General features: G+C 42.4%; 4 protein-coding genes across 15 annotated transcripts; 3 read left to right on the top strand and 1 right to left on the bottom strand.

Moving 5' to 3' along the window:
* The first annotated feature begins 30,409 nt into the window (after positions 1–30,409).
* CIBAR1 (CBY1 interacting BAR domain containing 1) lies at positions 30,410–45,351 on the top strand. Of its 5 annotated transcripts, none has more exons than XM_048507929.1 (9): positions 30,411–30,639; positions 32,519–32,753; positions 33,323–33,391; positions 35,765–35,866; positions 37,151–37,180; positions 39,024–39,128; positions 40,106–40,219; positions 41,640–41,759; positions 44,243–45,351. In XM_048507929.1, exons 1-9 carry the CDS (start codon positions 30,608–30,610, stop codon positions 44,342–44,344), a joined length of 909 nt encoding a protein of 302 aa, XP_048363886.1. In that variant the 5' UTR covers positions 30,411–30,607; the 3' UTR covers positions 44,345–45,351. The 5 variants fall into 5 exon arrangements, with proteins under 5 accessions (XP_048363890.1, XP_048363886.1, XP_048363888.1 ...); XM_048507931.1 differs by having other exon boundaries at positions 30,413–30,639; positions 37,175–37,180; XM_048507930.1 differs by having other exon boundaries at positions 30,413–30,639; positions 44,246–45,351.
* A 3,454-nt stretch (positions 45,352–48,805) lies between these two features.
* RBM12B (RNA binding motif protein 12B) lies at positions 48,806–55,089 on the bottom strand. Of its 3 annotated transcripts, none has more exons than XM_048507824.1 (3): positions 54,840–55,089; positions 52,119–52,165; positions 48,806–51,511 (listed from the first exon to the last, which is right to left on the bottom strand). In XM_048507824.1, the coding sequence occupies exon 3, from the start codon at positions 51,481–51,483 to the stop codon at positions 49,258–49,260; it is 2,226 nt and encodes a 741-aa protein (XP_048363781.1). In that variant the 5' UTR covers positions 51,484–51,511; positions 52,119–52,165; positions 54,840–55,089; the 3' UTR covers positions 48,806–49,257. The 3 variants fall into 3 exon arrangements, with proteins under 3 accessions (XP_048363781.1, XP_048363783.1, XP_048363782.1); XM_048507826.1 differs by lacking the exon at positions 54,840–55,089 and adding an exon at positions 52,268–54,813; XM_048507825.1 differs by lacking the exon at positions 54,840–55,089 and having other exon boundaries at positions 52,119–54,813.
* Positions 55,090–57,029: 1,940 nt separating this feature from the next.
* Positions 57,030–88,004, top strand: TMEM67 (transmembrane protein 67). The gene is made up of 28 exons (XM_048508193.1): positions 57,030–57,373; positions 58,950–59,038; positions 59,367–59,460; positions 60,818–60,917; positions 63,792–63,861; positions 63,955–64,029; positions 65,106–65,168; positions 66,205–66,359; positions 66,694–66,802; positions 67,870–67,956; positions 68,921–68,986; positions 69,492–69,651; positions 69,816–69,939; positions 71,106–71,211; positions 72,963–73,019; positions 73,114–73,212; positions 73,975–74,073; positions 74,439–74,525; positions 75,446–75,545; positions 75,881–76,020; positions 76,942–77,082; positions 78,097–78,177; positions 78,867–78,983; positions 80,204–80,320; positions 82,023–82,127; positions 82,412–82,514; positions 83,903–84,045; positions 86,276–88,004. Exons 1-28 carry the CDS (start codon positions 57,187–57,189, stop codon positions 86,354–86,356), a joined length of 2,955 nt encoding a protein of 984 aa, XP_048364150.1. The 5' UTR covers positions 57,030–57,186; the 3' UTR covers positions 86,357–88,004.
* A 15,945-nt stretch (positions 88,005–103,949) lies between these two features.
* Positions 103,950–116,233, top strand: PDP1 (pyruvate dehydrogenase phosphatase catalytic subunit 1). 6 transcript variants are annotated; one of them, XM_048507895.1, is made up of 4 exons: positions 103,951–104,187; positions 106,401–106,435; positions 107,378–107,495; positions 112,408–116,233. In XM_048507895.1, the coding sequence occupies exons 3-4, from the start codon at positions 107,456–107,458 to the stop codon at positions 114,060–114,062; spliced, it is 1,695 nt and encodes a 564-aa protein (XP_048363852.1). In that variant the 5' UTR covers positions 103,951–104,187; positions 106,401–106,435; positions 107,378–107,455; the 3' UTR covers positions 114,063–116,233. The 6 variants fall into 6 exon arrangements, with proteins under 6 accessions (XP_048363851.1, XP_048363852.1, XP_048363853.1 ...); XM_048507894.1 differs by lacking the exon at positions 107,378–107,495 and having other exon boundaries at positions 103,950–104,187; positions 106,314–106,435; XM_048507896.1 differs by lacking the exon at positions 106,401–106,435.
* The last annotated feature ends 27,946 nt before the right edge of the window (positions 116,234–144,179 follow it).

The following is a 144,179-nucleotide window of genomic DNA, read 5'->3' as shown; positions in this document are numbered from 1 at the left end:
GTTTTATTCATGGCTGTGTACATAATTGCCCATTCCTGTGCTACAGGAGCTATTGAAATGCCTTCTGAGTATACATCTCATTTCAGATTGTTTGTGTTTGTTCAAATATTAACCATGCCAGGTATGGTAGGGTGGGTTTGGGGGGTTTTTTGGTGGCATGACAATAAAATAGTTAAACAGAAGGCCGCAAGTTCAGAGTCGAAAGCATAATAATCACTTTCCAATTGCCATTTGCACAGATGTATCTCAGCAATAGCAGACCGTTGATTGCTCTAACAGACTCTGCTAGGGATGGGTTTTTCCCAAAGCCATCTTGCTTTTTTTAAAAAAACCTTCCAGAGCTGTAAAAAGAAATAATTGTCGGAAAAAAAATCACTGGACCTCAATTTCCAAACATTTCTAAAGGGACCGTACATGCTGGAAACTTTGTCACACTGTCAATTACACAATCAAAATGTAAGATTTATTTTTGCCTTTCAGTACAGCTGGAAGAGAATACGATTCCACTAATGCAGGCATGCAAATATATAGTTGCAGCATACAATAAAGGGCCTAATTAGTTCAGAGATGGCATTTCTATCCGTTCCGATGTGCCAGCAGGTTTAAGGCGTGGAGTATGCATTGACTTGTTTTGAATACATAGAGTATCCCCCTCCCTTCCCAATTACATTCTGCTCACATTTCACAGAGAAAACTACATCTGCTCTATCAGTGCTATAAAATATGTATTTCCTCAGGGGTATGTAAAGCATATATAAATCTCAGCTTGTGCGTGAGATTTGCATACATACAGGCATGCAGGTCACCGGTGCATTTAGTTTTCTTTGCGACTGTGGCGAGTTTTTAAGTGGTCTAATGAGAGTGTGGCCAGGTTTTTTTTGCTTACATATGTAAAGCATGCGTGCAGTTACGAATAGGACCCCACAGTATACTCTACATATTATTTTTGTGTGCTTGCGCAGGGAGGGAAAACACACTGTGTTAGATTTCAAATGACCTTCCAACCCAAGGGCTACATATAAAGATTAAAAGCACATATAAAACAAATCGGGTTTTGTTTTGGGTTATTCCACCATGTGGTTTGTTGCCACTAAATTATCCTTTTAAAGCACTTCCTGTATAGCTTGTTCCCCCGCCCATTCTCTCAAGAAATTCCCCTTACGGCAATCCTCGCTGCAAGTCATTAGCTATGCACATCTGCCCACTGTAATGACCCCACCAATGTACCCATACCTGACTATCATCTAATTTAGATATCACCCACAGGATACTAATGTTCCTGTCTCTTGGGCTGGTTAAATCCTGGATTATTGACCAGATAGTTATCGCCTGGCTTGCTTTTGGAGGTAAAGCGCATGAACCTGAGGTCAAAAGTAGGTCAAATGCTGATACATACTGCAGAAGAAGAAAGCCAAATAGATTGGGATTCTTTTTTCTCTCTACATCACAATGGCTAGAAGCCAATATTTTCAATGTTCTTCTTCCAGAACATTCTTCTGGAACATGTCCATTTAGCCTACTGTTTATTAAGGCAAATGTGTCCAATTAAGTATAGTGACCAGTAGGGACCAGGCAGAAACAAAAATAACAAGATGGGAAGCAAAAGCATTCAATAGTAAGAACGAAAACATTTTCTTTTGGGCCCGGCCCATTTGGTGAATATAGCAGGCAGGAATTCTCTGAACCAACCAAGATTTTTAGTGTCTCAGAAAGGATAGTCAATCTACAGGTAAGAACTTCACCAAGTCTGCATTCTGCAATTGCCTCAGTATTCAATGTCATTATCCCTGTGGCATCCTATCCAGTTTAGGACCAGTTTGAGGCTTTTCAGATTGAATGTGCTTTTATCTGTCATCCTGCATCTATGCCCTTTTCAGAGCAGTTCAAAGACCAGGAAAAAAAACCAAGCATTATGTTCATTCGTGCCTGTAAGGAACACAGAGAGGGTAGCAAGACATGCCCCCCGGTGGATTTCCACCCATCTTGCTGTTACCGCTGGTCATGATTTTAAATCTCCTCTCAAAAGGGGCAAAGGACATTTCTGAGATGCAAAAGCATGGGCTCTCCCAGATCACATTAGATGGTGATTCCAAATACTCCTTCTTGCTTCTCAACCATGTTGGACCTTGGGCTATGCTGTTCTTTTTTACTCCCTGAAAGAAATGTCTTCTTCCTTCTGACCAAGCTAGGGCAACCCCTCATCCATTTGCAGTCAGACTTAATGTTTCTGCCATTCACCCTGAGGACTCTCTGGCAAAGTCCAGTCTCTAGGCTACAAGTGTGACAGAGAGCATTAATTTGCAGTAAGAAGTCTCTTAGGCCCACTTAACTTGATACTCTGAAGATTTTGTACATTTATAGGAAAACATGCATATATCTAAAGGCAATGACCTTTTCCTTTCAACATATGTTAGATTCAATCCTATTTTCCAGAGAACCTTTCATAAGTAGTTAATATAAAATTACAGACATACTATCTTATACAAAATAGCACTCCAAGTATCCTTAGTAAGGTTTAATCAATGGCTCATTATGTTAACCATCGATATATTGTGTATGGGAAATGTAAGTTGTATCTACTTGCCGGAGGAAAGCGGGTCCTGAGACCAGTTTTCTTTCTTCTGTTGTAGGGCCCCTGATAATAAAAGCCCAGTTTTGAATTTGGCCACAGAAAGGGAATCATTAGTTCCATATTTTTAAAAAAACATCTGGCAGATGCAGTCTTGGGATTTTGCCGGTGCTGTTGTTGCAAATAGCTCCTTGAATCTAGCATTGTGTGTTTGTTTACTATCTGCTAAACTTTTATAGAACGTAATAAAGTTCATCACTCTCAACTGAAATGGAAGCTACCACCTTGAAACTGCTCTGGAACTTTCCATTGCTCAGGCAAGTGGGGACCAGGAAAGATTCAGGACACTAACACAAGCTTAGCGAGATGATTCACTGAGCTGTGAAGGATTTGTCATGAAAAATTGAGAAAATCAAATTTGACATACTGTAGCCAAGTATATCCAGTATACAAGCAACAAACTAAGAGAAGGACAAAATATATTTGAAAACTATGTTCCAGGCAGAGATGTTAATTTAACTACACTGACTATAGACAGAAGGAAAAACGTATGCATTGAGTATAGGTAGAGTATATTTTTAAGAGCATGAAGTTTTGGAGGTTGATGCTGCTCCCTGCTAGACAAGCAAGCAATCAAAGGAAACCTGTCTCATTCAGCCTGTAATCCTGAGAGAGGAAGCAGTAGGAAGCGATCCTAAGCAAATCTACGGTACTAAAAATCAGTCCCATTGTATTCAGTGCAGGTTGCTCCCAGGAAAGGGGCATTAAAGCCCTATGTCTACAATCTAAACTCTTACAATTTAAATATAAGTGATGAAGATTCCTTCGTGCTTATTCAAATCTGCGTGTGCTAACAGCTGATATGGAGACAATATGGAGTATCAATTTCTGCCCATGACAATGTGCACGATGGGTTGGGGAAGAAGAAGCAGGAGAAGGGTCTAGAACAGCCCTGCTGGATCTGACCCATGGTCCATCTATCCTAGGATTCTGTTTCTCACAGAAATCTGCTAGATGCTTACAGCTGAGGCAGGGAGGCAACAATCCTTCTGTGCGGCTGCCCTCAAGCAACTGATATTTAGAAGTATGCTGCTGACCATGGACTTTCCATTTAGCCATTGTAACTAATAGCCACTAATAGACCTACACTCTGTAAATTTACCTCATCATCTTTGGAAGCCCTCTGAGGCCTGGTCTATAGATGCAAGTGATAGAATTCTGAGACAGTAGATGGGTCTGTACCATTATAGATTGCAGGTGGGGAGAATCGTAGTTTTAATGTTGCTCTGATCTCGTCAGATCTCAGAAGTTAAGCAACAGTTGGCCCTGGTCAGTATGTGGATGGGGAACCACCAAGGAATTCTAGGGTCACTGTGCTGAGAAGGGCAATGGCAAGCCATCTCTACATGTCTCTTGCCTTGAAAACGCTGCTGAGTCACAATAAGTTGGCTGCAACTTAACAAGGCTTTGCAATGAGCACATTAGAGAGAAAGAGGTTCCAGCCTAGTCCTTTGCATGCTATGCTAATGTTCCACCTAGAAGGAATTATTATAAATCGGAGGGGGCCTCCAAAAATATAATCCCCCACCTGTGGTATGAAATCATACAATCCATCCTGATACCTAAGCACTGTGCCATCTCATCCTTCTGCTTGCATTGACCATGCTTGAGCTAGTGGCCATCACAGGTTTTTTTGTGGCAATGAATTCAAGTGACACACTGTACAAAGCAGGAGTTTATTTTCTTTGTCTTGAATCTATGGTCCAGCAACTTCATTGGATGAGTCCAGATTTGAGGGTTATGAGAGAGGTCAACAGTGCTGCATTTGATTCTTGTGAATTGGTCCTTACTTCTGAAAGTAGATGTAAAAGACAGAAATCCAATATCAATAGTACACAAGCTCTGCTCTCTAGCGTTTGTTTCCAAATACCTTCTTCTGATTTATAGGAAAGGTAAAGTGCAGAAGAGGAGAGTCAGGGTGAATATGAAATTCCAACTTGTACCATGACTAATTAACAGGAGAAACATTAGTCTGCAAAGAGTTGTCAGGGTTGGAGAAATCACACAGGTTGAAGTGCTTATTCAGATGGAATATGTGTCAAATTGCCTTGCCTCCCATATTTGCAAGCCTTCAACAGGGAATGGGGAATAGATATGCATATGAATATATGGAGCTGCCTTATATGGAATCAGGCAATTGATCCATCAATGTCAATCTTGTCTTCTCAGGCTGACATGGGCTGTTTCACCTACTGAGAGCCAGTGTGGGGTAGTGAACAGAGTGTTGGTCTAGAGCAGGGGTCTTCAAACTATGGCCCTCCAGATGTTCATAGACTACAATTCCCATGAGCCCTACCACTTGGCTATGCTGGCAGAGGCTGGCGGGAATTGTAGTCCATGAACATCTGGAGGGCCATAGTTTGAAGATCCCTAGTCTAGAGGGAATCCTCAAAAATTTGATCCCCCTTGCCTGATCCCCCCCCCGCCTGCCCCCTCCCTAGAAGGCTGAGCTGGTACAGTCCAGGTTACTGTCTCAGAACTCTATGACCTCAGTCCATCATGTGGCTCCTACACCATGCCTGTGTCCACTGAGATCAAGAGGAACCATGTAATGGTGATGGCCATCTGCCATTGTTTTTGTCAAAAGAAAGGTTGGAAAGATCAAGTTCCTGTGCAATATTCTTGCTTTTATAGCATAATCATTGCACATTTTGTGCAATGTTCTCTGGCAATGGAGTTAAATGCTGTACAACCTTTGAGAAGGGCACTGCACACTTCCTTCACCAATTCAAATCCTGTCTGAAATATGGGCTGTGAACAAGCAAATGCATATTTTTAAAAAAATATACAGCTAAAGTTTTCAGATTATACCAAGAATTCATATTGCACCTTTAGTGGTGCCTAGCATTTAAACATCTTTGCAGAAAACAGTTAATAGGTATACAGTTATAATTCAGTACCTGTAAGGCCAGATTCAAAATGCATCAGGCAGTGAAGATACCAGCTCACTTTTCTTTATGCATCTAATTAGACCTGCATTGGAGCAATTTAACCAGAATAAATTATTGTGTCATCTTGGAAATATGTCTGGCAGGTGCACCTTCATCCACAGAAGATTTAGCAGGGGCATCATTGTTCAGATTGCTGGCACCTGGCTGTTTATTATTTAACACAGTTCAATAAGAGTAATGGCAAAAAAAGAGGGAATCAATTTTGGAACAGATAAATGCATTAGACTCAGGGCATGTGTAAACCTAACATTATCCAGCTGCACTGTAGACATTAAAGAATTATAAAACCCAATTTTGGCAGAAATTCAAGACTCAGCAAACTGAATGTCCAATGGACCTATTTAGTAATTATAGAGACAAGGCTACCAATCACCTTTGTACCTGCACAGGGCTGTTTTGACTTCAAATTAAAAGAGCAGTGGAATTCTACCTTTAGTGCAGAAGTACGTTTCCGACATGGAAATGCTTGACTAATAATTCATTGAAGAATTTTGTGCAATCTTTTCTTCTTTTCTGCAGTTTTTAAATGCAAAATGCATGCCCATATTAGCAGCGAAGTACATTTTTCTCACAAGGACATGTGAATATTGGATAGATCCCCTCACCTCCTCACTGCCCCCCCCCCCACCCAGCACAGACAGGCTTGTACAGTGAGGTTCCTCCAAATTTTAGTTTATAAGTATAAGGTTTGACCAATTTGATGGTGGGATTTGGAAAAAGGACTGAACCTGGAATTGGTAGACTAGATCTTTGGAACGAGGGGTCTAAAATTACTTTTGTGTCACACTCAGGGCCAAACTACACCTGAGGTGTTCTGAAGCTGTAGAAGCAGAAGCTATAACCACCCCATAGCACTTACTCTATGCCAGCGTTACAGGCTTTTACATTCCTTGTACCTCCATTTTCGGGAATAAGATCTGGCAATTATTAGTCTTGCATAGATACAGCAAGGATTGGACACAGACAATTTTTCCACTGGCAAAAAAGGGGGACAGGGAGAGGGTACACTTTGACCACCAAAAAAATCTGGGCTGGGGATCACAGAATCTCAATCGATAAAAGGCATGTGCAAAGAGATCTGTATGTTACATTTGCCACATAGTGCATGTTACATTTCCACACGGTTGCCATGAGAACTGCAGACATGCCAATGCATGTTCCCCATGGGAACTCATAGAAGCAGGGTCCTGCTTCTGGTTAGGACCATGACGCAGTGGGAAGGGCTTTTCCCAGGCCAGTTCCCCATTCTGAAAAAGTGCCAGAGGAGATGCATGTTCAAAGAATGCTTGCACCGGCAACCCCACAACCCCAGACTGGGGGAATGGTAGGGGAGAGCCCTTCCTCCCCTTACACCACAGTTCTAACCAGAAACAAGCTCCTGCAACACTTCTAAACTGTGGGGAATTTATAGGTGGGGTCCCACTGCAAGTCCCCATTGTGACTACATGGCAGATATAATGTTGTAGTTTGGCCTTGAGTGAAAAAGCTGGCTGGATCCAACCCAAGAGCTCATTTCAGATCCAGCCTTTATGGGAGCAATAGAACTTGTGAACACGTAGCTGTTCTGTGTGCTGAAATGTAGGCACTGACAATTGTACTTGATACCTTTCCCTGTCCATTATTGAGCCACCCATCTCCCTGTTGTGTGTACCAAACCCAGTCTGTATTTTTTCCAAGCCATTCTGGTGAACCATTTGAGGTCCTGCTTGATCATTGAGGGCTCCCACTCCAACTGAAAGGTGACAGCTCAATTTAATTAATTAGTAGCATATATTGCTCATGGCCCATTGCCTGATCATTCATTCAAGATATATCTATTCTATGCCATCTTTTTTTTCTGAGACTGAGCTCTAAGGTAGCATGATAGTAGTATGACTAAAATCAGTCCTTGAAAACTACTGAAATAATTATACAAGAATCAAAGAAGAACCAACAGACAATACATAAAGCAAACAGCACAGCAGGGAGGCAATCTAATCTAATCAAATGGTGCCAAAAGCTTTAATAAATAAGATTTTTGGCACCTTTACCTGGGAGAGTATTCCAAAATCTGTATACCATCACAGAAAAGGCCCTGTTCACCATGATCTTACCCCTGAAGAAGACATTAATAGTTCCACTATTGCAAATGCCTTAACAGACCAGGTGATCGGGAGCAACAGCCGCAGAAGGCCATTGCGTTCACATCCTACATGTGAGCTCCCAAAGGCACCTGGTGGGCCACTGCGAGTAGCAGAGAGCTGGACTAGATGGACTTTGGTCTGATCCAGCTGGCTTGTTCTTATGTTCTTATGTTCTTATGCACTATTTCAGTAAGAATTCCAAAGGAGTAGCTGTCTGCTGGAGCACAAAATAAGCAGGAATCCTGTGGCACTGTAAAGACACACAGATTTTTATTTTAGCATAAGCTTTCATAAATCAGAGCACGCATCTGATCAATGAAAATAAAAACTTGGGTCTTTAAGATGGCCTAAAACTCCTGTTTTTATTAGAGTAAGTACCTCAGCATTTAGGCATTTATAGGACATCATTTTGTTAAAAGGTCAAAATGGGGTTAATTATTCCATAGAGAACCAAAACTGGAAATTCAAGAGCAACCTCCCCCGACAAAATCAGGCTAATTTTAAAAGGTTGTATTATTACTATGCAAGGTCTACACTTCTGTGAGAGAAAATTAATTTTTAACAAAAAAATAAACTACATAGGATTATTATTTTAATGGTAGTGGGCTACCCACTGTTTGGTAAATAGAGATTTTGTACAACTATGATATAAAACTCCAGGAAGCAACAAAATAAAAGGCAAGGTAAATCATTTATCATCATTTTAATTTATGTTTTTCCTACGATTCCAATTACAAAACTCAATTTACGAGAGGAGGTTCGCAGCAGGATTACAAAGGTTCTGTCAGGGATCCCAGCTGTTTTGCCCCTTCACATACCCATGCTGTACTCAGTTAGGTAATGGTCTTTAACAACCTTCCTTTTCCTTCAAACTCTGAAAATGCTGATAAAGGTACAACAGAAATAAGTAAGGGATGTAGTTTAAATGAAGTGGCTCACAAAGAATCTGAAACAATCCTCATGAGGACAGTTGTTATTTCTCCCTGGATACCACCAAAAATATTGAAACACTTTCACAACACTGCCATTCATCAGTGGCACAGTACGTGCTTTGCAGATAGTCCTGGGTTCCGTCACCAGCTTATCCTCTTAAAGGGCACCATGTAACAAAGTTGGGAAAGACCTCTTCCCAAAGTATAGGAGAGATATCCCCAATCAGAATGTTAGATTAATAGTTTGTTAATATAAGGCAGTTCCACAACATTTGTGGTTTCAATTCCTATCTGCCAAGTAATAGAGAACACCTTTTCTATACCTACTGCCACTTTCCTTCTCTACAACGTGGAGTGTCTCTGCTCCATGCTCAGCTAGCTGATCTTTAGGGTTTCCAATTGCTCGGTAATGGTAGGCAATCATCTGCTGATTGGTCTTCTGCCCACCGAAACTCATACTGCTGGCGAGTGGAAACAGGCCAATGGAAGGGAGGTTAAATGATTGGCACCCCCTATGCAATGGCATCCTTTACAGTTCATGCAGAAGCACCAGCATTGCTCGGAGGGGTGCTCTAGCACTCTCCCCAAAAAATCTAGGGAAATGATAGAGTTTTGGGTGAGTCCTAGAGCATCCCCAGGATAATATTGGCACTTCTGCACAAACTGGAAATGAGACAGCAATCGCCACCCCCAAACTCACCTCCCTGAACCACCTGCTGGTTGCCAGGGTGTACCTCGCAACTCTACTAATCTTACTGAGAACTGATTATTAGACTATTACAAGTGGGCAGAACCCCCAATGATCTGCTGAGCAGTACTTCATTTCCTCCTGTGCTACCTCTCCCACTATTTCCTTTCCCCCCTTCCCTAGCAGCACCCATAGCCTATCACCTTCTTTGCTTCCCTTCTTCTTGCCCACTATCCAACCTACTTTTATTTGTTCCCCTGTCTTCAGTTTCTTACGCTTCCCTCTGCCTGGCAGCCTTTCTCTAGGAAAGGTTTGGCCAAGTTGCATGATGGTTATCATTAGTGAGCTCAGTTTGCACCGGCTGCCAGAACCAGTTGCATGCAGGCTGCCAGCACTAGAACAGACCTGGGTTCAGTGGCACCGCAGCCATTGGTGCCAGGCCCAGTGGTGTGGTAGCTGCCAATGCTAGGCTGGGCCCATTGCACAGTGCCTGCTGGCATCAATGCCAGGGCATGGTGTGTCGTGCAGCCTCAGTGGACATTATTTCCTAAAAGCTACAGGCATTGTTCCTGTTATTTGGAGCAGTTTTAATCCCACAGTCTTTTTAAAGTCAGATTTTTCTGTAAACTTGGAACTTATTTCAGGTATGCAAACAAATCCCCCCATCTGTCCCTCATTCTATATTCTAGATTTAGTAATCCACACTGCATACAGCTCAGAGTTAGACATATGATTTATTACTGTAATAATATTTCTGGGTTGGAGAAAGAAACTTGATGTCTTATTGCCACCTTGAAAAAAACAACATGTTTCCTTTTCCATAGAATCATATGACTACCTCCATAACAGCAACCACTTGGGAGGTAGGTGACTGAAAGCCAAACTAAACATCCGCAGCCTCATGGCTCACACAGGGACTCTTATCACATTTAATTTGGCCCCAGCTTGAGGGCAAGTAGTGAGCTTCGTAGCAGAGTGGGAATTTGAACTGGAGACTTCCTGGTCTTAGTGGGACATGCTAGCCACTACACCACGTGGACAGCATATCTAATTGGGTGCAGATATATCTATGTGTGTGCATGTTCACTATCTGTTAGCCTCAATCTCCTTCCAACCCAGTCAGCAAAACTAGCAAGCGGCTTATGCGAATGATGTGAGCAAATTCTCTAGCTGGTGCGACCCAAGGTAATAAAATAGCTCATACAAATAACCTGTGAATTTATAGAATCAAGAAAAGCCTCCGAAAGTCACTGGTAAGGGGAATTGTTGGGCATAGAAATGCTACTTGGGATGATACTGTTGGACAGGAAAACTGATGTGAGCCATATGTTCCAATCTCTCCTCACTGCTCCTCCAACTACCTGGGAAATTGAAAGCAGACAGCAAGGCCCAAGAATAATAGTCAAATTAAAGTGATTTGGATGATTACCTAATGTTGGCTGTTATTTATATTAAACAGATGTGGTTCAGGTCAGACTCTGATTTTTTTTTTAAAAAAACCTCACTAGTAGAGGCAAAAAACATACCAACAGAAAGTTAAGAAAGATAGAGAGGCAACAGCTGAACTTTGGGAAATCCTTAACCTCTCGCCTAGGACAAAGACCCTAAGAACAGTGGGAGGGGGGGAGGATCTTAGTATATAAAGTTATGGGCAACTGTGATATCACCAGCCAGTAAACCAATTGTCAATGTGCACAGAAACACATTTTACTGTGACATGCCTGTGCAGATACCAGCCATAGATGTGGGTGAAATGTTAGGAGCAAAAGCTACCAGAACACAACCACACAGCCTGGAAAACCTACCACAGCTAACTGTCTTTGTCTCCTTCTCCATTTGCATGTGTGAAAATTCTGAGCACCCAATGGCAGAGTTCTGAATGTTGCTTAAGACATCTCTGCTGCCTAGGGGAAAAGCTAACTATGCTGAGGAAGCCAGGGTCACATTTACTAGGTTAGTTAAGAACCCCTCTCCCAAAATACCCTTCCAAAATTTGCATTATAAATGTGCTAACCCACATTTCAATACTCAGTTCCACTATTCAGTGGGTGCCTTATTAGTTAGCAATAATGATCTGAAAAGGAGGTCAAATGTAGGAATGTCATAGTTTGCAGTAATATCATACAAGAAAAAAGGTGAAGTCTGCTGCCAAAGTCTCTGTTCCTAGAATCTATCCTAAGTAGGACAGAAACCCAAGCTTCTCATTTGCTATTGTTTAATTTGCTACCTTAATGAGAATATTTCTGGTGGCTTATATTCCTCAAAACGGAGCGGTTTCATCTTAGTGCAAAGTTAATTTTATTGCTGCATACATATATTAAGTCTAATTTGCAAGAGAAGGAAAATCAGCAGAGGATGAAAATCCCACCTTATCTAAAACTACACAGCACCATGTATGTATAATTTTTCTTCTCCGATTCCATGTGTATTTCCTTAACCACCACTTATTAATAGGCTTACCATCTGCATTCAGCTTTCAGATCTGCCAGTTAATAGACAGGAGGCTGGCAACAGTGCACACATGACTTTCAGAATATAAGCAGAAAACACAGATAAGCAATTCATTTAACAGGAAAGAATTCAAACCTCTCACACATACACACACACCCCAAAAAATAAAAGATTGTAGGAAGAGTTAGATGGTAAGATTTAAATAACTGTGGTTAGATGAGACAACATTAACAATTGTGGCAACAGCATACAGAATGAATGAGTGGAAAACACCTCCTCAAGATATAGATTTGCATAACGTAATACAAGAAGTCAAGCTTCATCTTCTATTTTTGTTCTAGTAACTTTTTCCATTATGAACTGGGAAACAGCTCAAAAATTGCACAGAAGTGGAAGCAAATATGTGACCTAAGGGTTTTTCCTCCCAAAATGATTGAGGGGATTGTACTGTATGATGAAGAAAAGGGGCAATGGCTCAGGAGTATATTATCTACTTTGCATGAAGAAAGTCCAGAGTTCAATTCTCGGGATCTTCAGTAAGAATCAGGCAGTGAGCGATATGAAATACTTTTGCCTGACACCCTGGAGAGCCAGTCTGGGCAGTCATAGACAATACTGACTTTGACAGACTAGTGGTCAGACTCAGCGAAAGGAGGCTTCATGTGTAAAATGTGCTCATCTCATATGTCCATCTGGCTTTTCCAGATAAAGTTGTAAGCCTGGACTCCTTTTGTTATGACCCTCTAATATCTTAGCCAGGGCGCTGCCATATTTCTTTCTACAGAGCACTTACAGAGCAGCCTTGAGAACTGTTTGCATTTTGTCCTGCCTGTACCAGTTTATCTCTTATCTTGTTTAGTAACGGTTCTGCAGCTGGGGACTGGGGGATGGTAATGGGTGTCTTCTTCCCAAGTTCTCACTGTCTGAGGAATGTGTGTACATGTGTGTACTGAGTGTGTGAGTGTACTTTCCTGCCAAAGGGAGAGTAGGAGGGGCAATGTGGGTATGACGTATCTATGGTGGTGGGTGTAATGCTTTGCCTACCTTAATGTATTCAGTTCTGACAATATAAGTCAACAGTTGTTCTATGCTTGTAATCAATAAATAAGTACTCTCACAGTACTAATTTGCTTATTGGACAAGTCTAGGGTTGTAACACCCGTAAAATTGTGTAGTGCGAGTTACACTTCAGTTGCACACTGCCTACACAACTGGGTCAATATGGTCTCTGTCAACAGAGTCAGGAAGACTCTTCCCAAGTCCTCCCACTGTGGCATTCTTCAGTTTTCTGTAGAAGTCTTTTGCATCACCTAATACCTGGTCCTGCTAACTGGAGAGCTGGGTACCTTCTGCATGCCAAGCAAGTGTTCTACCACAGATCCGCAGCCCCTAATAACACTCTGGTAGACTGGCCCTTGTGTCAGTCACAATACCACCTCCTGCACTTTCTCCTGCGCCTTTTTGGAGCTGTTTTGAAGGTGTTGAAACAATGCAAAATGCTTTAAAAATCGCAAATCTCCAAACAAATGGTTGAGGAGATATAACGTGCAAGGCATCTGTAATAAGCAAAAAAGACAGCCACCACCACCCGCCCCCCGAAGCATGGGGAAGAGGGAAGTCTACAGAATGTTAGGCTGAGAGAGAGAGACTGGCTCAAGGTCACCCAGTTAGGTGTCATGTGAGAATTGTGGGGGGGAGGGGGGAGTTTCACCCTAATCAACCGATGGTATTAATCAGCTGTGCATGTTCAAACATGTTCATGTGCTATGCAAATATGGTTTCTGCCGAAGCTAGGATTTCACAAGCTTTCCCTGAACTCAATCCAGGGGAAAGGATGTGTCACATTCATGCATGCAGTGTTTACCCTGTAGTGGTGTGCTTCGGTTTTTCCCATCATTTTCTATTTCAGCAGGTTTCTCCCACTGCAAAGTGAACACAGCCAAATTGATCCACCCTATTGCCTGCCTTTCACTTCTTTGTTGCACCTGTGTGGGGAGGAATTGCTGTTGTGTGGGCAGGGAAAGCCAGTAGGAGCAAGGAAACCCAAAGAAAGCAAAATGCACGCTAATTTCCTTCATTTTCCCTACAAAGCGGGGTGAGAGAGTCATGTTTTGCCAGGTTTAAAAAACCACAGGGCTTCTCTGATCTGCAGTGCGGTGATTTTGGGAGAGGAGGAAATGCATGCACAAACAAGAATCTGACCTGAAGGGAATGCATTCTCACTGCTGTTCAGACCACAAGTGCATAAATGGTCACAGCAAAGTCACTTCAATATGGGGCGGCCAGGTTTCCCATTATCACATGACACATCCTGCTCTAGAGTCTGAGTATATGCTGCAGCTTGGTAGAGCAGCAGGAGAGAAATGGGTGGGTGGCATGGCAATAATATATCACACCTGGCACAAACCAAGAAGTGATGTCAGTACATTAGTTCATCATTCAAGGGGCATTGTGCTGAAGCATTGATGTCACTTCTGGATTTGCACTGGAAGTGACATCACAGCATTTTTGCAATACTTACTTTACATATCCCTGTCCTCTACAACTCCATCTGGTTGCCAGCATTCAGCTGGCAACCCTACTTTCGTAGCAGACTCAGTGCTAAAATTGTGGAAATCACTACTTACCCTGAAGGACTTGGCTCTATGCAGACAAACTTCATCCCAACCCCAGTCTGATAGAATCTACCTGGGCTTGATACCATGTGATTAGTGGGCATCACATAGCTCTTTCTACATGGTTCTTTCACATTTAGGCCTTCTCCCTCACACTATTTCTGTGCTATGTTTGTAATTCATACTGATAAAAAGAAGGGTCTTCTTGGGGCCAGCAGGTAAATTTACAAGATCCTGGCTGACTTCTTAAATTGGGAGGCACTCAAAACATCAGGGAACATGCATATTAGCAGTATGATCATATCTAATCATCTTCTTTTGTAATCTCTTAGTACTAGTACTTAGTACTAGTATTTGATATTTTTGTTGGCATTGTAATTTGGTTTATATCAGCAATACAATCAAGTCAGACAAAGGCCCCTTCTGCACATGCAGAGTAATGCACTTTCAATCCACTTTGAAGCTGGATTTTACTGTGCGGAACAGCAAAATCCACTTGCAAACAATTGTGAAAGTGGATTGAAAGTGCATTATTCTGCAGGTGCGGAAGGGGCCATAGTGCAAACAAGTCAGACAATAGTTCCCTTCTATTCCCTATCACCAGCCCCTGCTCCCACCACTATAAAAAAGAAACAAATCTTTCCTCTTTTTCCTGTTTTTGTGGGTTCTCCTGGTACCAGCATAGTATGTTTACATTTTAATATTAGTCTGAGTGACACTAAAAAGTTGGAAGTATTCAACAAGCTGCTTTTCTATCTCTATAGGGGGAATTTTGAAAACCGAAGTCAGTCCCTAACCTTTGTTCTCTTGCTCACAGCTGGGTGGTATTAATGCAATCTCTTCCCCAGTAGGATGATTAGAGAAGACAATTGTGGGATCATTATCACCTCCCTCCACTTCGGCACCTTATGGCATCAATTCATTTGCAACTCGCAAGCAATTGTGTACCCAAAAGATGTCATTTGAAAGGCTTGAATGCATTTTGTATCCCTTCTATGACATCCTTCTCACCATGAATTGCCTTTTTCAAAAAAAAACCCACACATTTTCTCCATTAAATTAGTCTGTTCAATCTAAATGCCAGCAGAAATATCATCACCTTCCAAATTAGGTTTGGTTCTTGAAGACTGGCTGGTAACTTAACATGGCTTCTGGATGTCTTAGCAAGGATAGTTTGCCTGAGGCAAACCCACATAACACAAGTTGCTATAGCAGGGCTGAAGAGGGAGAGCCAAGCAAGTCCATGATTCTCCCCCTTCCCACTTCTTTTTATGCCAACTAGTGTGCAAACTAATTTATGTTCTTGTAATTATTTCAGTCCAACAATGACAGCTCTCATATCAGCCTGGCAGAGGCTGAAAACTGCAACAATAGAATGAAGCAAATCTTTTGCTGAGAGTAACTGAATTCAGTGGGAACAGGACTAAGCCCAAGCTGGAAACGTTGGAACCATTTAGTCTTCAGGTAACACAGAAGTATTGACATAAATTGCTTTTGATAATTTATGCCAAATTGTAACAAAATGCATTTTAAATGGGAGAATATAATTTCTCATGTTGTTCCTGATACAAAAATGTTGGTGGTAGAACACATAATATTAACATGCTTGCTAAGCAGTTAAAATGATCTTTTTCCCAGTTGTGCAGGGTGCAAATGATCATCATTGAAGTACATAATAGTTCTTTGTGAAATAAAATTCTGTAGGCCAGGAAATTTATAAGGCAGGGTTTAAACAAGGGTCAAAGATAAATGCATTATAGATGCAGAAGAGATGATGCACAAAAAAAATGCAATCTTCAGTTTAGAGTCTGAATAAATAAACAAACAAATAAATATAAGTAAATAAAAATATATTCTTTGCGCATGAGAATGATGTCTGCTTTGGCTTCAACAGTCCAGTTAGTAAACAGGGCCAAAACCATCATTTCTTGGGAACGTGGAGATGTTTGCAAACAGTCATCTCCTACCACAAATGTTTTTATGCATGTTGTCTCACAAAACATGAAGGAAAGATTCCCTTTGGCTTCTCATGTGGCATGGAAATGGGCTTCGGTAAAGAGTAGCAATCTACCACCACCACCACCACCACCACCCCCCCGCAATATCTGGGCTGGGAGAAGAGAGCCTTTTAGGAATGCTGTCATCTCCAGCTGTGTTTGAGATGATGTGATCATTCCTCAGATGTACATATATCTCCAATTTAGGGGGACACTACTCAACCAGTTATGTGAGCCAGAATTGACCTTGATGGGAAATAAGCAGGCTGTATTGTGAAAGTACATCAACAAATTCTACCCCATGACATCATAAGACAACCTGTGGATTTTAGGGTTAGGGATGCTAAAAATATGTCAACATTTAGAGCTCACACAAACAAGAAAAAGATAATTATCTCCTTCTGTTGCTAAGTTGCAAACTGCAGTTTCACACAGCCTACATTTGCCTAGGCTAGGGGCTGTTCAGGGAAGGAAGAGGGGGTTTAACCCACCCACTTCCACGTTGTTTCACACTCCAACTCAGTACTTTGTTGTTAGCATTTTAAAGGAAAATGTGTCCTGCGTCTCTTGACACCTTGCCTAGGATTTGCCACCTATCTCTTGTGGCGCTGCTTCATTGCCCCCACCACTGCCCTAACACAGCTGAGCTAGCCAGTTGGGGCATGGAGTCCAACAGTGCCTCCTGAGAAATCAAACTGGGAATGCAGCTGCAGGCTTCACCACTTATCTTGGTGACCTGTATGCTGTGCAGCCCTTAATAGAGCAGCAGAAATGGTACTCTGAGAAAATATATTAAGTGTCCTAGTTGCCCCATAGCTAAGACCTCCATTGCTTCAAAACAAATTCCATCCTGCCCAAACAACTGTCTATTTCCCTAGAAAAATTCAAAATACTTCCTCCCACCCCTACCAGTTCCCTGGCAAGGAGGAGTGTCCTGTATTCCAAGTGAACCTTGATTGCCTATTAGTAAGCATTCATAATCAGTGGCCAAGCAGTCATTGAGCCAGGCAACATGTCTTGTAACAGTGTTCAGATTCTTACAGGCCACAAAAAAGGTAATGTTTCGCTGAAAAGTTACCAAAACTAAAAGACAAGGCGGAGGAGGATTCTAGCTGCTTATATCAACCAAACTGAGATCAAGAAAAAGCCAAACATGTACAACAAATTCCCTTTTCTGCTTCTACAACTGAGTATGTATCAGCATCACATTTGTGTGGTATGTTGTATGTGCCATTCCAAGTCATTTTCCTGGCCTTTTTTTTCTTGATGGCAAGCTAAGCTTCTTTCCAGCAAGTTCTGTGATGCAGATCATCCCCTAAAGTTAATGAAACACTGGCAGGAACTACTGGACCTTGTAGAATTTCATGTTCTCTTCCAATTAGCATCACAGCCCGCAGTGCTCTTTGAGAGATCTGTTCATAGGATCTTGGGGGTGAACAGACACCCACGTGAAGCTTGCTTGAAGAATGTGATGCCAAGTCCTCTGCTCCTGTGCTGGGAAGGCTAGTGAGCTATTGCTTCTCTGAAGATAAAGGTGACAAGACTTTGGACAGGGTTCAAAATGTGAGGGAAACAAATAATGTCTAGGAAGACTCAAAACAACCTCCTTCCCTCAAGCCATTCTTTTTAGCTCTTGAAGCAAATACACACATTTAAACTCGAAAACTACTGTTGCATGCAAGGGATTTTTGTTTTAGAAATGCATCTCCTTGCTTTTACATTCTGTAAGTCTAGGGGAAAACCAGGGATTCTGAGGGCATCTTTAAGGATGCCAGATTATAGAGACTTGTGTGGTGGGTTTCACAGGTTTTTGCGTGGCAGGAGCTGTGGAGGTGCTGTCTAGTTTAGTTCAGTCATGTAACCATCTTTCTGTCAACTACGAACACCTAAAGTGGTTTACTGTTTTCAAATAAAACTTAATAAGAGAATATCTAAAAAACAAAGTTACCTTGACTTAGGCTAGAGAAACTCTGCATGGGATTGTCCCAAAGGAAGTCTGTAAACTGCTTAAGACAATTATTTAAGCTACGCGCTGGTATAACTCAGAGATCCTCTAGTGTAGAATGCCAAAAATATAAGCTTTTCCTGTACTCGGACGCAAGAATGGATATCCCCACCAGCAGCCATCATGCCTCCACAGCCATGGCACAGCTTAGAATATTGAAGGCAAGACTCATGGAAAAGATAGTAATGCTAGCAGAAGTTGTAAGATGCAGGAAAAATGAAGACACAGCATAAGATGGATTGACTCCATCCAGGAAGCCACAGCTCTCAGTTTATAGGACCTCAACAAGGCTGTTAATGATAGGATGTTTTGGAGGACAGTAATGCACAAGGTCACCGTGAGTCAGAAGTGACTTGACAGCACTTAACACACACTGCAGCCAATCACAGCCCTCCTCAGAATGACATGAACAGTAGTTCAGCTGATAAGATGCATGGCGTGTTGAGGCTACATCGCCTTGGATTCATATCATGCATCCAACACGACACAACAGGAGACTTCCGTGATGGAAACCAAAGAGATATGGCACAAAAAAAGGAGCACTTTGCATAAACAACACAGGAGAAAGGTAAACATTGCTTCAGCATATTATCAGCACAGCTCTGATCTGAACACTTATAGGGATTCCTGTAAATATCTCCGCATGTCCTAATGCCTACTCTGTATTTGCTCAACAACTCCTTCAGCAGTTCTTGTGTCTCCTGCCCTGGGGAATGCAATAAGTATGAATGGGGGGGGGGGTGGAGATATGCTGACAGAATATTAGTGTGATATCAGTATGTTATCATGCTAGTGTAACCCCATAGTGAAGAAAACAGGAAGCACAATTCAGGGCACTAATTATAATAATGAAGGAGCATTATTGTCCAGGCTCGGCCGCAGCACCCGGACTTGATCCGCTGGGTCACGCACGAGCTGGCACCATGGGAGATGGGAAGGCTGCAGAGGAGACAGCAAAGACAGGCTCAGGGCAGCTAACAACACTAACAGTAATAAAATACTTCCATATAATAATATAAAACCTAATTCATCCAAACTAGCTAAAACTGGCATCTTAACAACAATTCCCTCATATGTTACCATCACCTGTCTAAGAGGGGGAATCCTCCTACCACAGGTGAACCATTTTATAGAGCTCATACTGACAGCTGGGAGCACAGATCTAGAGAGGTCTAGTAGGGGAGGTCAATTGATGTAATACCATCACTACTGTCAACCATAGAAAGGCCTGGCAGAGCATTTTTGTCTTACAGGCCCTGCAGAACTGAGACAAGTCCCGCAGGGTCCTGGTTGGTACCAACCACTCCAGCTGTTGCTGCTGCTGCTGCATCCTTTTGCCTTCCATAAGAAAAGTCTTATGGAGCAGGACAAACAGTTAACTGCAAACTGAGTTTCAATGTTATTCCGTGTAGGAAGCAGGCAAATGTTAGACCGAGGTGAATCCTGCTGTGTGGAAGGGTGAGATGTACAAAAACTGAAAAAGCACCTAGAGATGTTGTCAGTGTCTCAAATCATAAGAACCAGAGCCCATCTAGTCCAGCACTCTGCTACTCGCAGTGGCCCACCAGGTGCCTTTGGGAGCTCACATGCAGGATGTGAAAGCAATGGCCTGCTGCTGCTGCTGCTGCTGCTTCTGAGCACCTGGTCTGCTAAGGCATTTGCAATCTCAGATCAAGGAAGATCAATCCATACCACATACCATGTGCAGAGAGTTTGAGAGCCCACATGCTGACTGTTGCTGCTTCTGAGCATTACCCATTACTGTCCTTTTGTCTCTTTTTAGCCCTTTCCAGGCTGTCCTCCAACAAGGATAGAGGTGAGAAAATCCCATTCACAACGTAGCACCAACCACCAGCACAGCCTACCACGTGATCCACAGCTGTAAAGGCCAGCATGCCTCTAGCTCTTCTGTTGCTCCACTATCTCGTTCTAACCCAGCTCCTAAATAATTGCAAGCTGCCTAACAAACAACTGCTTGACAGGCACAAGTCATGCTGTGAGAGTGACAGACAGCCTTGCCTGTGAGTCTGTGGTCTGTCAAAACAGCACTGATTCAATTGAATCTCCTGCTCCCAAAGGGGTCTGTGTGTATTTATTTGAATGGAAGATAATGTTACTGTGTTGAACCAATGGAAAACGGGGGGCATGCACAGGAGCAGAAGACAACTTTGGGATATAACATACCCCACTTTGCTCACCAATTTAAAAATAACGAAAGGAGATTTCTCTTCCTTGACTAGACTCAGACTTCATTTCAGTTAAACCAGCGGTCTGCAACCTATGTCTCTCCAAAGTCCATGAACATCTGGAGAGACGCAGGTTGCAGACCCCTGAGTTAAACCAAACCTGGCAGATAGGTAGAGCTGCCACACCTGGCAGGTGGTGGCGGCAATAGGGTTGCCAGGTCCATGTTGGGAAACTCCTAGAAATTTTGGTATGGAGCCTGGAGAGGACAGGAACCTCAGAGGGGGACAATGTCACAGGGTTCATTTTCCAGAGTACCCGTTTTCTCCAAGGAAAATGATCTTTGTGGTCTGGAGATGATGTAATTCCAGAAAACTACCATCCCTATAGATAGGCCATTTTTTTTCTGCCAAGGTGTCCTGTTTTACCCAGCTGCCTCCAACTTTAATCAAAAGGTGTATAAATCAAAAGAAAAGGTATCTGCATTCTACTGCTTGTAGCACGAGCGGGAGAGTTCTTTTTTGTTTGGATTCTAATGAATACATGGCATGTAGTTTCTCCCCCTATCAAGTGGATTGAGCCCTCAAATGTTAACCAGAAAGATTAGATTTGTACCCACCACCCATTCCACTTCATTTAAGAAACAATAAGATTAATCAAAAGGAATCCAATTTATTCTATCCACAGCAGATGATTTTTTTGGGAAAAAAACCCAGGAACAGCAAATTAACAGTAAGAGAAAGAGACCTAATACTTTTCTCTTTGAAGAAAGCGGCATGAATCCTCTTCAGTATATGGAGTTTTACAGTGGCTGGCAGGACATGATAGATCCCCCAGGCTGCTAGTTATGCATAACCAGAATTTTTTAAACTGCTGAAACACAATCTCTTGCTGCCCTCTAGAAGCAGACGAATGAATATATCTTTCCACAAGAGAACTTCTTTTGGCATATTGGATATAACCAAGCCATGGGTAACATTTACTGAAACCCATTAAAATCAATAGGCTCATGGGACTCTGTTTTGGAATGTAGCCTCTGAGTTTAAATAAAACAAACAGTTCTGATGCTGAGCATAAAATTCTGTTTGCACAGCACCCACGAATTTCAAAAAGACTTCTATGGATTTATTTTCAGAATTTCAGCCTGGTTTCCCTATTTTGAGTACTTATACTGTCATATCTGGTCTAAATGTTACAATCTTTGAAGATAAAGCATTATAGTAATTAATTCCTCCTATTGTGTGCACATGTTTCCTGGTCTTTCCTCCCCACACAAAGTCACAGTTGACTTATGGCAGCCCCACAGTGTTTTCAAGGCAAGGGACATTCAAAGGTGGTTTGTCATTGCCTGCCTCTGCGTAGCCATCCTGGTATTCCTTGGTGGTCTCCCATCCAAGCACTAACTAGGGCAGACCCTGTACAGCTTCTGAGACCTGACAAGAGCAGGCTAGTTTGAGCTATCCACTTGTTGGTCTAACAAAACTTATTAAAGTTTTACCTTAAAAAGTATAATTTTTAATCAGATCACTGTAACCTAACCTTCAATTCATTTTGCATGGCTGTGGGGGGTGAGTGGGTGGGGGTTTAAGGTAATGGAAAACAGTTCTGTCACTGTTGTTTCACCCTTATTGATGCTCTTCTACAGCTTGTTCTGGCTACAAGGCGCAGCAGTGGCATAGGAGGTTAAGAGCTCATGTATCTAATCTGGAGGAACCGGGTTTGATTCCCATCTCTGCTGCCTGAGCTGTGGAGGCTTATCTGGGGAATTCAGATTAGCCTGTGCACTCCCACACACGCCAGCTGGGTGACCTTGGGCTAGTCACAGCTTCTCAGAGCTCTCTCAGCCCCACCTACCTCACAGGGTGTTTGTTGTGAGGGGGGAAGGGCAAGGAGATTGTAAGCCCCTTTGAGTCTCCTGCAGGAGAGAAAGGGGGGATATAAATCCAAACTCTTCTTCTTCTACAACAGTAGTCCCTGAGGTTCGCAAGACTTTAAGATCTTAACCTCTGACAATTGCATCAGCTCAAGACCAGTTCTCCCTTTGAATACTTGAACTCAGAAAAAGAGACCTGACCTAATAGACTTTTTCAGACATTTGTTATTCAGCAGATCAGTGTGGCAGAGAATATCAAGATCTGCATATGCATTGGAATGTACAGACTTATGGGTATGAAACCTGGACTGCGAGGAAAGCTGACAGAAGTAAATTCATTCGTTTGAAATGTGGTATGACAGGAATACCATAGACTGCTAAAATGGCAAGTGAGCTCTGGATCAAATCAAGCCTGAACTCCACTTAGAAGCTAAAATGTCTCAACATGAGGCTATTGTACTTTGCTCACATTCTGAAAAGACAAGAGTCACTGGAAAAGAAAATAATGAAGGGGAAAGTTGAAGGCTGCAGGAGAAGAGGAAGACGACCCAACATGAGATGGATTGACTCAATCAAGCCATGACCCTCAGTTTGCTAGACCTCAACAAGGCTGTTAATGGCAGGATGTTTTGGAGATTACTAATTCATACGGCCACCACGAGTCTGAAGTGATCTGACAACACTTAAAGCACATACACATGAAAAAGACCACTGGTTTCTCATGGTCAGTGTTGTCTACAGTAGCTGGCAACAGCACTATGGGATCTCAGCTGAAGGTGTTTCACAGCACCTTCTGCCTAAGCCTTTTTAAGCATGAAATGTTGTGCATTGCTCAGCCTTTACTGGGATCAAAGACAAAGATCAAGCTCGCTCTTGCCAGAAGGTTGAGTGTCTGAAAAGATTTGGAAGGCCTTGTGCAACAGCGCTCCCAAGTGACAAAGACTAGCAAATGACAACTATTGAAACCTATGAAATGCAGACAAAATAATTACGCTTGTAACATTCAAGTATTGACAAAAATCATTTAAGTCATTCCACAAACTGCCCACTATAATCTTTCAGGGTTGATGCTATTCCCATTGCTGCAACCCACATGCCAAAATCATATGCAGAACTAAGTTCTGTGTGATGTCAACTTTGATCACTTACCTTTAGGACTGAGGCAATATGTTTCAGTTCTTTTTTTAAAAAGATTGAGAGCCTTATTGAGGAATAGCATACAGATGATTTCCCACAAAAAAATCCTACATACCTCTGGTTTTTTTCATACCTAACATGAAAATAATGCAAAAAACATATAGTCGGCAGTAGCAGTTATTCTTATGAGCTTCTAAAACTCAGTTATTCTATAAAAAATATTTTCTTGAATAACTGGACAATTATTATTTATTATTATTTATTAATTTTATATACTGCCCTTCCCCGAAGGGCTCTGGGTGGTGCACAACATAAAATAACATAAACAAATGGAGCACAGAATGATCACAATCTAAAATATAAATATAAGCTCCATAACATTAAAATAGCTAAAACCATTTAAAATATAACATTCCTATATATAACAATATACAACGTCCGACAACTGCAAACCCTGTTGGGAGGGGAACAGAAGGTCCCACAGATGTTGTAGGGACCACATAGTTGACAAAAAAGTAGGAAGGAGGGAGGGGAGGCACCATCAGCGGCCGGCCTCTCCAAAGGCCCAGTGGAACAATTCGGTCTTGCAGGCCCTGCAGAACTCACCAAGATCCCGCAGGGCCCGGACAGTTGGAGGAAGAGTGTTCCACCAGGCAGGGGCAGGGCCATAAAAGCCCTGGCCCTAGTGGAGGCCAGCTGCATCATTGAGGGGCTGGGGACTACCAGAAGATTGGCCTCTGCCGAATGCAGAGGCCGAACTGGGACATATGGGGTAAGACAGTCTCGAAGGTACGAGGATCCCAAGCCGCGGAAGGCCTTAAAGGTTAGCACCAACACCTTGAAGACGATTCGGAACTCAACTGGGAGCCAATGCAGGTGACGCAACACAGGCAGAATATGATCTCTAAAGGCACCTCCTGTGAGCAAACAAGCTGCTGCATTTTGGACCAGTTTCAATTTCCGAATCAAACGCAAGGGAAGGCCCACGTAGAGCGAGTTACAATAGTCTAACCTGGAGGTGACCGTTGCATGGATCACAGTGGCCAGGTCCGCTCGGGAGAGGTAGGGGGCCAGCTGTCAGGCCTGACAAAGATGGAAAAACACAACCCGGGTTACATGGGCCACCTGGGTCTCCATTGAAAGAGACAAATCCAGGTGGATCCCCAAGCTGTGAGCAGAGGAGGTCAGTGCCAATGAGACCCCCTCTCACACCAGTGGCTGAAAATCCGCAGCCCAGCCAGAGGATCTCAATCTTCGATGGATTCAGCTTCAATCTGCTCTGCTGCAACCAACCAGCGACTGCCTCCAAACATTGCTGTAGAGCTGCAGGGGCAATGGCCGTTCCCCCCTCCATCAACAGAATGAGCTGAGTGTCATCAGCATATTGATGACAAATCAGCCCAAAACTCCGCACCAACTGAGCAAGGGGTCGCATATAGATATTAAATAACAGCGGGGATAACAGTGCCCCGCAATGAAGTGGGCACTTCCATGAGGCTTGGACCCCACACCACACTTGCTGACTCCGGTCCCGGAGAAACAAGACAATCCACTGAAGGACAGTGCCCCGTACCCCGGAAATGTCCAGGCGGTGGGCCAAAAGATCGTGGTCGACCACATCAAACGCTGCGGTAAGATCTAACAATACCAGCAGTGCCGATCCGCCTTGGTTGAGCTGCATACAAAATGTATCTGTGATGATGATGAGAACCATCTCTGTCCCGTGCCCAGCACAGAAGCCGGACTGGAAGGGATCGAAACCAATGTGTCCTCCAGGAAACCCTGAAGCTGTTCCAACACCACTCTGTCAATTACCTTCCCCAGAAATGAAACATTCGAGATGGGGCAGTAATTGGCCAGATCACCAGGATCTAACGATGGTCTTTTCAAGAGTGGGCGGACCACTGCCTCCTTCAACCCACCCGGAAAGACTCCTTGCTCAAGGGAGCCATTGATGATGTTCAACAGGTGGGCTTATAGATCCTCTCGGCACACTTTAACAAGCCAAGAGGGGCACGGATCCAGCAGCCAGGGCCCTGTTGACAGCAGCCTCAGAGAGCAGGGAAAATTGGGCCAAACAATGGCCAGAAGACAGCAAGGGAGCCTCCAGTTCACTAATTGTGGCTAAAGTGGTAGGAAGGTCCTGGCAGGGCGACGCAACTTTATCTGCAAAGAAGCTCATAAATGCCTCACAGCTGACAGCCAATGGAGATTTCCTCCACACTCGCTCTAGGCGTCTGAGCTCCCGTTTCATACAGTGTAACTTCTCGGTGTACCAAGGGGCCAGACGAACACAAGGACGCAGAGGGCGTCTGGGAGCAACAACCTCAATGGCCTCAGAGAGCCGGGAGTTCCAGTCCTCCACCTGCTCATTGAGAGTGCCGGCTTTAAGGCCTTTAATAAAATAATAAAAGTGGAATTTAATTATGCTATGTGTTGCAATGTAGCAAAGCCCTGACCTTTTGAAACTGAGATAAAAGATCAGTTGCTGGGAGTGAAACATGGTTTCAAGCATGACTCCCTAGGTCTTCAAGACCACAGAACCTCAGCGCCACATTCCGAGCTGATGAAACTATTGCTGTGTCACTGTAAGGGGAAGGTTTATGACTGCAGATAAATCCTACTTTGCTATCTCACTCTTAACCCTTAGGTCCCCTGGTTTGCAATTGAGTTTGCGAATGTCTTAGATCACCAGGCATGAATTTGGTTGGTCAGTGGACCCATGATCACCTCAAATCCTCTGCCCATAAACCTTAGGATTTATATCCTAACAAGTGTGCTTCTGGGTACTTGGTGCTTCTATAGTTTCTTGATCCACCATTTGGACCTCTTGGTGCCTTCCATCATGGCTCCTTGACACCTTGGGACTCTGTGACTTAAGGGCTTGAACTGCTGCCTCACTGATGCTCTGGATAGAGTTGCCTTTTGAAGTTGCAGGACTATACCTGGAATGGCAGCATCTTGCTTCTTGAATTTGTACCTAGCTTTGAATCAGTGCTATTTTATTGTGTAGTTAGTCCTTTAGTAGTTTAGGTTTCATTATTTTACTCCTCACTGCTATTGTACTCCTGATCATATTCTTGCACAACTTGAATAAATTCCTTCAATTATATTTTATGTCATTTTTGTCTTCAGGTGACTTCAATCTAATTCCAGTTAATTTGTAACCAGGTTAATTTTTTGTGAAACACACACTGCAAGTGGTCTACCTTGCAGGGGTGAGCTTCTTCACTAATCCCAGGAAGGTTGGAAGGTTGCCCCTTAGCTTCCAGCTGTTTGAGTAGAGAAAGGGGTCAGTGGCAGTTATGGGGACTCGTACCTCAGGATTTCGTGTTTTGTTGTGACCCTTGGACTAGTCCATAGGTGTCAAACTCGCGGCCCTCCAGATGTTATGGACTACAGTTCCCATCAGTTTGACACCTGTGGACTAGAGTATCACTACACTGTGTTCACCCTATGATGGAACTACCAAAAAGATGCAATCTTTGGAATTAGTTGGGCTAGCATTTCCAGTGGGAAAATGAAGATATTAACAACAAATTATTGTAGAGGCATAATTTGGTGTACTGTATCCAATTTTGTTCCACTGCACTTTTGTGTTAGAAACAGCCTGACCATGTACAAACTACTAATACAGATAATTTGTGTCATCTCCCACATCTTCTGGGAATGCCACCAAATAATAATAATCTCCTGTCTGTACATGAAAAGTAATCTGGGTGTGCAAACATCTCAAATACCCCAGGTTTTTGGTCTGCAATTATTTTTGCTGTTAAATTTCTTCTGAGATAACTTTTTTACAAAGGAAATGTTTTAAGGATTTCCTGTTCAAAGCAAATGAAATAACAGCAACTATTAATCAAGACATTGGTGCATTGCTGGAATCCTACGAACATGATAGCAAAAAGGAATGCCTACATACCTTTACATACGTACTTCACAATACACATTCTGATTGGTTGCTATTATCTAGTCATCATTTTCTAATCAAGCCACTAGCTGAAAGCCACCATTTCCCCTTGCCCACTGTTTTAGGAATAGAAATGATATACATTGATAATTAAGAGTATAATTAAGGTCATACTTTGTGCTAATTTGTGTTTTTGAGGGAAAGAACTATTAAGGTCAGTAAATTAAAAACAGTATTTCAAGACCTGGTACGCATATCAAATGCCATCTGGAGTTGGGACTGTGAACTGAGAGCTCTTGGGTCCTATTTCTGTGCAATCTTAAGAAAAAATGAAATAACTTATCTCATTCTGATTTCCACCTCTCCCAGCCAAGTAGTTTAATTACTTTTAACTCACCCTATTCTCATGGACCTGGAGTAAAAAATATTACAGAACCATTTAGAAGTAATAATAAAACATAACAAATACTATTAAAATACCAATGATGCCAAACTAAAATGATCTAATGCAGTGGTTCTCAACCTGTGGGTCGGGACCACTTTGGGGGTCGAACGACCCTTTCACAGGGGTCGCCTAAGACTCTCTGCATCAGTGTTCTCCATCTGTAAAATGGATAAATGTTAAGGTTGGGGATCACCACAACATGAGGAACTGTATTAAAGGGTCGCGGAATTAGGAAGGTTGAGAACCACTGATCTAATGTCTTCTTACCTGTGTGTACAGAAAATTAATCCACGTAGGAAGGTTTTGCAATTTTTCAGATCATATGGGTTCCTCGTTTTTACAGGTTTCTGAGGCAAGAGTGTTCCATTAATGTAGAATCAACAGCAGTCAGTGGGATTGTTCAGAGGAACACTGGGAATTTACAACTGCAGGGCACATGTTATGAAACCTGTGTGTGGTTTCAGCCACATGAGCCTGACACGCACTTCTGCGGCCATGGTGCATTCAGCTCTTAGCATGACATCACAAATACTCAAAACCTGACATCTACAGTGACATGCCCAAAACAATTCTCTGTGTGGTGACAAATGTCCATAGCTCAAATATGAGTGGTCCAGTATGCGCAGTCTTGAGTTATCAAAGTCCAAGAATTGTTCTTACCCCAACCCTTTTCTGGAATCCTATTCTTTAGTTAGCTTTTCCCTCGTACATAATATTTCTGTTGGGTTTATTGGCCCACCCACTCCCTCCAACGTCCAGCCCACTGTTTGATGACTAGATGGTCATGGTCAACCCACTCCACCCCCCCGAAAAAGAGTGATTTCTTTTTATTTTAAAATGGCACTAAAATATTGACGTATTGCTAGAGTATTGTAACGGTAGGCTAAGCAGGTTCTCTGAGTTTCCTTTTTGTTAAGTATCTAGGCCAGTGGCGTAGAGTCAAGGGGACAGGGGGATGTGACGCACCAGGCATGCACCAATGCAGGGGTGTGGAGGGGGCGGGACATTCCAGGGGCAGGTGGGGGCGTGGCAAGGGCACAAGGTGCAGATCCACCTCACTCCAGCCCTGATCTAGCCCCTTCCCTCACAGAGATATAAAGGAAAATACAAGGGAAGGCATGAGAGACTTTTATTTTTACTAAAATCTGAGAATTCAGAGAAACACCTAAGCCTATTGTTACAATGCTCCACCAATATATTGATAATTTAGGTCCCTTTAAAAGGGAGGGGTACTGTGACACCACTGATGTCGACAGTACTGTCCCCTTAAATTCATTATTTAAGGCACATGCAGAAGAAAATAAACTGAAGTGTTGTGGGGTTTCCAGGCTGTATGGCCATGTTTCAGTAGCATTTTCTCCTCACATTTCGCCTGTATCTGTGGCTGGCATCTTCAGAGGATCCTCTGACACACACCCCAAAAATTGGGGGGGGCAGGGTCTTGACCCCCTGTGGTTCCAGAATTTCCACAAATTTTACACCTCTATGTGCAGTGGTGTCCAGATTAGCCCTGGCAGCCTAGGTGTGCTGCAGCTGGCCAGGAAGATGCAAACATCTGGCTTCACCTTTTGTCAGGCCAGATAACCAGTGTGGCCTGTGGACAGCAGCATCTCTCCCAGTTTTGCCCTGCTAGCCCAGGTAATGTCCGGCCAGAGAAGCATTGGATGGGACCTCCAATTCTCCAGCCAGTTTTCCAGCCCTCTTGATGAGAGGAGACACAGCAATGGAAAGGGTTGTGGCCTTTTACCACATCCCTTTTGGCTGCCCAAAACTCCAAACTGCCAGCAGAGATCAAGAGAAAGGGAGAAGGAAATGAGGGGGGGGGGGGAGATTCCCTGGCCATTCTTTTCAAGTTCCATTCAAGAACCTTGATTGTTACAAGAGGCAAAAATATGGACAATTTTCTGAAAGACTGGAAATCCTTTGCAAACTACTTCTTGAAAACATATACAAACAGCGAAACAGCGGCAAGATTCAAGATTTATGAAAACAGCGTATTGGATGAAGACAATTTTATAAGGACTAAATGTAAAAAAAATGTAGAAATTAATTATAAGCACGAAGTTAGATTTATGTGTGGATCCTTAGTGAGATAGCTTGAAGTCACCATGTATATGTGTAGGTGATTGTGTAGGTGTTTTTTTTTTCATTTAGTATTATTGGGTGGAAGGGGGACTAGATTGGGATCTTTTCTTTATCTTTCTATGTATGTGTTATTTAGATGTGTAAAATAAACATAAATTCTCATTGTAGAAAAAGAACCTTGATTGTTTCATAAACGAGGGGACTGCTCGAGTACAATTTCCTAAGTCACACTTGCTTATATCGCACCCGGCTACTGGTAGTTTGCACTGAAAGAAATGATACAAACCACATGGACGACAACAACAACAAAAAAATCCCTCTAGCGAAATACTCCCGCCTTCCTGCCCAAGCTAAACCCAGCGCGATGCTGTCATTTTATTTTATTGCGCGGTGCTCTGCGCCCCTCGCCACAGCGCAACTTGCGCACGAGCGGAGGACAGCAAAGCGCGGCCGCCGCCCCCCACCTCCAAGAATCCGAATAAGGCGGGAGGGGGATTGAAGCTCAGTTTCCGTGGCAACCGGTTGGAAGCAAAAGGCGCGCTCCTCGTCTCGGCCCCCGCTGCTGCTTGTGTTGCCGTCGCCATGTTGATGCTGGGCCGCGGTCTGGACGCCAGGTAACGGCCGGGGCTGCAGGGCAGCAAGCCCAGGCGCCGCCCCGAGCCTTTCTCTCCTTCCTTCGGGGGCCCTCGCCTGATAGAGACCTAAGGGAGGGGCCACGCCTAGAATGGGGACGCTCGCCTGGGAGGGAGGGCAGGCGCGCGTCTCTTTGGGCACATTTTGGATGCGCTCCAGGAGGATCGAGGGGTCCTGGGTGGCGGGAAAGAGGCTAAATGTCTCCCAAGCGGCCTCGCCCCGTAGGCTCACTGGCGTGGGGAGTCCCTCTGCGCATACTCCGGACACATTTTCCCCCGCTTAGTACTAAGAGCAGATTCCGGGCCCGAGTGCTGAGCAACTTGGAGGGAACAAAGGCTGGAGCCCTCCCAGTCCCTGGTTTGGGAAATTCCCACCCCGCCAAGCCGCCGCCGATGGTGGAAAGTTCTTCTTTGCAGGACTCCTCCACCCATTTGTCTTCCGGGAGTCGACTTTGGGGGGATGAGCGTGCATTCCCCTTGCCCTGTACATATGCGTAAAAGCCCGTGCTCGTGCGCACGCACGTTTTCAGGCACTACCCAAAGTTACTAATTCTGAGATGGAAAATTTGTGGAGGTTTAAAGGTAGAGTAGGGTTGGGGGATGGTATCGCAGCAGCACAGCCCGCCGCCTCCAATGAGGTTTTAGGTGGCACAGGAAGGGAGGAAAATAAATAAACCCGTCTGCCTGAAAAATCCTATATAAACCAGTGACATGGCCCACGCCTTTTGGTGGTGTAAGTTGGCTGCCAGAGTAGAGTCTCCAGACTGAAAGTCCTTCGGAAGCCATTAAAGTTGACTCTGCCCCTAGGAACGCATCCTTCCATGCCAGCAGAGGCTCTTGCAGCAGAGGCTCACTGCCGCAGGGCCTCTGCACAAGCACTGGTGCACTCCTTCTGCTGCTTGATTTTAGCCACCCACACCCCTTATTTGAATTGCAGTTAGTTGGATTCCTAAACCCGTAGCAGTGTAGTGCTACAGTGCAATTTTCATATAACAATGGAATTGCAGCCAATTGTATGTGACCTTCCCCCCCCCACACACACACACCCAAGTTTAGTACCTATTGTGATCTCCCCCACCCCTCAAGTTAACTTGCTATTGTGCTGTGGGGAGGGCAATTTTCCAGTTGTTCTCCTGCTCTGTAGGTCCCATACCTAATGTCTGCCTGTGCTTACTGTATTGTATGTATATTCCCCCCCACAAGTGTACTTCCCTATCCTCTGTATTCCTGGGGTCCTGGAGAGCAACCCAGGGAGTTTTGCGAGACTGCTGAACTCTTGTGCTAGAAGCATAGCTCCCTCATAACATAGTGCTGACCCTAAAGCATCTTGTGCTGTAGCCCCATCACTCTGTGTTGCTGAATGCTAAGCTCTGATGTTAGGGGCATGAAGTTTGTTTATTTAGCCCTAAACTTGAGCAGTAAAGTGAGGGGGCATCAGGGTCATGTCAACATGCATTATGTTAGGGGCTGTGAGTAACTGAAAGGAAGGACACAACGTAAAAAGCACACACTCTTAAAAGATTTTGCAGGCCACTCCCCCCTCTCCCCAACAAACAACATCTTGTTGAGGCCAGTGTCCTGGAGGGAGCTATCCTAAGTAGACCTACTAAAAAGTAAAACTTCATTGGGAATAAGCCCCATTGAATAACAAGAAAATTACATTGTTACTCCTGGAGTAATGTTTTATGCTACATTTGAGTGTTTCCTGCTCTGAACTCTTGTGAGAATTTACAACTGAATCATTTGTGCTTTGCAGATGCAAAACAAAAGTTCATAGCATTTGCAGTTGTATTTATAAAGTCGTTCAGTCTATGGTTTGTGTCAGCCTAGTCTGACTTTGTGTTAACTTCTTTCTCTCTAGGGACAATCAGACAAGACAAATGCGAGATGCTGTGTCAAATGTGGAAAAACATTTTGGTGAACTGTGCCAAATATTTGCAGCATATGTACGGAAAACTGCCAGATTGAGAGACAAGGCAGATCTTCTGGTGAACGAGATACATGCTTATGCAGCAACAGAAACACCAAATTTAAAGCTGGGATTAAAAAATTTTGCAACTGAATTTTCCAAACTTCAAGATTATCGTCAGGCTGAGGTATAAAATTTAGCTTGTAAACTTTATGCTTTAGTATTAATCTTTTAAAACATATTTATTTATTTATATGTCAGTTTTAGTGTTAGAAAACTTAACATTATCCATTGAAGATAACCACCAAATCCATTTTGAGTAAAAATAAATGTGCTCTTGGCAAATGCACTTTTCCTGGCAAAAGTCTATTGGTGTTTTCAGTTTGCTTATTTTATAGCGTTTCCACATAAATGTAGTGAGCATTTGATTTGATTGTGGGAACAAGATTTGATCTAGGTGGGCATTATCCAGTGCAAACTCTTAACACAGGTGTCCTTGCCAATAACACATTTACCAGTTTGATGTCGACGTTAATGCCACTGTTAATCTCTGCATATTGCTGGTCCTTACCCCTCCCCTTCCCCCATTATTGCTTTACTTATGAATATAGTTCTGTTTATTGCTCTTGTAGTTTCTAAGGACTGAGGCTAAAAATCCAGTCTTTGAAAACATATTCCATGAAACAATGGGACACAGTTTAAAATTTGTGGCCAAAATATACAACTGAGATTATTCTTTATTGCTTTTCTTTATAGGTGGAAAGACTGGAAGCTAAAGTGGTTGAACCCCTAAAATGTTATGGAACCATTGTAAAACTTAAGAGAGTAAGTGGAAGGTTTTGTTTTATATTCTTAAATGTTTTCCTTTATCAGATGGAAAGCGAGACTAACTGATTTTCTGATATAAGGAAGTAGCAGTTCAGTAATAAAATCTGTCTTCATTTTGTACACATAAATATGGAGTTACCGATATTTGATTCAGAATACTTTGATACCATTGGCCACAGCATCCTTCTGGACTGGGTGGCAGAGGTGAGGATTGAAGACACTATTTCAGTGGTTCTGCTTCTGTCTGGAAAACTGGTGTCAGAAGGATGAGCTGCTTGCTGTAGCCCATCATGGACTGAGGAATCAGGATAAGGTTGCGCTGTCCTTAAAAGAGCAGGATCACAACTTGGGGATGCTCTTAAATTTGGGTATACATGTGTGGACACAGCTCATCTCCATAGCATGGGGTATTTTTAATCAGTTTCAGATGGCATACCACCTTCAACCCTTGCTTGAAAAGTAAGCTTTGGCCACTGCCATCTATACTCTGATCACACCCAGGGTAGATTTCTTTAATGTGTTGTAAATATGTTTCAAGGACTTCAGTTGATGCAACGTAGCAGCCAGATGGCTCGTCTTAGAAGGACTCTGTCTCACCGATGCCAAAAAAACCCTGCACTGACAGCTGCTTGCTTACAGGACCAATTCAAAAGTTCTGGCTATTATATTTAAAGCCCCAGGTGGATTGGGGCCACAGTTCTTAAGGGGCCTAAACAGTGGTGGGATTCAAATAATTTAACAACCAGTTCCGGTGGTGGGATTCAAGTAATTTAACAACTGGTTGTTTACAAGCATCACTTTAACAACCGGTTCTGCCAAAGTGGTGCGAACCTGCTGAATCCCATTACTGAGCCTAAAGCAAGATGCCCTGCTCCTTCCTTTTTGAGCCCCAAAACATGATTTTCTGAATTGTACTACTTCAGTTATTGAACTTTAGTACTTAATCTATTAACTGAGTCTTGTGAGTTTTGGGGGTCAGGTAAAACTTACTTGTTGTTCCAGTCTTATTAGTGATTGTTGTTCCTTCCTCTTCTTTTTTAATACTTTACTAAAACAGACCAAATAAAAACAAGGATGTAAAACACACATTTCTAAATATGTCAGTATCAAAATATACAACAACACATTCTAGATTTTTAAAAAATCAATTTTTCAAACCTATTAGGGACTGAATATTTATAATCAAACATCCCCTTCCCCCCACCCCGCCCCCTTTGTTTGTTGGCAGGATTTTTAAAAGAAAAAATATATTATGTGACCTACCTAATTTATCTTTTAATGGTATCTGCCATTTAAAAATATTGACGATAATGCTGCTTTTCAAACAGCCTTTAAATGTCAAACATTGTCCCTGTTTTAATGTTTTGTTTGTGGTGGATATTTTTATTTATTTTTTCAGTGTGTATTTTTAAAAACTCCTTATAAGTTTTCCAATGAATGTATATGTTTGAGAAGTACTTTACTTTGGCTTATGAAATCCAGAGTAGTAATAACCTGGGACATTCTGAAACAAAGCTGACCTTAACTCAGAGCAAACTTTTTTGAAAGTTTCAAAGGCTATTCCCATGGAGGCTGTTTCTGAGCTTAAATAATAAAAAACCAAAAATCCTTGTTTTCACACACAAAAATTGAAGCCACAGATGGCAAATTGAAGACCATATCATCGAACAAAGCAGAACTTTAAAATATCTTGGTCTGGTTTTCCAGTTGTCTGGACACTGGAGAGTTCAAGCATAGCACACTGAAGAATCTGCTTCTACATTATCTTCTGCGATATTAAATTTCCACTTTACAAAAGGAGCTTTCTTTCTCTCTGCAGAACTTAAAATCTTCCAAGGAAAGGTTGTACCTCAGCTTTTATATGGTTCTCAGCTCTGCATTTATAAAGAAAGGCACTCATTCAAAGCGGTTCAATCCAAATTCCTGCAAAAGATCCTTGGAATTCTGCAATGTTTACTGAACATCCTCCTTAGAATGATTAACTGAAGATCTGCTACACAGATAAGCTGGAATAGGGTTCAAAGCTGTGGGTGTCTTTTTCCATCCATAAGTTAAATAAAGCCTTTAAGCTATACCTGTTTTATTTGGAAACTGCAATTTTACATCCTAGGTAATCAGGGCTTAGAATGAATTAAAATTAGAATCTAACTGAACTTCACGCACTTGGATTTCTGAAGATTCAGACGAAATACATTTCCTGATCCACAAACTGATCTTGACGGCATCTTAACACGTCCCAAATGCTGCATTAAACTGAATAGTATTAATATTCATAAAAAGTTGTTTGGCTTGCTGGTAATTTATCAGGGAACTCAAATGAGCAAGAGACATTGTTTCAGTTTCTTAACCCATCTGTAAATATAACTACAGGAGGATCTCAAGGCAACTTTGTCAGCAAAGAATCGAGAAGCCAAACAGTTGTCTCAGCTGGAAAGGACCCGTCAGCGTAATCCATCAGATCGGCACGTTATTGTATCCTTTGTAACCATGAACATATATGAACATTTCTGAAGTGAATAGACATTTTTACTACATAAGAATGCTACATGTTTGGAAATCAGAATGAATCCAAGTGGATCTTCTACCAATAAGATGAGGATCTTGGGAAGAACACTGACTTCTTCTTTTGCTTCCTAAATTTAAAGGTTTAAAGAGTTAGTGTGGTGTAGTGGTTAAGAGCAGGTGGACTCTAATCTGGAGTATCAAGTTTGATTCCCCACTCCTCAGTATGAGTGGCAGGCGAATCTGGTGAACTGGATTTGTTTCCCCACTCCTACACATGAAGCCTGCTGGGTGACCTTGGGCTAGTCACAGTTCTTCAGAATTCTCTCAGCCCCACCTACTTCTGTTGTGGGGAGAGGAAGGGAAGGAATTTGTCAGCTGATTTGAGACTTCTTACAGGAGAGAAGGCAAGGTATAAATCCAAACTGCTGTTCTCCTTTTTCTTCAGAATCCATAATATGCCAGATAGTCAGAGGCTTGGATCCAGAGATGAACAATCAGAAATGTAAACAGACTTAGTGCAATGTATTGTTGAAGGCTTTCACAGCCGGATTCAACTGGTTGTTGTGGGTTTTCCAGGCTGTGTGGCCGTCGTCTGGTAGATCTTGTTCCTAACGTTTCGTCTGCATATGTGGCTGGCATCTTCAGAGGTATATCACAGAGGGAAGTCTAAACACAGTGCGTATCAGACTCCCTCTGTGATACACCTCTGAAGATGCCAGCCACAGATGCAGGCGAAACGTTAGGAACAAGATCTATCAGACCACGGCCATACAGCCCAGAAAACCCACCACAACCAGACTTAGCGCAGTTCCATTTGTGCAAGATCCAAATTCAACACCTAGTTCTTTCCTCCCTGTATTTTTATAATGCCCAGAAATTGATTGCACAAGATTTCAACTTAGTGCAAGCGGCAACTGCAGTCTTTTCCCTACATTTCTGCTTATGCAGGAGATTGAGTACACAGAGATATTTTTGCACTGTATCTGATCCAGAAAGATACAAGGAATCCACTGGATTGGATCCATATAGCTTCTCCACTCCTGAAAAAGAGTGGAGAGGGTCCCTTTTGATCACCAGAGGATCATGGGACAAATGCCATGTGGGACAGGGATTGAAGTCACTGCGAGGATTAAATGACATTGAATGAAGAAGCTGCCTGGATTCAAACTACTGAGTTGCTTTTTAATATATACACAATGTGTATATTAAATATCCAAATAAGTTTCATATTTTCTATAACTTAAAAATAATATTTTATTCCACTACCTACAACAGTCACAGGTTAGTATTTTATCTAAGTTAAGATATTAAAATAAAAGCTTTTTATTGCACATTTGAGACTATTGGACAAAAACTGAGATGCCACTAATTGTTTACATCTAAATTGTTATAATCTGCTGCTGCAGTCCCTTGAAACGACACAAGATGTCATCAGCTGCAGTGTTATTCAGCAAATCAGGTACTGTCTGCTGAAATGGGACTTGAAAAAGCTGGAATGGTTTTGAACCTATATAAACTTTTTGTGGTCAGCTTTTCTTCTTTTTTTCGCTTTGAAAAGAGTTTATACAGAGACAAATTTTAAGTTTATGTTAGAAATGTAATCTTAAGAGACTGACACTTTATTTCTAGTATAGAAGTAGTATATTGAAATTCTTTGGAGCGCCAAAGAAATAGCATTGTGTGACCCCCAAAAATGTCAATGCTAACCATCGCCCTTCTGTATTGTCTTCTTGCTTGCTTTTTTGCATGCCTCTCATCTGAAATTTTCTCCCCATTCTCCATAGTCAAATCTATCGTCTCTGCAACGTCTCTTAAGTCATTTCTTGTTTTGAGTCATCTTGTGTCTTCTAGTTCCAGACCTTTAAGCCAACCTCACACCCCAATGATACTTCATCCAGCCTTTCTGGTTCTTCTGCTACATAACGCTCTCCTGGTGCCGGCCACCCTTTCCCCATTTTAATCTCCTTCTATGCTACTCTGCCTGGACCAAATTTATTTTCCATCAACTCATCTCCCACTCATCTCCAACATCTTTCTGTGGTTGCCATATTTTAGATGCTCAAAATTATCTCCTACCACTTACTTGCTTGCCCTTCCCCATTTTGTCTCTACGTGTTCTCTTTGTAAACCCCCAAATTCATCTATTTTCAATTTTAAGACCACTTGACAGAGATATTCATTCTTTAACGAGCACTCCCATTTTGTACTCAGGAGGAAAGGTTTTTTCCCCCTTTTATTGCTTAATATATGGAGTAATACTTCTATGTGGACTTGAAGTATATGGATCTAAGGAATAACAACTTTTCTGAATTTATCTGGAATACCCATGGATGATATTTTGTGTGTGAGCCCTTCAAAGATATTAGTTCACTATGCAGGAAACTTGCAGTGTGTGTGTGTGTGTATTGTGTGTGTGTGTGTGTGTGTGTATATATATCTTCCCAACCATTCTGCTAAATATGCAATTTATTGTAACCTTGAAATACCAACAGTAGTTTATTATTGCATCTGTAGCTTACAGCCCAATCCAGACCATGGAGGCATCTGGGGATGGTGCTGCTGCTATGCCGCCTCTCTACCTCCAGAGGGCTTCACAGAGGCAGGCAGGGAAAAACAGCAAAACCCTTCCCTAGCTCCAGAAAGCCCTCAGTTGAAACTAATGAACTTACACTACCCAAAAGGGTGGCATAAGTCCAGGGCTGAGGCTGCAAATCTAGGGAACGCCCCAGCCCAACCACCACCACACCTCCCCAATGCTTGTGACCAATTAGAATGCCAGCACAGCCCCACTATGGCTGGGACTTCTGGCTTTGCGATGGCAGGGCTGAGGCTGCCTGCATATCAGGCCCTCTGCTAACACATTTGCCCCTTGTGCTGGAAGGGTGGGCACCTGTGCCAGTGCAAGGTTGTGTCGGGTCCACACATAGGCCCATGCCCCCCGCCCCAGATTGGGCTGTTTATGTTTCAGAACTTGGAACTGTAGATGTTCAAAACTGATACTCAGAACTTTTCCTTCAAGATACACTCAAATGCATTTCCAGGGCAGCCTAATTGGCAGGCAGCAGCCTGCATAGCAGACTAAAACATTATCGTGCACAATAATTAATTGTATTGTTATTTTAAGGCTGAAAGTGAACTACAGAGAGCTTCTCTAGATGCTACTAGAACAAGTCGACAGTTGGAGGAAACCATTGACAACTTTGAAAAACAGAAAATACAAGACATAAAGGTGACTTCAGAATTGTAATGTAAACTTGCAGGGGTTTGGAAAATGAGCACTTTTTTCTTTACAATAGGGAAAATATTTTCCCCAGTTGGAAGGCATTTGTAGATAAAATTAAACAAGTCAATTGTACCCAATTTCCAAAGTAGAAAAATGGGGGAAGGGGGCGTAAAATTGGGGACTTTTAGAATTTCAAGATGTCAAACAGACACCTCCACAGCAAGAGTCCACATCATTTTCCAAGTAAATATTGAGTAACTCAACTTTGCATGCTACCAGATACAGGGCACTACAACAGATAGAGTTGGAACACAAGTATTTAAATCTGCCGAATCAAATTGTTCAGTCACGGCTTTGGCTTTAATTTGTATAGCTTGCATTGATTGATTCATGATTGATTCATGATTGATTCATGAACCTTTTCTTCTGTCCCTTCCCGTGGCACCAGGGTTCTGTGACCCCCAGTAACAGCACTGGGCAATTTGTGAAGATCTGCAGTGGGCAGGAAGAAAGTTCAGTTCTATGAACTGAACTCTGCTGCTCATGGTCACTGGATCCAATTCATGGCAGCCCCTTCCCCCCTCACTAGAAGAAAATTGCACCAATGGAAAATTATGTACAACTTGAATGAAGTAGCATAAGAAGTTATATTCAGTCAAAAGCAAGTGGAGTTTGTGGCATAAGTATTGACAAAAAAAAAATTAGCAATCCAAAGATTTTTCTTACTACTTGTTGATGTGGCTTGGTTAGAGTATGTATTTCGGTCCACTGCCGTTCTTGTTAATTTTCAGTAGAAAAATTAGAAGTGATTAGATTTAACTTAAAAGATACTTTCCTTTTTCTGTCATCCAAAGTTTTCAGTGAATTAGGCTGGTAGTTTCAGACATAGTGACATCCCCAGTTGTTTATCGTCAGGGCTTCCATCAGAGAAAAAGAAGTTTGCTTGCAAGAATGTAACACTTTTTATCTTAATTTGTTTTTAGAACATATTTTCAGAATTTATAGCAATCGAGATGTTATTCCATGGGAAAGCCTTAGAGATTTACACATCAGGCTACCAAGCTATACAAAGCATTGATGAGAATGAAGACTTAGAGGTAAGAGCCCAGTTGAATCTCTGAGACAGACCTGCATTCTCAACAAGAAAACGACCATAGCCCAAATGGAGATATTTCTGCACAATTTAATATAAACATTAGAGGAGCCCATAGCGCAGTGTGGTAAGCTGCAGTACTGCAGTCAAAGCTCAGCTCACAGCCTGAGTTTGATTTTGACAGACAGTTTCAGGTAACCAGCTCAAGGTTGACAAGCCTTCCAAAATAAGTGAATGAGTGCTCAGCTTGCTGGCGAAAAAATGTAGAAGACTGGGGGAGGCACTTGCAAACTATCCCATAAATATAGTCCACCTAATACACATTGTGATGTGATGTCACCTCATGGGTCTGTAATGACCTGGTGCTTGCACAGTGGGTCTGCCTTTACCTACATACAACACTAATTCCTGGCGGGTTTTTTCCCGCTGTAAATCTAGTTCTTATGATGTTGCCATAAAATTAACTGAAATTATATGAAAATGTAGCCTGATAGTCCTTTAGATCCAAATCACTGCCCTTCATGTGCCATGAGCCAAGCATTTACATGGGAAGGGGGACAAACACCCCTTTTCCATACAGTCAGAAAGTTGTGCTGTACCCCACATCATTCAGCATAGCCCCCCCCCCCCAGCCTTTCAGGAAGGAAAAAGGGGCCCTGAGCCTGCAGTGAAAACGTTTGCTCTGTTTGGGATGATTTAAATTCAAGTTTTAATCACATGTACAAAAAAATTAAGTTGTATGGGTATTCAAATATGGATTGGCTGTACCCAATGCATTTTCAAACAAACTGAGCACTGAAGATCAACAATGTAATTATTTCTAGTCTTTAAGGGGAGTACTGTATATACTTGCTCATAAGTCGAGGTTTTCAGCCTTTTTTTAGGCTGAAAAATGCCCCCCTCAACTTATACGTGGGTCCCACTTACCAGTAATTCTTGTGTGGTGTTCCCCCTGTCCCATTTTCGCTCTGTCCTGCCTTCTTCTCTGCCGCCCCCCTTTCAGCCACTTTCTGTGCTTAGTTTTCTGCTTCACTCTCTCCTGCCGGCTGGCAGGCCCCCTCACTAACTCACCCTTTCTTTCCTTTTCCCACAGACTCAGGCTCGGTTTCAGAGAAGCTGCCTGTTGGGTAGCCTGTATCTGTGGTTTTCTTAAAAGGGCAATGCTCCAAAGATTGCTTAAGTAGGGGAATGTATCCTAGACCACATTTATGAAAATACAGCAGGTCCACCCAGTGTTCCACATGAGCTGAGTGTATAGTGCTTGAGTGCCTTCCCCTGAATGCAGTGCAAAATGCTAAGGTTCTATTGTAGACAAACAGAGGCTCTTTCAGGAACAATTTGATGTGAAAAGGGTTGTTGAAGTAGAGTCTGAAGGCTCTTATATGAACTATGTACAACATCAACATTTTTTTTTTGCTGAACAGGTATTTCGGAGTTCTCTGTATCCTCCAGAGCATCAGTCTCGTTTGGACATTGTCCGCGCGAATTCAAAGTCTCCTCTCCATAGAACTGGTTCATCCAAACCTTGTACTGGATTAGTTCAGGTACAATAGAAATACTGATTTGCCTAATCCCAAAGGTTTCAGGATAAACTCTGGATTAGACCCAAAGAATCTTATCTGCCAGCATAATGGTGGTTGCTGCTTCCTCCCTCCCTGTTTGCTCCAACAGGCAAAATTTCAGAGGGGGGATTTTTTGAAAAATCTCATTCTACAAGCCTCCCTCCACACACAGCACTTTGGATCCAAGCCAGTAATTTAAAGTTAAGGGCAGGCTCGGCTTTGTTAGTCATTACCCCTTTGCAGCTATGAAATATCATTCCATGTACTTGTTTTACAGGGTACAGTGATTATTTAAATACCTATTTCTAATGTATGTACTTCCACCATAATACTAAGACCGAATCTGTTGTTCAATCAGTAGAAATGGCGCTGGTGGCACTGCAGCCCAGGTCCTGGACTAATGCCACCTGGGATGCCATAAGCCCATTTAGCCCTATAAAGGGCTTTCCAGCAGCGGGGCAGGGGCATTGTTTGTTTTGCTTTTTCTGCCTCTTTGTGCTGCTGAAACGCTCTCTGGGGGTGGCAGGGCAGCGCTACAGCAGCGCTGTCCCTGGCTGCCTGGGTATCTGGATTGGGCTTCCCCTAAATATTTTAATATATTTTTTCTTAAACTTTAATCTTCTTTCCTCCTCTCCTGCCAACTCCACCTGGGACATGCATTGATACTCAAATTTTCAGTGTAAAGATGAGTAGTCTCAGATGTAGCATGATATTACAAGCCCACAACTGTTTGCAGAGTACCTCACATCTCTAATCGGCTTACGGTTCAGAACTGAGGGCTTCCCTACAAATGCATAAGTAGCTGATTCTGATCTCAAAATATAAAGGTTGCAGCTGTTTTCAGACAAATCATTCTCTCCCACATTCAGATGAAAACGTTTTTAAAATGCTGAAGTTATTTTTCTGCCTTTTTTTAAAACAGACATTTTGGCCCAAAATTTAAATATATGTAACACATACTGTCCTATCAAAAGTCAAATACCATTATTTTCCATAAGCAAAATTGTACGTATACCCCAAACTTGAGAGAAAACTGTAAACGGATGCCCCTTATGCTACCTTTATACATGCCCCTTAATTAATGCTATCTGGAAACCAGAAAAAATAAGGAGTCAAAACATGTCACGTGGTCAGAAAAGGGGTCACACCAAAGGGCATAATAGTATCAGCACAGCTAGGTACAATTCCAGTTAGATGCTGTCTTCTGCCTTCAGTGCTACTGAACAGAGGACAGTTCTCAATGAAACAGCTTTTCATCTGAAGCTTTGGCACAGTTTGTGCCTCACCTTCTGATTTTTCCTCCCTCCAGCAGACAGAACAATAAACTACTTGCTACCCAGTTGGTGGGAATATGTGCACAATGGTTAAAGGGACAGGTAAAAAGGTCAACGTGCCAAAGAGCCTATTCCACGAATAACAAGAAACTGGTGATCCCTGGCTCAAAAACTGCCCAGTTGTCCTCAGCCAGGGCCAGAGCTTTTTTGGCTCTGGCCCTGGTCAGGTGGGACGCTCTGTCTAGCAAGACCTGGGCCTTGCAGGACCTACTGCAGGGCCTTCAAGATGGAGTGGTTCTGCCAGCTCTGGAGTCGAGAGCTGCAATGGTGTCCTTCTAGCAAGCCTCTCTCCCCTGTCCCGTTTGTTGAGGGTCATTGTGCTTGTTTACAGTTTAGTGTTATATCTCTAACTATTAATTCAGTCCCCTCTGATTATTAGTAATTAAGGTGCTGGAATACTGTATGGAAGTTGTTTTATTGTTCTGTAAGCCACCTGAGGCTACTTGTGAAAAAGGGCACCATATAAATCAAATAAATAAATAAAGTCCAGTCAGAGGGACACAGAAAAAATGAAAGTTCAGCATGCTCCCTTCATGAAGGTTAGGTATTTTTCTAGGTGAGAAATGCATCTTTGATTGAAGAGCTGCTTGTTTACAGCATGCCCACCTTCAAGTATTTCACTCATTCTAAAAGAGAAAATGTTTCATAAGAGGATTTTTTTCAGCACTCTCCCAACCTTCCAATTTTTCTGTTGAAAAAATGAAAAAAGACTTCAGGAAAAAATTGTTTTTCCAAATGTTTTTTTCCTGGGGTTTCATGTCTCTATTCCCAATACATTGACTTCTTCAGTATAGTTTTTCCCTCCTATAGTGTTTGCAGCATTGCCACTTCAATAGGCTAGGTTACTATTCACAAACTGCAAAAAAATACATTCTACCCTTAAAAGCACTTGCACTTTCTTTATCAGTTACCAAGAGCAAGAATGAAACTAATATTTTTGTAGTAGACATGTTAACCACCAGTCCGAATGTTCTTGTAATGACCCCTTGCATCTGAAGTTTTTATTTCTATTATAAAAGTCATATAGTAAAGAGATGTTCATAACATACCTTAACAGAATATCTACATTCTGTCATATTTTCTTTAAAACTGTGTTACAAAATAGATCTGATTTATGATATTCTGTGGTAGCAGATTTCCAGGAATCGTTTAAAAAAGGAAGAAGAGGAGGAAGAAGAGGAAGAGGAGGAAGAAGAGGAAGAGGAATTAGAAGCCTCAAAGGATGAGAGATAGCTTTGGAGACTGGGAAACAATTTTTTCACATTGAAGTGTCTATGTTGATGTTTGATATTAAGACTATCCATTAAAATTATAAATAAGGAACCTTTGGTTTTAATTAATATAATCTTATCTAAACAAGTAGTTATTTAATTGGTTGACCATGTACAAGACCATGGACTTTAAAGCAGGCTGCATATTCAGCCTTATAATCTCTGCAAGTTGATCATGGAATCTGATTTTACAGCTGATGAGAACGTTCATCTACAACCACGGTTCTTAACCTTTCAGATCTTCTGTCCCATCAGTCACTCTATCAAAGTTCCTGGGTTCATCAGACTGCTTTTTTCTGACAAGGAGAGATTTTTTAACGAGAATTCTTTTATTACTACTGGTGTGGCAAAGCATCACATATGGGCAAACAGGGGCAGCAGGAGACAGCATTTTACACCAGCAGGTAGATTTGGGAATTGAGAGTGATAATAGTAACTATTATGAAATTCTCGCATCCCAACTAGACTATTTCTACATCCTGTTGGTGGTACCCACCAATTGATAACCACTGGTCTGCAATATTAACCCACCATAGTGGAACCACTCAAATAATGGGTCTGTGAGAGCTTTGGTCACAAATTGTTCTCAATTTCTTTTTCTCCCAGATGCCCTATTATCTTAGTTGCATCTTCAGTCACTATCAGCACAATCCTATGCAGAATTACTCCAGTAAGTCAACTGAAATGAATCGCCTTAGACTGGAGTCACTGTTAAGGTTACATGGGATACCCCCTGCAAAAATGCAGCTAACCATTATAACTTTGCAGAGATTTTTTCTGAGTGCAGTTTCAGTATTTTACATGTAAGTGCCTTCAGTATTATGGAATAGACTTAAAATTACTTTGCATGCAATTCAGATATGGAAACACCATTGAAAATTATTGTGATGTGAGAAAATTTTCCTCACAATTTCTTCTTGCTTCTAAATGTATATTATAATGCCAGTATTATAAAGACCATTCTTTCTACCTGATTGGGTTTTTTTTCTGTAACTTTGCATGTACCCTCGGGGGCTATTTAAAACCACAAGATATGATAAAAAGAAAGAACTGGTGATCTTAAATTGATTAACAACCATTTAGTAACAGAGAATATACAAACACAGGAATGCTTATCCCTTACAAAGCAAGTTTCCCTTCACATGATGCACAGATATCGAGACTGCCTTACTCCATATGTCCCAACTCGACCTCTGCGCTTGGCAGAGGCGAACCTACTGCTGGTTCCCCGCCCCTCCATGATGCGGCTGGCCTCTACTCGGGCCAGGGCGTTTATGGCCCTGGCCCCCATCTGGTGGAATGTTCTTCTTCCTGCTGTTAGGGCCCTGTGGGACCTTGGTGAGTTCCACAGGACCTGCCAAACTGAGTTGTTTTTATAGCACCACAGTTCCCAACCCAGGTTCTAATCAATCTCTAATCTTGATTAGAAGATACTTCACACTAAAGAAAGCAAGAAACATCCTTATTAGTGACTTCTAGACCGAGGCCAACTGAACAAGGGTGGGAAGGGACATAGAAAAAACTTCAGAGCAACTCATGGAATCAGAAAAGATCAGCATCACACAAAAGCCTGAACTTCTGGTATTTGACTGAAAATTACTACTAGCTGTTATGGTCGATGGATCCAGGACACCATCAGTCTATCTTGAAATCCTCACACTGGAAATTAGAGTGAAAAGTACCATTAGATCCAACCTACTGTTTGCTAGCAAAAGAATAGTCCTGTCTCCTAGACAGTACAGGAAAAGTATTACCAATCAAAATTTTGCTTTCAAAAGGAAAATAAGGCATTGTTCAAGAGCACCATGCAATTGATGTTTCATTGTCCACATCCTAGTTGAAATATAACTTAATTCATACAAAGCATGCTTCCTATAGATGAAAATAGTATCTTACCTATTATCCAACATAACTGACTGAAACGGATGGGCAGAGGGGGACTGACAGAGTGGTTGTTCAGTTGAGAGATGTTGAGCCTGGGAAAACCTCAATTGATCCAGGCAGATTTTATTTTACAAACCAGGAGGGAAAACATGGAATCTTTTTGATGTGTTGGCACCTCTCTATTGGGCACCTCTCTATTGGGCAAACTGGGCCTAGTAGACTTTTGGGCTCCTGAACCTAGGGATTAGATTGGTTGATGCCTTGACATATATGGGAAGAGACCTCAAAAAAGGTCTGTTTGTATGACCAGGCAGAACCGTTTATGAAGCTATGTAGAAGGACCAACCTCCAATCTATGGATATGAGGTATCTGCAAACCTCTGGCAATGAAAGGGGCAAATAGTCAGGATCCATAATATAACTTATTTACCTTTTTATGCTTATCTACCTTTCAATGTTTCTTTTCTCAATCTGCATTCTGGTCCTGAAACTATATTAGAGCGTCATGTACTGTAGAAATAAAATTGATTATGTTAAGACACATTGCCTTTATTCCTACCCTCAGCTTAGACAAGAGGTGCCCAGTATGATACCCATGGTGCACATGGACTCCTTTCCTGGTACCAAGTGTTTTTAGAAAGTGGATGAGGTCACATGGTGCTTTTGCCCAGCAAGGCTTCTGATTGGCAGCGAAGATTTTTAAAAAGGATGTTTTGGTAGCAGCTAGCTACCACAGCAAAAGGATCTTCACCGTGTGAGTGAAGGTAAGCTGAACAGCTATTTTAGGTTCCTGCGATAGTTCTTTGTAACAGCTATTTTGTGTCTGTGCCCACCAAACTGTGCCAGAATTCCAAAGGTGTCTGCAGGCTCAAAAAGTTTGGGGACACTAGGCCTAGGAGCAGCAGTGGTGTAGTGGTTAAGAGCAGGTGCATTCTAATCTGGAGGAACCAGGTTTGATTCCCTGCTCTGCCGCTTGAGCTGTGGAGGCTTATCTGGAGAATTCAGATTAGCCTGTGCACTCCAGCACACGCCAGCTGGGTGACCTTGGGCTAGTCATAGCTTTTCGGAGCTCTCTCAGCTCCACCCACCTCACAGGGTGTTTGTTGTGAGGGCGGAAGGGCAAGGAGATTGTAAGTCCCTTTGAGTCTCCTACAGGAGACAAAGGGGGGATATAAATCCAAACTCCTCTTCTGCTCACCAAATGCCACAGGAAAACAGCCCCCTATGTCGCTGTACCTTGACAGCAGTCAGAAGCAGGGGAAGTCAGATACAAGAAGTGGCAGCAGGCTATCCAAAAGAAGCTCCAAACTCCACTTAACTATCCCAGTCACCAAAACAGCCATGTTTGCTTCACTCGATAGCCATTTGCTGGAGTGGGGAGGGAGACTATCGCGCGGGGCAGCGGGGCAGAAGCGTTGCACTGACAAGTTCAAAGTGGTAATATCCAAAAAAGGGAGGAAAAAACCTGACAAACAACTGCTTTATGTATGCCTTCCCTTTTTAACACTAAAGCCACAATTAGTGGTGGGATGTGTGCTAAATACTATAAAGATAACAAATCTGAAGGACAGCCCTCCAAGTTGTGGAAGGGGAAAGCTGCAATATTTATCACAAATAATGCACAGCTTACTTGTTAAAGAGAGTAATAAATTATGTCAGTTCTGCTGACAGAAGGGCATTTCTGTTTGTGGGGAGAGCAATTTTTGCTGATTTCTCCCTTCCACTGCTGATCCCTTTCCACTATTTTTGATGGTGCATTGGCCTAAAGAAGCACAATTTCAGAAGCCAGCGAGGGACAGACAGGGAAGTTGCCTTCCTTTTCAGATGGATCAATAAAAGTATAGTGTCTAGATCAAGGGAAGTAATTGTACCACTCTACTCTGCATTGGTCAGACCTCACCAAGTACTGTGTTCAGTTCTGGGCACTGCAATTTAAGGATATTGACAAGCTGGAATGTGTCCAGAGGGCAACCAAAACGGTAAAAGGACTGGAATCCATGCCCTACAAAGAGAGGCTTAGGGAGCTGGGGATATTTAGTCTGGAGAAGTGAAGGTTAAGGGGGGACATGCTAGCTATGTTTAAATATTTGAAGGGATGCCATGTCGAAGAGGGAGCAAGCTTCCTTTCTGCTGCTCCAGACACTAGGACCAGGAATAATGGATTCAAGGTGCAGGAAAAGAGATTCCACCTAAACATTAGGAAGTACTTTCTGACTGTCAGGGCTGCTCAACAGTGGAATTCATTGCCTCGGAGTGTGGTGGAGTCTCCTTCTTCGGAGATTTTTAAACAGAGGCTGGATGAACATATGTCGGGAGTGCTTTGACTGTGTGTTCCCGCATGGGAAGGGTGTTGGATTTGATGGCCCTTGTGGTCTCTTCCAACTCTATCATTCTATGACTCCAATGTATATTTAGGATCCAAGCTAACCTTTTATTTTGTGTTAGCAGTAACTTACCACCTTCCAGGTACGCGCTGCCAATGTTTCTTCAAATTCAAGTCTGCATTGATCAATCAGATACAAAAATAACCATCCACATATTTCAATTAATGTAATTTATTTTGAAAGAACTGAGCAGCAGACATTATCAAACGCCCGAGAACTTAATTTGCAATTGACAGTAGCAATGGGCAAGAACACAGATTATTCATGCAACCAGCTTGTTTGTAGTATACAGAGTGGGGATTTAAACTTAAAAGTTTGCTTACTAATGGCTCGGAAGATGCAAATTAGCAAAAGAACATATTTAAAATATGCTGCATCCAAACACGTGGCTACACACTTGGCAAGTCTATGTGCTGGAACTACTGAAATGATCAAATGCTTCCAAAAAAACTCCCTGAAGTTCAGGGAAGAAAATATAAAATTGAAAGTAAATGTGAAATTATTTACAACATAAGGAGTTTTGCCCTTCATTTTTCAGCATAAAACATGTGTATTTGGCTCTGATGCAACACTGTAAATGTAGTTTTCTTCTTCCGCATGTTCTCATCTACACGAAAGTGACCCTAACTTTGCGGTGGCCAAATGGACGGTCATTCAGTTCATTAACAGCTGCTTTTGCCTCCTCATAATTCACCAGAGCAAGGGTGGCTTCACCAGAAGGCAATCCAAATTCATTGTTATGAATAGAAAGTGATTCCGGTATGACTTTATAACCATGGAAGAAATCCAAAACTTCATTAGGAGCTGCTCGAAATGGTATATTCTTTAATTTAATCAGTGTAATGTGATCAGAGCCACCACTGAAATTAGACTCTGACATAAAGTGCCCCTCAGGGAAACCTCCAGGATTACCTTTACCACGGAAATCTGGAAAAGGGGGAGGACCTCTAAAACGATCAGGTGAGCACAGGAAGTCATCAGGACCTCTGTAATCAGATGGATGCTTAAGGTTCCCTTGCATTGGTGACCCTTGAGAACCAACCGCATAAAAGTCGTCACCTCTAGTATGTGCATGGGAGTGAACCCGTATCTTTTCACCTGACATTGATGAGGTATTAATACCAAATTCCTGCATTTGCTCCTTGGGTATACACCTTAGTAGCACTTCTGTTCCCAGAAACCGTCGACGATTTAAATTTTCAGCTTTCCGGGCTTGATCTTCAGATCTGAACCTGACCAGTGCTTCTCCCAATCCAATTCCTTTGTCGTCGTAAAGTAAATGTATGTCACTGTCATCAATATTAAATCCCGCAAAGAACTTCTGAACTTCAACATTTGTCACATCAAATGGAAAATTCCTTACATATACACAAGTCTTTTGCCCAGAACTTCCATCCCGTTTTTCCTTTAGATGATGAGGTCTCTCTGATGATCTTTTTCTTTCTGAAGACTCAATATGCAAAATTGATTTTTTAGAAGTGGGGAAAATGTGAACTGGTTGACCAAAAAGACTCTCCTTGTGATAGCTCAGTGAAGCCTTATATTCGCTGAATAATTTGAAAGTCACAATCGCTTCCCTTTTTTTTTCATAGTTACCATCATGCTTTAAAAATGTGATGTTATAGTTAGGTATATCTAGTCCACCAAAGAACACTCTCAAATCTCTTTTCTCAACAGCTGGTGACAAATTTTTTATATGTATGTAAAACTCGTTACTATTTGATGACTGAGTGAGGGTGGAATGGGAAAGAGGTGAACGGGAACGTGCGGCAGTTGTCCTCTGAAGAGACCCTGAACGGGAACGTGCTGCAGCTCTCCTCACAGGAGACCTTGAACGAGAGCGTGACAAAAATCTCCTTGGAGACTTTGAAAGGGAATGTGATAAAAATGTCCTTGGAGGAGACCTTGAGCGGGAATGCACCAAAAATCTCGTTGGAGGAGACCTGGAACGGGACAGTTTTCTTGAAGACGTGTAACATGATTCTCTTCTTGGACCACGTTCTCTGCTTGAAGACCTTTCCATGTTTAACTGAGCAAAACGGTTGAAAGAGTGATCCGCATTCTCAACTCCTCTTCTACTGTATTTAAGCCATGTTCCTTTACTAGCGGGACATACTTCTATAAATCTTGTACCCATGTACTCCCGATTACGTTGCACTCCTTTCATAGCATCACTTGATGTAGCAAATTTTACCACACCATTACCATCTGGTCGACCATCCTTAGCTTTCAACAATATCACTCCCTCCACTTGCAATCCTGAGAAGAAATTAATGACATCATCTTCTGATGCTGAGTAAGGCATCCCGCGTAGAAACACATACACATTGTCTGAGTTAAATGACTCTTTCTTGGCCTGATTAGAAGTTGATTTTGAAACCTCTGTGTCACTGTTTTGAGAGCCATCAGAATGAATGTCATCCTCCATCTCATTCAGAGAACCATAGCTGGATTTACCAATTCCTTTTTTAATTGCTGCAACTAAATTTGAAAGATTCCCAACTCCTGAATTACTAGAACCTGCCCGCCTAGACCCAGTCACTGTCTCTCTCCCACCGTGATCAAATCTTTTCCGACTCACTTTTATTATATTCTGCATTTCAGTCTTGCTGCTGAGGAAAAGCTCAATACGTGAGTCCTTGATAAATCGTCCTGAAAAGCTCATTCCTTGTCGTGCATCTTCATCTGTTGCAAAGATAATAAAGGCTTCCCCTTTCTCTCCTCCAATGATGTGTACACCTCCATCAGGAATATTCAATCCTGAGAAGAAACGGCGAATATCTGCAGAACCCGCAACAACAGGAAGCCCCTGTAAACGGATGACTACTGCCATTCTGAGCTCAACCCACAGCAATAATCACCTGTGGACAGAAAGGTATACATGACAGCAAGCTTTTAGTACCCTGTAAATGTAAGAGCTATACCTCAAGCTATAACCTTTCCAAAAAAATATCCCAACTTTGGTCAAAGTAAGCAATAAAAAAACAGCCCTCCCCTGCTCTGAATCACAAAGTACCTACTTTTTACATCAACATTCAGAACAAGTAACTATTCCATCTGAAATTTTATACTGATACGTCAAAGGTTACAAGCAGTAACATCACCTGCCTGTGACAAGGTGCACAAAACATTAATAGCATATGTTAGAGTTTATCAGAACATCCATATAGGGATTAAACCACAGGACATCTCCTGCCTTGCATTCTTGTCACCCTTTCTCAAAAAAACCTAGAAATATTCATGACCAAAAAGAATACATTTACCAAAACTGGTATGGAATTCTCCCGGAATTTTCTGACATCATGATCAACCAAGACCACAATGAAGCAAATTCAGTAATTCTTCAACACAGTTAATGTCTGCCTATGTCTAGGATATCCAACTGTGTATCTTCCTTTCCAGCTAAAAGGACATGACAAAGGCCATCAGCTAGGATAATAATTCAAATGTGAAGCTCTAGAAGCTTACCTGTTTTCACTTGGTAGGCCTGATAAAAGTCTGAGAAATCAACTTAACTGTGGAAAGAAAATGAAACATAATTAATGGCTAACAAACAGTTTGGTTTACATACTGTGCCACATTCCCAGGGAATTTCAATAACCATGGACAACAGTTACCAGTGAAAAGAGTAAAGTTGGTAGGTAGTCTTGAGCTAAGTTGCATCCCCAGTCCAAAGGATATGTAAAAAGAAGAAAAACTTCAACTGAAGAGCACACTGGCTTGTAGACACTTCTTAAAATACATTCAAATATTACAAAAGACTTCAGTAAACAATAGGAATATGCCAAGAGTAGTCTTCAATAGGTTCCAACAGTGAAAATTCAACAGCCTGTTCAGTGTCGGTAGTCCTTGAAAGATGATGTCCCGAGTAAAAATAGATGTCCAGCTCTTGTAAAATTCGTACGTTTCCAAAGAGACGTTCATTACAGTTGAATTTTCCACAAAATGTATGATGATGGTTCTGCAATGTTTTAAAATCCCATAGCTGGTATTCTAGGAAAATGTACAAATTAAGCTCATTCCAGTTTCCCTAGCAGTGCTTGTTATCCCATGACACACACAAAAAAATCTTAAATTTTCTATTCTAATTAAATCAAAAAACGCTGAAAAATACACGACAGTTGCTAAATGACTTCCTGACCAGCCAAAGACAGAAAACCACAGTCCAATCTATGCATGAACACTAGAAAATCCCTGATTTCAACAGCTCTCACTACTAAATAGGAATGCACAGGATTGCAGCCTTAGTTAACTATTTACACAGCACAACCATTTTCCACTGTTGTTAGTGCCTGATCTCCAGGACCAAAAATAGACCAAAGACTGTAAAGTTAAACAGCTGTATCCTGAAGATAAAAACTTCGTGAACCACATGCATGTATCCCAAAATGGTACAGAAAATTGTCACGGTCCGAAAAGCTTGGTTCACTTTTTTATAGAGTGCTTTCTTATCCTTTGAAATCCATGGCATAATTCCCACTGTCAACAATGATATTCACTAACATCCTATACAAAAAGGTAAAAATACAGGATAAATAATTCTCACATGTATATAACAAATACTTTACACAGCTAATGTAAATGTTCTTCAGCAACTCAAAGACTCTCTGTGATGACCAAACTTTAAAAATTGCCACATCCAGCACAGGAAAACAGCCCTAACATGCACAAGCAAGACTGGTATGTATTTTGATAAAAATTCCCCAAAATAAGAAGATATGAACTGTCAGGTTCCAAGGCATGGCGAGAAGAAAGAACATGATGCAGAACCTTGTGGAATTGAAGCAAATCCGGATCTGTTCAGGACTGGATGGAAGACCACTTGGGAGCCCAGGTAACACCACCTTGAATTCCATGGAAAGTAGGATAAAATCTTACAAGCTGGATTCCTATAAACTTTCCCACCAAAGACAGAAAAAAGAGGGGCAATTTTACCTAACTCCCCTGTCCAATATAGCCTTACTCTATATAGTTTTTTGTCCAACCAAGGAGCATCATTGCCAGTGTAAGCTTTCTAAGCATCAAAAAAGTCTCTTCTCATTCCTAAATCAGCAGAAAAGCTAGCACAATCCAACAAAATAATCAGTTCAACCCACAGAACAACTTCCAGATGACCTGTGCAAGATCTAATATGTTGCCAAATAAAAAAGAATTCCCTACATGAAACCATACTACTGTGCTTAAAAACCTCTGAAAATAACTTCAGTGCAAAAATTCAGAAAATGCCTCACTTGACTCCAGAGCAGCAATTACTTCCTTTTAATAAATCCTGAATGCATTTCACTCTGCAGTAACACTTACTGAGCAAAGTTCATTTGCATAAACTTTTAAGTACCACATCTATTTCCACAAGATCTCTGTCCACCAAGATTCATCCCCTCTAAAAAAAACCACAGTAGAATACGAAACACATTCCTGACAAGAAAACAGCATCCTCCAAACCAGAGTAGATAAGGGGTTCTCAATCTTCTTGATTAACTTGCCGACAGTAATGTCAAACAGCCTTTGTAAGGGAGACATCAAGAGGGATCTCGTACATGCAGCTCTGAACGATGCTTGTGTTTCATTAAATCCGGCGTCGTTTTCACATGACAGATCCTGCACAGTCCGATTCGCTCCTAGAGAAAACATTTTCTGAGAGATCCAGCGTACCCCAAGAAGTTGCCGTTAACCAGGCGATTGATCTGCGATCCGGGGAACTGAAATTGTGTCTCTTCCTGAACAGCAGAAAATTAAATTTATCGGTTTTACCAAACGCGTCAAGCCTTGACGGAGGGGATTCGTTGCCCCACCTCCACAACTCGTCATTTGCACGCACCGACTCACACATCAAGAAATGCGGCTCTGTTTGCTCTGGGCGGGAAGGGTTATGAGCCGCCTCCCGTTTTGCAGCCACCAACCGGTTTGAGGCCGATTTCCCGATGGGTCAGAGAATCCGTGGAAGTTACTGCGCGTTTACCACCCAACGGCGCGTCGCCGGCTCCCGCCCAGCAATGCCCCCTACCTCCATGACATGATACAACGAAGGGACAACGCCTGCACACCGAGGCTAGGAAGACCACAGTCCTCCGCACGCTTACTCGGGAGTAAGTCTCCGGTGAACTCTAAGTGCAACTTCCGCAGTCAGTGTACACAAGATCGGACTGCCCACCCTCTACAGCGACCCACGCACGGTCCTGTTCTACTAACCAGGCCCGAACCGAGAGAGACGAGCAAGGTGTCAGCCTGAAGCGCCCCGGCTCCGACAGACCAAGCTCTACCGCCTCGCCCCTGGTCCCGCCGCGGACAACTGGCAATCTCGTCCACCCACGACGCAGCCAGAACGGCTCTTCTCCCCGCCGGCAACCAGCTAACGAGGGTGGGGGGAAGCCCGCCCGTAACTAACAATATGGCGGCCAGGCGCCTCTCCAGCTCCACAGGCCACCTCGACGACAGAGAAAACGAACGACGCACGCGCAGAACCTCGAATGACGTTCTCACCCCGGAACCCGCGAGACACACGCATGCGCACACGCTGTCAAACGCTCGAGACTTTCACTAACCGTTTGTGCGCCGAAGTTTTTTGTTTTGTTTCCTTGGTGCGGCGCATGCAAAGTTCAGCGTGTGGTTTGGGCGTGTTGTGAAGAGTGTTTTGTCGAAGGCTTTCAGGCTGGAATGAAGTGTTAGTTATGAGTTGGGAGTTTTTGCTCCTAAAGTGCTCACTCACTTCTTTATATATTAATTTACATTAAAAAAAACAGGCGCACACACCCCAAAAGAGAAACAATTCTTAAAATATTACTTTACCTTTAAAAATACAGTCCAATCACAAGGTACTATGCATTATATAAAAAAACCTTAAATAATCACAAAAAATACTCAAACAGGGAAAATAGTTGTTGGGTGTGACAAACATTAATTTGTCACCCAAAACGTCATGCTGTGTCACATTTGAGACATATATCATACATTCACCATCACTGACCTAGTGTGAGCTTTATTCCAGACTTTTAATAAGTTCTTATGATGTTGTCTTGACCTGGCCTAACAAACAAAGAGTTGTGGGGAGGGTGATGCTGTTACCTACAGCCAGGTATCTTACCAGTAATGCACCAGAATCAGGGTTCTTCATCCAGGTACTCTCAAACAGCTGAGATTTTAAAATTTTATTAAAAGGAAAGGAAAATAAATAATAAAATCAGTTCTCAGGTCTAGACAGTTCCAAGTATAAAAAACAATACAATACAAGGCTATTCAACTTAAGGCAGAAGGATAGCAAGAACAACAATGAGAAAATCTTAAGAAGAATTCTTATGAATGAATATCTTTAGAAAAGAATCTCCCTAAAATGGTGTCAGGAGTTTTACAGAATTGGCTCATCTAGATCATTTTATCAGCAATTAACCAATTGGGTGTCAAATACAGTCAATGAGGGAGATGACCCCCCCACCTAAGCATTCTGTCCAGTTTAGAATGTGGGCTCCTAAAAGCCAGTTCCATTATCTAAAAAATAACACTAAACACAAACACAGTTTACAACTTTAGTGAGGCCAAATGGTTGCATTGTAGGGATTCCAGTTCCAGCGATGAGTGTAAGCCAGTATGCTCTGTTACTCCTCCGTGCTTTTATCTTTTTAAAGTTGAAATATCTTCTGCTTTGGACATATTTTATCAAGTACAGTTAATATAGAAGACTCTTAAATGTGAGAAGGACTTTGTAGAAGTTGTTTTGACTGAGTTGCTGTTGCCGCTGCTTAACATATTATGTCTAGCAGCTAGCTAACAAGCCAAGGACAAGGAAGGCAATTATATCCTAACCGAAAGAAATACAACAACTCCGAACATTTTTAGCTTTTGTAATTATTGCAATGGGAGGTTGTAAAAGGAGGAGAACAAATGACAATGAAGGTAAAAATAAAGAAATTATGCTGTTTGTTCACCAGCCGATAAACCTGCACAGAACCTCATCCTTCAAAATAATAAAATCTGTTAGCCCACCCTTACAGAGGCTTATTGCCAGCATGGACAAATAGAAGAGAGATTTTAAGGCACCTTGCCTGTATTTTCAATCTGAAACTAAATTGGGTGGATCTAGTCACTTATGAGCTGCTTCCTACAGATGGAAATTATTGGAAAATACTTCTCACTTTTAACACACAAAAAATCTCATTGCAGCTACTGAAGAAGAAAAAGTTGAAACTTTTAAATATATTTTTAACAAGGGTGTTTAATAACTCTTTAGTCTTTCCTCTGACCAAAATGGATCAGCTAGAGCACAGGTGCCCGACTGTGGCCTTCCAGATGTTCAAGGACTACGATTCCCATTAGCCCCTGCCAGCATGGCCAATCGGTTATGCTGGCAGGGGCTGATGGGAATCGTAGTCCATGAACATAGTCCATGAACATCTGGAGGATCGCAGTCGGGCACCCCTGTGCTAGAGGCTTTTTAAAATCCCTCCGTCTTCCCTTAGAGGAGAGTTTTAGACCCGCCTTGAAAACGCTAAAACCGCCGCGGCCCTTTCGAGAAAGGCCGGAGGTGGCGGCGGCGTTCGTAGCCATGGCGACGGCGTGGCGTTTGCTAGGCATGGCGGCCATTTGGGAGGCCTTCTGCGTCGGGTTTTCGGGAGCGCAGAGTTTCTCCCTGCCGTTGCGCCAGCCTCAGAGCTGCGAAGGGACCCAGTACTTCGATATCTCCACCCTGGCTTGTGGACAGTGCGGACCGTCCCAGAGAAAGAGTGTGCGAGGTGAGGCTTCCTTTTCGGAGACTCGCCCCTCAGGGCTCCTCTTGGGGAAGGGTCGGGAAGCCCTGAAAGCCCATTTCTTTCAGGGCTGTCGCCTGATCTACTAGTCAATTTGTGCAAGAAGAGAAAACAGGTCGAAAGAAAAACTGTTTATTTTAGTACGTGTTTACTTTAGTACGGCTGTGCATCCCCCCTTTTCAATTACCTGCAGTACATTATATTAAAAATTTTATATCATTATTATTATTGGGGGAATGTTATGTTGCAAGTGCTCTGACGAGTGTGCGTGCGCGAGCAATGCTGTTTTAAGACGATGCATCATGTAAAAGCAAAACTATGCTTTCCACTTCTAGGACATTTCCCTCCTAGATAAATGCAACAGGTAAGATGGACTGAAAACTCACACTACTAATCAATGGATTGAATTTTCATTGGGAATTGATTAAACAGTCGTTGAATCATTTTCCTTGGAGAATTGATTAAATTTTCATTGACTGGAACTCATGCTACTAATCAATTGATTAAATTTTCATTGGAGAAAAAAAGGTATGGGATGAGCATAGTTTTGTTTTTAGATTATAACTTTGCTCATTCCGTGCATGGACAAATAAGGTTTGCATTCCATTATCTTCTAAGGTGGTGCATCGCTGAAAGACAAAATGTGTGTATTCATGTGTATTCTGTGTGTATTCATGTATAAATAGATATATATACAAACACACAAACATGCACACTCAGTCTTACCATTGTAATGGTGGTAATTTGAATAGTTATTAATTTAATCCTTTTAGCCAATGACAGCAAAACAAAAGATAGCAACACTCAAGCTCCCTCAATGTTTTGTGATGTGGGGGAGATGGAGATAAAGGTCACTTCCAGTGAACTGATTGCCTTTAATTAGTCACAACTTCAATTTGGAGTCTTCAAAGAATTTTGATACCACAAATTAACATTTTCACTTTCTGTCAAACGGGGAGGGCTACAGGAGGAATCCAGCCAAAGTTAAGCATTGTTAATTTAAGATTTCAATATGAACAATTTATTACGTGCTTAAATTCCATGATATTGAAGGGTTTTAAAAGTACCTGAGTCTTGCATCATTTTATTTGCTGCATGTTGCAGAATAACGCAGATTAAATATGTTAATAGAGTTTATATGTTACACAGAGATCACTGCTGCTAAATACACGTATCTCCTGTATTAGCAGCCTGTTCACCTTAGCCCAGTCTCATCGGAGTTTGGAAGAGCAGAGTTGGCCATGGTTAGTACTCGGATTGGAGACTACCAAGGAAAACGGGTTGCTAAACAGACAATGGCAAACCATTTCAAGTCATCTCTTGCCTTAAAAACCCCATGGTCCTGGGACCTCCATGAGTCAGGTGTAACTATGACAAACAATTATTATGTGAAGATGGTACATTTGTTTCAGCAGAGATCACTTTCATGAATGCACAATTAAGATTGTAGCATAGATAATTGTTTTTGAAGCAGTGCACTGTATTAATAAATTACTTGTAAATTTACTATTTTAATTATAATTTATAGCAGTTGAGAGAACAACTTCTTGCATACTTTCAGATACTTCATGTTCCTGTCTACCAGGATTCAAGTTGGTTTCTGATAATGGTGGCACTTCCATTACCTGTGAAAAATGTCCAGGAAGTAAGGTAATATTGTGCCTGCAGTAAGCAAGCTTTTATTACATACAATGGAAAACTTTTTTTCCATATATAGTAATTCCAGAGCAGTTTCCTTGTTAACCTGTTGCAGCAAAAATAAAAGGGAAACTTTGTCACCTTAAAGTATAATTTCGTTAGATATACATTTTCCAACATGAGCATTTGTGAATTAGAGCTCACTTCTTCATGTGCAATAAGCAGATCCTCTCTGTGCTGTCTTTTTTATATTGGAAATATGAATGGAGCCAACAATGAGCTGGTTTTAAGGTGTCATGAAGCACAAGTGTGATTTAAAATATTTTAATCTTTTGTTTAGAGTGGTGTCACTCAAGATGGATGGAATTGCATTGCTTGCCCTAAAGGTGTAACTGCTGAAGGAAAATGTAAATGCACAGCTAATGAGATTTTAGGTAAGAACTTAATGCTTCTTGATATCTAATTTTACTAGCAGAAAAAGCCATATCAAAGATTTCCTATCCTTTTGTATGTATTCAATGCAGAGACGTATGGGGGGGGGGGGAATGGTACCCGGGGACAAAACCTCCTCTGGGATCCCTCCCCCCCTGTGGGTCACAGAGCCACATTCCCCACGGGTCTCAGAGCCTACCCTCATGGATCGCAGAGCCCTGCCCCTGCGTAGCTCCATTCCCACATGCCATGGAGCCACCCCTGCTGCCAGTTCCTGCTCTCCCCAGGTCCTTGGGAGGGCAGAAGCCTGCCTGCAGGGAGCCCAGGAGGGCTGCCTGCCTGCAGAAAGCCTCATCTAACTTGGGCCTCTTGTGGCCCCGCCCACATCGTCGCAATGAGGGGTAAGGCATCTGGTCACATGGGTCGATTTTGCACCCCCCACATGACCAAATTAGTTGCGCCTGGGGACATCGGTTACTCCATTTCCTCAGGCAGTTATCCCCTGATTAAACGCCACAAAAATCATACTAATATTTTGGCACCCTTGTTTATCTCCACCTTACCAGTACTATATAGCATGCAGTGTTGGAGTATGGATTCCCATCTGCATTTGAAGTATCTATGATCATATTGTTTCAGCTAAAGTGTTTCTTCATGCTCAAAAAGTCAACAATGGAATGGTCACAGGAACAAAATTGATTGATTGTATATCTTGAATTGTCTTTTTAAGTTGACTGTTGGGCTCTGTGTTTACTAATCAATTTATTAATCAGTGTGGTATAGTGGTTAGAGTGTCAGACTAGGATCTGGAAGGCCAGATTCAGGACTCCATTCTGCCATGGAAATTTGCTGGGTAACCTTGGGCTGGGCACTTACTCTCAATCTAACCTACCTCACAGGGTTGCTGCAAGGATAAAGTGGAAGAGAAGAGAACGATGGAAGTGGGTTTGGGTGTCCAATGGGACAAAAGGTAGTTTATAAATGAAGTAAATAATCAATTAATGCTATATCTAGTAAAGACTCATCAATATCTTAGGCAGAGGTCTTTCCGCACCTGCTAGCTAACAACTTTTAAAGGAAATAGTTGAGTTTTAACCTATGACTTATCATAAGATCATAAGATCATAAGTTCAACAGCATGAAAGGCCATGCAGGCATGGAAAGCTTAGCATGAATAACAGAATAGCATGAATATACCCTTGGATACCAGCTAAGATTTGAATAGTTCAACGCACAGGTTTTAGGGAAGGCAAAATAAACATGTAGACTATTTTTCCCTAAAGTTCTACTTTTCATGTGGCTTAAGTGGTATTGCATGCTACGTTACTGTTCATATCTGCATTTTGTTTTAATGTTTAGTGGAAAGGGCTACTAACGGGTCATTGCTGGATGCAGCATCATGTGTTCATTGTGAGGGAACAGAATCATCATTTTCTGCATCAAATGTGCTAGGTAACATGTAAGTAGTCTTGTTCTAAACTGGGTACTTTTTTGTACGGTGTTGTGATGGGAAACATAATTGACAAATTTTGTACGTGGTTGGGATTTGAAATGTGATTAACAAATCTCATTTAGTGTAAAGAAGGAGTAGCTAGATCCTCTTCATTGTAGCAAAAACAACGGGCAGCCGCTTCAAAAGCCCAAGGCAGCCAGGGATAGCACCACCGCTGCGCTGACTCCGTAGCACTTTCAGGTGGAATGGGAACGCAGGGAAAAAGAAAAATTCCCTGGCTGCCTGAAAGCCCAACATTGCCTGAAACAGAGTTACACCACTCCAGGCTTCAGACGCCACGTTCCCAACAACAAAGCCCAGGGGACACTAATGTTAGTCGGTTCCACCCTTGGAAATACCCTGAGCTATACCAGCATCCTCCTGGACACCAACACAGCTCTGAAGGCCATCCTTCCCTCCAAGTTAGACACTGCCGAGGTCCCCAGCATCCACCCAGATCCTAATTTGCCCACCCCGCTGGCACATTTCTAAATATGCCAGAGTGAGTTTGTGCCAGCTCCATAGACCCATTTGTACCACACATGCTCTTTGCACTAGGCTAAAAGAGTTCTGACACCTGAAAGGTTTAGCAAATGATGGCACGGTTTACACATACCATCATACTATGACTGGCTGTTAACAAGAATGAGCCCAGAGGATTCTTGGCTTGTACGGTCCTTCCTACTGTTGGAAATTAAACATTTACATTTTTGCAGGAAATCATAGTTTGTTATTACATCTCAATCACAATAGGTTTGATTTTTTGAAAACCACTGTCTACTATGATTTTTTCCCCTAGGGACAAACTACAAACAGAAATTTTAAATAATATTGTTTTTTTAATTAAAAACCTTGAAACTGAAGCTCGAAACTTAATTTGCATATTTGTATTTTAAATAATAAACAGATGTCCATTCTAACCTTTTCATAAATTTCATTAGCAATCATCCTGTTGCTTATTCTGGACTTTCCCATTGTTTCAGTTACTATTGGTGGAATCGTTTTGAATTATTACTGTACATAGCATAATTTTTCCCATGGCTTGCTCCAATTTCAGTGAAACGTTTTGGAATTGAAGGTTGGATGTGAGAATTATTATAAAACCCTTAACCCGCTATTATTTGTTTTTATATTATGTTAATAGAACCTTGAAATGCTGTTTTTGGTAGCAACATAAGAACATAAGAACTAGCCTGCTGGATCAGACCAGAGTCCATCTAGTCCAGCATTCTGCTACTCGCAGTGGCCCACCAGGTGCCTTTGGGAGCTCACATGCAGGATGTGAAAGCAATGGCCTGCTGCTGCTGCTGCTCCTGAGCACCTGGTCTGCTAAGGCATTTGCAATCTGAGATCAAGGAGGATCAAGATTGGTAGCCATAGATTGACTTCTCCTCCATAAATCTGTCCAAGCCCTTTTTAAAGCTATCCAGGTTAGTGGCCATCACCACCTCCTGTGGCAGCATATTCCAAACACCAATCACACGTTGAAGAAGTGTTTCCTTTTATTAGTCCTAATTCTTCCCCCCAGCATTTTCAATGAATGCCCCCTGGTTCTAGTATTGTGAGAAAGAGAGAAAAATTTCTCTCTGTCAACATTCTCTACCCCATGCATAATTTTATAAACTTCAATCATATCCCCCCTCAGACGTCTCCTCTCCAAACTAAAGAGTCCCAAACGCTACAGCCTCTCCTCATAAGGAAGGTGCTCCAATCCTTCAATCATCCTTGTTGCCCTTCTCTGCACTTTTTCTATCTCTTCGATATCCTTTTTGAGATGTGGCGACCAGAACTCAACACAGTACTCCAAGTGCGGTCGCACCACTGCTTTATATAAGGGCATGACAATCCTTGCAGTTTTATTATCAACTCCTTTCCTAATTATCCCCAGCATAGAGTTTGCCTTTTTCACAGCTGCCATGCATTGAGTTGACATTCCCATGGAACTATCAACGAAGACGCCCCAATCCCTTTCTTGGTCTGTGACTGATAGCACTGACCCCTGTAGCGTGTATGTGAAGTTTGGATTTTTTGCCCCTATGTGCATCACTTTACATTTTGCTACATTGAACTGCATTTGCCATTTCTTAGCCCACTCACCTAGTTTATCAAGGTCCACTTGGAGCTCTTCACAATCCTTTGTGGTTCTCACCACCCTACATAATTTGGTATCATCTGCAAACTTGGCCACCACACTACCCACCCCTACATCCAGGTCATTTATGAATAAGTTAAAGAGCACTGGTCCCAATACGGATCCTTGGGGGACACCACTCCCTACATCTCTCCATTGTGAGAACTTCCCATTTATACCTACCCTTTGTTTCCTGTTCCTCAACCAGTTTTTAATCCATAGGAGGACTTCCCCTCTTATTCCTTCATTGCTGAGTTTTCTCAACAGTCTCTGGTGAGGAACTTTGTCAAAACCTCATGTCTTTTGTGTCATACCCTCACAGATAAGCAATAAATCATTCCACCCATGAGATATACATTGTCCTTTGCAAGTCTGTCCTGCTGAGATACAATTCCATTATGTACATTTGGCATCCTGCTCTAAAGTGGCATAGGTATCTCTGGAGAGCCTTGTTTAGTTCTGCTAGGTTTTCTCTGTCTTCTTTGCTACTTGTTTTTTAAAAAACTTTTAACCATTGATTCATGCTAGGGCAGCATCTAGACTAACCATGAATGCCCATGCATGTTTATAACACATTTAAATAGCAAGTTGGCACTAGCAGCCATTTCAAGCTGTGCTAAAGGCTTCTTTGACTTTGTATCAAATTCCATAATTAACCTTCTGCAGTGATTTTTTTTAAACATTCTTTATATTTATTTTGTCATTTGTAGGTGCATCAGATGTGAACCAACATTTATCAGTGTAAGCAGGTCTTGTCAGTGTTCTCAACAAAATATTTTAGTAAGTACAATGAAACAGCATATGAGAGAGAAAATGTTTTTTGAACGTAGGTGTTCTTGCTTCAAATATTTATTTTTAATTCTGTCTTTTCAGACAGGAGGTTTATGTTTTAGTGCCACTGGAAATTTTCCTCCAAAGGGAATTTCAACTGTACGTTTTGGAAAGCTAGTAAGTGTGTTTCTTCTCAAGTCCTTATGATGCCAATGCCTTACCACAAGTGTTCTTCAGAAAGCGTTGTCATAAGTTGTCTCTAGTCATAGGCTGATTTTACACATTAAAAGTGCCCTGTTGTTGGCACGGGGAATGCCCCGGCACAATGGGGAGTTCCCCACAGCACCCAGCGCTGCAGCATGTCTGGCATGCTGTTGCCCCAGCGCTGTCCCACAGCATCAGCTTTGCTATGGGACTTTCCAGATCTGCAAAGGTTGGGGACCTTTTGGAATGCCCTTCCGTTGCTCCAGTGGCTTCCGCTGCCGAGAAACCTCCTCAGCAGCAGAACAAGGCCATTTTTCCTTCCTCGCCACCCTGGCCTGCCCCTTTAATGAATGGGCACCTTCCTGCCCCCCACCTGCAGTGGAATTGAAAACACAAAGGGAGGAACCCCGCAAAACCTTGCAAAAATGTGAGAAACCTTGCAGAGAAGTGGCATGTGAAGGCGCTGCAAATGGGAGGGCAGCGATTCCCTTGCACACGGAAGGAGTTTAGATGGGGAGGGTTGGAGTACTGTGATTCCCTCACACGTGCAGGGATTTTAGACGCGGGGGGGGGGGAGGCGAGGGCACCGATTCCCAGCACCTGTTTTGTGCAGACTGAATTGGTGAAAATGAGTGGGGGGAGTGGGGGCGCAGGAGATTCGTAGAAGACATTGCCAAAGACCTCGCAGCGCAAGTAGAGGAGAGCCGGGGAGCAGTGCGAAGTCAACAGCAGGGTAAAGAGCGCCGCAGCAGCTGCGCTCCTGGATATAGCACGGAGGGTTTCGAAAGTGGAAAAACAGCCATAAAGGACAAAAAGGCAGGTGGTTCAATTAGCGCTGCTCTTTAAAGGCGATCTAATGACAAAAAGGAATTGTTCCTTGGATGTCAACTAGGGATTATGTAAAATTACAAATCGCTATAGATTGGCTTAATAGAAAAACAAAAACATGCACAATACTTTCTTTGTATATTGATTATAGTTGATTATGTATATGGTTTGTGGCAATGCAACATTATTCATTCAAGTTAGGCTTTTGTTCTTATTTACAGGGCATTACTTTGGTCTCTGCATGGTTTGTGAAAAACCTGCAGGCATCAGCAGCTGCTTGCTTGGTAAGTTTGATATAAGCATTTCTTCTTGAAACGAGATAACTAATAAATGGTCCTATAAGTTTTTAATTTTATTGACCCCCGTAGGCTGGAACTATATTTTCCATTTGCTCACTGAGTACTGGAATTCCACCTGTAGCTTCTCTGCAAAGAGGTGTGGAGTAGGTTGGAGAAAAGAGGAATAAGGGTCCTTCCTTGTACCTGCTGCTTTCACTGTGTACATTGCTTGGCAATGGAGAAGCAGCAACTGGATGTTTCAGTGCATGGATTCATCATGAAGCGTGTCGTTTCTTTAAATTATCCCTACCTTGCTTTTTGCCCACAACCAACCAACAATAGAACATTAACAATTAGTTTAAAAAGGATACAGTTAACCGATATTGAAGACTGATTAACTGAACGGGATTAAAATGAGTAAGCTGAATCCCAGGAATACAGGAATCCAAAAAAGTTTACTAGGAGTGTTCTTAATTACAGAGTAACTCTATTTAACATCATCATGTGATGGAATACGTGTGAAATAAATGTGCTTGGCAACTTACTCAACTTCACACCACAATGAAACTTACTGGGAAGAAAGCAGCAATTGAGTCAGTATTTTTAAACCCTGATGCTAATAAACCTACATGTCAATAATCCTATTGATTTCAGTAGGGTGTTACTTGGAGTAGGCAGGAGTAAGAGGTTAGGATGTTGCATGTTTAAATAACTCCCATTCAAGTTATTGGAACTCCGAAATTCTTATATTTGGCTAGATTGCGCCCCCTTTTTTTTTTGTTCAGTAACTTGAATCTCTTACAAACTTGAAAACTTATATTTAGCACTAAAGATTAGATTTTTCCCCCTTTGGTACTGCTACATGTTAAGTAATCCAAAACAAGTCAGAAGTGTAAGTCTAAAATATAACGTAGGGTCATTAATGTGCTATTAGCACAGTGACAAAACAGAGGAGAAAGAATGCTGCAAATGGGTTTTATTCCATTTTAAAGACTTTAATAATCTTCTGATAAGTCTTTGTCTTTGGCTTGTTTCCCTGCAGCTGTACTCCAACCTAACATCTTGCCAAGCACTTGGAAATATGTGTGTAATGAACATGAATTACTTGAGCTCCGTTGGCACAGATGCTTGTGGCCTGTTTCAGTATGTCTTTGCAAACACTGCTGGACTTGGCACTGTTCACTCAATATCCTTTTGGTATGCTGTCTCACTCTAAATTATTTTGACACTCATATGTTTCACACCGCCTAAGGATGTGTAGTGATTACTGTGTCAAACTAGGATCTGGGAGATTTGGGTTCAAGAGCTCACACTGCTGGGAAATTTGCTAGGTAACCTTTGGCAGGTTGTACACTCTCCCCCTAACCTACTGTGCGGGATTATTGTGAAGGTAAAGTGAGAGAGTAAGAACAATGTACATTGCACTGAGTTCCTTGGAGAAAGAATGGGATGAAATTTTTCTAGATTCATACCTTAAGTAAACGAATCACAAACATGTTGGCCGCCATATACGTTCTCTTGCTGTTCACAGGAGACAGAACCTTCCGTGGCTTTATTATGGTGACCAGCCAGGATTAGCTTCGCAGGTTCTTGACACAGCTGAGTTTCCTTCTAGTTTCACTTTCAAAGGAACAAATAAGGTAGGATTTGTGAAGTACAAATTAAAAACTTCCTTTGACTTCCAAGGTGATTAGTGTGATTCTGTTGATGAAACTGCACAGAGCTAAGTCTGGCTCAGACATTTTAATTCCTCTGTTGTTTTGTCTGGGGGATGAGTAGTTTATTGCAAGACAAAGTATTATATTGGTTGAAAATAATGAAAGCAGTAAAATAGGAAACTCTCCTGAATTGTACTTTAAGGGTTTACATGTATCAGAAATGCGATGACCAATGTTTTATGTTTTTAGGTTCAGTTCCTATTAGTTTTTTTAAAAAATACATATGTTCCTAATTTTTAAATACATGTGTTCAGTACTAGCACAGGGCAGCTGCTGGGCCCTCTTTGGACACAGCATCTTTGGCCACCTTCTTAGCCAAACTTCTCTCACACTGAGAGCACACTGTTGCCAAACTTCTGTGAAACTTTTTATGGCATCATAGCACCCCATCAGTAAGTGTCAGGAGGGAAGAAGGGAAGGACATACAAATAGGCAGATTATACACAAGTGTTCTCTTTTTGTAGGTGTAGTGTAAACCACCACATAGTTTCTAGACTTTAACCAAAAGAGTAATGGACTTCGATACTTTCACTTGACATGTTATCCTTTGCATCTCTAGTTAAAGGCTTGGAAATACTGTTCTCTGTCTGAGACCTCAAGAGAGCCATTGTGAGTTAGTGAAGACTATATTGAACTGTAGGAACCCATGGCCTGACCCAATATAAGGGCAGGTTCACAAGTTCCACTTTTATAACAGCAGTCACTTTGCATTCCTGGTTAAGGCTCCATGGGCTCCCGATCAATTAAACAAGATTCCACTTCAATTTTATTAATACATTCTGTGTTGAAATGTGGTTGCTGTTCCCAACCACACTGGTAATTTACACCTTCATGGTGCTGTTTGTTTAAAGTGTACAGATAAACACTAAATGGAGGGATGTGTACTTTATAATCCTTCAGTAAGTCTGTTACACAAAAATGTAGTGGATTATTGAATGTAATATATAAAGATTCCAGTTCTTAAAAGCTTTTTTATTTTTTGTTGACAGAACATAAAATTGCAGTTTGTTGCAGCTTCCTATGATGCAGGGGGTAATTTTCTCAAATGGCAGTATTTAGAAGGTGGTGTTCTACAAGTAAGTATGCTTTTGTTTGTATTACAATATGCAAGTAACTATACCCTTTCTCAGGGAAATATGACAATGCAGTCATGCGTGCTGCGGCAGAAGTTGCAGCAGCGCGCAACCACATTTTAAAGTAGGGCAAAATCTCTTTGAAGATAAAAGAATTGTACTTACTTTGGCTTTGTCAAAACCATGATTGTTGGCAATGCTAAACATAGCACTTTGATAAACTATAAAGCAATACTTTCGTTTTCTAAAGTTGTGTCCGACAACTTTAACCAACTTGGTTAAAGAAAACAAAAGTGTTACTGTATAGCTGTTTGGAACACTAAAAAAGCTCTTTTATCACAACACTACTTTTAACACTGCCGGCGATCATGGTTTTGCAAAGCCAGCATGTAAGTACAATTCTTTTATCTTCAAAGAGAATCTTGGTGGGAGGGTGGGGAGAGACAGGAAGATGTAGCAGTTTGATTCACATCTTCCTGTCATCTTTTCACGAGAAAGGGTACTGTATGGAGAATGAAGAAAGGAAAAAATTTGGCGACTTGGCATCAATTTTGGCAATGTGACATTTTGTGTCCAAAAATATATATTTTACAAAGCACCATGTATTTGCAACCAACTTTCTAGGCACTTTAGTTGTTTTGCCCCTTTGTGGTAGTCTCTATTGGGAGAATGTTTTCAAATAATTTCTCTCTTTAAAACCCTTGTTGGTTTGGGGCTTTGAGAGTAGTTTAGAAGTACCAGCACAGATTGACTTGTGATTATTTTGTTTTAATAATTTTGATTCACTGCTTTGTTCTTATACTTACATCAATCAGTTTCCTTTCTGAGGACTAGTTACTATATTTTTTTATTTTTTATTTGTTGCATTTTAAAAAAATGTGTTAAAATGATGCAAGGATTTCTTATTCTAAAATCAGATAACTACATTGAAGAATTCCACATTTGTAATTATCTTTGTTTATTGCAGCTTTGTCCTGACACACTGACGAAACTGAACGCTGCTTACATTTTTGGGACAACTTACCAACAAAAAGTAAGCATAATTTTAAATATCAGTAAAATGAGAGACCCAGTAAACAGTGCAATAGGACTAGGATCATATAAATCTAAAGCAGATATTTGAATGTTAAATGCATTGAAAACACCTTTCAAATAGTGGCAGAGAAATTAGAATACAGCAGTATTTAAGCTGAGTACCAGCCTTACCTGTGCAAAATTGTTTTCCATGCTATGTTAGCTATGTGAAGTGTGATAGGCAGTTCTCTAATGCTGAAGGAACAAGAAATCACAGAAACAGTGCAACACTTCCTACAAATTTGAAGGTGTATAGTTTTCAGAACAAGAAGTATATATTTTAACATGTTTTAAAATTATTACGATAATTTCATGTCTTATCCTTTCGGTGTTTTGAAAGAAAAACACACTGTTAATTTCAGGAAATGAATTGAAAACCACCAAGTGCTGAAGGAGTTCTATTGAAATATTCAAGTGCCATTTTATATTGTCTCATTTTTACTTTTTTTGTTTGTTTTCTTCAGTGCACAATTTCTGTTTCTAGAATTTTGAAGGATTATTCTCATCCAGTGTTTTATGATGTGTTTCTTGAATATACTGATGAAGAAGATGAACAGCAGTACCTTTGGGCAGTGCCAGTTTTAAACTTAAACCTTCAGTATAATGAAATGTTTGTGAACCGAGGTGAGACTGTTGGGCTATTTGCATATTTTCCTAGAACTATTGTAAGATCTGTTTGTTTGGTTAAAAATAATACAAGCAGGTCTCCTTATTTTTCACTCTACTTGTAATATTTGATATGAAAGGATTTATTTTTAAATTATAATTTTACATTTTCTTTTTCAAAGGCAGTAATATGAACAGTTGGTTCTTAACACGTCGAATGTTTTTGGTGGATACGCTAAGCGGGCGTGAAAATGACTTAGGAAACACTCCCAAAGTAATCCGAATTGCTAGTGAAATACAAATAAGGTGAGTCTACATAGAAGTAATTAAAACACAAGAGTAAAAATCTAGCATTCTAGAGTATATTGCCCACAATTTACTGTGGCTATCCTTGGAAGAGACCTCAAGGGCCATCAAGTCCAAACCCCTGCAATGCAGGAACACATAATCAAAGCATTCCCAACATATGTTCATCCAGCCTCTCTTTAAAACCTCCAAAGAAGGAGACTCCGAGGTAGTGCATTCCACTGTTGAACAGCCCTTACAGTCAGGAAGTTTTTCCTGATGTTTAGGTGGAATCTCTTTTCCTTCACCATGAACCCATTACTCCTGGTCCTAGCCTCTGGAGCAGCAGAAAACAAGCTTGCTCCCTCACCAACATGACATCCCTTCAAATATCTAAACAGGGCTATTGTGTCTCCCCTTAACCTTTGCTTCTCCAGACTAAACACCCCCAGCTCCCTAAGTCTTTCCTCATAGGGCATGGATTCCAGACCTTTTACCATTTTAGTTGCCCTCCTCTGGACCCGTTCCAGCTTGTCAATATCCTTCTTGAATTGCTGTGCCCAGAACTGCACACAGTATTCCAGGTGAGGTCTAACCAATGCACAATAGAGAGGTACAATTACATCCCTCGATCTAGACACTATAGTCCTATTGATGCAACCCAGAATCGCACTAGCTTTCTTGGCCTCTGCATCATCCTTGGCAGACGCCTTTCTTTGCAGTCTTCCCCCTTCTCAGCTGGGCCTTCCTTTTTTTCAGATTGCAGCTGCCCTGCCACTACCCCAGCTGTTTTAAAACTCAGATTGGCCAGCAGCCACACAGGTCCCAGGCACCGCTCTTGTGGCCCTCCTGCCTCACAAGGAGCAGCAGCTTGCCTTTTTGGCATTGGGAATGGCTTCAAAAAATCTCACTGTTTAAGTAGTTCATAAATAGAGAATGAAAATTACTTGTATGTTCATATTTTCTTTTGTGTTGCTGACTGTTGATTATAATGAAATAAATGAAAAACGTAAGTAGATTAAAATATAATTTTGTGTACCGCTTGCTCATGTCCTTTCACTTTCTCTCACACAAATCTATTATAGCCGCTGTTAAAATGAATTTTACGGTCAGAGGTTTGGGGTTACGTTTAGCATCTAATTTTCTAACACTTATTCCCAGCTAATGTGTTGTGTATAATTCTACAGCATTCGTCTTGTGCCTAACACTCAGAGGGGAGCCATCTACCCTCCTGTCATTACAGTTTCCTACAGCGATGTTCTCATCCAAAATCCCAGCGCTCAGAAAGTGACGGTGAGTTCTTATGTAACTTTTAATGTCAACTTTGTTTTCCTGGCCTCATTTAACAGGAATTCAGTGAACTTGTTGTATAAAATAAGGTATATAACATCAGATGAGTGGATAGTGAACCATTGCTTTTCAGTTTATAATAAAAGAATGTTACTAAGTGTACAGAATCTGAAATTTACTGGGAAAGCGCAGTGGACAGTTTGAAACAGTTGAAGTAACTGAACTAAAATAAACCTCTTACTTGCTTAACTCTGGCAATCTAATGTCAGCCTAAACAAAACAGCTGCACGTTTGCTCCGGATTATTCTTGATCTTTCCGCAGTAGAACATTCTTCAGCTATTGCGGGGTCTGCAGAAATGCTTTTTTGTGTTTGTCTTATTTGAAATTCTGCAGTAAGGATACTGCTCTTCATTAATCATCAGGATTGTTATGTTGCATAGAAGTTGTTTTTTAGGTATGTAGTCCCTTCCCCCAGTGTTATCAAAGGTGCATAAAACGAAATGTTTTTCAGCTGTCCCACAAACTGTTAGCTCAAGTTGTCTTAAAATGTCACATAATATCCAGGGGGTGCAATATCTAAGGTGGAGTCCGCACAGGCCAAAAACAGCGCCCCGGAATGGTAAAAACCCTGTTTCAAGGACAGTGTTCACACAGCTGCCGCCTCCACATCGAGGCAGTGCCATTCTTCCCCCTCCCCCCTGCACCGGGGCGGAAACACTGTTTCCCTGTCTCACTCAATGGGCGAGACTTTGGGGAAACACTGTTTCCCTGCCGGCACCATGGGAATGGCACCGGGTTGGAGGCGCCGCTTTTTGGCACCTCCATTTTTCCCCACCCTTACCTTTTCTCCCTGCAGAGCTCTGCAGGGACAGGGAGGCACGGCCCTGCTGCCCTTCGATCCCCGGGGGGAGGGAGAGAAGGTATGTGTGGGGAAGGAAAATGGAGGCGCCTCCATGGACTGCAGCCACTCTGGGGCCCCTTTCACCTCAGCGTGCAAATGGTCCTGGGGCTCCACCAGTATTATAAATGTCGGTGGGATGCCACTGTAGGGGCCTGTGCAGAATTAGCCTAAGTCCCCCATGCTTAAAATTAGTGCCTACACTTTGCCCTCAGCCTGACAAGTCTTCACTCTGGCCCTTTCCGCACGGGCCAAAAACAACAGCCTGGGGGCGGTAAAAACGCCGCCCCCAGGCCGCCGTTCGCACAGGCCTGACTGCGCTCCCCCTCCCCCAGGGCGGCGTCAGGCCGCCTTAAACAACAACCCTTTAAAGGGTTGTTGTTGAGGGGAAAGCGTCTTCCCGGCGGCACGGTGCGAACCGCGCCGCCGGGAACACGCTGTTTCCCCTTCCCTTTCCCATGTACCTCTCGTGTCACCGTCCCTTGTACCTCTCGTGTCACCCTGGAGGTCGGAGGGCAGCGTGGGCGGGGCTGAGGAGGCCAGCAGGACGGCGACACGAGAGGTACATGGGAAAGGGAAGGGGGGAAGAGGCGGCTCCGCATGCCTGCATGCGAACGGCCTCCGCCTCCACGCCGGCGGAATTCCTGCCGGCGTGGAGGCGCCCTTACGGCCGTGCGGAAACGGCCTCTGTCTTTGTGAGGATGGGAAAATGCCCTTTCTTTGGGGGAGTGAATTGGAAGTCCCACTTTTTCCCATTGCTTACATTGAATGAACTGTAATTTACGGTTTACCATGCCACTCTAGTGAAGTTGATATATTAAATGTATGTGCTGAAATAAACACTTTACTCTTCAGGTTTCCTTCTCCGTCAACTATGAAATGAACCAGTCAGAGGCTCGCACTCAGACCGATGTAAGTTGCATCTCCACCCCTCTTAGTATATTAGAATTTGCTGCTGATTTCCATAGGTGAGGCAGCATAACTCCTTGTTCATCTTTTCTTGTAGATAGCACTGGGTGTTCTAGGTGGGTTGGCAGTATTATGGTCCCTTCTCAAGACTGCTGGCTGGAAGAGACGTATAGGGAGCCCCATGATTGATTTGCAAGTAAGTGTCACAACCCCAGCCTTGCTCAATCACAGGAACCAGTACTTTAGAAGTACTGTGATTTTTGTTTTATTGATGAGGATGAGGATGAGGATGATTTATTCGACTTGATAGACCACTCTACCCCCAAAGGGCTCAGATCCTATAGCAAGCATAGGATAATAACTTTATTGTCTGAACTGGCCAGATCTTCACAAGACACAGATTATATGCCCCAGCAGTTTCCTCTCCTCCCCCCCTCCCCCAATCCCCAAGCGAGATATTCCCAGGAAGAAAAGGCCAGGGAGGTGGGGAGGAACGCAGAGTCAGTTTCACCCAGACACACACATTCCAAAAGGCAGATAAAATTCTTGACTTGATAACTCTCTTTCTCAGGCCGAAAGCATGAGCTAAGGAACCGAACTAACTATGGTGAGGGTCATGACAGTATGAATCAGTGGGAGTTGTAGAGTCATAATATGTTGTTTAAAATATAAATTCTCTGCCATTATGAAGGTTGGTTTAGTGCCATATAACCTTTTAGTCTAATAGCTCAATCCTAATAGTGTTTGTTCACTGAGTTCAGTAGGATTCATTGCTGGATTCATTCTAGGATTATTACATAAAAGCACCAGTGAAACCATAGGAGAATATTTCTGGGTGCCGCACCAGGTTCAAGGGTTAGATACTCAAATGCTCTGTGAAAAGGTATCTGTCTCCTTTTCTCAGAAAAATGTTATTATCCTCTGATGTATCTAATCAATTTATAATCTGATGTTGTAGACAGTTTTGAAATTTTTGCTGTTCTACGCTGGAGACCTGGCAAATGTTTTCTTCATCATCACAGTGGGAACTGGGATTTACTGGCTTATATTCTTCAAAGTAAGTAGAAGGTGTGCAGTATGGATACTGATGCGTAACTGAGAATAATTATGACATCTAAATGTTTATGTTTTGTTTTCCTTTTTGGCTTTACTGATCAGACCATTGAGGCAAGTTGGATATGTGTAAGATATTTGTGTGATCACCTGTGTGCTTTCCATCCATCTTGGATTTTGAATGTGCTTGCTGTAGCAAATAGAATTAAGTCAAAGTGTTCCAAATTCTAATTGGGCCTCTTTCTCTCTTTTTTTATACAAATGCAGCCAATATTTTATAGCCAGATGTAGAATTTTGTGTTATATTATTACATTTTCGTGTTCTTGCAACTAGTTTGACGTTGTTGGGATCCTTCTCTCTCTCCTCAGGGACAGCAGTATATTTCTGTTCTCTTACCTCTGCCAACTCAAGAAGATGATTTTGTTTCTTACGTTGGATGTGGTTTCACTCTGAAGGTAATCAAGTCACAAGTTCAGTACTATGGCAGTTGTGCCATGATTTTTTTTTCATTTTAAAAATGATTCTAGCATATCAGTACTAGATTGTAGGCAAAACACAGCATTAGACAAATGTCACAGGAGACCCTGGGAAATGTAATTCCCACCAGGTCATTTGCAGCCTGGAAGGGAACAGGCAGGCCTCTTCTCCAACCTGCTCAGTTTGCTAAAGTAAGTGTGGCGGGGGTGGGGGGCACCGCCGGGGGAGGTGAAAAAGCCAGAGTGTGCACTGGGGGCACTCTGGCCCAGCTATGCCTCTGCATGTACTTGATAGCCAATACAACATATTTTAGAGAGGAAGACTCTATAAAGTCTTTGTTAAAGTAACTATGACTTAGTCAAATTTTCATAGTGATTCTGGGGGCTAGAATAGTTTCTCCAAGAGCAGAACTTGCAAGAAAAAGTTCCTCTCCCTGTAAAATCAGAATCATTCTTCCCTATGTTGGTAAAGAGAAGGGGAGAAATCATGTTGTGTCCCATGACTTGTCCCTGTTTCATCCATGTTGAAGGATGACATCTTTTTTTAAATTTGCAGAGTAAATAAATATTGGGTGGATACTATAAATTTTATTTTTAAACTTTTAGCTATAAACTCCACTTTTAAAAAATTAACCTGATTTAAAATTAAGGTGAAAAAAGGCTTTGAAAAGTACCTCAAGACAATTTGATATGTCTGCATGCAAACATTGTACTTTAAAAAGAAAATGGGAGATTCTTTAAGGGTATGTGCAAAATTGTAAGAGAATCATAATAACTTTTGAAGCATTTTGCCGTAAAAGCGGGGGGGGTGGTTTCTTAATTTTGTGAATTGACTTGCTTTTCTTAAGTGTTAATTAAGCATGGGGTTTGTTTGTTTTTTGCATTACTAATTTCCTTAGGTGGTGCAATTTTTGCACATGCTTGTTACTCAGCTTACAATAGATATCTTCTTTATTGATTGGGAACGTCCTAAAGGAAAAGTTCTTAAAGCAGTTGAAGGTATGTGAAAACATCCTTTTTGCAAACAGTCTGTGCAGCTAAAAGATTGTGTACTTATTTCCAAAGGATCTTTGGACTTTTGTGATGTAATTCATGGTTGTGGGTTTTTGTTCATTCAGTTGACCACACCACTAGTGAAATACATTGGTGATATACTACCCGTTCTAATAAAGATCTGGGTACAGCCAGTTCATCATATTCTAGGTGGGAGACAGACGTGGGGGTGGAAGTGGAGAGTCAAGCCAAAGGTAGCGGTGGCAGCCCCAAGGTAGGGAAGGAATGGAATTTCCGCTCCCCTGCAATTCTTAATTTGTGTGACCTGTTCTCCTCCACAGGAGAAAACGGCATAAGGAGTACTGCTGCACCTGTCAGTATATGGAGAACCTATTTTATAGCAAATGAGTGGAATGAAATTCAGACCATCCGGAAAATAAATCCTCTCTTTCAAGTGCTAGCTGTTCTCTTCTTTTTAGAGGTGATTTTCGGATTTCATGGCATCCGTTTGATGTTTGCAATTTCTAACAGTAGTACATAGGTAGCATTCCAAGTAAACAGGAGAACTGACTGAGAGGGAAACCACTGATAAAGTGCTTTTGTGGTTTTGCTGTGTGTCATGGGGTTTGTATTTTCATTCAGAGCTCCCACATTTTTGTTGTATATTTGTAGCGTAAGCATACACAAATAAGGAATTACATGTTAAAGACAAATAGCTTGAACAGCTAGACGTCAGTTTTACCACAAAATCAAGTCATGGCATTGGCTTAAATGTCATGTTTTATAACTCACATGAACGAAATGAACGTAAAGATTGTTATCTTAAGCATTTATCAGTAAGCAAGATAAAGAATTTCTTATTTCTGTCTAATCTCCAGAGTTATTACTAATATTGGTTCCCTTTTGATTTAAGTTTCCATACAGAAAAATTGCTGCCAACTGATATTTGTGAAAATGGAAGCAAAGCAAACTGCTTAGTGAAGTACTTGACATCAAGGGCAGGAATTGCAATCAGTGTTTATTCATCTGAATTGTCCAAGCTTTAAGTTCCAGAGCTAAAATTATCTTGTCCTGGTGTCCATTTTTTTGCTTAGTCAGAACTATAAATGGTTCAGTGGAGGATTTTTTGTGAATGAACGAAAATTATTATGAAGTTTGTGAACACGTTCCAGCTGACTCTTTGAAGATCTCTTTTGGCTTATCCAGTGTAATCATGGACATCTGCATCCTTTTTTCAAGACTTAATCTTTTTTTTTGTTGTTCGAATAAAACTAGATATTGACAAACCCCACAATTTCTAGGACTTGTCTTCATAAAAATAGCTAAAGTTGGTAACCCAAAAATATATAAAACATTTGCTAATGCAAGTCACTAATTATTTGTTTTGAAATTGACTTTTTAGGTTGTAGGTTTCTCAAACCTGGCTTTAATGGATTCTTCTTCCAGCCTTAGTAGGAACCCTGAATTTTACATAGCTCCTTGGAGCCGGATTCTAAGATACGGTGTGACTGCTGTCCTCTGGATAGTCATTGCTGTAATACAGGTAGAGTTTTACATCACCCCTGCACATTCTGCTGTTGCAACTATAAAAAAAATCCACAAGCCATTCGCAGTAGTTTGTGTTGTGTTTCTGCATGAATGTGACCTTCACACAATACAGAAAGAAGACATTAGAGAAGGAAGGGCCTGCTTACCCTGTGGTTCACTTTCAGAGTTTCTCAGAAAGAATCCCAGAGTAGCAAAGATGGGGGGGAGGAGTTATACACCTGTCATCAATGATCATCTGTCATCATCTGTCAAAGGGTAGTCCTGACCTGGATGGCCCAGACTAGCCTGATCTTGTCAGATCTCAGAAGTTAAGCAGGATTGTCCCTGGTTAGTACTTGGATGGGAGACCATCAAGAAATACCTTGGTCACTATGTGGAGGAAAGCAATGGCAAACTAGCTCTATTCGTCTCTTAAATCATCTGACTCTCTTCTGTTAAGTCTTCCTCTAATGAGGAGATGAAGAAGAAGAAGAGTTGGATTTATATCCCCCCTTTCTCTCCTGTAAGAAGACTCAAAGGGGTTTACAATCTCCTTGCCCTTTCCCCCTCACACAACAAACAACCTGTGAGGTAGGTGGGGCTGAGAGAGCTCAGACGAACTGTGACTAGCCCAAGGTCATCTAGCTGGGGTGTGTTGGAGTGCACAGGCTAATCTGAATTCCCAGATAAGCCTCCACATCTTGAGTGGCAGAGTGGGGAATCAAACCTGGTTCCTCCAGATTAGAGTATACCTGCTCTTAACTACTACGCCACTGCTGGAGAAAGACTTTCTCCAATTATTTTGTTTGATGGTGAAAGTCACTCTTTTGGAGGAAGGCTTGGTGGAAGAGAGTCATACAATCCAACTTGGTTGAAGGGAATCTTCGGATTGCATCTGGAGTGTGTCATAAGGCAGCTGGGAGCTAATGCAACTGTAATCACGTCTGAAATCATGTCTGGATCCCCAGGATTAGAGAAAGGAAAAATATGTTTCATGAATTTGTGAGTAATCATCTGATTTTTATTGCAGATGGCATACTTTTCTGTCTTTTATGAAAGATTTGTAGAAGACAAGATAAGGCAATTTGTTGATTTGTGCTGTATGAGCAATGTAAGTAATTTTATTATTGTATGATTCCAATTGATAACTTTCGTTTTAAAATATGTTCATGTTTTCTGAAAGTTGACAAGGATGTTGTTTGTTTTAAGTATTCAATACAGTTGTCTGGCAATTGATATTATTCTTTTTCTCATTAGTCCTTTATTATTATCTATTCAGTGTACAGTTTTCTGATAAAGAATGTACAGAAACATCCCATCTAAAGTTTCTTTGTTCTCAGAGCTGCACGTGGTATTGTGAGAACATTGTGGCTAAAGGGAATAACATAGCCTAGCTTGCTTTAGGTTCTAAGTCCAGATGGCAGATAGAACACAAAGCCATCTTTTAATTAATGATGTTTGAACCTTTGCAGTTTACCACATTTGGCAGAAGCTGGATTCACATTGTGCCTGTAGCCCAGACAGACCTCTTGCCTTCACCTCAACAACCATGGGTGTTTTTGTTACCTCTCACCCACACCCCTCTGCATGCTCTGGTTACAAAGTGTATTGTGCCTTGCTATCTGCAGTGCAATGATTGTGAAATGCTGATCTTAGTGATCCAGAATTGTACCTTCTTGCGCAAACAGACCTCAGATGTTCAGTGATCATATAGCATTTTAATATGCTGAAATTAACATACATGCTTTTTTTTCATTTTTGAGTATGTGTTGATATAGTTTTGTTTTCCTTGCATTGCAGATTTCAGTTTTTCTGCTATCAAACAGATGCTTTGGATATTACATTCATGGTCGTTCTGTGCATGGCCATGCAGATACCAATATGGAAGAAATGAATATGAACCTAAAGAGGGAAGCGGTATGTAAAACTACTAGAAAGGGGAGATCCAAAGGTTTATATGAAAGAATATGTTAGTTTGTGTATAGGAAATGTCAGTGTTTCATTGGGTTTCCTTAAAGAAGGCATTAAAGGAAGATTGAAAAGTTAATAGGTACACGTTGGCCAGGTTTCCTATAAGAAACCTGATGTTAAATTCAAAACTACCCCCAGTAAATTTTGTTACAAATATTTGTAAATTCTTAGTCAATCTCCCTAGTATGAATGGGATTGCTTGTTGTCTGTTGTGCTCAAGAGAGGATAAGAGTGAGAGGGCAAAAGATGGTGATTCTTTGCACTTTTTTTCCCTACCAGCACCTCCATTGCCAACTCTGGCCTGGCCTCTCTGGCTCGTGGTTTGATTTGAGACAGACCTGGAGGGAAAACCTTTTCCCTCTGGTTGATCCTGGACTTCAAAGGAAGCAGCTGTAGAGCTACTTCGTTACTCACTTCTTCCCTTCTTTATTTGTGCTCAAAGGCCAATTGGTCCTAAGCAAATATAGGAAAAAACATGATATAGTTACATTGTTAGACATCACTGTTATTATTAAATGCCATAGAGCGGCTGAATTCTACTTACCCACTGCACGAGAGGATCCAAAATCAGCCAACAGAATTGGTATAGGGTGCCCAGCATGAGTGTGTCGAAGTGGATTTGAGAGTTCGATGGACTCTAATCTGAAGAATCAGGTTTGATTCCCCACTCCTTCATGTGAATGGTGGACTCTTACCTGGTGAACTGGATTTGTTTCCCCACACTTACACATGAAGCTTGCTGGGTGACCTTGGGCTAGTCACAGTTCTCTGGGAACTCTCTCAGCCCCATCTACTTCACAAGGTGCCTGTTTTGGGGAGGGGAAAGGAAGGCAACTGTTCCTGAGAAAAGCAGGATATAAATCCAAACTCTTCTTCTACTACAGTCTCTGACGCTGGAGTCCTTGCCCATATATTCTCTTGGAGATATTTCTAAAAAGGCTTACCTGAAAAGCAGGCTTGCATGGCTGCAGATGCATTGCTAGTATATATTCACATTGAATTACCATTCTGCTTCTGCAAAATGTTTGAGTTCAGTGGCACCTTTAAAACCAACAAAATTTTATTCTTGTTATAAGCTGTACTCATCACAGAATCACAATAATTATCAACGGTTGAGTTTGTTCCTTGCATATCTGGTTCATTGCTACTTTGTATCCTTTCTTCAGGAAAATCTGTGCAGTCAAAGAGGTTTGTTGCCAAATACAGATGGCCAAACATTTCAGATTTCCATTTCAAGCAGGATGAGGCAGCAATATGACAGGATTCATGAAACGTTAACAAGAGTATGTATATTACTGTTACACTTCGGACGTTCTCTTGTCCATATTTAAAGTATGACTGTCTAGTACCTAGTTAAGATGTAATGCCTTCTGCAGTTATTTTTGTCATTCGTGTGTATGCATGCAACATACCTTTAGGCTCAAATCGAGGCACTGAATATGGGAATTGTTTTCAAAACTTTTTAGAGTTTGTTTCATGTTTACAGTGGTACAGTTGCATGCTTCTATCTCTGTGAACAGAAACTTGTCCAACAGAAACTTCTGCTGAGATTATTGCATTATACCCAGAACGATGCGTTCCAAGTATTTAATGCTTGGAAAAGTTGGAACTTGGGTTGAAATACAGATCATGGAATACTCTGGTTTAAATTATATTTGCACTAGCCAGACGATTTTGGACAAAATAAACTGCACATTAAGGGTGGAGTTTCTCATCTCTTCAATAGCTTTGCCACATAGGAGCATCTTCTTAGTAACATCTGGTACAAGAAATTATGAGATACTGCATATACTTGTATATAAGTCGAGTTTTTCAGCACATTTTTTGTGCTGAAAAAGACCCCCTCGACTTATACACGAGTCAGCTGTATTTTTTAAAAAACATTTAAGGTTTTTATTTTGTCGGTCGCTAGGGGGTGCGATTTTTAGGCTAGCAACACCAACATTTCAGGATATCATCAGGTGACACTCCTGATGATACCTGCCAAGTTTGGTAAAGTTTGGTTCAGAGGGTCCAAAGTTATGGACCCCCAAAGAGGTGCCCCATCCCCCATTGTTTCCAATGGGAGCTAACAGTAGATGGGGCTACATTTTGAGGGTCCATAACTTTGGACCCCCTGAACCAAACTTCATCAAACCTGGGTGGTATCATCAGGAGGGTCTCCTAAAGATACTCTGAAATGTTGGTACTGCTAACATAAACATTCCTCCCCTGACAGGTTGTGTGAATGTCCCTTCTAAAATCACACCTGCCATGTGCAATTGTAACAATATGTACACTAAAAAATAATGAACTATTCTTTTAAAAAGCAGGGTAGTTTTGAGTCACAGTAAACAGGCATGTTCATTCCAGTTTTTATTGTGAGATCCATTGTTTAAAACCCTTCCTTACAAAAAAGCTAAGGTTTTTGTACTTTTAAAGTTATTGTTGATACCATATTGTTCTTGTTGACCCTCTTTTCCATTTACAGAGCTAGTTTACTGTTTTTCTTTGAAATAAATATTCAAAAACATTTAACCTACTGCTGCCTCAATTAATGTCATTTTATTGGTATCTATTTTTATTTTTGAAATTTACCAGTAGCTGCTGCATTTCCCACCCTCGACTTATACATGAGTCACACTTTTTTGTGTGCTAGTAGATAAATTTCCAACCACTCTGCTTGAACAGCCCTGTTCACTTTCACTTCATATTCTCTGCCAAAAGTTTTCCCAGTTTTTTGTGGTAAAATTAGGTGCCTCAACTTAAATGCGGGTCAACTTATACACGAGTATATATGGTACTTTTAATTATGGGGGTAACATTTATTGTAAAATGTCAGCTTTGGGGTATAAATATAGGAGCAATGAAAACTATCCTCTGAACAAAATTGAACTGTTCCCAGGTCAGATGGATGATCAGATAGTTCACAGTTATTTCACTTTTTATAACAGAAGACACTGTGAGTGTTTTAAATTAAGTTAATCTATATTTGTTTTTCCCCAGAAACAGGGCCCTGTGAGGCTTCTGAATTCTTCTACGACTACATTTGAACAGAGCACTAAAGCATACCATACCATGAATAAATTTCTTGGCTCTTTTATTGATCATGTATGTATATAGATATTTAACAGAGGGACAGGATAATTAGTTTGACATGGGAGATTGTGATATCTTTTATTTTATACGAGGCTATAGATTAGCCATTAGAGGTTATGTTATATTGGTTTGCAGGAGTTGATTCAATGTCTTGGAGTTACATAGAGCTGATTTTCTTTCCAGGATGCATTATTTATATAATTGGTATACAGTGTTTGTCCATGCTGTTTTTCCTAAATGGTTCAATTTTAGACCATAAGAATTTTTAAGGCTTTTTTCCTCTCCTATTTTTATAGGTTCATAAGGAAATGGATTACATTGTAAAGGACAAATTGTTATTAGAACGAATTCTTGGAATGGAGTTTATGGAACCCATGGAAAAGAGCATCTTTTATAACGGTATTACTAACTTAGCTGTTACACTTTTTTGTGTGCTAGTAGATAAATTTCCAACCACTCTGCTTGAACAGCCCTGTTCACTTTCACTTCATATTCTCTGCCAAAAGGAAAATTCTAGAATAAAACCAACAAGGAGTTAAATCTCTCTTCTGTATAAATATGCCTCTGGGAGAAAAACTAATTGGTCATATTGTAGCGGTTGAAAAGGTCTGAAATAGGGAGGTTGTTCATTGTGCCTCATTGCGCAGGTTGGCTGGCTAATGGCTTCCTTAGAGCTATGTTGCATAACTTCTGTTACATGTAAGGGTTGATTTCTTGAAGATGTGCATGCCTTTTCACAGCCATCACCCTCATCCTAATGTCAAGATTGAACCTAGTAGATCAAAGAAGATGTGCTGAGTGACTCCACAGTGTGCTTTTCTGCCTTGTTTTCCACCTCTGCCACCTCCTAAGCTCCCTTTGAAAAGCGTAAAAATAAGCTTTCAGCACATATGCTTCGCCTTCTGCTTCAGTGCTGCTGTTTCTGCAGTTAAAATGAAGTTATGGAATTCTTTGGCTTAATGGGAAGAAATGCAGGAGTTTGCCGGTCAGAACTGGATTCAGTAGAAGGCCTTCGCTCTGTATTTCCATGAGCATTATGTCTTAGGGGGTTCTTTTAAATATGTGCCATGTTCTCACAGAAATTCTGGAATGGCAGATATATAGCGCATGTGGATGAATGGCACAAGAGGGAAAAGTTAGCAGTTGAATTCTAGAATTTTGAAATGTAAATGCACAAGACCATGTTTTACAACATGTTGGACGGAATCCAACCAGCTTTTTCACTCGGTCTCACCTAATTCTTCTCTTTACTCATACCTCTGTTTCACTCCCATCATCTGCAGATAGCATTTTTGGTGGTCTGCGTGGATCCTCTTCTCACCAGTGCAAAAGTTTTTGAAGGATCTGCCTTTGAGGCAGATTTTTAGTTATAACATTTGCTGGAAATGTATTGTAAGAGGGGTATCTTTCAAAGTACAGGTAACAGGATCCTGTCACTTGGCTTCAATTAGCTGTTTGGGGGCCTGAAAGTTCAGCTGGAATAAAAAAAGTCAGTGACATTGCTCCATTTATTAACTGCTTGAGAACAATCTGCTGCAGACTTAAAAGTGTTTATGAGTGCCTTAAAGTGACGCAACATATCAGCCTGTACAAAATCACCTTGTGAAATCAAGCTATTACAGTAATTTTGAGGATTTGTAGTGATATTTGTTCTGCAACACATTATTGCTTTTATATTTGTTTTGAGAATTTTTACCCTCTGTGTCAGAGGTTTGTTTTCATTTTATAACACATCTTATTTGTTACAAAGTGTGCAGTTTTTGCAACAAGTTGTATTTCTCTTGCAGATGAAGGACATTCTTTTAGTGATACTCTTTATTACGGCAATGAAGCCACTCTCCTCATTTTTGATATGCTGTTTTTTGCTATTGTGGATATGGCTACCCAGAGTTTTGTTTTAGCAGCTGTTCTGACATATTTACAACAAGAGGTAAGTTTTCTTGCTGGATGGCGAGTGCGACTGTTATTTCTTAGATGGTTTTGTTCATAGCAATATATACACTTGTTTAGCTAAATTGTATCAGTACACATAGGAAATGGACCTACTGTGTTTCCCCGAAAATAAGACAGGGTCTTATATTAATTTTTGCACCAAAAGATGCATTAGGGCTTACTTTCGGTGCAGGGTTTATTTTAGGGGAAATACGGTACCTTCGCAATTCATTAAGGTGGGCTCCATTGCTTCCCAGTCACATGTGATACAAGCTGCATCCTCATTGGCAGGGAGCACCCTGATGGATCACGCCATCTTGATCTGTAACTACCAGTAGGGCTTATTTTTGGAGTAGGGCTTATATTGTAAGCATCCTCCAAAAATCCTGAAAAATAATTAGAGGGCTTATTTTCGGGGTAGGGCTTATTTTGGGGGAAACACGGGAATCATTTAAAAATCATGTGGATTTCTTCACTGAAATAAATAGTTTTTAAAAGATCAGGAAAATTAAGAGCATGAAGGGCATAACTAAGCCACTGTTCCAGGCTTGCTTCAGTCTCCCAAAGTGGGCTAGAACCTTCTGTAACCTGTTCTAACTGTTGAGCACCCTAATTATGTAATTTCAGTTTGGCCTCAGTAATGTAACTAGTATTCTAGGCTGAACTGTTAGGGGGAAATTATCCAGCATTTCCCCACATTCCACTAAAAAGTTCCTTGTACAAACAGCAGAAGCCTTTGACTGCAATCTTTGTGTTGGCTTTGAAGCTTGGCCAGTTGTCCACTTTCAGCTTGTTGATCAAAATCTCAAGATGCAAGCCCAATGAGCTGAGGAGTTACTAGGCTCAAATCTAGCCGTATAGGTTGATTCTTTGAACTGTTCATTCACTCATTCACAGCAGTTGATAGGATCATATTCTACAGACCCAACTTCAGAGCAAGGGCACAGGTGGTGTTAGCGCTGCAACCGACTTGCGTGTTGGGAACTCTTCCACAGTTCAAGCAGGCAGCCTTGGGAACCGCAGGCTATCGCAGCCCGCTAAAGTTAGGCTGTTTCCACACCAGCGGAATACAGCACCCCAGGAACGCTAAAAACTGCATCCTTGGGGAGGGGTTCGCACGGCCGGCCTTGCCACTCCCAAGCGGCATGAAGGCGCTGCTTCCAAACCTCGCTCCCTGAGCGAGGTTTTTCGGAAGCAGCATCTTCCAACTGCTGCCGTGTGAACAGCAGCGACTGGAAGGCGCCATTCCCCCCCCCACACACACACACACACACACCATCACAGAACGCCGTACCTCTTCTCCTGGTTTCCGGCACGTTGCAGAGGCCAGGGGACACACACCCTGGCCTGCGACTCCAGAGCTCCAGCCTGCAGGGGGGTGTCCCCTGGCCTCTGCGACACGCCGGAAGCCAGGAGGAGAGGTATGGCATTCTGCGATGGCGCAGCCTATGCGAAGGCTATGCCGCCACCTGCCACCCTGCTGGGGCCGTCCATGTGAACGGTACCAGGGGAGTGCATCGGCATTGTTTGTGCCAATTCACCCCCGCTTGGTGCCCATGCAGAAAGGGCCAAAGAAGCAGTTTCTGTTCTTATTCAGGTGATGAGAACATACTCAGGTCCACCTTGGTACACTGGTTGGTTCCTGGGAAATGCATGCTATAAGCTGAAAACTAGATTTTCTGACAACAGCTTCCCTAAGGCCAAATCATCTGTTTAGCAGTCCTTGAATGTTTCCTGTTAGGGCAGTGACTATTATCTAAACTGCTTGTAGAGTCTTGACTCTGTTCTACACTTATCATGGGGTACAATCAGGAACATATTATCCTTCTGCAATCCTTAAGGATAGTTCTGGTTCCTCTGTACTAGGGTGTCCCTGTCCATCAAAAGCCACATCCAATATTGTGATTCTGGACAGGTTTAGTTCTAACTGCAGCATTGTCCCCAAGATTACCATTTTTATTTCTTCCCCATATGTATGTATGATAGCCAGTCTCTTATATGAATGAAAGTAAACAGGTGTGCTTGCAACAGCATTTGGTTTGGAATGCATCTAGTTTCCTGACCTTGGAAATCCCAGCTGTTAAGAATGAAGCCTTCTCCTTTTTGCATTGCTCCAACCAGAATTCAGTTTTCTGGTTACATTAGAATATATTGGAATATTGGCATAGTGTTGTAGAATCTTGGAAAATGTCTTTTATATATTTATGAAGTCTCTTTTATGCATTTAGATTTTTAGATTTATTCGGAATACAGTTGGACAAAAGAATTTGGCATCCAAAACTTTAGTGGATGAAAGATTTCTTATATAAACCAATGTGAAAAGACGCTATCCACAAATTAATCATGGCATAAGAAGTCACACAACAATACAATACTATGTAAATATTAATGTATAGTTTCTACTGTTCCATATTATTCCTTAGAAAACCAATATTTTTGTACAGACTAAATACTTTTGTACTTTTAGCAGGTGATAATCTAGATACCTTGCACAAGTGGTATACCATGGTAAGACGAAGAAAGATGTTACTGCAAGGTTACTTTTATGCACTGATTTCAAAGCAGTTTCATGTGTATTTGTATTTTCTGCAGCAATGTATTTGATCATTGTTTTGTTAAGTTAAACATGTTTGTATTTGTTTTTAATGTGCTTTGTCTTCTTAATGAGGAAAGATTAATAGAATCAGATTGGTTTAGGAAGAAAAGGATGTAGGAGGTGACACATCCAGTTAAACGGTTTCCTATCTAGAAAAACCTAAACAGTACAGTTGGACATCATTCCCAGAATATTGTCAGACTTTTGTGAGTCTTCAGGAAGGAAATCTATCTATGGCTACTTCTGCACGTCCAGCTGAGCCGGGGGTGCATCGGCATAATTCATGCTGATGCACCCTCAGGGGTCGTTCACAGGCCGCACCGCTCCTGAACGCCTCCTACCTCCTGCCACCTTCTGTCACTCTATGGAGGCCAGGGGACACGCCCCCGTGGCCAGAGTGACGCCTCTGGGGTCGGAGGCCAGGAGCATGTCCCCTGGCCTTTACAGAGTGATGGAAGGCGGCAGGAGGTAGGAGGCATCCAGGAGCGGCGTGGGAAATACTCCAGCTTCCACCCGGTGCTGTTTGCTCGGCACCAGATGGAAGCCAATGTTTTCCAAAAACCTCTCTCGGGGAGCGGGGTTTAAAAACACCATTTGTGGGGGGAGAGAATGACACTGCATCGATTTGGCAGCGGCGTCTGTGCGAAGGCACACCCCCCCCCCAGTGTTTTACAGAAACAGCCTACGTGGGGCAGTCCTAACAACCATCTTTCTAATTGTTTGTTCTGTGTGGATTCATGTACTGGTGACATGGACAAAGACTCACAGTTTTGAAGTGGAGAAAATGCAGTTCAGATATAAATAAACAAATAGCTTGTTTTTCCCACTCTGTTTCATGCGCTGTTAACAAAAGAATTCTGCTTTAACCAGCAGTTTAACTGATCTGTTAGGTAAGGGAATGCAGAGTTTAACTTTCCACAGGGTGAAAATGCTGACAGAAGTTTTTAAAGTACTAATCTAAATAAACAAATATACAGCATTGAATACAAATGGCCAGCAATAGGAACAGCAGCCTTACAACCTGGATTGACCTGCTAAGTAAGCATATTTTGAGTGATGCCACCCTTAATTGGTATTAGAAAATCAAATTTTCACAAATAAGAGAAGAAAAGTTTCTTTCATGCAGTACATGAACTCTGTGACCCCCCCCCCAAAAAAAAAGCATTTCACACAAAGTGTGTAGTTTACTTTTGAAATTCACTGCCACACGATGTAATAATGACCATGATTTTTAAAGCTGGTAAAAAAGGATTTGATGTATTCTTGTAAGTTTGTTGAAAACTATTAGTTATGTGGAAGGAAGGTTTCTCTGCATACCAGAAAGACTGCTCTCATCCCGAAATACAGCTCTTACGTTTTTAGTCTTGTGTTTCATTATGCATTGTAACTCTACAATCTGGTCAGTTTACTTTTCAGCATTTATACGGGCATGCTGAAAAATTCACAAGATCAATTCCAGTTTGCTGAAATCCACTGAAATGGCTGGGATTATTTTTTCATGATTGTTTTTATGTCGACATTCTTAGATGCATATGCAATTCTTGTAGCATTTTCTGGCTGACGGGGGGTTTTTTTTTCAGGGAGAGCACTCATCAATCGCTCTCTTGTGTAAGCTTATTTTGTTTTGATTTGCACATTCATATAGCTTTACAAATGGCCACTTGAAGCACAAGGATATGATGAAAATGTCAGGAACTGCTTCATATAAACAGCTTCCACACAAATACATTTCAGATATCTTGCTATGCTCAGCTGCCTTCAAGTATGAACTACGTCCTGCTAGGTTCAAAATAAGAAAGCTTAAGCGTTCTTTATTTATGCCCCTATAAACTCGTTCTCTTTCAAAAGGATTTTTAAAAAAATCATCTGATTGCTAATACATTCCTAGAACTGGACTCATGAAAGTATTTTACTTATTAGTAACTGAGGAAATGAATTTTTCCATTGCAGTAGAGTTCCTGTATGTTCTAAAGTGTGAGTCACCAAGATGATTAAATTTTGAACACAGTAAATTTTAGTTCATAGAACAATGGTATCTCTCTGATAAATGCTGATATAGCACATGGGCTGAAAATTTCACATGACCAATATTTTCTGTGTTCTTTAGAAGAAGAAGAGTTTGGATTTATATCCCCCTTTCTCTCCTATAGGAGACTCAAAGGGGCTTACAATCTCCTTGCCTTTCCCTCCTCACAACAAACACCCTGTGAGGTAGGTGTGGCTGAGAGAGCTCTGAAAAGCTGTGACTTGCCCAAGGTCACCCAGCTGGTATGTGTGGGAGTGCACAGGCTAATCTGAATTCCCCAGATAAGCCTCCACAGCTCAGGCGGCAGAGCGGGGAATCAAACCCAGTTCCTCCAGATTAGAATGCACCTGCTCTTAACCACTACGCCACTTAGAAATTTAAACATACATAGGCTTGGTCTCCAAGCCTGTTGGTCATCATTAAGCTAACCACAGTTGCCAGCTGCTGATCTGGAAGGAGATCCGTGGGCTACATCTAATGGGAAACAAAAATAGCACTCACCAAAGAAACATAAGGAGGCTGCTAAATGACAGAATGTCACATGGCTATGTTAACATATGTTAACACTTCCAGGCTGTTGGGAAATCTATCACCATAGCTAAGATACGTTGGGCAAATTCTTCCAAGTACCAGTTATACCAATCAGAAGAGCACAAACCTATAGCTAGATTTAACTCTCTTCAAGAGAAATAACTTTAATGCCATCCTATCCATGCTCATGCTGAAATCAGGGCCAGTTAATTTATCAAGACATACCCTCAAGCAACTAGCTAAGGATTGTAACCTTTGTCTATGATAAAGTCAGTTTCGCCTGTGCTATGTCTGATTTAGTGATATCTTGGTATCAGAAGAAGAATGATCACATATGATTCAAGACAGAGTTTCTATAACTTTTGAAAAGCGAATTTCCATTGGTTCAGGTATTCATGGGCACTGGCAGGTGGAGGCTGTTCTGTGGCTGAATTTTCTTCTACCGAAGCATTCAGTGCTCTCTGTAATTGCATCTGGTCACCTAATAAAATAGTAGTTCTGATAAAAGCCCTCCCAGCTCATGACGACAAAATCAATTTGGGAAATACTTCGGGGGGGGGGGGGGGATTCAACTACTTGTTTGCCCAAGCATATCAAATGCAGATCATTCTCCTGGAAATCAAGTCACACCTTTATGAAGCTAGAAAAAGGCTTGTCCTTGTTGAATCGGTTGCTGGAAAGACCATGCCTGAGAAACAATTTGGGATTGGCCAATAGGCCTGCTCCTTGTGTATGCTCTTCAGGAGTCCCACTTTGTTTAGGGAAAGTGTCCAAGATCATCACCTTAAACTGTTGTGGGGAAGAGTGAAATATCTCGCTGCTGCAGCTTTCAGGAGATGACTGTAAGCTTGCTTTTATTTCCTACATCATTGAAAGACACTGTAAGTGCTCTGGTGCCCTTCCCCCCTACTGGAAACTCATCCAGAACTTTCTGCTGCTTTGCTCAGGGAAAACAATATGTTTTTACTGGGATGAAATGAAAGCTATCAACTTGTTGATTTTCAGGAGCGGGTCACGCTGAACCATTTTTCTGCCTTATCTTTTAACCATTCCTTTAATCAGAGATTTCTTTGCCCTTGAGCCAAGCATGCCTAAGAAAATTAAGTGATTTTTCCTTAAATCTGGATCTTAAATTATATCCTGTTGGACCAATTGCTATGTTGACTGAACACAGGAATGTAAATAAGATAATGTAATGTAGGGAAAGGCAGTTGTTTATATAGCCAAGGAATTTGGAAGTTTAAGTGTCTTTCTCCCCTGTTTGCTGGATTATCCTCATACATATATTGAATGCTGATACAAGTAGGAGAGGAGCCAAATGTCTTGCCGAAATTCAATGAGAAAGGAGGCTGTGATCCCTCCCCCCCCCCCCCCCCCCGGCAAAAAAGTGCAATCTATAGAACTTACCTTCTAACTTTTGTTCAAATGTCCACTTTCCTGTCACTGAGGAGAACATGAATGGGACGAGAAACTGCAGGGAAATGAAGTTTCTCCCTCATAGGCAGGCAGAATGCCCTCCCAGTATTTTTTCTCAATGTCAGCCCCATTCATGAGAAAATACGGAACCATTTCCTTAATAACAGCAGAAATTCTAGTTTTGTCTGCTGAATTTTTATACAATAAAGTGCAATTAACAAGAGAACTTCCCTGTTGTGACTCTTTGCTATTGAATGCTCTCAGAGGCATAGCAAGTTGGGAAAGCGCCTGGTGCACTGGTTCATCCTCCCGCCCCGGAACGCCCTTGCCACACCCCCACGGGGCACATCCCCAGTGCGTTTCACACTCCCGCCATCCCCTTGGAGCTACGCCTCTGAGTGCTCCCTTTTCTGGAAATTTTAGGCTTGTGGGAATCACAGGGGATGAGATTTTTAACAGAATTTTTCCCTCCAATAGTAATGGGAGTAGGTGATACTTGGTATTATAATCTAGATATTGGAGAACATAGCAGATGACATCCAATCTTATTTACACTTTCTCTGCGCTATCTTGCAGTGGTGTATCTAAAGTATGGCAGGTGCCCTGGACATCACTTGAAGGGGGGCAACATCGCTGCCAGCCCACTTGCCACAGCTGCGCCATCCATGCATCTTGCCTTGCTCTGCCTGCCATATGGCCCCTCAGTGCTGCTCAGCCTCTGGCAGCACTGTGCCCACCGCATGCCAAGATGAGCTTTGGGGAAAGGTTCCCTCTGCCCCAAGCCAGCAACAAGTCTCATGGCTGGCCAGGAGGACTGACCCTGGGTCAGGTACCCAAGGGACATGTCCGATGCCATCAACAGGTCTGGGTGTCAAATGCTTGGACAGGGGTGCAATATCAGTGCTTGTCATGGGCGCTGCTTTCTGTAGATTCGCCTCTGGTGTTTTGTTAGATCTCAGAAGCTAAGCAAAATCATCCTAGTTAGAAAATGGAGGAGAAACCAAAAAAAGTATAGAGTTGCTGTGCAAAGTCACGCAATGGCAAACTACCTCTGTCTCTAGCCTTGAACCCCTTTGAAACCTACACATCAAAGGGATAGTCAGAGCAGTAGAGAAAGGATGCCCAGTGCCCTGACCCACCTGTCTCTCTGACTATAGTTAACTCCCCCCTCTGGAGTTTGAGGTTAAAAGACAGCACAAAATCCTTCACTTCCAACACCTATTTCATCAACCTCTCCCTCAGTAGTGTGACTCAGCTTCTGAAAGACATGCTGATTTTATTTGAATTCTGATTAGAGAAAAATGTAACATGGAATTGGCCACCAAGCAGTTTCTCCTTGAATCTAGTCCAGGCACGCAGTGCAAGGGAGAAATGATGCTTTCAGACAGTCTTCTTTTTTAAAAGCTCAAAAGCCAGGATGAAAGGAAGGGGCCAAGACTTCCAGCAGTAAATGACTGGTTGTTCTGACTTGATGTTTCTCTTTGATATGTGACTATCAAGAGCAGAAAAATCAGAAAAGTGTGGAATTTGTTCAGATTGCAGAATGGATTTTCTTTTGGTGAAATAGTTTTTATTAAGATTTTTTAGAAACACAAAAACTAAAAATATGCACAAAAAAGAGTTCTACTACAAGAGAAGAAGGGCAGGCTTCCGATTCCTTCTCTACCAAATGTATTGTCACAAGCCTTTATTGGCATAAAATAAACATACAAAATCAGCATACAAAATTTGCCCATTATTGCTCACAATTATAGACACTGGTACTAAAATACTAAATACTAAAATATATACATGGTCCTTCTGTAACTATAGGACATTCCTTCAGCTAAGTTAACTCACTTAAGCGATCATGAGGATACTTTTTACAAGAAGCTAAGAAAAAATTACTGCTGGCTATATGTGGTCATAATACATAGACATTGGTTGGTATTCATCTAGACTTATGTCTATTATTGTTAGCAGAAATTTTGCTACATTCTCACACACTGTGGGATCCATGTTGTTCAAAAGCATAGGTATCTTAAGAGCATCAGTTAGATTGTTATACAGAAATGGGATAAGTGCAGATTGTGACATTCTGATTTTTGCAAACCTTACACAATGAAAGAGGGTATGATCGAGTGTCTCCACCTGACCCATATTGCATGGACATAGCCTCCTCTGTTTATCAATTTGTTTTGATATCTGCCGTGCAGAGCAGCATAGAAGGCATTAAAGATTGAATCTGGCCAGTCAAGTTAAAGCTCTTCTTAAGGCTTAGGGTTGGTGATCCACTTGTAAAATAATTGGCCATGTGTCCCTTGTTCAATTAAGGAATAAGCGCGGGAGTCAGGGGAACCGTTTTTTTCCCTGCCAGCTGTTATCATATCCCGATACTCTTGTTCTAATAGCTTAGTTTTCAAGCAGCTATATGCTTCTGATAGGGAAAGAGGGACTAACGACTCTAATGAAAATAACGACTCTAATAAAAATATGCACAAAAAAGAGTTCTACTACAAGAGAAGAAGGGCAGGCTTCCGATTCCTTCTCTACCAAATGTAAATGTAATTAAAAATTTACCACTTGCTCTCTAGTTACAAATATGGAAATATTTCATTAATTATAATTATTATTATTATTAGTTAAATAGGATTCACACCTTTATTATGTCATTTTTCGTATCCTCAGACCTCATCCTCAGATTCACAAATCATCAGCTCATTTTTTCCTGTTCTAAGCAAAAACTCCATCAGGATTTCCAGTTATCAATATACTAAGATAAGTTATTTTCTCTAATCAAAGAAGTTAGCTTAGCCAACTCAACCAATTCCAACATTGTCCAAATCATTCCTCCGCTGTGGCTACATTAGGATGGGTTTTCCAGATTGCCTGCAGCCCTTAAGCCATGTCTGTTTACTGTATAAAAATAGTTGCATGACTAACAGTTTCAAGAATGGTGACGGCCATCAACCCTAAACCAACACCAGTCCCGCACGCCCTCTTTAGGGACTAAGCCATGTCTGATTGTCGACTGTGATGTGATACAGAAATATTTCTGATAATCAGAAAGCGCAAATTGTGTTGGTGGAGTGAGCATCTGAGCACATCTGAACTCTCTAGTTCTGAACTAACAGGACATCATAAGTAAGTGGGGCCAACTCTCACTTCTGGCAAGTTTGCACCAAATCAGAAGTATGAAAAGTAACTCAATACAAGGTGTGATTGGTTGTAGAAGATTGTTTGGGTTGTTTGAATAGGTCCACCATGCCTGACTCTGGTTTATCCTTTTCTAGGTATGGATCAGGAAAGGCTCACGACTGAAGTCCATGATTTATGTTTTTGGGACCTTACTTTTCCCCTGATTGGCCTAAGGCACAGATGTCCAACTCTGGCGCTTCAGGTGTTAATGGACTACAATTCCCATCAGTCCCAGCCCCAATTGGCCATGCCAGCAGGGGCCGATGGGAATTGTCCATGAACATCTGAAGCGCCAGAGTCTCCATTTTCAATTTTTTTTAAAAAATGAATTTTTCACTGAATAGATTGTTTATTCCTCAATCAGTGTTTCGAGACTGTTTGCTGAGAAAATTCTGCCCAAGAACTGCTGACACGTCTTAACAACAAACAAAGAACCTTTAATGGCATTACAACATTGTATACATAGATCCACTTAACCCAATAGAGGGAAGCTAAAATAAATGGACAGGTAGAGAAGGCTGATGTTCAGGATCTGCTCCTAAAGCGTTGTTTTATATACAGGTCCAAAAATTTGGTGACTGCATCGTTTACATCACTACTGGAGCTGTCCAACAGAAAGGTGATCTTTTACCCAGAGTCAGATGCATACTCTTTTTTTGAGTAGCAGAAGGTGACAGGAGTGTTTGACTCTAGGTCACTGTGTAAAGTGGACAATAAAGTAGAATATGATCTATAGAGTCTACACAGTTCCCATTGCGCCTCCATAACCTTAGGTGGAAATTAAGGGGTTTTTTAAATGCTTATCTCCCTGTCGTCACGGCTGAAACCCAAGTGGAAAGGAGCTATTGCAGCGGGCCAACATCATTGCTCCTGAGCCTGGAGCTGCACGGTTATCTGAATTGCAGGTATTGAGCCCCTTATTACCAGTGTAGAGTGATGCCTAGAGGCTAAAGAGGAGAGCAGAAGTCCTGAAGCAACACCTTTTGAATAGGGTCTGGCCGTTCCTGAGTCAAAGCCAACCTTCTCTCCTCAGAAGGCTGGAAAGTCTCTTTAGAAGGTAGCATGGCCAGATAATCTAAAAGAGTAATAGCCCTGAATTTGTTGATTTTTTGTTTCTATAATGCCCCACCATTCGAGTGACAAGAAGTCTTTGAGGGCTTTATATGACAAAGGAGGCTGCATCAGTTGAAACAGATCTTGTAATATTTGGCGTGGCATGAAAGCCAATGGCGTGAAAAGCAGAAATACCGTACTCTTGTCCTCTAAGAGATGTTGCTTACGGTTTTGAGGCACAGGGTGTAAGCATTAAGGCAGCAGTGAGGCATGCCCAAAGAAGTTTAAATAAGAAGCGAAGAGATTGTGCACAAGCTCGAAAGCTGTGTTGGACCAGGAGCCTATCAAGGAGTGGGACTCCATATAATAGTTGCTGGGCCACCTTGAATTGTTAAAGACTTTTAATGCTGCAGGCACAAGATTGATGGCCCTTGTTATGGAAAAAAAAGCGTGGGATTGCTGATACCACTGACCATGGAGTTTGCTTAACAGCATGGCGGTCTCCTGTGGCCTGGCCCAACCCCCCCTCTATAATGGGAGGTGCACTCCTAAATATTTAAAAGAACATTTGACCTGTTCCAATTAGAGTATCTTCCTAGCACCCAGCAGGATGATGAAGCTTCAGGATTTTGAAAACACTACAACCTTGATTTTTTTTTGGGAGTTGGAGTGTCAGGCCATTATTTGTACAGAGTATTAGATTTGCAGGTTGCTAGAATTAAGCTTCATGCACCGATTTTGGTTAATGCGACAGCGTAAAACTTCGTCGTCGGCATATATAGCAATAGGAAGATTGGATGTCCATATCTAAGTTTGGACAGTGTGAGTTTACCTGGATTTAAGAAGTTTGCTTGCTAAGGTCATTTAAATAAGATTAAGAAGAACTTTAGATTTGCAAGGACACAGCCTTGTATTTACTCCTTGGGGAGACAGATATTTTTTAGATTAATGGCTGATCCCTCCTGATTGCATTTGATTTGGCATACTGTGTTATGGTGCTAACACCTTGATTCTAGGGAGAGATCAATCTATTTCATCTACACCCATTTTTCCAAGGATTTAGCCCCATAGCTTATCTCTTGGGACAGAGTCAAAGGCCCCCTTGATGTCAGGAATGCTGCATACAATGGCACAGTTTTATTACACAGGTTTGGTTATTAGTTGGATTAATGACCTTATTGGTATGTCGATCGAGGTAGATTTTGCACCTTTGCAGAACCCTATCCTGCTCGGGTCCTAGAGACTCCATTTGAAAGGATGACCCAATTATTCAATCTGGTTAGTAAAGAATTTAGCATAAATTTTCCCGGTATTGATAGTAAGCTAATTGGCCTGTAGTTTTCTGGAACATGATGAGGTCACCTTTTTTTTGAAAATACGGGACTATTGAAAGCATTTGTCAGGCCCTCTGGGATTAAAGCCAAAGTTTACATTGCTTGTTTGTAAAAAGGGAGGCCAGAGTGGGGCCCCTGAATCCACATGCTTTTAAATATCTCAGGTGGTAATGCATAGGGGCCTGACAGCCTTACCTGGCTTGAGTTGTTTAATCATAAGAGCTGGCCTTCTGTTGGGGTGACTGTAGAGCCAATCCATGGGGATATCCAGGGGGATGCTTGCAGGACTTGAGATTACAGAGCCACTACTCTTCAGCACTAAAAGAAGTGTTATTGTAATGCTGGTACCAGACCTCAATTGAAATGCCAGCCAGGACGAGGACATTGTTAATCCTAGAGCTACTGGACACTATTTTCCAGAAAGATCTGAGTGTCATTGGAATTGGTGGCCTGAATGAGGTTTTCCTCTGCATTATTAATGGACATTTTAATGTCCTTTGGCATTCTAATGCTGAGCTGTTTTCGATTGAAAAGTATGTATCGGGAATGGAAGGCTCATTATTAGCTCTCTGCCATGAATACAGAATCTAAGTTTATTTATTTCAGATGTTGAAGCATTCCTGGTGAAGGCATCTGCCTGGGAGTCTTTTACTTTCTTTGGCTGATGGGTGAGTGTTGACTCGCATAAAGGCATTAATGTATGTAACTGTACTAACTCTTCATATAGGCTCAGCAATGGAGTCAGGAGACTCATTTTGTATTATTTTAGGTGTATTTCTCCAAAAGGTTTGGCTGCTACAGTAATTCACAGGAGCTGCTTCTCTGTTTTGGGAAGACAGTTGATTTTTAAATATGGGAGCCAGCTGCGTTGTTATTCTTCTTAAATTGCTTAAAGATTGATCCTGCGGCAAGGCTAATTTCCAAGGAGGCGGAAGATGAGTCGCTAGCACTATGAGTGGTCAGACCAATGGAAGTCTTTTACCACACCTGCAAAAGAGGAGTCAGGGAAACTATAACATAGTCCTATCACACTACAACCTCTCTGCTAGAGAGAAAGTATCATTCTCTCCAGATATGTTTAAATTTGCAGAGAGCCGTTCAAGAATATATCATGTCACCAGGAAATCCATCTTTTGACCAGCTCCTTGCCTGGAGATGGATTTAACAAAGATTATCCTTCAGTACCTCGGTTGAGGAGAAATACCAAGGTAACTCTTCAGCATCCTAAAACCCAATTCTGTAATGAGAGAGCCTGTTAAGTCTGCTCCCACTCCTAGCATTGAAGTCACCTGCCAGAGGAGGAATATAATTAGAGGAGGTGTTTTTGTTTTTTATTTTATCTATATAATCCCATCAGTTACAATACCCCCTTGTATCCTGCAGGCATTTCGGTCCAGTCACTGAGGGGCAGAATAAACATTAACTAATACAAGAGTATAGGCACCCCCCATGATAATAAAAGGCCTAGGTATATTCTCAACATTTAGGAGGCGTCTTGACTCCTAATATCAAGGCGAGGAATCCAAGAAAAGGCCAGCCATCTCTAAAGTTTCCTCCCACTTTAGTTTTAGAGTTTATGGGCTGGTACATAGAGTACATACAGTATAAGCCCTCTAACTGGGGCTTAGAATGAGAGACCAGGACTCTGTGAATTAAAAGGATGAAGTTGAATCCTTTAAAGGTAATTAGTAACTTCATTATTTTTAGCTTATGGACCCCCCATCCCACTTGCTATGTTCCATAGAAAGGATCTTGATATGTAGGGGAAATGGGTGAGTTAGGGGAGTCACAAGCGTCAATCTGGCCCCTCCACTAGAGAAGGTTAAGAGAGAATTGGTTGCTATCATATAGGACACTACCATTGCCCTTTCCAGGGACCTGTTTTCCCGGGTTTTGGTACATTCTGCCCTTATGCTCTTTGCTTCCTACCCCCCTCCCACCCTGAGGGGTAGATAGGAGCCTTCTTAGTAGCACTTCCAGGTTGGGAAGGGAGTTTCGCTTGAGGGGAGTTCAGATAGCAGAAGTTCCAATAGTTCCTGTGCCCGACGTTTTCCACTTTTCCAGTTGGAACTAATTGAAGTGACTTCGGATAGGGTGCAAATTCCACATCAATATCTACCCGAGGTTCTCTTTGTGTTCCCCTGCTTTTCCTTGGCCCAAAGTCCAGTTACAGGAGAGGAGCAGGCTCCTGTCGGAGAAAGCACTCAGCTCTGGCATTGGAGTCCTTCATCCAGGTCAGAAGCCTTGTGGGCTGTTCAAATTAGCCTGATTGGTGGGCAATGTTAAAGTAGACTGATCCAAAGCTCCTTCTCTGAGGGAGGAGTGGGCTGGAGTGGATGCTTTCTGCTCAGCTTCTCGAAGGATTAATAGCCTTACAGATGACAATTAGGACTGATTGACAGCCTGCTTGGAATCTGGTTCTGTTTCAATGCTATATCCAAATCTCTGGTAGTTTTCCGCTCTTCCAGCTAGAGCAAATTGATGTGTGAAGAATGGGAGTTCCCCTGAAGTCGTTTACTTAGGGTCTAATAAGTAGGCAGGGTTTCCAAGGTCATCAAGTTTGGAGGGTTTGCAGTCTGCATCTGCTTGTCTCTGGTCCAAAGAAGCAGTTGGGAGGGGTAGAAAAGGAAAACTTTTGTTGGAAGGCAATGGAGGATGGAAGCAGTGGCTTTCTTCCCAGATGTCCTTGAAAGCCTTGATTGGATATATCCTTAGAGGCAAGAGAGCTCAACTTGTTTAAGCTAGTAAAATGGAGACTAGGATTGTTGATGTTTCGTAAATGTCAATATCACTCTTTGATTGTATCTGCTGTTGTTTAAAAGTTTCCACCTTGAGGAGGACATGTCAATCCTCAATCCACCCCTCACCAGTGATGAAGATGGCCAACAGTAGAATCCTGGAGCGTTGTCCAGAGTTGAATTGCCGAATCCTTAGCAATCTGTGAATCATCAGACAGATTTTGCTGCATTTTGATAGAAGGGATAACTTACAGCTTGGCTCCTTGCTTTCCTGGCCATATGCAAGGGACTCTGGGATTCAGAGGAGAATAGGAGGGGGGCTACGGAGGAGAGTTCTATTCATTTTAAGAGTTCAAAGTCTGAGGTTCCCCATAGATATGCCTCAGAGTGTTTCAGCAATCAGCTTGCTGGGCTGGATGATTCCAGCAAGTCCGCCTTGAGCTGCCCCTCTCCTGTACTCTTAGTGAGTATCATTTTTCTCTCAAAGGCCTCATTAGCACCATTTGTGCCTTTAGCAGGAGCGAGTTGTTACTGCCTCTTCAGTTAATTCCTCATCTGGGAATTGGAATGGCAGCATCAGTTGACAAAACAGAAAACCGATTGGAGGCGGGACCCTGCCAGGTTAAGAAGGAAATCCTCCATTCCTGGTTTGCATTTAGCTGTCGGAGTGTAAGTTCACCTCAGGCTCTCTCCACGTTTCCTATAAGCCATTCGTAATTAAATGTGTAAAAGGAGGGCTGTCTATCTCCTCTCTCCAGCCCCCAGGGTTAAAACTCATTCAATAGCTTCAAAGTCCAATAAAGGAAACACCACATACAACAAGGCAATAAAACACTGGATCCGTGAATGATTCAGGGCTCTCTTCCCACCAGTCAGCAAGGAGTCAGTGTTACCCTTATCTTACTGTATTAAAAAAAAACACCTCTGTGTGTGAGTGTGGAGGATGGGAGAGGCAGTAGAGAGATAGCTATCATAAAATTCCTTTTATATAAATATATAAAGCACAGAATCCGTGGGTAAAAGGAAATATCAGGAGCACTGGCCTTGAGAGAGATTATTTCAAGAAGCAGTTTCCTGGCCACTAGCCCTGCTTGGAACTACCATGAGAAAGAGATTTAAAATCCGGGGAGAGAAAAAAGCAAGCGTTACCACTCAGGCGCCATGTCTTTCCATCTACCTCCATGCTAGACAGATCTAGTGACAGGAGAAAGAAAAGAAAACAAATGTTGGGAGTGCTGTGTGGTTTCGGGAAGAACTGTATGGCGTGCATTCCTAGCAGCATTCTCTCTTGGCGTTTCTCTCCTGCCATCTGTGGCTGGCATCTTTGAGAGAATCCCTGAAGATCCTCTGAGGTCCCATGCCAGCCACAGATGCAGTAGCGTATCAGGAGAGAAATGCTGCTTCATTATACAACCACTAGTCAAGCTAACCCCAATGATTCCAACTCTGAGAGAAGCCTTCGACAATACATAAAACAAATGTTGTTTGGGTCATTAGATGCCAGCTGCAAGGCCATGGACTGAACTACGTTTGCTAACTGGGATATTTTTTTATCTTGGACTTTTTACTTGGTTCCTATGGGCATTGGAAGGGGTGGACAAGAAATGCCTCTAAGGAACATTCAAGTTGGTGCTCAGGCATCTAGTGCTGAAATCATAAAGTCTTGAAGAAACACATGACACACAAGCATTTCTAAGAAGATTTTGTTGATATCAGATCTCAAATAAGTCATATAGTAACATCGCTTGCTGAATCCAACAGGAATAACAAAAGCATTGTCTGTTTGCCTCCTGTATCCAACTGAAACGCCTTTGTAGAGGTTTCCATACTGTGCAAACTACATGTGTCCTGGATGCTATATGAATGGAAGGTATGCCAGTTCTGGCAGAGGCCCCTTCCGCACATGCAAAATAATGCGTTTTCAAACCACTTTCACAACTGTTTGCAAGTGGATTTTGCCATTCCGCACAGCTTCAAAGAGCACTGAAAGCAGTTTGAAAGTGCATTATTCTGCATGTGCGGAATGAGCCTAACAAAGGATGAGATTCCCACAGAAGGAAATGTGTGTGTGCTGTCAAGTCATAGTTGACTTCTGGCAACCCACGATGGGAGGGGAAGAAAGCAATCAGTGCTGCAGATCTTTCTAGAAAGCTCATTAAATCTCTCTGTAGCAGGCCTGCACATGTGCAGTCCCAATGTGTGCCTGCACAGAAGACCACTAGATGAACATCAGTTACAGGTAAGTGCAATGCTGTTCAGGTTGTGAGGTAGGTTAGGCTAAGAAAGAGTGATTCGTCCAAAGGCAGCCAGTGATTTCATGGAAGCATGATTTGAACCACCATCTGCCCAGTCTATGTTGGATATTCTCTCCTCTGTCACCATACTGGTTCTTTTGTAAACTGTGTAAGCATCTGACTCTTAACTATTTGTGAATTCAACCTTGCTAAAGCCTCAGTAAGGCAAAATATCCCTCCACACCATTTCAGCTGCAGGCACTTTCCTGTGGAGATAGGGGATAATGATGCTTTTCAGTATTTTGTATGGTTTCTGTTTTGCTTTGTTTTGGTTTTAGTTTTTGGAATTCTAAGGTGCCTTGAACCACACTAAAATTCTAGGGTATAAATTCCTTAATTAATAAAAAGAAAACAGTTTAAAGGTTGCTACTTGTAAGTAAAGCATTTGATTTTTTTAGAGAGAGCATTTAATTATTATTTTTTAGACAGTACTTGTTGCTGGATGTTATAGGTCAAGGGGAATTGTTCAGTCTGTGCTAGCCAATCTAAAATTTCACCCACAAATGCCTTTTTCCAGTCTCAACTATCCCACCCTGGCTGGCACCCAACAAGTGTCAGGTTTTCTAAATAACTTGTTCCCATGACCTTTAAAGCTCACCAGCTTATACAACAGGGTAGCTCTTCACATAAGGCCTTCGGACCTCCTTCTGGCCACTCGAAATTAGAAGTGAATGAAAGCAAAGGGGAGGTGGGAGAGTGCTGCTTATGTAACCATCTGGTCCATTTGAAGAAAGCTGTAGAAAGTGGAAATTGTACCACATAGACAGACCTGATGTCGGAAGAGCTACAAACCAAAGCTCAGATTTCTGTGTTGCTCATTTCAGTCACCAGAGCGTTCAGCTAGAACAGGTAGACGCTACTGTGCTCACAGCAGCCCTCAAAAGCAATCTTTAAAACTGCACTCTGATTGTATAACCAGACCTAGATCTAAGACTATTGAAAGAACCAGAATAAAATAAGTATACTCAAGCAAAGCTCACCTTAACCTCCCTCTCACTGATAAGGGAACACAAAAACTAGATCTAATAATGGTTTTTGTTCAGTTTAACTTGGGGAGGCAGTCTTTAATTCATCTGCAGCACTCAAATCAAGGACCGTATCTCATACCATGTCTCAAGACATCTTTTACGACCACCAGTCTGGAGTGGTGAATAAAGTGTTTTGACTTGGGCCAAGGAGAATGAAGTTTTACTGCCTTGTCAGTCATGAAACTCAGTCATACCATTGTGGTGTAGTGGTTAAAAGGATCTGGGGGACCCAAGTTTCAAATCCATGCCGGTCAGTCACTCTTTCTAACTTGCCTCATGGGCCAAATTTGTAATGGGGATGTGTTCTCTGCAAAGGACCAACCTATTCCAAGTGCTGTAATTATATACACTTGTGACCATAATCCAATATTCCAATGTACACTTGACTAGAAGAATACCTTTATTTTTGCTGCATTACCTCTCACTTCAATCCTATTAAAGACCGATTCTGCCCGATACAAATATACATTGATGAAAGGAAATATCCTGGTTTGGGCAAGAACTTTGCATGGCTCCCAATTCCTAAAGCGGAATTATCCCACGATATTTCCCTCATCCCAGGTTTTTAAAAAACCACTAAAATGTCAAACTTTTTCAGAAATCTCGTGTTGAACCTGCTTCTGTGGGAACACCACGGGCGCCTAACCGCTTTATTTTTCCTGTCCCGCTGCCTGTTCTCCCCACCTGACATCATGTCAATTTCATTTCTGCTGAGCTGCCAACTGGGGTGGCAGCCTGCCCTTTCCCAAACGTTCCCAAGTGTTATCACTTCACAAATGTTATTCATAATATCGCTTTCACATTTATATGTTTCATAATGGCTATTTCATAATGTTTCATGAAGGTTTTATGTCATCTTGTGAGAAATTGGTTTTAATGTTTATATTTCTATGCTGTTTATAGTTTATTGTATTGTCTTATTATGTGCATATATGTAAGCTCCCTCGAGTCTCTTTGGGAGATTGGCGGGATTGAAACGTAACATAAAAATAAATAAATAAAATTACGTCTAAGTAGTGGGTAGAAATCACCAGATGACTTTTTGCATGACTTCCTCTTCGCAGCGGAGGTGCAGTAACCAGAAAAACGTTTTGGCCACTGATTATGTGATGCAGTCGGTAAAGGCACAAAGCCTTTGTTTTTGCTTTTTGAGCAGCAGGTCGCCTTAGGCCAAGACCGGATATCACTTCTGTCCTTTACAGCCCCGAGCACACTTGACCAGGCTGCCCTTTGAAAGGCTCGGATCCTGGCAGCAATGAATCAGCGCACCAAGGAGATCGCGTCAGTGACCTTGCTGAAGGCAAAGAAGCGGGGCCAGGAAGGGAACGAAGCACACGTGTGCGCGCATCTTCCGCCCTCACAGCAATGGCTCCTAATTGGCCAGAGGGGAAGAAAAAAGGGCCGGCTCGGGCTTGTCCGTCAGCTGTCTTCGCCAATTCTCGCTTCTCCAAAACCAAGCCCCGAACGCGCGACGGTAGATGAGTCAAATCTCCATGACGACAAGAAATTCAGACTACAAGATCCTTCCGCCGGTAAAAAAAAAATGAGGCCGCTAAGGCATGGGGAGATTTGTGGGCGGCTTAGGCAAAAGCAGAGCGATCACGTGTTCCCTTTCTTCAACCAATAGGCGAATCCAACCCCGCCGCCTCAGAGGCTTTATAAGCCGGAGCGCGTCATAAAAACCGGCAATGACACACGGGATCTATCACTTTCGCTGAAGGGCCCTTTGCGGTGGTTGATGTGAGCGGTGGAGTGGTTGCGCGCGCACGCGGCGAGGTGGGAGGTGGGGCGGGGGGCAGGGCCCAGAGGGAGGAGGAGGAGAAAAAGCCTCCGGTTTCTGAGGCGGTGGCTTCAGCTGCGGAAGGACCACGGGAGGCCAAAAGGTGCTTCGCGGCGGCCCCGTCGCCCGCTATCCGAGCGGGGTCCTGCCCCTGTGAAGCCGACCAGGTCAGTGCCTGAATGGGGAAAGGGACTTGAGCCTACAGGGGCTGCCTGCCTGCTTGGGCGTGGGTGGAGGAGGAAGGAGCCGCTATATGTAGCCGCTCCTGCTTTGTGGGCCTGAGGCTAAGCAATAGGGTGGAGATGCCGCTGCTGTTAACGTGGAATAGGGGAGCAGTGAGAGTATGGTGGGAGGGGCGTTTCGTTGCACGCGCATACCCCAAATCCGAGAGAGGGGTGGGGGGTGAGGAAGCTATACACCCACCGCCACGTGAAGCCCGCGGGCCTGAATGTGGCGCAAGGCCTTGGGAGGCGGTAGCTCTGCAGAAATGAGCATATTCTACTACCACTGGTAGTAACGTTTGCTCGTTTTTGCAGAGCTACCTCCTCTCTAGGCTTTGCGCGAGCCAAACTGCAAGCACGTGCCAGCTCCTGCAAGCCTCTTCGGAGGCTGGCCATGAATGGAAGCATGCCGGCATTTATTTTGGGTCTGTGCGGTCTCTTTAGTTCCCTGTGCCCCTTGAAACCTAAGGAGAGCTATATGACTGTGTACAAGCCCCTGGCCTGTGGCATGTCGTTGGAGTCTCAGGCTATTTTTTGGGGAAAACGGACATTGTTCCTGGTCAGACTGTTATCTGTGCGGAAAGTAGGACACCAGATTTCCAGACGGAGCAAGTGAAGGGGCCATAGTGGTCTGAATTAGTGATGGGCCAACGTGAACTTCTTGGAGGGGTTGGTGGGGTGCCAAGCTGAACATAAGAACAAGCCAGATGGATCAGACCAGAGTCCATCTAGTCCAGCTCTCTGCTACTCGCAGTGGCCCACCAGATGCCTTTGGGAGCTCACCTGCAGTATGTGAAAGCAATGGCCTTCTGCAGCTGTTGCTTCCGAGCACTTGGACTGTTAAGGCATTTGCAACCTCAGATCAAAGAGGATCAAGATTGGTAGCCATAAATCTGCCCAAGCCCCTTTTAAAGCTATCCAGGTTAGTGGCCATCACCACCTCCTGTGGCAGCATATTCCAAACACCAATCACACATTGCGTGAAGAAGTGTTTCCTTTTATTAGTCCTAATTCTTCCCCGCAGCATTTTCAATGTATGCCCCCTGGTTTCTGAAGCTTATTGTGAGCGAGAGAAAATTTCTCTCTGTCAACATTTTCTACCAGAGTGCATAATTTTATAGACTTCAATCGCGTATCCCCTCAGACGTCTCCTCTCCAAACTAAAGAGTCCCAAACGCTGCAGCCTCTCCTCATAAGGAAGGGCTCCAGTCCCTCAATCATCCTCGTTGCCCTTCTCTGCACTTTTTTTCTATCACTTCGAGTATCGCCCTCTTGCTTTGCAGGATGTGGCGAATCAGAAGCTTGAACCTGCAGTACCTCTAAGGATTTCCGGTGCATGGCAGCAGCATAATCGAAGAAGCTCGAATTCCGTTTGAGAGTGTGGATTGGGTGGTCATGTGGGTACTTTGAACACCTCAAATATCCTAGATAGCCAGTGTACAGGAGATATGTATGTCTGTAAACCCCTAGCAAATTGAGAAATGTGGGAAACAAAGTTCTGTTTCTGTGGAAGCCACTTCTAGAGGGAGGTGTTAATGCTGAACAACTCTGAACTTAATGGTATGATTGTCTGCTAAATGATGGTGTGTGTATATATACATTTTTTGGAAGGACTGGTTGTATCCTGTGGGTCTCAGTAATATGACATGCATGTATGGTTTTAATATTTTGTGTGTTGCTTATTAATGTCTAATGTCCAGCAGAGCTGGAGAAATTCAAATGTCTGAATGGCTCAAAAATTCTACTGAGGGTTTTACAGTGCTCTGTGCACAGCTGGTACCCTATACTCTACCTCTGAACCACTAAAGCTTGTACTTCCCTTTGGAAAATATGTCTCCAGCCCTGCTTAAAAGGATGAGCGTAACTGTAGCTGAAAGTAGATGAATCTTGCATGAATTGGGTGTTATGTTGTGCAGCAAATGGGATGGTGGAAAGCTATGTGTCAGGAGCTGCAGTAGGATTAGACAGCTTCTCAGGGATGGCTGTGCTGCAGTTGCTGCTGCTTAATGCTTGTCACTACAAACAAACTGCTTGTCTTTCTGTCTTTTTTCTGTTCCCCTTCAATGTTGGAGATCTCTTCCTCCTCCTTTAATAAATTCTCTGCCTTGCTTTTCCTGGGCTACTGCTTTGTGGATGTTGGCGGCTTCTTGTTGTGACAGGAGAATGTGTGTGTGTCCTGGGCCCAAGCGGATTGGTATGTATCTTTCGTGCTCCTATTTTCTGAATGCTAGGAAGTGGGGGAGGGATAACGTAATGTAAAGTGGAAGTTATTACTGCAAATGGTACACTTCACCTTGTTATAATCATGTTGCACCCAAGTTTCCTTTGACAGAGTAGTTCGTTCATATTCTTTATCAGTGGGATTGGTCTGGCATTTTAACATGAGCAAGGGGTGGGTTTCGAAGAGCAGAGGCACAAATCTTTTTTCCAGCCCTGGGTCTACCGAATTTATTCACGATGTTAATAGGTGCAAATTCATGAACATCCTGCATGTTTGGATTATGAACATTCAAATATTTAGGATAGCATCATCGTAGATATTGCAGAGGCTGAATTCTTGCCAGAAAAAAATCAGCAGAATATTGAGCCAGTATAAGTTCTTGGATATAACAGAATTCTGAAAGAATATTTCAGAAATTGTGCTGGAATGTTACAACACTCAACTTAGAGTAAAACCAAGCAACTGCTTTTTAACCCTTTCAGCCTGCTAGTATCTTTTAAATGGAAAATGCCTTTGCATTTGTTCTCCCCAGCAACTCAAGATGGCTTGTAGTAAGCAGTTCATAAAAATGCATGTAACACTTTACTGTTATAAACTAATACTAAGTTTTTCTATAGTTTATTGGTGCCCAATGGATCTGCATTTTTTTTCTGTTAACTGTCTTTATATATTGGGGAATGTCTTCAGAAAGGGTACCCAGATTTTGGCTAGGTTTGCCAATGTCTTTGCTCAAAGCACCATCTTCCAACAATTGGAATGAGCTGTCAAAGGAAGCAGAAGCTTGTCATAATCTGCTTTGCAGATGTTCTGGAGGCACAACTGGAGAGGTTACTATCTATCCTGCCACTCCATTCAGCTAAATTTATTCAGTGACTCATTAAAATATTTATACCCCACCTTTCATTTTGGCTCCAGTTTGAAGTCTTCCTTCAGTCTAAGAAGCCTTTCTCCAACTTAAGTGGCTCTTCCATTGGAGGAAGAGTCACTTAGAGGATGCTTGGATCCACCCCACTGTGTGGACATTTTATTGCTGGTAGGTAAGGTATACTGGTCTCTTTTCACAGTAATTCAAATTATTTCTGCTTTTCTTTTTACGCTGTTTGTGTAGCATATGAACTGCTAGCAGCTGAGCAAAAAGATTAAAATGGGGGGGCAGGTTTACAGGCCAATAGTCTAGAGAAGTACAACACATCAACATCAAATCTTACAGTTTTTTGAGGTGGGGATTATTGGAAGGGGGCGAGACTTATAGGAGCATGTATTTGGGGCATTGTAGAACTTGTAGAATGTGTCTGATTGCGGGATACAGGTGCGCTTGTAGAACTTGGAAGGGCATGTGTCTGGTTGGGACAATTCTTCCTCCGTGCTCAGATATTGATTAGCGGCAACTTCATTGCTAGCTTTACCATATCGTAAAAATTCCTCCAATCCAACTGTTTATCCAGCTCATCCTCTAGCTACAAATGAAAAAAATAGAACCGTGCGACTTTCCCCTTACACAGCCCCGTTTCTTTTTTTACTTTCTCAGTCTTTCCCCCTAGAATACTTACTTTTTCTAACAAGCCATGAATGACCTTGGGCTGTTCCTCATCATTAGAGGCATTGAGCTGTGCTTGGAGCAGGGCCATTTCTACATAAACAGTCTCTTCTACATAAACAGTGTGTAACAGACTTCCCTCTGTGATACATCTTTGAAGATGCCAGCCACAGATGCAGGCGAAACGTTAGGAACAAGATCCACCAGTCCACGGCCACACAGCCCGGAAAACCCACCAGAACCAGTCTCTTCTTCGTGTTCTAGCTTGGCTGAAGTTGTATCAATCTTCATGTTCTCCTTCACCGGTGAGCTTTTGATAATGGCCCCTTGCCAGCAACGACAGAAAAAGCGCTTCCGTCCACTCCTCTTCCCCATATTTATGCCGTACAGCTGTAGCTTTTCATTGGCCACTTTTAAGAGCATGCCCATTGGCCACTTTTAAGAGCATGCTAGATTAAACAAAAATGGTGGTTTCGAGCCTGCCGTGTGCCGGACTAGTCTGAAAATAGGATAGATGTACTCCAAGTGTCCCCCTGAGTTTTCTGATATGTCACACAAACACCCCAGTCAAAATTGATACAGCATGCTATCCCCATGCAGAGTAGTTGCCAGTCTCCAGGTCATAACCCAGAGAGCATCTCACATTCCTAAAAATGACATAGCCGTGTTCTCTTCATCAGGTACAGTCTGTACATATATGACACGGCTGCACAAACTGAAAATTTGATGTGATTAGGCTTCTTGCCCTCCAGGCAGAAAAACCCCAAAGCCCCCTTTTAAAAATTATATGTACGTGTTGATGTGCCTTCCACTATCTGTCCCTAATTGCTGAAAGGGCATGTCTGTGCTTGTCTAGGTTTATTGAGACACTTCTACCTTGCAGGGTTGGCGCATACTTTTTCGTGTGTGCTTTTGAAAACAAGAAAAGACAGCATGATCTCATGCAGCCTTGTGCCAAGAAAGGAATGTTTACAGACGTGTGAGAATCACCGCATGTAGCAAAATGATTTTCATTTACCCAAACAGGCTGTTTTTCAAACAGTGAGACTCCCGTGGCCATTTTTCCTACTTACATGGGGGGAGCATAACAGAGGCGCGCAAGGTATCACGGCTTCAATCTTCCCCACACACAAAGCGCTCATTGACTGGCAAAAAACAGGGAAGTTTGGCAGAGAGCCTCACAGAACACACTACCATTCCAATGGAGATACATGGTACAGCTCTGCCTCTCCTTTCTGGCTGCTGCAAAGATTGTCATTTTTGGTAAGAAAGTACCTATATGTCAGCTGGGTGACTTCAGGCTAGACACACTTCTTCAGAACTCTCTCAGCCCTCCCCCCTTTTCCAAATGCTTCCAATAGTGTGGTCTTTTGAGAAGGAGTTGTGGAAAGCTGTGCTCCTGCCATTGGTGACAGAGGTTGAGTCCTTCAGAATGCTTTCCTGTTTGACAGAGATAACCGCCACTGTCTCCAAGCACTGGCCCAGCTGACCATTCACGTGGGAAACACTGTCCCAACCACCCATTCGTGTGAGAAAAAGAACATGTAGAAAAGGTTGCCAACTTCCCAAAAAATAGCCTCAATGAGCCAAAGCCACTTTCAGCTAGCAGGGGAGCCTGTAGCTGAGCACAGAACAGACCAAGAATCATTCAAACACCAGCACCGACCAATTAAAAACACATTGGCACAGGTATCCCCCAATTAGACACTCTCCCTTCCAAGTTCTACAAGGGCACCTGTATCCCCCAATCAGACGCGTTCTATGAGTTGTACAATGGCCCAAATAAAGGCTCCTATAAGTCTCACCCCCTTCCAATAAGCCCCACCCCTAAAATTTTCAGATTTGTTGTTGATGTGTTGTACGTCTCTAGACTACTCAGGCCTGTGTTTAGTGAAATCTTGCTGCCAGAACTATTAGCAGCAAATCCACTTGAAAGTAAATCAAAAGCAGCAACTGAATTGTGGAATCTTCTGAAAGGATTATTAGGAATTACTCTGATTTATCACTTATTGTTTCACTATGTATATGGAGGAGAATGGAATAGATATTTGTAGATGTGAGGCTCATAGGAATGACTAGCTATATTAGGGATTACCAGCCTTTTCTTTAATGAGATCAACTTCAGAATGTCTCTGAGCTGCTCCTCTTCTACTACTCCCCACAGCATGTCACCAAGTTGTTTTCTTTGTATAAACAAAACCAAAAATGAAGCTGCTAGGAAATGCAATGAAATCTTTAGTTCTAAAAAATCATAGACAGGTCTTTTAGTGGTCATTTCCTCAGGCTTCTAAGATGCTCAGTCCACTGGTGTTGGAGACCCCTGACCCAGATACTAATAAAAACAGTATAATCAGTCAAGGTTCACAAAAAAAGGCAGGTGAAACCAAAATATTGAGTATGAGATGAGATGTTTCTGAGGCATGTAGAGGCAAAAAGAAAGCAAAAAATAAAGTCCTCCTCAGGGGGTGTAGTTGATTGGGGACATTTTGAGGATGAGAAAGGAAATCCCACTTCTTTGCAAACTAAAGGAATAAAATAGTTTGGAACAAAGCAACTTGAAAAGAGTACCTTTAAAAGAAAGGTTAGACCAGTTCTTCAGGTTCTTCATTGGCTTTGTGGCGGTATTTGATTGGTTACTGTGGGGAAGTTGGATGCTGGAATAAATGGACGCTGGAGTAAATGGTCTTGTCATCAGGCTGCTGTTATGTTCTTAGAATAGAATGTGAAAGGCCACAAGTCAAACTTGCAGAGCTGAAGGTTTTGACTTTGTCCTTGAGTATCGGCAGTTTAATATCCAGGCTAGCAGTAGTAGGAAAGAGCTCCATTTGAAATCTTGGGAAATGATTGCCAATGAAAATATAAGCAATGGTTCCTCAATCAGTGAGATCATCTAGTTGAGAATTTCTAACTTTGTGTAGTATTTGTCCGATATGAGTTCAGCAGGCAGTGCCATTGGTCCTGCAGAATATTGCTAAAAGTGTATCTAAGTGAATGCATTAGAATTGGTTGTGTGTGACATTTTCTGCTAATGGTGTTATAAGCAATAATGTTTAGGCTGTTTAGAGATATAGTCTAGACCAGGGGTCTGCAACCTGCGGCTCGCCAGATGTTCATGGACTACAAATCCCATCAGCCCCTGCCAGCATGGCAAATTGCCAACATCCCAATTCCAGACCCCTGGTCTAGAAAAAGGAATAGTACTATATGCAGCTCATAGCCAAGAGGGTTGAGCTAGTTACTTCACAGTAAACTTTTGAAGCCTGGCCACATGGATTTTTGTACTAGTCTACCGCCTGTCTCCAAAACACATTATAAATGTAGTGCTGAAAGTCAGGATTATAAATTTGGCTGGGTGGAATAAACAAATATTATTGTAGCTCTAGTCCTGCAAGCAAGTCCTTGGGAGTGTATTCCATTTCATTTGGTGGATCTGTCTGAAATGTTGACCTGTGCAAGTTTTGCTTTAAATTTTAGAAGGCTTTAAGGGAGGTAACCTGGAAAATAATTGAAAGGTTGTTGAGGGTAAGTGAATGCTTTTAGTCAGTAATTTTCTAGAGATGGAGAGCAGTTTTCTTTCATGAGTCCTAATACACGACTATGAAAATCTCTTGGCTGCCTTAACTGTGCACCAACCTTTACCTGATTTCTTTTTTTCTGAGTTTTAGACTCCAGTAAGATTGTTAGAATAGCTGTCTCTGGAGGTTTTTTTCCAAAACCCTTCTCTAGAAGTACCACAGTGTGAATGTCTGTGTGCTCCACTTAAAGAAATTAAATGTGAAGCAGCAAAAATATTCCCAGTAGATACTATTCATTTTGGAGGCCCAAAAATAATCCGTTGCTCCTGGGCAGTGCCTTTCATTCCTCACTTGCAATATTACTGCCACATTCATGCAGCTTAGTGTTTTTTGTGATGTAACTTATCTGTCCCGTGTATAAAAATAAAACTCACGTAAGCCAGTAGATCCACATGGAAAAAGGAAATGTTATGATGGACTACTACATCTGTGGAATCCAATAGACGTTGTAAACATAACACTTCCTCAGATCGTATTTGTATAGAGATCTCCTATAAAAGTTCTGAACTGAGACAATTTCCTTGTGAAAATGCCCTTTTAATACCAAAGTGTTTGTTTCTTCTATGCCTTGGATAACTAAAAAGTGCTTACTTCACAGCATTTTTTATCTAGTGAGTTGGAAATGTAATCTTAATTCTCCCTGGTTGCGGGGAGGGGGGAGGAATAAAGATCTGCATGTAAATGTAATAATGGAAGTTCTAGCTGGTGCGTTGTCTTTTAGTTTTTTTGTCATTTACTGTTGACACGGTGCAAATTAAATTGTGGCCTTAAAGTAAATACATTTATTTTAAAAATCCATACTAAGTTAATGTTGTTTGTACTTTTCCTTCCAGCGATTCCAGTCAGAAGCCCCCGGTTGCCTTTGTTCTCTGATGCAATGCCAGCACCAACTCAGCTGTTGCTGCCATTAATCCGCAACTGTGAGATTGGCAGGATATACAATACTGCATGTTACTGTCACCACAAACATCTATGTTGCTTGTCACCTCATTTAACACACAATCACTTAAAATATGCCCCACAGAAGAAGCTTGCAACGCTCTGCAGGTCCAAGGAGAACTTCACTCAGTTCATTCATGCCAGAAACTACGTCTCCACACCACAGAGATTTTACCTCACCCCTCCACAAGTCAACAGCATACTGAAGGCAAATGAATACAGCTTTAAAGTGCCAGAATTTGATGGCAAAAACTTAAGTTCTATCCTTGGCTTTGATAGCAACCAGCTTCCAGCCAATGCTCCAATAGAAGACCGAAGAAGCGCAGCCACTTGCTTGCAGACCAGAGGGATGCTTCTTGGGGTCTTTGATGGCCATGCAGGGTGTGCTTGTGCACAGGCTGTCAGCGAAAGACTTTTTTATTACATCGCCGTTTCTCTGTTGCCCCACGAGACTTTACTTGAAATTGAAAATGCTGTTGAGAGCGGCAGGGCCTTGTTACCCATTTTACAGTGGCACAAGCACCCCAACGATTATTTCAGTAAGGAGGCCTCCAAACTGTATTTTAACAGCCTACGAACTTATTGGCAAGAACTCCTCGACCTCAACACTGGGGAAACAACTGATGTGAAAGAGGCTTTAATTAATGCCTTCAAGAGACTTGACAATGATATCTCTTTGGAAGCTCAAGTAGGAGACCCAAATTCATTTCTCAATTATCTGGTTCTGCGAGTTGCCTTTTCTGGTGCAACTGCCTGTGTGGCTCATGTGGATGGGGTTGATTTGCACGTTGCTAACACAGGCGACAGCAGAGCCATGCTTGGGGTCCAAGAAGAAGATGGATCGTGGTCTGCGGTTGCCTTGTCCTATGATCATAACGCACAGAATGAAAGAGAGGTGGAGCGTGTCAGAATGGAGCATCCCAAGTCTGAAGAAAAGAGTGCTGTAAAGCAAGATCGGTTACTAGGATTGCTGATGCCATTCAGAGCTTTTGGAGATGTCAAATTTAAATGGAGCATTGACCTTCAGAAGAGAGTGATTGAGTCGGGCCCTGATCAACTCAATGACAATGAGTATACAAAGTTCATCCCACCAAATTATCATACTCCTCCTTACCTCACAGCTGAGCCCGAGGTTATACATCATAAACTAAGGCCTCAGGACAAATTTTTGATACTGGCAACCGACGGCTTGTGGGAAACCATGCACAGGCAAGATGTGGTTAGAATTGTAGGTGAATACCTAACTGGTGTTCATCATCAACAGCCAATAGCTGTCGGAGGTTACAAGGTAACTCTGGGACAAATGCATGGCCTCTTAACAGAAAGGAGAGCCCGTGTTTCTTCAGCCTTTGAAGATCAGAATGCAGCAACTCATTTGATACGCCACGCTGTTGGGAACAATGAGTTCGGCACTGTTGATCACGATCGGCTGTCCAAAATGCTCAGTCTTCCTGAAGAATTGGCACGGATGTACAGGGATGATATCACAATTATTGTCGTGCAGTTCAATTCCCATGTTATAGGTGCATGTCAGAATGAGGAATTCTAAACTGAGGTGTTGGAACCAAAGTTTTCAAAGAACAACTTGACCAGTACTGTGTGCTCAGCATAGTAAAACTTATTCAGTTAATGTCTGGTCGTTGGCATTGTAGAGGGAGCAAGTAACCTAATAACTGTTTGCAATAGGGGACTTTGGTCAAAAGTTTATAAATTATCAGGAGAACAGAACAACATAGGACAACGTTGCACTAATCTCTCTTGAGCAGTGGCTTGTAATGGGTTACTGTATTGGGTCGCACTAAAGGCTTCATATGCATCTGTGCAATGTTCTGTAGAGCAAAAAAAATCCTTATGTTTTTCACATGTAAATATATGTATAGGTAGCAATTTCAATTGCTATATGGAATACTGAATGACTACATTGTTGTAAAAGAATTCGAGTAGGGCTGATGATTTTTGTATTTACGGAATAACTAGTGTCTTCTCTTCAGGAAAGGAAGGAAACTTTTAAACAAGCTGACAGATACCTTTAATTATTCTCTCTTTGGGTGTTGAAATCACAGTTGACAAGCTTAACTAGAATACCAGTGTTAAATGTGGCAGTCTTGAAGTCATGAGTGTGCTAAGCCTGCCTACAAGTATTGGAAATGCAGTAATATTTTGCTTTGAATGACTTGCCTGCTCCTTACATCAGCAGGACTTCATTCTTTTGCACAAAGGACAGCAAACAATCACTGAAGGATCAGTTAACTAAGGTATGAAACTTATCTTTGGCTTGCTTTGCAAAGCAGACTGTCTTGCAAAATATCACACTTTGTTCGCAAGTACCAAACCCTGTCTCGTCATTAGACTATGCTCCTTGAACCTAGGCAGTCAGTTGTCATGTTGTAAAGCAGTGCAGTCTCATGTTTTGTAGTCTGAAATAAAGTTTGGTCTTGTGTTCTTGTCCATATATCTTGGTTCCCATGGAGACAGTTGAACAAGTGTAATAAAAGTCATACATAGGTAACATTGGCATGCTATAGGTTTAATACTCCCTAGTAAAACTGCATCATCAATGGGAACACCTTGACAATTCCCTGACTAGTGTGCACATTTTTACATCTAAAATGTCGTAATTCGTTTTTCTACCATACAGAACTCCTCTGAAATTGTCAGGAAAATCAAAACTCTTTTCTCAATAGCCACAGTTCTTGAGCATGTGCATAAAATTGAAGATTTTCCAAACGTGCATCAAAACGGTTGCATTTTACATACAGCCAGATTGACATTGATCTGTTTTGAAACGCTGGTAGGTTAGCCAGAGTTCTTTCCATCTGAGCACAAAGTACTTGTAGATGAAGATGGACAAAATCTGCTTTTTCGTATCAACACTACCATGTTTCTGTGGGTCTGTCTATCATGCTGATAACGGTAGGTTCTTCAGCTGCTATGTTCTAAAGAGTCAGTCAACTTGGCAATATGGATGTTTTAAAGTGAAGGAATATTTGTTTGCAAACAGAACTATCTGAAGCACTTTTTTAGCACTAATACTCCATTTTGCTTTTTTTAAAACACTGAATTTTGTACTTGTATATAAAGTAACAAATGTGGAGATGCAGGTAACAAAGGTAATCACATGCTTCCTGATTAAAGGTGGTGTTGGTACTTTGTACACTTTTTGCGAAATCTGAATCAAGCTAACCTCAGAATACCGGAGTCTTTGGAGGCTACCTCCTGTCGTAATGGTGGTCTTTCCAGTCTCTGTCCAAGAAGCGTAGTTATTCAGCTATCCTTGGCTCACATTTTTCCAGATACCCTCGCCCCCAAATGTTCATCTTATTGTTGGTGAAAGTCTAATCTCTAGCAGCTTAATTGTTACTCCCTTTGTAGATGATATATAACTAAATATCACTAGGTGAAAAAAAATTTGTATGCTGGCTATAAAATAAACTTACATTATCTAGATTTCCTTTTTTAACGTCTGAAACGTACAATACGTAAATGTCTCATTTGCATTTGGTACTTCAGAAATGGGACTATGGTCCTATAGGTTCAGCACTTAGGAGGGCTAACTTTGTAACATGAGAGAGCAAAGATGGGATTAAATGAAACATTATTTATATGTTGTTAGACTCCCTATCCAGGTATTCAATTAAAATGGTATTGTGGCTTTCTGAACATCACAAAATATATGGCCTAATATCTTTTAGCTGACTTCAATAAACTCTATTACGGAAACATCAGTGCATTAGAGTCCTTCTGTAGAGTTCGCTGAAATGTTGTCTTGCTCTTCGTGTGCATGGATGGGATTGGTGGAGTACTGGTTCTGATTTAATTGGTTCTGGTTTGATTTAAAATGGCAATGATAGTGTTGTGCTATGAAGGTGTATGTGGTGGGAGTCCTGTCTAAATACAGCTCATACATAGACTGGGGCAGAACTAGGTTTTAATACATTTTGTTACATGCCTATGCTGTAGTCATTTGTTGCCCTAAATTCAAATGTATCTCATGAACACTAGGTTATTTTGCAAGGTTTTAGATAATATTGCTTAGCACCTTGGTTGTGTTGGGCTACATTCTTTAAAGTAAGTTTTTATTAGAGCCAACTGAGGGTCCAAAATGTACTGTTAAATTAGATTGGTGGCTGTTTTTATTAATTTTGTATTACCACTCCTTAATCTCTACTGAATGAATGGCCTTTGTTAACTTCAGTTAACACATGAACTGCAATCCATCATTTTTGATATAACATCCTTCCAGTAGGTTGTATTTTCTATAAATGGTTGTATTTTCTTGACTTTTCTGAGAATTGATACATGAAACATTTGGGGCACATCTGATGCAGGAATCAAACCAGTTGCTACATCCCTGTTCCAGATGCTGTGACTTTGGAAAGCTACTTACTATTAAATGTATGTGGAGATAATGAGGAAATGGGATACTAATAGTTGCACCGGAATGTGGTATCTGTAGTAGGTGCTCCTGATTACAACATAAGCAAGGCATGAGGACTGCGATTCTTAAAAAGCTGCAACCACTGCACCCATTGTGGTTGTCTTCCTGACCCTGCCCTCCAGTAGAGAAGTATGGAATCATATTTCGGTCATGTTCTCAACAACTAAAATATATTACAGTATCTCCTTTCATCCAAAAACTGGCTTAGTTTGAATGACTGCTTTTTGAATGTAGTGCAGGACAGACCTTAAATGACCCTGTTTGTTATTGTAAGATAAAGAAATTTACGTGACTTGCTGAGCGGGAAATGGAATAGTACATTAATTTCTTCATTGTTGAATCTGTTGGAAGACCTTTTGGCCTCTTAACTGGAGGCTTCTGTTCCATTAAAAGTTTTTTTTTCTTGATGGCTTTTACATTCTATTGCAGGGATAGTACCATTTTGTAGGGCAGATTTTAAAAATATTTTCTCAAGTGCCTCAAAAAAGGTAAGCAGTGCATTTTCCAGTATGCCTATAAGCATAACTCAGAGGTAAGCTCTATGGAATTTAATGGTATTGATTTCATAGTTTGTTTAGGGTAGAAGTATCGATCTAATATTTTCTAGTTCTGCTCTTCAGTCTCATTCCAAGGATTTTTGTCTGCAGCTAGTAATACCCAACGTAATGGCCTATTCCAGATGTTCTGAGTTTTTAAGTAAATAATAAGCACAGTATGCACTCTCTTGATTTGCTCTTTACAGCTATATGGAGTTAATTTGTGCATGCATAGGATTATCTGCAGGTGAAATATTTAGAAAGTGGTGAGAACCTTTCATGTGTACATTGTATGCAGAGAGGCTTTCAGATAATAAAGTAGCACGTTTCCGCTACAATTTCACTCCTTTCCGTGCAAAACAGTAAACGCTTAAAACTTCTGAAAATGAATGGTGTTTACTGCTGAAATTACTGAACATGAAGAAGCTTTTGCCCAAAAGTTGCTGTTCAATAAAGGACACTGGTAAATGTCCACTTAAGCCTGCCAGTGGGCTAGTGTACAGCTGTGGACGAATACATTGTCTCCTAAAGCCCCCAGTTTGCTCCCCAACTCGTAGTACAACATTTACAATACTTCATTTTTCTTGGATAAAACAAATTAGTTTTAAACAACTTGAACAAAACAGAACTACCGGTAGTTCTTTTTCCTGTCTCCTTTAACCTTCAGTGAATTCATGAAACGGCATGAAAGCTAGAGTTGTAGCAAACATTGTTTATTATGGCAACCAGTAACCTAATTACTAGTTTATATAAGCCAGATTTTACTGGAGGTCCTTACTAGAAACTCTTGGAAACGTTATAGAGGGAATCATTTTCCCTTGGGTATGTGTATCCTCCCTCCAGAAGGCATCTTGAAATGCAATTTTAATTATGGGAACTGCATTTTTCCCCATCCAATAACCTATCTGACTTCCAGTGATCCTTTTATCTACTATAACACCTTAAATTACTCTGCTTCCTGTAATGTAAAGAGTACCATGTTTTCTTCGGTCTCAGAAAGAGACCTGGGTCATCTTCAGATTGACATTTGATTAATTTATACCTTTCACATTCACAAAATGGGAGTACTACTTCCTCCTTTATTTTATTGTTTAAATTTACTACCCCACACTTTCCCAGCTTGGCTCAGAGCCACTAACACACATATTTTTAGTAACATATCAGCAATTCCACATACAATTCAACATTAACAATAAATGATTACAATATCAAAGTCATTGAAAATCCCCATATACAATTATGGCAATTTTTTTAAAATAAAAATTTAACCATTAACAGGGCTCCTGTTAAGGGACTTACCATAGGTAAACATTCCCCACCCCATTATAATTTAAATCTACTATAATGGGGGGTGGATGGGAAAAAAATAACCCAGTAACCTGGTGCAACTTGGAAACCTAGTTCACCCAGTACTGCCTGTGCCGTACAGCCTCACTTCCATTTTGACACTCACTGTGGACTTTGCTAACATGCCTTGAAACACGCAACCTGTTAGAATTGAAAACTTGGATACAGATTGTATGCTTATTAGCTTGTGATATACTGGTTGGTTGTGATGGAAAATATTTCCATCTTTATCTGTTTGAATTTGCCTGTAGGTCAGTGCTGGGTACTTTTTTCCATCTTAGTTGGTGTGGACTACTCATAGTTGCCTCCTGCCATTCCTGGCACCATCTCAAGTTCTCTAGGATTTCGCTGCCCTGACGAATAATGTGTTGCTTCTGACTGGTGTTGATTTACTGACTTTAAGCTATGCAGGATACCCACAGCCAAACTTCAGCTAGATAACTTGAATCACTATGTGAAATTCAGCTGCTGTTACCCTCCTGCATTCCTTCCCTAAATGAACCTTTCCTCTTTCAGAGTTGTTTTTAATGCCCTTCTGTTTCTCTCCTGGCACTTGCAGTGTTTAAAGCTGCTGTGATATCACAGCAGGTTAACTCAGGATGGAGGGGTGAAAAAATCATAGACAAATAATAATCAGCAGTGCTTCAAAAGCTTGAATGCTAATGGAGACTGGGTTTAACAGAATGCATATCTGTTCCATAGACCTGTTCTTTTTCTGGCAAAGCAATGCAGTCTATGCTGCCCGGAGCAAAAGCAGCTCTGACTGGATCATCAGGAAATGAATTTGGTGGCTCTGCCTCCTGCCCGAAGCAAAACAGTTGATAAAAAACCCCGAGGCATGATTCCTTCCACCTAATGCTCACAAATGTGTCATACTTTGATTCTCAGAAGTCTTCTCAGGCTGTTGGTGTTTGTTTCTGTTGCATTCGAGAACTGCAGTTTGTAAAAAAGCTAGAAGTTTGCTATGTTCTCTGCTGTGTGGCTTGTATTCTGTAGGGTCTCACCAGGCTTTGCTCAGTTTACTGTCACATGACCTGCTGACTAGCTGAATCTCAGGAATGAGAGCGCAACGAACTATCCTGGCACACTAGGGAAGACGACCGATGAGGTACTCCAGACTGTGGGGCCGGTGCCAAATCTTTTTCAATAGATCTATTTATGACTTGGAGAGGAGCTGCCATCAGCACCCTGGCTTGGCTGCAGCTTGTTTGGAGACCTGATACAGATTTACTGCTGCGAGGACTGTAATCAGCACTAGATTGTGGAATCGCGTGTGCATTTTCAAGGCCTTCAAATAATCATATGCACTTGATCACTGCCTGAGCTATGCTTTTCATGCTTAAAGGATTGTCAGTATTTCTAGGGAATGCAGGAGATTGCCAGCTCCAGATGGTGTCTTGTGGTGTCCTGGAAGGGAATCTGATGCAAAATACCATCATGATAAGACTGTGACAGTGTCTGTTTCTGTCTTACCTGCCTCTCTGCTGCCATTTCCTTCCAGTGAAATGGATAACATAGATGCGGAGAGCAGTCTGTTTTCTCTGTTGTCTTCTCCTATACAACTTCAAAAGAAGATGCATAGGTACACCGAACCAGAACAAAACAGGGCTCCTCTAACAGGGCTTTCCTGGTACTGGCTGGACCTTCCTGTTCCTGCAGCTGCCTGGTTTCTCTTGGCCCTGCAAACCTTAGAAGTTTGCATTGATTGACCTTTCCTGTCATGTTATTCTGAGATCATCTTGACACTGAGGTCAGGTGTGGCAATTGGCTCTGACTGTGGATACTAGATTGTGAGTACATGACAGGCTCCTTGCATTTGGATATCAGTTTATGCCGCAAGACATAAAACCCAAATTTGGTGTTTTCTTTCTTGCTTGGGTGTTGCATAATATGCAAGACTTGCATAACGGCTTTTCATAATGATGGGATGACTATGTTTGAGTTCAGGTTTTTAAGCGGTGTCTAATATAGCTCATATTAACTATGCAAGAGGTACTGCACAGAATACGAATGAAATGAAAAGCGCCAGAGCTCAAGATTCTACGTTTAATGTTAAGGGGTGGAAAGACAGAGATGATTCCCTGTAAAAGGACTGTAAGCAGGACATCTGGAGAGCATTTTACACGTTACACAGAAAGCCATGATGTTTTTAGAACAAGAGTGAACACTACAGTTTCTATTAAGTATTCTACCTTCTGTGTAATTCTTTTCAACAGCTTGGGGAAGGTGAATCTGTATAAGTGCATGTACAAGTTTTCCCATTATCTCTGAAATATTTGAGTTGGCTGCAGCCAGTTTAGGGATAGTAGATTCTGATTATTAGCTGCATGATGTGATGTCTTGTTGCTGCCTTCTCCCTGGAAATCTGGGGAATTGGGCTTTCTTTTCTCGTGTGTGTGTGTCGCCATCCTGGGACAGGATAGCATGACTGCTGTTGTTCATGGCTACTCCTGTGCATGGAGGATGTCTTGCATTTAAGGGCATATCCTATTATATCATTTTCTAGAGCCGGATGTCCAATTATGGCCCTCCAGATGTTCACAGACTATGATTCCCATCAACCCCTGCCAGCATGGTCAATTGGCCATGCTGCCTGGGGCTGATGGGAATTGTAGTCCATTAACATCTGGAGGACCTGAGACATCATATGTTCACATCCATGTTAAAGAGCATGAAGCATGAAGTACCGTTAAGACTAGTTTTGAAGTTCTGTCCAGCCCCTCAGAAATGTCTTGTATCCCAGGACTTGGCACTCTGTTGTCCATCTCTTCTTCTCTCCTCACACTGTGGAAACATGCAGTTGTAGTTCATGAGGTTGCTCTGAATTTGCAGAGGCACAAATAAATTGGTACAAGAGCAATGGCAGCTGTTTGCTATTAAAGAAGAACTCTTGACTTTTTTGGGCATTCTAGGGCAAAATTTAATTTGGTTTAGCTTGTTTTTCTGCAGAGTTCATATAAGCCATGAACTCAACTCATAGGACATCAGTACGGACACAAACACGCTGTCAAATAAGATGTAGAGAATTACTGGCCATCATTCAGTTGATATTTCATATTGCATTGGCCATGCTTGGGGGCAGAGTAGCAAAGTTGTGATGAAAGGGAAAATTGATGTTGGCAAGGTTCAGGGGTGTTATCTAAATGTTGAGCCCTCTGAAGTAAATATTGTTCTGTAATAACTGAACTAAAAACTATTCAGCTAACAAGATAACAGGCAAATCTCATACCAGCTCTCCTTCCTGCAAACATACATGCACCCACAGGCAGCTCTAGCACATGGATCTCAAGGTAATGCATGTTGTGCCCCATGCAGCTTTCAGAGTCTATTGATGTTTAGCACAGAGGGGAAGATTAAAAGCTCAAGTCTGGAGCTAGGAAAATCTTTGATAAAAGATCAAGTGTTCCAGGTGACAAATGCAGAGGAGGCTTGAGAGCACTTGCTTAAAGCATCCATCAGCCTTAAAAGGCTGCAATGAGAAATCTGTCAAGACTAATAAATAGATGGTATCAGGACATCTATAAAACTTCAGACAGTGCCTGAAATGGTGATGAGAGTGCATTAGCATTTTCCCCTTCCATGTCAGAGGAACTACAATATCATACACTTTTAAAATTATCTGGCTGAAATGTCTTTTTGGTAACCTGTTGAAATTTGCAACATGGGCATCACATGAACACACGAAACGGCTATCTCTTGAGTTAGACCATCTGTCCAAGAAGGCCAGTCTTGTTTACTATGACTGGCCCCCGCTCTCCAGAGTTCTTTCGCACCCCCTCTTACCTGATCCTGTTAACTGGAGTCACCAGAAAAGGAACCTAGGATTTTGTATATGCAAAACATGTTCCATCGCTAGGCTTGCCAACCTCCAGGAGGGTCCTGGAGTTCTCCCAGAACTCCAGAGACCAGCTTTCCCAGAGAAAATGGCAGCTGCCATACAGCCTGTGGGCTCCAAAATGGCTGCCATTTTAGCAGGTGAAGCCAACCAAAAAATGGCTGCTGCGGTGCACCTTCAGCCATACAATGCAGATTGCTCTGTTGTGCTGCCAGAGCAATGTTTTGAGAAATCTGTACAGCCAATTAGAAGCCTTGCTGGGAAAGCTCCACCTGTTCCCCCTTGCTTTCAAAAATGCTTGGCAGGCAATGGGAAAGTTGTCAGTAAGTGCCATGGTGCCCAAGAATATCATATTGGAGGTCCCTGCTCTAATTTATCTTGTCTGTACTGAGTCCATTCCCTCCCCAAGATTCAGCCCCCAAATCTCCATGCCTATTTACTACTGTGAACGCAGGTCTCTCCCCTTGGATCAGCCTCTTTTGGCAGCTGTTGTGACCTCACTGCCTATCCTTTAGAAATACCCTATCTCTCTCCAGCTTCAGCTATTGCCTGCCTCTTGCCTCATCCCTTTGTCCTCACAACAGCCAGGTTTGCCAGCACCTCATGGCCTGAGGCTCCCATGGCCTTCCTCCCCTCCATGTGCTGGTGGGGAACAGACAGCTCCAACCAGGGGTTAGATCATTGCAGTATACATTTTGCATATGCAAGCAAAGCAACCTCTTGGGACTTTTCACCCATGAAAACATAACCTTTTTACCTGATGTTGGATTGGAATTTTAAAACACAAATGATACATTCAGAATACCAAACAGCCTTTTGTTGCAACGTTCTAGTTAGTTTAACCAAAATTTGACATCACTTGCAGAAGCTTGAGAGTCCAGGTTCTTAGGCTGTTTCGAAAGCTAAAGTCACTCTATGGATTACAGATGCTTCATAAAAGAATACAAATTTACTAAATATTGTAATGTTCAAAAGATGAAGCTTATGTACTTGGTTCCTTCAGTGGTGGGATTCAGCAGGTTCACACCACTTCGGCAGAACCGATTGTTAAAATGGTGCTTGTAAACAAGCAGTTGTTAAATTATTTGAATCCCACCACTGGGTTCCTTCCTTCTAGCAATCTTATCACAAAAAGTGTTGTTTCCAGTCCCTTTGCCATCACATTCGTTGTCCTCATCACAGCTTTGAGATAATGTGAAATGAGGGTGTATGTTTGTGTGTGACAAGAAGCTTAGAGCAGGTTTTCAAATGTCCCCTTTTAAATAAGCACTGTCATCAGATTAAAAAAGTAACCTCTCTCCCCAGCACTGAGGCACAAACAAATATTTAATCCTATCCTTTATCTGACACAGGCAAGTTTTCATTATGCGAGTGAAATGAAACTAGCACGAGTCTCCTTTTAGAGCTGTTCAACTTATCAATATGCAGTTGCTGATCAGAGACGGAGAGATTGATAGAATGGTGTCTGTGTTGATGTCATCAGAGAGCAGAACCTTCAACAAGCATAAAATGGTATGTATGAACAGCCAACCAGAGCTAGGTAGTGTTGTTGCTGCCATAGTTAAACAAGGTGAATGCATGAAGGTTTGGGAGCCTCCTTTCTCCCTAAGCCGCTGCCCTTGAAACAGTTCAGTGCATGTAGCATTCATGAGGAAGAGCGGAAACCAAAATTGGTGGCTGTACACAAAGTGATAGTGACTAATAAGTCTGGATTGATCCTACAACATGAAGCGATTCTAAGGTTATCTCTGAATATGGGCTAAGTGCTTTCGGTTTGCACACATTTAGGGGAAAAATCCAACTTGTCTCATTCTGGAAAGCAACAATTTGTCTACATCATATTACTGGATGGGTATGCCAACCTCCAAGTGTGGCCAGGTGCCCTCCACAAATGAGAATTGATCTGCAAAATTCAGAGAGAGCCCCCTTGGAAAAAGTGGTTGCTTTTGAAGGTGAAATCTATGATATAATACCCCATTGAGATCCTCCCCCAGGCTCTGGAGCCAGATCTGCAAGAATTTCTTAACCTGTAGCTGGCAACTCTAGTGAATACATAATAGACAACAGGCTTACTTGCATCGCTAGCCATTCTGTTGACTAAGCCTTGAAAACAGTGAGTGAAGGAGCTTCTTTTGCTGACCTGGTAATAATGAGTTTCCTTGGGGGAAATAACTGCATTTGGATGACATATCAGAGAGGTTAATTTATTTATTTATTTATTGTTTCGATTTATAAACCGCCCTATCCCCTAGGGGCTCTGGGCGGTATACAACATACACATGAACAATTGATTAAATTGATAACAACAATAGAATACTAAAATCCATTAAAAGTTACTTAAAAGCAGCGGTTAATATCACCATAAGGTAGATCATTGCTGAAGGTAGATCAACTGAAAGTGAAGGAGAACAAGAATTAGTGTTGCCAATCTCCAGGTGGGGCCTGGGGATCTCTGGGAACTACAGCTCATCTCCAGACTAGAGATAAATTCCCTTAAAGGAAATAGCTGCTTTGGGGAGTGGATTCTATGGCATTGCACCCTACTAGATTCTGTCCTCCCCAGTCTCTATCATCACATATCTAGTGATTTCCCACCCTAAGCTGGCAGATCCACTCCCACCGGAGGTTGGGGGGACCTAGCAACCTTATTTGTGTTTGGGGGGGGGGGGGGCGATCTGACCTAATCTGTAAGGCTCCAAACAAAAAGATGAGTAAGAAAGATGTACTTGTTAATGTTTGAGAGCCAGTGTAGTAGTTAAGAGCAGGTGCACTCTAATCTGGAGAACCGGGTTTGATTCCCCACTCTGCCACTTAATCTGGTGAACCAGATTAGCTTGTGCATTCCAACACATGTGAGCTGGGTGACCTTGGGCTAGTTGCAGCTTCTCGGAGCTCTCTCAGCCCCGCCTACCTCACAGGGTGTTTGTTGTGAGGGGGGAAGGGCAAGGAGATTGTAAGCCCCTTTCAGTCTTCTTACAGGAGAGAAAGGGGGGGATATAAATCCAAACTCTTCTTCTTTATTTAATTTATAGTCCACTTTTTCTAAGATCCAAAGCTGATTACAGCACAACAACAAAAATTATGGTAGAGTTCAGGTCCTTTTGTTCGGATAACGATTGTTAAAAATTCCAAGGGTAGTTATGCCTACTCTATCAACCAATACCGAAATAAGTCCCACTGAAGAGTTCAACAGGACTTCCTAAGCAAGTGTTTCTTAAGACTGCATTTTGTGCAGCCCAATTCTCTGCATGTTTGCTTTGAAGTAAGTTTTGCCAAATTCAGTAGGACTTGCACAGAAGCAGCAGCATAAGCACATTTACTCAAAAGGAAGTCCTAGGATCAGGGCCTGCTTAACACATGGACATGGCAGTTGCCCGGGGCCCATGCTAATCTATGTATGTTGTGATTTGCTTTCAACAAATAAATACTGTACTAAATTATAAATATTTTTATTGGAAAATACATGTTTAGCATGTGTTTTACTAAAGATAATGAGCAATGGATGTTAATTTTTATGATAACAAGTGGACATATAGTATTTGGCTCTGGTATAGTATCACAGTCATCTCTTCAACCACATGTGCATGAATGTGTACATATCTCACGCACTACAATGTAAAAGCCTATGTGTTAAAGTCACTTCAACTCACTTGACTGTTAACAGCAACAATATTGGTTACGTTTATATGCCATTGGTTATTGGAGATTGAATCTGAGATTCATTAGGAACACTTGTAGGGGAAGCATGACTTGGTTATTCAAGATTACATTTTTTTTGACCATTTACATTTTTATTCCTGTGAGTGGTTGTGTAGGTAAGGGCCCCAGAGCACTGCTTTTCCCAGCGGGGCTATAATGCTGCTAAGGTGGCCCTGCCTGGGACAGCAGCCTTACAGTGCATTTCTCAATTGAGTTACACCATTAAAATCAATGGGTTTGAAAGAGTGTGACTCTGTTTAGGATTGCATTGTAAACCTTATAACTTGTGGGTCAAAGCCAGGTTTATAGCTTACAGGTCTTTTGTGCATTGGGGAAGAGAGTGCTGCTTGCCAGCTGCATTCGTTCTACCACAGCAAGAAGAGCCAACATGTTTAATTTCGTCTTGATTCCTGGGCAATGTCAGCAAATGTGAATCTGATTGAGTTTAAGAGGAAAGCTAAGCAAACAGTGTTCTGGTGGCTGCAATACTTAATTTGCTGGTTTCTTCATTTCATTTTTTGTCCCTTTATCAAAGCTGGGTTGCCTTTGATGTTCCCTCTTTCACTGTGTTTACTTCTACTCATGAAACATTTGTTCTGCACATAATTGGAAAATTGAGGTATCAGCCCTTCATTTAAGAAAATGCATGTTCTTCTTCACTGTAATTCAGCTGTCTGAAAAATAATACCTCCAAATGTACAATAGTAGTTTGTTTACACACATTATGGTAAATATGGTGCTGAGGGAAACTTTACCATATAAATGTCTTCTTACACAATCTTTGTAAGTATGGCTCCCTCTGGTGGAAAAGGGCCTAGCAAGAGAGGTCAAGAAATACAACTACTATTGTTGTTTCAGAGGTAGTCTGTAAGTGCCCAGTAGCCATTTATTTTCAGTAATCCTTATATAAAATCAGGACAGAAACCTCTGGCACATTATACATGGAGTGCTTTCTGTGTGGCTCTTCGCTCCACAGTGGGATTTCCTCACATTTCCTTGTTTTACACACAAGGAGGTGCCACAGAGCTGTGTGGCTTGCGTGTTCTCACTGCTTGGTTGCTCCCTGTAGATTGCAAGATTGATGGCTTTAAAAAAACCTTTTATATTTCATATTGATATTCTTCCATGGGGTGGCCTCTGTCCCTTTGCTGCAGTGCTGGAGAATTCGGGAGGGAAGCAGGCCAGGCGCAATCATTTGTGGTGGATAAGGGGGAGGAGTTTGGATTTATCCCCGACCTTTCTCTCCTGTGAGGAGACTCAAGGTGGCTTACAAGCTCCTTCCCCTTCCTCTCCCCACAACAGACACCTTGTGAGGTAGGTGGGGCTGAGAGAGTTTCGAAGAACTGTGACTAGCCCAAGGTCACTCAGCAGGAATGTAGGGGTGCAGAAACACATCTGGTTCAGTAGATAAGCCTCTGCCACTCAGGTGGAGGAGTGGAAAATCCAACCTGGTTCTCCAAATTAGAATCCACCTGCTCTTAACCACTACACCAAGGCTGGGCAAGCCCCTGCTCTCCCCATCCCCCACCCAGAAAGCAATGGGAGAGTGGAGGGTGGGGAACGATGGAAGAGAAGAAAAGGTGGGAGTGTGTGAATGAGGCTGTATCAGTATTTTTTGCAAGATTGTGACTTTCTTCTTTTAAGCCCTATAAATTTTATATTGATATTCCTCATATCCCTATTGCACAGGCTTGTTAGCATTAGTTTTTGTTTTTTGTGGGAAAGCCAGCCATTGATCTCCCAGAAATATTTGTGAGGAATGGAAGGGGCACACTAGGAGGAGAGGAAACCCTGAGGCAAGGGAAAACATCAGGGTTTGCCCATTCTCAAGAGCTGTGGGGCTTCAAGGATATGCAGTTCTGTAAGTGGGAGCACATCTGCAATGAAAACTCTGCCTGGAAGGAAAACTATCCTTGCTGTGTAGCACAGCACCAATGTATAATTAGTCTCTGCATGGGCCAAAAACAGCAGTGAGAAAGTGGTGTAAACCCTTTTACACCATTTTAAACCATTTTACACTGTTTTCACACCGCTGTTTTTGGCCCATGCAGAATCTGCCACAAAGAAGATAAGTATTATTCCCATATCTAACTCACATCCTATCCATGTGTTTCTTTAACAAAAATTCTCCCGTGTCGCCTCTCCAGCTGGTCTGTGACAGCTTACAAAAATATTGCATAAACCAGCGTAAAAGACTTTTTTAAAAATTAAGGAACTGTTTAAAAAAGACATAACAGCATTAAATGTTTGGTACCTTAAAATGAGCCTCAAAAGCAGTCCTTCAACCAGAAGCAGGTTATAAAAACAAATGTATAATATCAGTTCTGTATTCCTAGTTTTATTGCATTGTTTGTTGGCTGTCTTATGCTGTTTGATGGACCTGAATTGGGGTGGGGAGACCACTTGTAGGATGGACAGTGAATGACCTCCCAACAAGTATGGTTAGTTAATATTAACCAGCAGTTGATAAAAGGGGTGAAGATGGTAGAGACCTCAGGGGGAAGTGACTATGTCCTCCTTAAATTCCTTTTGCAGTTGGGAACCAAGGGAATTCATAGCCAAACATGTATGTAAGATTTTAAGACAGACTTCAATGAATCCAGAGGCACTATGAGGATGCTGGAAGGGAGAGAAGCAAGTGAGAGGTGTGCTCTCTTAAAACAAGAGTTCTTGCAAGCTCAAGCCGTCAATATTCCAGTAAACCGGAAATGTGATAAGAGCATTCACAGCAGTTGACCTTCCTTGCTTTTTCTCCCAGTGTAAAACCTTTCACAGCATCATCTTAATTAATGTTATTTGTCACATCACATTTGGATAGGCTTTATGAGCAAAGCCTGAGTTGCCCCACTTCCTAGGCAAATTCTTGAAGTGTATCTAGTTCATTTTGTATGCAGAAAAGAGCTGCCAGTTACTTTACTTTCTTATAGGTAGATGAATTGGCAAGGAAAAATAGAACATGTTGAGCCATTTTAATGATACTGCTGAAATCCTTCCCCAGTAGGTTTTATCACAGTATGTGTGTGTGTATATATATATATATTTAAAAAATAGGAAGCTAACAAGCTGAGCTGTAAAAAAACTATAGCTTGGGGGTGAGGGTACATACAGAAAGAAAGAGCAAGAGAAGGCATAGAAGTAGAGATTTTTACTGTGAACACTGATAAATTGCCCAAAAGGTTGTGGAAGAAAAGCTGCAATTGACACTAGTGGTACAGTTTGCTACAATGAACTCTTCTGCTTGGTTCTGAAAGCAAAGTGGGATTCTTTTTCTCCACTTTAAGTATGCAATTTTAAATCAACTCAAGGGTAGGTGGATGGTAGATTATCATTTCCTTATCTTTGGCACAGTTACCTATCTAAAAAAAGAAGTGGGGGTGGGTGGGTTCAATCCCCTTTGGAGGGACAGACAGCAACTCCTGGCTACAGGAGAGAAGAACAAGAGACAGACACAGGGAGAAAGGCAGCAAGAAAAGCAACGTCAAGATCTAAAGCCAACCTGGGTATAATTTGCTGAAAAGCAGAACTGGTTTATGTGTGAAAATAAAGCTAAAACTGAATTTGGCTCCACTTTCCTCTTGAGCCTTTTTTTTTATAGAAGTAACTCTTCCTGGCAGCTCTTCTCACAAGCCTTTCTTTTGGGCCAGATACCTGGACCAACCCCCCCCCCCTCTTCCAATGATTGCATCCCAGAACACACAGCGGCCACCATAGACATCTGCAGCAGATTATTTCTTTCTGTCACTATCCTGAGGATCGATGAACTGTGCTTGGAGGGTGGGGAGTCTTCAGAGGTGAGAGAGTGATGATGGCTGCTGGGATCAATATGTCAATAGTTATCTATGCCACTGTGCATTTGGGGGGGAGTTCCTTCTTCACTCCCCTTTCCTTCTCTAGTCTTGTTTTAGACACACAGAGAAAGAATGCCCCTTCAGCTCCAGTCCTTTCCCCCACTGGCTCATCAGCCTACTAGAAGCAGGTCACCCAGGGGCCGCTCTTCTGGTGCTGCTACCACCCCCTCCTCCCAGGTGCTGCCATACAAGAGCAACTGCTTGGCACCTTGCAAGCACACAGAGGCCCAGTCAGTGATGCAGCTGCCCCTGTCTGCTCACCACCCAGGGCAGATGCCCCCCTTGGCCCCTAGATCCAGCCAAGGATCAGTGGGGTTTAGGGAAGGACCTTAGTAGGGTAGGATGCCAAAATAGCCATTACCTCCACGAGAAGTGGAATCAATGCTTTAAATGAGTAAGAAATATGTGATCTCTGTGGTCTGAAGATCAGTTGTAATTTGGGGGGATCTCCAGTTCCCCACAGGGAGCAGCAGTGGCGTAGTAGGTTAAGAGCAGGTGCATTCTAATCTGGAGGAACCGAGTTTGATTCTCCACTCTGCCACTTTAAGCTGTGGAGGCTTTTCTGGGGAATTCAGATTAGCCTGTGCACTCCCATGCACGCCAGTTGGGTGACCTTGGGCTAGTCACAGCTCTGTCAGCCCCACCCACCTCACAGGGTGTTTGTTGTGAGAAGGGCAAGGAGATTGTAAGCCCCTTTGAGTCTCCTACGAGAAAGAAAGGGGGGATATAAATCCAAACTCCTACTCCTCCTCTTCTTCGTCTTCTCCCCCCCCCCACCTGTATGTTGGCAACCCCAGGCTGCACTGGCAGGTAGACTCTATTGTAGTAAATCCAGTCAGAGGCATAGCTACAATGGGGACATCCAGGGACAAATGTCCCGGGCGCCCGCCATTGGGGTGCAGAAAAATTTGGGCTCATTTTTAATTTTTGTGGGTATTTTTAGTGTTTTTACTTTGTCGGCTAATTTTTTAAAAAAAATTATTCAGTCATAATACCCAAAACCTGAAACTGACCATACCCCTATGCTCGAACTGCACCCTAGATCCCACCGTAATACTAAGGCAAGACTGAGCCCCTGCCTTTGCCTTAACCCTAACCTATAATTTTAATTAATTTATTTTTTTAAAAAATAAAAATAAATAAATATAATAAGTTAGGGTTATGGTTAAGGCAACGGCTGGGGTTTGGGCTTGCCTTAGTGTTACTCTGAGTTCTAGGGCACAGTCCGAGCATAGGGGTATGGTCAGTTTCAGCTTTCCGGTTTTTTTACAATTTTGGGAACAATTTATGCCTGAAAAATTAAGTAAAAGTAACAAGGTTAGGGTTAGCGTTAAGTTATGCGCAGGGGCTCGTGGTTTCCTTAGTCTTATGTTGAGTTCTAGGGCGTAGTCTGAGAATAGGGCTATAATCAGTTTCAGGTTTGGGGGTTTTGCCGTAACCCTCGCACTTGCCTGAACCCTAGCCATAAGTCTTTATTTTCATTTAATTTATTCAGTTATAAATTGTCCCCTAAATTGTAACAATAACCCAAAACCTGAAACTGACCATACCCCTATGCTCGGACTGCACCCTAGATTGGCTACCAATCTTGATCCTCTTTGATCTGAGATTGCAAATGCCTTAACAGACCAGGTGCTCTGGAGCAACAGCCGCAGAAGGCCATTGCTTTCACCTCCTGCATGTGAGCTCCCAATGGCACCTGGTGGGCCACTACGAGTAGCAGAGAGCTGGACTAGATGGACTCTGGTGTGATCCAGCTGGCTTGTTCTTATGTTCTTATGTTCTTAACTCACTGTAACACTAAGGCAATCCTGAGCCCCTGCCCTTGCCTTAACCCTAACCCTAACCTATTATTTTTATTTAATTTATTTTTTGTTTTTATTTTTAATTAAAGAAAAATAAATAGAAATAATGAGTTAGGGTTAGGGTTAAAGCAACAGCTGGGGCTCAGGCTTGCCTTAGTGTTACTTAGTGTTACATCCCTAATATGTTTTATGTAAACACCTAAAAACATCAGGCTCCATTAATGCAAATCTCAGGCTAAAATCCAGATCTGGTCTGATAGTGTTTCCTAAAGATATTTGGATTTGAGACTTTGAATATTTGGATTTGAGACTTTGAGGGACAGAATACTGGTAGATTAGAGTATGGCTTAATTTTTTACTCTCTTTTAAGATTTTGCTTTTTTTTTTCTTTTAAGAAAAACCTAGCTCTGAGAAGCCACTAAGAGCACCTTTTTCACTCTCTGTGCCTATATGGCAAAATGCTGGAGATGCTAATTTGATCTAGAATAGTTTATAAACTTTTTGCAGTATTATCCAATTCCCCCAATACTATCTTCATTTTGAATTACTATTTTAAGATGCTTAAATCATTTAGGTCTTTGATCTATCATTGCAGTGGAAACAATCATCAGAAAAGCCAATAAGTTTATTAGTCAAAGTCTGTTTCTAGGGTGACGTTGCTAGGCAACATTACTACTGCTCATTCATGATTGTAACTGGGGCATGATTCCTAACTGCACATTTTTGCCAAACGCTCTATGCCAGTGATGGCAAACCTTTTCGAGACCAAGTGCCCAAATTGCAACCCAAAACCCACTTATTTATCGCAAAGTGCCAACGCGGCAATTTAACCTGAACAACCCCCTCGAGCAGAAGCCAGCCTGCTGTAGCCTCCAGCAAGTCCTACATGCGCCACTCTGGGCCTCTCTAGCATCTCTTCTGCCTGCCCCCCCCCCCCCCCCCCCAAACTGCAGCCATTTGGAGCACAGGCACCAGGCCCACCAGCTGAGTCCTCCCTGCTCGCTGAGGTGCACACACATTAAATCCAGCGGCCCAGGCCAGCCTAGATGTGTGTGGGGGGGAGGCAATTTCCCCCCCACATGATGAACTCTGTGCCCACGTGCCCACAGAGAGGGCTCTGAGTGCCACCTCTGGCACCCATGCCATAGGTTCGCCATCACTGCTCTATGCGTTTTAGCATCGGCAGAGCTTCATGGCAGAACCTTCACACCATACTGCAGTTTTACAACACTCGTGCAGCAATGCAAGTCACCAGGATACACACTGCTTCCAGACTGTAGCTCTTGCCGCAACAGAGTTGCCACTCAAGGAAATTTGAGGGTGAAACTTGGGAGAGTGGAATGGAGGAACCTTGGTAGGGTATAGTGCCATGTGGCCCATCTTCCAAAGCAACCATTTTCTCCAGGAGAAGTGCAATACGGTAACTGCGTATATTATCTTGAAGGAAGAGCAAGTGGATGAAGTCCAGATGGAATGGATTCTATATCATCTTGGACTCATCTGCTTTATTTTCCTGTAAATGGAGTTACTAGGTGTTGTAACAATACTGCCCAAGTGGGGCAGTAAGAAAAATTTAATCAGAACTTGGAATCAAGTCATTAGACTATAATTTAATTAGGACTCATTAGGTCCACAAGGCAGTGTTTATGTTACCTATCTAGAATTAATTCATATGTGAACATATGTGGTCACATACTATCAAGATAATGCTTCTTTGTAAATGTGGTTATAAAGGATCTTGGATGTTGTCAATAAATAAAGTCCGTCTGTTAAACTGGATAAATTCTTGTGAGTGCAGTAAGTGCAGAATAATGCACTTTCAATCCACTTTCAATGCACTTTGCAGCTATACAGAATATCAAAATCCACTTGCAAACAATTGTGAAAGTGGATTGGAAGTGCATTATTCTGCATGTGTGGAAGGGGCCTCAGCTGCTTCTTGCACAGAAGTTTTTCTATCCAGCCAGGTATGGCCTCAAGCAGAGTTCACAACCTCCAGGTGGCGCCTGGAGATTTCTTGCTAGTACAATTAATCCCCAGTCAAACAATATCAGTTTTCCTGGAGAAAATGGCTGCTTTGAAAGGTAAGCCCTGTGGCACTACGACCCAACTAAAGTTCCTCCCTAGGCCAAACCCTGTCCTTCTTGGGCTTTACCTCCCAAATCTACAGGTGTTTCCCAACCCAGAGCTGGCAGCCCTAGCCTGGAGATCTCATGGTATTGCAACTGGTCTCCGGACAACACAGATCAGTTCTCATGTTAAGAGCCAGTGTGGTGTAATAAAAGTGGTGGACTCTAATCTGGAGAATCAGATTAGATTCCCCACCCCTTTACCTGAATGGCAACCTCTAATCTGGTGAACTGGATTTATTTCCTCACTCCCACAAATGAAGCCTGCTGGGTGAACTTGGGCTAGTCACAGTTCATTCAGAACTCTCTTAAGAACATAAGAACAAGCCAGCTGGATCAGACTAAAGTCCATCTAGTCCAGCTCTCTGCTACTCGCAGTGGCCCACCAGGTGCCTTTGGGAGCTCACATGTAGGATGTGAACGCAATGGCCTTCTGCGGCTGTTGCTCCCGATCACCTGGTCTGTTAAGGCATTTGCAATCTCAGATCAAGGAGGATCAAGATTGGTAACCATAGATCGACTTCTCCTCCATAAATCTGTCCAAGTCCCTTTTAAAGCTATCCAAGTTAGTGGCCATCACCACCTCCTGTGGCAGCATATTCCAAACACCAATCACACGTTGCGTGAAGAAGTGTTTCCTTTTATTAGTCCTAATTCTTCCCCCCAGCATTTTCAATGAATGCCCCCTGGTTCTAGTATTGTGAGAAAGAGAGAAAAAATTTCTCTCTGTCAACATTTTCTACCCAATGCATAATTTTGTAGACTCCAACCCTATCCCCCCTCAGCCCGTATCCTCTCCAAACTAAAGAGTCCCAAACTGGGGGGGGGGGGTGGGGGGGGGGGGGGGGTGGGGGGGGGCGGGGGGGGGGGCGGGGAGGGGCAGGGGGGGGGGGGGGTGGGGGGGGGGGGGGCCAGGGGTTGGGGGGGGGGAGGGGGGGGTGGGGGGTGGTGGGGGGGGGTGTGGGGGGGGGGGGGGGGGGGTGAGGGGGGGGGTGGTGGTGGGGGGGGGGGGGGGGGGGGGGGGGGGGGGGGGGGGGGGGGTGGGGGGGGGGGGGGGTGGGAGGGGGGGAGGGAGGGGTGGGCCCGGGGAGGGGGGGGGAGGGGGGGGGTGGAGAGGGAGGGGAGGGGGGGGGGGGGGGGGGGGGGAGGTGGAGGGGAGGGGGGGTGGGGGGGGGGAGGGGGTGGGGGGGGGTGTGGGGGGGGGGAGGGATTAAAGGGGGGGGTTGGGGGGGGGGGGGGGTGGAATTTTGCTACATTGAACTGCATTTGCCATTTCTGAGCCCACTCACCTAATTTATCAAGGTCCGATTGGAGCTCTTCGCAATCCTTTGTGGTTCTCACCACCGCATTGTGGTCGCTGTTCCCTATCGGCTCAACAACACTGACTTCCTGCACCAGGTCCTGGGTCCCACATAGAATTAGATCTAGGATCACCTCTCCCTTGGTTGGTTCCACAACCATCTGCTCTAAGCCACAGTCATTTAGCATATCCAGGAATGCTCTCTCCTTACTATGACCTGAACATGCATTTTTCCAGTTTATATGGGGATAGTTAAAATCACCCATTACCACTACATTTTTGTTTTTGTTGGCCTCTCTAATTTCTTTTTCCATCTCAGAATCCTGTTGTGCACTTTGGTCAGGGGGACGATAATATATTCCTAATATTAAACTGTCCTTCACACCTGGTATTGATATCCACAGTGATTCTGTAGGGGAACCAGCTCCCCTTGCATTGTCTATTTTATGTGATACTATGCTCTCTTTGATGTAAAGGGCAACTCCACCCCCAATGCGCCATGTCCTATCCTTCCTATAGAGCCTGTAGCCTGGTATAACAGCATCCCACTGGTTCTCCTCATTCCACCATGTCTCTGTAATGCCCACTATATCAAAGTCCTCCTTCAAAACTCTGTACTCTAGCTCCCCCATTTTAGGTCGAATGCTTCTACTATTAGCATAGAGACACCTGTATACCCTGTCTCTGTCCTTAACCTGGGATTTATGTGCTTTACCCTCAAGTCTTTTGTAGACACTATCCCTTGTCACTATCCCAACCCCACCTGCCTCACAGGGTATCTGTTGTAGGGAGAAAAATGGAAAGGAGTTTGTCAGCCCTTTGAGCCTCCTTACAGGAGAGAAAGGTGGGGTATAAATCCAGCCCTTCTCCTTTTGCAGCTCCAACCCCATAATCTCCAAGAATTTCTCACCCTAGAGTTGGCAATTGTATCTTGTAGGTTTTTGTGGATTTTTATGGCAAGCATAGCATTATGTTAAGTTCTGCACAGAACCTCTGTTACCATCCTGTTTGCAAATTATAGGGATACTTAAAAGTTCAGTGCAGAAGCAACCCACAGGTGACAGCGCTCAGCTTGGTAATGCAGGCCCAAATTAAAGCAAACCAGAGTTGGAAGATGCCAGCTTTGCAGCAACACCGAAGTTTGTATTGGCAGTGAGGTCAGGACCTGGGAATAGTAATAGGGAGGGGACTTCTGTGCACAGCAAGAAGCAGTTATAAAATTGTTTCCATATTAGGAAAGGGAAGATGAATGCGAAAGAGGTTGTGTACGATTCCAACACGCGCATAATTCTGACAGTTCTTTTCCCTTCGTTCTGTATCCCAAGTCCTCTCCGTTCCTCACCCACTTGGAGGGCATTCGCAACCCTCAGCTACAGTCTCAATTTCAGAGTTTGGCATCAGCTGCAGTTCATGGCGGCATAAGTGATTCTAGTAACAGCCTTGATCTTGTCAGCAGATGGCGCCGTGTTTCCAGGAACCTCACTCTGTCAAGTTGTCTGCTTGGAAATGAGCTCAGTTATACAGGGGGGCAGAGAGATTTAGATGTCAAAAGCATACTGCAAGCCAATGGAAGGATGTTGTGCTGCGGCACAAAAGGCCATTAAAGCCAGTTACTGCAGGATGGAATTTGTATTGACCTGGGTTTGGGGGGCGGGGAATAATTTAATGAAGTGTGTTTGCAGGGAAGGGAGGGACTTGAGTTTCTCCTGCTTTCCTGTTTTTATTTGACAAAGGAAGCTTTGACTCTCAAAATCTTGACCCTTAAAATCATGTTGCCAACATCCAGTCAGAACAAGGTATGACCGAATGTATGCAGCTGAATGGATGAAACCTTGCTGAGAGGGCATTTAAGGGGTGGTTGTGACTGGTAGCAGACAAACAGCTGGAAGGCAGAAGATGTTCAGGAAGATGAAGTAAAGGAAGGTACCAGCCACACATTTCCAAGATTGGATGAATGGGAGGCTAAAGGCAAGAGGATTCGCCATCAAAGGGCATTTCCCCACTCACCCTGATCCCCCCTATGCCGCGTGGCGGGGGGGGGGGAACATTTCTGAAGGCACAGACTCAAAACTTTCAGGGTCTCATCAAGAGACTTCCCTGATGATACCTCCCAGGTTTGGTGTAGTTTGGTTCAGGGGGGGGGGGCAAAGTTATGGACCCTCAAAACTGTAGCCCCCATCTCCTATTAGCTCCCATTGGAAACAATGGGGGATGGGGCACCCCCTTTGGGAGTCCATAACTTTGGACTCCTTGAACCAAACCTCACCAAACTTGGGGAGTAGCATAAGGACAGTCTCCTGATGATACACTGAAATTGTGGTGCTGATATGTCTGAAAATGCACCCCCTGCAGGCACCAAAAAAAATTGGTCGCGGTGGAGTGGCCGCCCATGGGGGGGGGGCATCCAACTCAGGTTTTGCCCAGGGCTACAGTTTGCCCAGGGCTGCCTCGTTATGCCCCTGCCGCGCGCTGCTCTCAGCGTGCGGCATCCCAGGCGCGTGCCCGGGCGTCATCAAAAGAAGAGCGCCTGGGATGCTGGAAGAGCGCGTTAAGAAGAGCGCCTGGGATGCTGCACGCTGAGGGGGCGGTGCCATAGCTGCAGCAAGGTCATGGTTGTGGCTGTCGCCACCCCTGTCGTGGGGAGTGTTGGGGGACTTCAAGCGCTTACTCTCCCTCAAGTAGCTGGGCTGCATGGGTAAGTGGGGAAAGGCCCAAAGATAAGGCAGGATAAAGGATACAGCCTAGAAAGAAGGCAGAAGACTCTGGCCCTTTCTACACATGCAGAATAATGCACTTTCAATCCACTTTCACAATTGTTTGCAAGTGGATTTTGCTATTCCGCACAGTAAAATTCAGCTGCAAAGTGCATTGAAAGTGGGGTGCTGTGTGGTTTCTGGGCTGTATGGCTGTGTTCTAGCAGCATTGAAAGTGGATTGAAAGTGCATTATTCTGCATGTGTGGAAGGGGCCTGTGTGTGACTCTATCTGAAGAGATGGGAAGAATATGCCTCAGCAGGGCCAGAGGAAAGAATGCAAAGCAGTCTGAGGTAGTCCTCTACCAGCAACTACCAGGCCAATTAGGATATTATCCCTATTATGTTTCATTTGCAGTTGTTAATTTTTCTTCCTATTTAAGTTTTGATTTCCAGAGAACCCGACCAGCAGCTTTGTGAGGCTTACAAACCACTGGGGGTCCTACTAGATTGTCACATATGTTTCAAGGGTGGTAGTGCTTCTGTCAAAGTACTTTCCACTGTCCTAAAAATTATTCTCTTTCCCCAGCTAGAAACCCCATGAACAGACCCAGTGGGAAAAATCACTCAAGGACAAATAAAATGTGATGCTGGGAATTCCCAAGCAGTCCCCAACCCCACTCATTTAAAAAGCAGGTTGCAGATAAAGGGATGGATGTGGAGGTCTCCTGGAATTATAGCTGGTCTCCAGATACAGGAATCAGTTCCCCTGGAGACAGATGGCTGCTTTGGAGGGCGGCCTGTTTTATCATATCCCACTGAGGTCCATTCCTACCACAAACCCTGCCCTCCCCAGGTTCTATTCCCCAAATCTCCAGGAATTTCCTGACCCAGTATTGGCAATCCTATTGAAGAACCTTGATTTTGACAGACACCTTCAATGTTTGGGGAGTGGGGGTTAAGCCTTCTTCCCATTTCCTGAGAAGAAATGACCCACAAAACTACTATTTGTTGCACTACGGTTAACATACACCCCGTTTTAGTGATCTTGATTTACACCAGCTTTGTTTGCTCCAAAGAGACAAGCAGCAGATCCATGGGGCCATTTCAGGTCATGGAAATGTAACCCCCATGCCCAGAATGGGTTGAACCAGTAAGGGGGTGGGGACTCAGAGCAGCAGAAAGGCTGCAGAGCTCTTTGGAGAAGACAAGGCTACCAGGCTCGGACCTTGATTTCTATAAGCCCTTAACACCTTGTTAAGGGCTTCTTTTTGTGGTTGTAATGGGTGAGAGTTCTCCTGGAAACCTTCATCATGTTGCATCCTGTTCATCAAGCCCTTGGAGTCTTCAGGAGCCAACCCACTTGCAAAGAAGAATTGGACTTGGCAGTATCAGTAGACTGTAACTAGAAGGACTTGAAATGCAACCTGAACAGGACCTTGAATTGAAATGTTAAATGTTGATGTTTAATGTTATTTGTAAAGAGAAGTAAACTGTTTTGTTTAAATTTGGTTCTTTGCAACTCCTTCCAAGTACTGCCCCACAGAGCCCACAAGCTGAGGTTACAGAAACAGCACAGGAGTAGAGCTGCCAAACTCTAGGTTGTGACTGGAGATTGCCTACTATTATATCTGATCTCCTGGTGACAGAAATCCGGTTACCTGAACAAAATGGCTGCTTTGGAAGGTGGATGCTGCGTCATTATACCCCACTGAGATAATTCCCTCACCAAAACATGCCCTCCTCAGGCTCCAGCCCCCAAATCTCCAGGTATTTCCCAACCCATCGCTGGTAACCCTACGCAGGAGGAAGTCTTAAGCACTCTCATCATGATCCTTATAGAAATGAGGCTCCACCCAACTGCTTTTTAAAAAGAAAAATTATGTGGGAGTTCGTTCACAACCCTGTCAGTGTCTCATGGTGTTGGATGTACAGCTTCATAGGTCAGAGCCACCAAACGGACTGGCTGTAACTCTGGAACTGATGTTTGCATACCCAGCATTCCCTCTTTTCCTCCTCCCCCCCCCTTTTTTTTAAAGAATCATCAAAATCTGTCTCAAATACTGTTCTGCAGTCATTCATTGTTTTTGAAAAGTTGCTGTCTGGATTTTTGTTAGACAGTCTGATTGGAAACAGAATTTGTGTTAATTCCCACCACAATGAGAACTGCTCAATTATATTTATGGACTACTGTTTTGTCCTGGAAACGACTTTATCTTTACATTGACTTTTTCTGTACGACTTGTTCAAACTGTTGCTTGTTTGCAGTTCTAGAATCCAGCCACTTTGCTGTGGCAGAAGACACCCCAGCTGCTAACTTTGCCCAAGGGGTGAATTGGTTACATTTTTTCCTGGCCTGCCATCTGTCTGGAGCTGTTGGTCTGCTTATGATTGCCAAGTATTTTTTTTAATGCTGCCAGAGTAAGAAATAATAACATGGGGAAAGGCTGTGTCTCTGTTCAACAGTTGAGTCCTTAATGAGAGGCTGCAGTTTTGTTTTGCGTTTTAATGACTTGCAGCCCAATCCTATAGGGGGTATGAATGGGTTGATGGAGGCAGCACAGAGCCGCACTGGAGTGTTTGCTCCTCCACCAGGGTAAAGGGCATCCTCACTGGTGGGAGTGGGCAAGGACACCACAGTTAGGTGCCCCTTAGTTCCATGGTGGTGAAATTAGGAAGTGGCCACTGCCATGGAGGAATGATAGTGTCCAACTGGATGCCAGTGTGGGAGGAACAGGTCAGGGTGTTCCAGGGGATGGAAGCAGAGGTGGGATCCAGCAGGTTCTCACAGGTTCCCAGGAGTAGGTTACTAATTATTTGTGTGTGCCAAGAGGGGGTTACTAATTGGTGATTTTGCCATGTGATTTTTGCCTTAGTTACACCCCTCCTCTCAGCAGTAGCGCGCAGAACTTGAAGCAGTCTAGCAGGAGGTGCACCAGCGTGTGTGGCAGCCTGCGTGCATTCGTTTCCCACCCAAGGACCGGCACAGCAGCTGCGTCCTTGCCACAGCCCCACCCAGGAATGCCCCATCCCCGGAATGCCCAGCCGTGTCCCCGTCGTGCTCCGCCCAGCCCCATTGGTGCTACGCCACAGTTTGAATCCCACTACCATGGGAACCTGTTACTAAAATTTTTGGATCCCACCACTGGATGGAACCAATGTTAGTTGGCTTCCACTTGGGCTTTAGGACTGGTAATGTGCCAACCCAGGCCCCCAACTTATACCACCCAAAAGTGTGGGGTAAGTCCATATAGTCCTATGGAGGGCTTTCAGGGGTGTTTTTTTTCTACTTCCCTGCACCACCTGAAAGCCCTCTGGAGGCAGCAGTGTGGTGTGGTAGCAGTGCCGTTCCTGGCTGCCTCGGGCTTTGGGTTGGGCTACTCATGCTATTAGCTGACAAGAGGAGAAAGAAAAGAGAAAAATGTCAGTGGTGCAGCATCTTGGACTCAGGTGAGAGGAAACGTTCAGACAAAATCCTGTTAGCAATTAGTTGGGCTGATGAATGTTGTTGTGTAGCTAAACTGGACAGGGTCTGTTGATGATAATATAACCCAAATTTGTTGAATAAGAATTGACTACAACTAGGGAAAGTAGTACATTAGGCGCTCTTGTGAGCTGACTGGAGAAAAAAATGAGATAGCAGCGTCTGACATTTAACAAAGAGAAAGGGCCAGAGGTGGAAAGGGTCAGAGGGAGACTATGTGAGCCAAAGGGAGCTGAATCCCCACATATTTGTTAAATGGGTTTAAGATTTATGGGGAATATAGGCGAGGTGTACCTCATGCCATCTTCTGAGGGACCACAGCCAGCAAGTCCTTTCTTAGTTTATAATTTCCTGGGCTCTCTTCAAAGTTAAAGGATTCACACACACTATGGCAATATGGTATCTGGGGGCAAGTTCATGATATTTGAGGAGTAGAGGAGGCACATCTGAGATATCTTCCAGCTGTTGACTAGGTCCAGGAGACAGAAAGGAGGGATCATTAACTGACATTGAAACAGCCCACTCCTAAAGAAATTAACTTTGGATCCAAAAGAGCTGGATAACTATCAGATATACTGTTCTTGAGGAAGGTGACTGAATCAGTCTGGGAAACGTCAAGGATTCCTGAATGATGCATATTATTTGGATCCATTCTGATCTGGTTTCCGACCTGGTTATAGGACTGAAATGGTGCCTTAGGAGTTGGATAGGGCAGTACAACCTTGTCAGTTCTCCTGGGCCTCCTGATGGCTTTTGATACCATTGATCATGGTATCCCTGCTGTCTTTGGAGTTGTGCATGGGAGGGACTATTTTGTGGTGGTTTCAAGCCTGCCTTGGATGTAATTTTCAGAGGATGGCACTGGAGAACTGTTGCGTAGCCCTTTGGCCTCCTGTCTACTGAGTCCGGCAATGCTCCATCTTGTCCCCCTTGTTTTTCAACTTCTACATGAAGTTTCTGGGAGAGGTCATCTGGACATTTGGGCTGGGCTGTCACTGGCTCTTTATTCACAGCACAAATAAAAAAATTTGAAGACATTTTAAAAGAACCGTTTTGGCTTTTTTTGCTCGTGTAGTGTGTCTGTTGTGGGGAGAGGAAGAGAAGACATTTGTAAGCCACTGTGAAACTCCTTACAGAAGAAAAAGTTGGGGTAAAACTGTTCTTCCTGATTTCTTCAGATTCCTCTTGTGAAAAGTAAACCAAACCCTGTAGTATTGCCCTTGGAACATCTTACAACTTGGCAACACAGGGGAAATGTTTAAGAATACTTTTATCTCTCAGTGTGAAGAAAAAGAGAATGAATGAATGAATGAATGAATGAATGAATGAATGAATGAATGAATGAATGAATGAATGTGTTGCTGGCAGAGACCCTGATGGAAGTCCAGTCTGCACTGTGTTAACCATTTCAAACTTGTACTTCAGGAAACTCTTTCAGATTAGAAATGTTACCCAGTGGAAATGATTATGGGGTGCATTGAGATATCCTGGACACAGAAGCAGTGGCTACTCTCCCTTGAAAAATCAGAAAGCCGTCAGTTATTAGAATCTGTAGCTGTGTAAATGCTGATTAATTGCTGACTGATGCCAAAGAGTTCTTTGTGGGAAGAGTGTTTGCTTTCAAAAATGGCTGATTCACACAATTACTCTGTGCACAACCAAACCCATGAGACAAATTGACCGCCAATTATGAGCACTGACTGTGATTTTGCAAGATGCTGCTTACTCATATTAAGGACTTTTATTGCGGCAACAAAAACTAGAGTTTGCACTTGTGAGACAAGATTCAGATGACCACCCTGAGAATAATGCCATGCAGGCTGAATGTTTAAAAAGCAGCCAATGTACCAAGCGATGAAATAAATCAGCCTTAAGATACTTTCAAAACAGCCCTTTTCTGTAAATCCTCTTACTTAGAGAGTTTTTTGGCACCAACCAGCTGATTAAGGAGTGTTTACAAGGACTTGACATGCATTGCGAGTGATTCCAAAGCATAACTTTGGTCTGACATTGCTCCATGTTTACAGCAGCCAAAAGACTCCCTATTTAAAAAAAACGGAGGGAAAAATTATTATTTGTTGATTGTATATCCCTAAAAAGGGAGGCAATATTAATGTGTAAGCTTGGCTGAATGCCGTGGTGATGTCCTCACTAGCATGCATGAAGGTTTTAGGTTTTGCTTTTATTGCAATGGAATCATTGTCTTATAATATTTGAAATATAAACTTTAAACAAAAGTGATGTCTGGTGCTTACAGTGCTGAAGAAAAAACATGCCATTGGTGTTTTGTAAAAAAAAGCATTTGGGAGCTTCAGCGAAGAGATTTGTTCCCTCATCCAGGGACACTAGAGTGTCATCCTAAGCAGAGTTGGACTCTTCTACAGGCATTAAAGTCAATGGGCATAGAAGGGTGTAACTATGCTTAGGATGGTGGTGCAGCTCCAGAGGACTAAGGTCTTTTGAACTCTTCACTTTGAAATATATTTGTCCTCTTGCACTGCACACACCAGGGACAGTAGCTTAGAGGCAGAGCCTGTGCTTGACATGGATAAT

Source organism: Sphaerodactylus townsendi, linkage group LG09 (assembly GCF_021028975.2).
Source record: "Sphaerodactylus townsendi isolate TG3544 linkage group LG09, MPM_Stown_v2.3, whole genome shotgun sequence".
Taxonomy (NCBI): Eukaryota; Metazoa; Chordata; class Lepidosauria; order Squamata; family Sphaerodactylidae; genus Sphaerodactylus; species Sphaerodactylus townsendi.
The sequence above is the reverse complement of the archived record's forward strand: the minus strand, read 5'-3'. Positions and strand labels throughout refer to the sequence as shown.

Bases quoted from the DNA above. Each gene is read 5' to 3' on its own strand.
- CIBAR1 (XM_048507929.1), top strand. From the start codon at position 30,608: ATGTTGATGCTGGGCCGCGGTCTGGACGCCAG. The intron at 40,220-41,639 runs GTAAGAGCCCAG...TTTGCTGAACAG, and splicing joins ATGAGAATGAAGACTTAGAG to GTATTTCGGAGTTCTCTGTA. The intron at 41,760-44,242 runs GTACAATAGAAA...ATTCTGTGGTAG, and splicing joins CTTGTACTGGATTAGTTCAG to CAGATTTCCAGGAATCGTTT.
- RBM12B (XM_048507824.1), bottom strand. From the start codon at position 51,483: ATGGCAGTAGTCATCCGTTTACAGGGGCTTCCTGTTGTTGCGGGTTCT.
- TMEM67 (XM_048508193.1), top strand. From the start codon at position 57,187: ATGGCGACGGCGTGGCGTTTGCTAGGCATGGCGGCCATTTGGGAGGCC. The intron at 63,862-63,954 runs GTAAGTACAATG...CTGTCTTTTCAG, and splicing joins GTTCTCAACAAAATATTTTA to ACAGGAGGTTTATGTTTTAG. The intron at 78,178-78,866 runs GTAAGTAATTTT...CTTGCATTGCAG, and splicing joins ATTTGTGCTGTATGAGCAAT to ATTTCAGTTTTTCTGCTATC.
- PDP1 (XM_048507894.1), top strand. From the start codon at position 106,375: ATGTTGGCGGCTTCTTGTTGTGACAGGAGAATGTGTGTGTGTCCTGGG. The intron at 106,436-112,407 runs GTATGTATCTTT...TTTTCCTTCCAG, and splicing joins TCCTGGGCCCAAGCGGATTG to CGATTCCAGTCAGAAGCCCC.